The sequence below is a fragment of the Phalaenopsis equestris genome, unplaced genomic scaffold (assembly GCF_001263595.1).
Source record: "Phalaenopsis equestris unplaced genomic scaffold, ASM126359v1 Scaffold000402, whole genome shotgun sequence".
Taxonomy (NCBI): domain Eukaryota; kingdom Viridiplantae; phylum Streptophyta; class Magnoliopsida; order Asparagales; family Orchidaceae; genus Phalaenopsis; species Phalaenopsis equestris.
The window spans coordinates 1548231-1658768 of NW_018164844.1; the positions used below are offsets into that span (position 1 = coordinate 1548231).

Sequence of the window (110538 nt, forward strand, 5' to 3'; positions counted from 1 at the left end):
TATATATATATATTGTCACACACACAAGTAATGTTTAATAAAATTAAATATGACAAGCCACAAGCTGATTCCGAGCTGGAACGAATCTAAATAACTCAATTTGAGCCAGCTCATTTTGATTTTGAGTCGGATCGAGCCGATTTCGAGCTGGAACGGAGTCAATTAACTTAATTTGAGCCAACTTGTTTCGATTTCGAGTTGGATCAAACTCGATTCAATTTTTTGTTGAGCTGGCTTAAAATCGATTATAACGAGCCTGAGCCTATTTCAAGCGGCACTCAATTTATTTGAGCTGATTGAGTATACCTAATCTCGGCTCTAAATCAATCTTAATAGCCCCCGTTCTAGTCATTTACATTCACAATGCTTCCATTTTACATATTTTTCTTTGGTTGTAATTTGGCCCCTCTGTCATCATAAGTTGATTTAGATGTGGCACTTTCACCGGTTTGAGTTTTATCTATTGATCAAAACTATATGGTTTTTTGTGGTAGCTCATATATTTAGTCTATAGCTTGATTTGTAGCTTTCAATTGCGAAATGTGATTCTTCGTCTTTAGTGTTTGGTGAACTATCCCTAATATGAAGGGATTGGATCTTTGTATTCTCATTTCACCCTACAACTTATTTCAAGTAGAAAATTTTGAAAACTTGGAGATCCCACTGGATTGGGAAACAATACAACTATTTGTTTAAAAATAAAGGAGATAAACTCAACAATGTGTGTTGAAGTTGTTGTAAAGGATAAATGGTAGGATCTGCAATGGCTGTGATTCTAAACACCCTAAAAATTCATTATTATTGAATGTCTAATGGGAGAAATTTAATGTAGCAATCGTATATTTTTTAAATGTCATGCAGTTACCGTACTTGGAGTTCTGTCAAATCCTTCAGATTTGGATTTAACTCTTAGATTTAATTTGTTTTTTATGTCGAACTTTTATTGGTTCTTGACCTCTTGAGTGTGAGGGACGCTACAATGGGTACCACTCTATAGCAATGTAGTTGCTTGAACATGTTTGTCTCTTTTATATTTATTAAAGTTGACATTTACTTATTTATTGAATTGCTAATTGGGCACGCTTTCTATAAATGCTTGCCTGTCTTTGTAAATTTCTTTATTCTTGTTGCATGGGATTGCTTGTGTTTAAATTTGTGGCATTTATGTGAATATTCCAATGCTTGGTTTCTTTCTTTTTGCCAGTTGTGGCTCCAACTGGTTGCATCTTTGTTAGCACCAGTCAACAGCATCGAGCTTTACCAGTCAACAGCATCGAGCTTTATATTGATCACATTTTTTAACTTCAATTTTTTACTTTTGAACTCATTTTTGAGTTATTTTTTTGCACTTTACAACCTCAAGTTAGCACTATATGTATAATTGATATTATGGACAAACAAGTCCACCTTTAGTCTTTTGCACTTCACAATTGCATTTTTTTTCTCTTAAAAGTAATATGAGCTTTTTTGGTGATTCTTAATATGTTTACCGGACATGCATTTAATGCTATCATAAATGATAAAATATTTTCGAACAAATAGTTTCTCTGTTCTCTTTGTGATGAAAAACAGTTTTGTTTTTAGATGATTCCATTTCTAATTTATCACTAGAAGATTCCCGTCTTTTAGGAATTTGTATGGAGACAATTTAATCATGCATGATAGTTTAATTTGTATGTGTGAATGTGTCTGTGTGTTTGTGTCTGTGTTTGTGTCTATGCCTGTGTATCTGCGTGTCTGCGTGTCTGTGTGTTTGTCTATGTGTATGTGTCTGCCTGCCTGGATATGTGTATGTATGCATGTATGTATGTTTGTTTGTGTGTGTGAAAAATACGTATAATATCATTTCATTGCTGCATTAAGGATTATTTTATGATATAAGTAATTCAAACTCAAATGTTCAAAACTTATATGGACTTTCTTAAAACTAGTATTTAGGTATTTGTTGTCTATTTCCTATAATTTGCTTTTTTTCTCTTTTTCCATCGCTTATAATATGATTTTAAATGCATACTAAGATGTTAGCTTTTTATAAGAAGTAATACATGTATTATTAATAATGAATATAATTTCTCCTGTGCTGTGTTAGAGGGAAGCGTTGATCACCATAACGTGACATCTATTTATTTTGTTTCTACTTCCTTTATGTTAAGGATACCAGTAGTGTGGTAATCTAAATTTTAATTATCTTCAGGATTCCGTTTGATTTAGTCAAGCTTTTCTTACACCTTGTAGAGGTATGTGACATTGTTTATTAAATCAAGTTGATCATGTCACTCAAGTTTCTTATTTATGATTATAGATGACGGGTTTAGCTAATATAAATGAAAAAGGATAAAATCTGGTTGATGGTTTTAAAAAGATGTAGGGTTTGAGGTGGGTCGGTGTATAAAATCTTAAATCTTGCCTTTGCATATTGGCTATTATTGTTACTAGAGCTCTTAACCTATACTTAGAATGGACACAATTTCTAATTGTCAAGTCAATTTCTCTCTTTAATGAACGTTTCTTAGTTTGAATATTTCTTTTTATCATAAATTGTACATCTTTTACCCTCATTGTTTATTATTAGTGGTTTGTAGCCTTTAAGGCTACATGTACTAAGGTTAGAGACGTTGTTATCTCTCCTGTCTTGAATTAGCCAATGTCTGCTTTAGCTATATAGATAAAAGCTGGAAGCAAACTGGTCAGATTGCTCTTGAATATCTCTCAAGCATTCTGCTTACCAAACTTGTCAAATTAATCCTATATCCTTATATGCCTTGTATAGATATTGTCTCATATCTTATATTGTATCTAAACTCATTATCCTCATATTTATATCAATGGTTTGAGGCTACATGTACCAAGGTTAGGGACTTTGATCTCCCTAGTCTTGAATTTGCCAGTACTGGCTGTAGCTAGAGGAAAAAGCGGGAAGCAAACTGGTCGGCTTGCTCTTCAATATCTCACAAGCATTCCGTTTACCAAACTTCTCACATAAATCTTCACTTACACCTTGTTGAGGTATGCTACATTGTCTATTAAATTAAGCTGATCATGTCACTCAAATCTCTTATTTGTCACTATAGATGACGGGATTAGCTAATATAATTTAAAAAAGGTTAAAATCTAGTGGTTGGTTTTAAAAAGATGTAGGGTTTTGGGTGGGTTGTTGTGTAAAGTCTTAACTTCTGCCTTTGCATGTTGGTTATTATTGTGAATAGAACCCTTAACCTATACTTAAAAATGGATACAACTTCTAATTGTAGATTCATGTTCTCCCTTAAATGGACGTTTCTTAGTTTGAACATTTCTTTATATCTTGTTGTACATCTTTTGCCCTCATTGTTTATTATTAGTGGTTTGTAGCCTTTAAGGCTACATGTACCAAGGTTAGAGGCTTTGTTATCTCTCTAGTCTTGAATTAGCCAATGTCGGCTGTAGCTATATAGATAAAAGCGGGAAGCAAACTGGTCAGATTGCTCTTGAATTTCCTGCAAGCATTCTGCTTACCAAACTTCTCAAATTAATTCTTTATCCTTGTATGCCTTGGTATAAATATTATCATATATCTTATATTGTATCTGAATTCACTATCCTCATATTTATATTATGGTTTGAGGCTACTTGTACCAAGGTTAGGGACTCGGTCTCTCTAGTCTTGAATTTGCCAATATTGGCTGTAGCTAAATGAAAAAGCGGGAAGTAAACTGGTCGGCTTGCTCTTCCATATCTCGTAAGCATTCCGTTTACCAAACTTCTCACATAAATCTTCTTTCTTTGATATGCTTTGGTTTGGAAATTATCTTATATTTTATATTGCATATCATTTATTATTTTTTTTTCACCATTTATGCTTGTGTTTTGCAAGTTTTAGGCTGCATGAAAACATTTTCATTTATTTTTAAGGGGTATATTTGTAAATCCCATAAAAATTGCTATGTTCAGCACTAAAGAGAAGAGATAAAGCTTGAAAGAAATGATTTTATACAAGTTATTGTAATGAGAAATGGATGATTTTAAAAGAAGTTTCAGAGTAAATATATGAAGTTTTTACGAAATGTTAGGATTATGGCAAGGATTAGTATTAAATTTGTGCTCTTTATTAGTTTTTTTTTTTGTAATGAAAGTTTTTAATCTAGTTATTTTATTTTTTTGCTATATTTTTTTTTTGTTAAATTTTTTTGTGAATAATTATTTCGCAAACCAATGCATGTATTAGTGAGAAGCTAAAGACTTAGAACTAGTGAAATAATTAATAGGTATTTTGGTGTGCAAGTTTAGTAAATGTGAAATTGAAATTTATCAATTAATATTATTGGAAAATTAAGGGTCTATTTGGCACACTCTTTGCATTGTTTTGATTTTGTAAATTGCTATCACATTTATATTTTGCTGTAAATTTCTTACTACGTTCTAAATATTTTTGTGGTGGGAAGCAATGTGTTACAACTAAATTTGCTGGTCTAACTTTTTCACGGAAGAAAATATTAAAATACTCATAATAGCTTTCTAAAAGTGTATCCTTATTGTAACAGTTTACAACTACTTTTACAAGCATCTATTGCTAATTCAAATTGATTCTAAGTGATATCTATTAGTAGATGTGAGTTCTGTTGTGAATAATCTTTTCTGACAAAACTGAGTTTATTCCTTGATCTTGATTTCTACTACAGGTGAAAGAAAATTATATATTATGTGCGACTTCATGCTAAATATATTGGTTAAAGTCGATGTCTCTAATCTTTTGTTTTCAAGTTCTAAGATAGAGAGAGGAAAATGGAATAAAATGCAGTTTACTTTCTTTTAAAATATTTTTTAGGCAAATAGCTTACCGAACTTCATAAGTTCATACATTCAATATGTTACATGCACTTTTTTTTTAAGTTGATGGGTGTACAAAAAAGAAGTGTTGGTTGTTAACCACTTGCATCATTTGATGTCCATAAAACCATTGTGCTTATTGAATATTTTTTGATGTTTTGAATTATAGACAGTTTGGTATGGCATAATCCATTGGGTTGCTAATGCAAGCTTCCTATAAAAAGTCTTCTATCTTTCACTTAAGAATATTCAGTTTTTTTTTTTTTTAGATTTTTACTTTATTTCTTTTAATGTGCATTGGACCAGTCTTGAATTAGCCAATAGTTGCTATAGTTATAAAAAAATAGGAAGAAAACTTGTCAGATTGCTCTTGAATATCTCATTTTCATTCTGCTGACCAAGCTTTTCACATGAATACTCTATCTTCGATATCCCTTGATTTGAATTTCAACTTGCATCTTATATTTTCTGTATAATTCATTATATTTTTTATTTTTGTTTGTGTTTTACCAAGGTTAGAGACTTTGATCTCTTTATACTTGAATCGGCCAATATTAGCAGTAGCTTGAGAAACAATCGCTAAGCAAACTGGACAGCAAAATGTATTCTACTTACCAAACTTCTCACATAAATCCTCTATCTTTGATTTGTCTTGGTTTGAATATCACCTAATGACTTATATTGTATTTTCAGTTCATTATTTTCATCATTTATACTAGGGATTTTAATGTTTGACATTCCTTTTTATTTTTTAATCATAAAAAGTTAGGATTGATGTTACATGTACCATTGTTAGAGACTTTTGTTTGGAGTTCTTATCAAGAATTAGCCATTACTGTCTTTATCCAGAGAAGGAATCAAGAAGATGACTGTTTGGCTTGTTCTTCAATATCTCACAAACACATTACTAGATATCCTACATAAATCTTCTACCCTTGATATGTCTTCGTCTGGATATTGGCTTATATCTCGCATTGTTTATATTTTTTCCATTATTTTTGCTCAGTGATCTTTTGGTTTGAGGCTGTATGAAAATGTTTTAATTAATTTTCAAAATAGTTTTTAATTGAATACCATAAAAAATTAATGTGTCAGTTCTAATGAGAAAAGGTTAAGTTTTGGAAAGTGGGATGATGAATCTATGATGAGAAATGGATGGTTTTATCAAACATCTCATATAAATCTTCTATGTTCTTGCATCTTGAATTAGGCAATAAAAGCTAATAGCTAGAGAAAGAATTAGTGAGCATATTGGCCGGCTTTCTCTTTAATGGGTTATATACCAAAATGGCCCCACAACTATTTGTATGTAGTGAATTAGTTCCAGAGTATAACATATAGTCTTTGACTGTACAAAATTTATCCCTAATGTTTCTTAAGGATTAGATTGAGATCAATTTTGTATCTTACTTTCTGTCAATTTTTAACTTGAGGGATCATTTGAGGTCAATTCAGTGTAATTGAGCGATTAAATTGGAAATATGTGATACTTAGGAGATAATTGGCCACATATAAATATCGGGGGACTATTTTAGGATTTATTTTCTCTTTCAATATCTCACAAGCATTCCACTTACCAAACCTCTCTTATATATCATTAACTTTGATATTTCTTGGTAAAAGTATCATTTTATGTTTTATATTGTATCTAGACTGTTTTATGCTTGTTATTTATGCGTATAGGTATGTGGCTATATGAAAAGATTATATTAACTTTGAAAAGGAAAATATTTGATTACCATAAAAATTAATTAGTTGGGAACTAATGAGAAGCAATAAGTCTGCTAAAATGATGTTTTAAAGTTATTTGTAATGAGAAATGGATGAATTTGAAAGTATTTTTAGTGTAAATAAAAAGTGTTTACTTATTGCAGGAATAGAATTATGGTAGGGATTCGTACTAAATTTGTATAATTTATTTGTATTTCTTGGCAATTAAAGCTTTTATTTTGTTGTGTTATTTTAAAATGATTATGCTTTTTTTTCCGAATAAGATCTTTTGTGAATAATTGATTGGTGAAACAACGCAACGAATTCATTAAAAGATAGGATTTTAGTGGATACAACAACGACGACGACGACCTTTCAATATGTTATCTTGTCCTATTGAGTGTCATATTTTCATTTAATTCTAATAACTTAAGATCATTTTTTATATAACATGCCCAAGTTTAGTGGATATGAAATTAATATTATTGGAAGATTAAGTGCTTTATGTTAATGAATGTGAGTTCTCTTCTAAATATTCATACTTGACCTAACAAAGTTGAGCTTATTTCTTGATGTTGATTTTTTTCTAAAGGTCATACAACAACAAGCATTTATCTCACTAAGTGGGATCGGCTGCCTATATCCTTTATCTCCATTGCATCCTATTGATTGTCATATTTTCATATAATTATAATAAATTATGATCATTTTTATAATGTATGTCCAATTTTTGTTAAATTTACCTCTATCTTTCTTAAGCCAAATTTAAAACATCTACTCTCTTAATCGGTTTATCAGATTGTCGACGTTTAATGTTATCAAACCATCTAAGACAACTCTATCTAATCTTGTCCTCCACTGGAGCGACACCAACTCTATCACATATATATTAATTACACATTTTGTGTCTAAGTCTCAAGCCACTCATCCACCGTATTCTTATCTCAGCAACACTTTGTTTTATGCTTCTCTTTTAAAGGTCAACATTTTGTGCCACCATCTTATAAAATTTTCCTTTAAGTCTAAGTTGTAATCTTCAATTACACAATAGGCCCGATGCATTCCTCGACTTCAACCAACCAAGTTGAATTCTATTAATAATTTTTCCATCTATATCACCATTACTTTGAACAATATACCCTAGATACTAAAACGTTAACTCATTTTAATAATTCGATCATCCATTATGATAACTCTGCTACTACAAGCTACTACTATTAAAATTACATTCCATCTATTTAGTATTAGACGAAGGCATTTAGACTTAAATGTAGACCTCCATAAATCAAGCATCCACAAGAATGCTATCATTAGCGAAAAGCATACACAAAGGTACATCCTTTTGTAAATATTTATTAAGAGCATCCATAACTAAAGCAAAAAGATAGACTTAAAGTTGATCCCTGATGTAATCCAACTGAAGTAGGAAAATACTTGATCAATCCTCTTTCTGTTCAAACACAAGTACAACTCTAATATAAGTCATAACAACACCTTTATTCTTTAGAATCCTCCAAAGGACTCTTGGAACCTTATTGTAAGTTTTTTCTAAATCAGTAAAAATCATATGCAGATCCTCATTATTCTCTATATACTTCTCCATCATACCTTTTAATAAATATATAGCTTCCATAGTAAACATGTCTGGCATAAATCTAGACTGATTATGAGAAAAGTTATATCACGTCTTAATCTATATTTAATTACCATTACCCATACTTTTGAAGTATGACACATGAACTTAATTTCTCTATAATTTGTGCACTCTTGCACATTTCCTTATTCATAAAAATGGAGACTAAAATTCTCGTTCTCCACTCCTCGGTCATCTTCTTAGTTTTAAAATAATATTTATAAGTTTAGTAAGCTAAAAAACTCTCAAATTTCCTAAATGTCTACACTTCAATCGGGATATGATTAGATCCTATTAATTTTTTATCATTGATTTTTTTTAAAGTCTCTTCGATTTCTTTTTAACTAATGTGATGGTAAATATAAAATATTTTATTATTATTAATGATATTAAATTCACTAAGGTTGATCATATTTTTGGAAATTTCATAGAAAAGTTTATCAAAATAGTTCACCCACATATATTGAATATCTTCCTTTAAGAAAAAGACATTTTTATAGAAAAAGACTTTTTCAAAACATCACCTTAAAACACAATATTTTTATATTTTATTTTTTCTTGCTCCTTTTTATTTCACCACCTATTATTTTTATTTATAATAGTTTTTTTTTTTTTAATTATTCAAGTGCATCTTTTGCCACTTGTTTAATAGCGTTTCTTACTTTTTCCCACATAGAATTTGTTTCTTTATGCATCTCAAATATTGAAATCTTGAAGTTTCGTCATAAAAGTAATTTTATGTGTTTTTTAGGTCCCCATATAATTTTATAACAATGTTTTATTATATTCTTTATTTTAGTACTCTTTATCTTAAAATCCAGAACTAATAACCAATGGTATGTATTTAAATTTTTATTTTGAATGATCTTACAATGTTTACACTATCGATGATCTCTTTTCTCATAAGAAAATAATTATTTTGCTTTATTAGATTTAATTACTTTATTAGATATCAATCTTCTTAGCTTTTTCTGCAATTTATTTAATTACTTGAATACATAAGCTATATATCTTACTATGAATCATAGTATCTAGTAGTTTCATTAATTTCATTAATTTCATTAATTTACTTGTAAGAGTACATATAATTCAACATTTCATTCTAATATTAGCTTCATGGACTAACTTCTTTGCTCGTTTTCGTCCATAATATGTGAATCTTTGCTTAGTTGACAATACACTCCAATTTTTGTGTAACAGTACTTTGCATTTTTTTCACTATATTCAGGCCATAAAACACGTTGTTTGGACAGTCCCTAGCATTTACGCAAGAATTTAAATGATTCATGTCATTATTTTTCGACAAAAAGTTTACGCTGGCAGTTGACCACCTATTGCTACCCTCCTCTTTTTGTGCTTTTTCTTTTAACGGTGATAGAAAGTCATAAATCATGTGTGCCATAATAGTCTACTTATATGGGTTAAAGTTGATGATTCTAATCTGTTCTTTTTGAACTATTGAGAGAGAGAGAGAGAGAGAGAGAGGAATAAAATGGAATAAATTGCTAGTCTTTCTTTCAAAATATTTATTAGGCAATCTTTATACTGAACTTCCTTCCTCACGCATTCATTATACTAATTTGCTTGCCTTTTTAAGTTTGAGATTGGTATGAAAAAGTAAGTGACGGGTATTGGTCACTTTTGAATGCCTTTCTCACACATCAATTGTTGCTGGTGTTATTCATTAATATCAGTAGGGGCATTTTCCAGGCAAGCTGTTATTAGTATTGTTAACGGTTTGCGTCATTTGATGCCCACAGAAAACTATCAAGCTTTCTGACTATATCTTCGCAATATCAATCATAGCTAGTTTGTTGTGGCATAATTGAATATGTTGCTAGTGCAATCTATTTATAGAAGGTCATCCATCTTTCACTTGGGACTATTGAATTTTTGTCAAGATTATATATATTGCCGGGCAATCTGCTGATATGGTTTATATGCATGCCATCCAATGGACAATGTATTTACACATCTAACACCAAAACTTTGCTTTTTTAACTTTATACCACCCGAATATTCCTATCACATGCATAGGTATGGTGGTATATATGTGAAAATGGAGGTTGAGGTGTTAGATATGTAAATACATAGAATTAGGTGGTATGCATGTAAATCTGCCTTGCTAAATTTGCTCATTCAGTGCCTCTAGATTTTTTTGTTTCCATTCTGAGTTATGAAGGTTCTCATGAAAAAGATGTTGGGTTGCCTTGCAATTAATTTTCTTTTTTTCGTTTCTTCATCATTTTTTGCAAGAACAACAAAACCATGTAGTTTGCTATAGTATATAATGGACTGTAGTTACAAATCCATGTTGTTTCCTATATTCTAAAGCATTGAGTGCATAAATGATCGACTTGGGGTTTAAATGAGAATAGTCTGGTTTGACCCACTCTTGACTCTAGCTTGTTCTTAAATTTATGAGTTTGAGTCTACTCATTTTTTCATTAGATAAAAAGATATTTACAATTCAAACAATTCTTTTTTTAATAAAATGAGAAAAAGTTATTATTTGAGAATTAATAAAAAATCACTTAATATACAAAGGAGAGAAGTTTTATTATTTTAACATCTTTGTACTTAAATGCATAAATTTTAATGTTTCTTTAGTTTATTGTGTATTGCCTTTTCTTAGATGTGTTGACTCATGAGCTGTTGAGTCAAGTTGGGGCTTTCTTAAATTTGTCTCGTTAACCCATCGAGCCATTTATCAAGCTGAGTTAAAGATGGTTCATAATCTGGCTTGATTTAGTTGCAACCCTTTGATCTAGTTTCTTTTGTTCTTACTTAAATTTATTTGGCATAATCTATCAAATAAATAATATATCCTTCATATTCCTTGATCTTATTATCATTATATATTGTGAATTGTATTGGAGATCTTTATAGTCATTATTTTTGCTATTGTTTTATAGGTTTAAGGCTATATGTACCTAGTATACAGACTTTGGTCTCTGTAGTTTTGAGTAGCCAATATTGGTTATAGTTAAAGAAAGATGCTGGAAACACATTTATCAAATCGCCCCTTCAAAATCTCTTATGTATTCCACCTCACAAAGTTTTCACATAAAGCTTCTATTCTTGATAATCTTGAATTATCCAACATTGGTTATAGATCGAGAAGGAAGCAACAAGCATATTGGTTTACTTGCTCTTCAATATCTCGTTCTTTTTGCTTACCAAACTTCTCACATGAATTTTTTTTTGCCTATATTCATTGGTTTGAATATCTTCATATTTTTCATATTATATTTTGAACTTTTTATCCTCATGATTTCATACTATTTTTTTTGAAGTTTTTGAGTTATATATATTATATCCCAAAATCCACGCGTGGTCGTTCTAATTTCAATTTAGCAAATGCTAATTGTACTTTGAAATCATGGTGCGAAGCAAGTTAGTCATCTTGCTTTTAAATTTCTATCAAAGATTTTTCCGAACATACTTTACACATAAATCTTCGATCCTTGACTTATTATGATGTGAATAATGTTTTGTATTTTATGAAATATCTAAAATTTGTATCTACTTCAATTATGCCAGTGGTTTGTAGGCTTGATGCTACATGTAAGCAAAGTTGCAAACTTGGGTTTCTTGTCTTGGAACTAAGAAAGAAATGAGAAGTAAATTGGTTTACCAAACTTATCACATAAATCTTTCACTCTTAATATGCCTTGGGCTAAATGTCATCTCATATATCTAGTTCTTCAATATCTTTCAATTATTTTGTTTGCCAAAATTTTTGCATAAATTGTGTCATGTTTATGCCTTTTTTTGTAATGTTTCATTTTGCTTAATTTTGTCACTTGTTATTGCTTTGTTGGTTTGAGGCTACATGTACTAAGTTTTAGGAAATTAATCTCTTCAGCCTTGAATTAGCCCACATTTAAAATAAATCGCATGGAAGGAAAAGATAAGAAAGAATTCTATGTTCTCATAATTTATGCCAGTGGCTCTGTTTGCTCTTTGTTTTTCTTAAAACAGCTTTTTAACATGTTTTTATAAAAGTAAAGGCTGAATCGAACAAAACCTGAGTATGATTATCATCTTTTCTTACATCGTATTTGCACTTTTTCTTTCCTTGTCATTCATGTTAATACATTATTGTAAGTTGGATGCTTTGGTCTTTATTAGCACATTAAATATGCTAATTTCTTTCCGAGTTGGGTGTGTACAAATTTGCCATGTTTGAACATGATGTTTTGGGAATATTTGAACACCTTTCATATGTCAGTTGGGCTATTGACAAACCGATTTCAAGTGAGTTTAGGTCGGCTCTATATTTACTAGAAAAAATTTTATTTCTAAATTTTTGGTCGTCTCTTGGCTTAGCTCATTTACTTCTATCCTAGCCAAAATTTGAATCATACTTTGCACCATTACAATCTTCGAGTTAAATTCACTCAATTTAACATCAGGACTATAACGATCTGATTTCAATCATAGTTGTGGCTCGCCCGAAAAAAAAAAATATTATATCTAAAATTTCTGCTCATAGCCATGCATGTTTATTTTCTATTCGATCTGTATCGTAGTCAAAATTCAAATCAATTATCATGCAGTTGAGGCTCTCCCAGCTAAATTCAGAGCCCTATATATTAATTGTTGTTGACTTCTGAAGGCTTTTTATCTTGTCAAAGAGTGTTATTTATAGGGAACCATATTAATATGTCCCTATATTAGCCTATTAACGATAAAACAAATTGGCAATTATATTGGTTTTTGGGGCCAACGGTGATGGTAAAAATTTTGCCAACCCTGCTCCTGTTGTCAATGAAACTGGTTTGCTTATCTTTTTTAGTCTTTTTTGTATTTATTTTTATTTTGTATAGAAATGAAATATTTAATTGAAATATAGCTGTTTTCTTAAAACACTTAGAACATGAAGTTATTTTGAGTGTTTTTTGAATCAAGCTTTTTTTTTTTAGAAATAAAAAGTGAAAATTTGTTGAAAATATATTAAATGAACATTTTTTTAATAACAACAACAACAACAAAGCCTTAATCCCACTATGTGGGGTCGGCTACATTAATCTTTTTTCTCCACTGCATCCTATTTAGTGTCATATTTTCATTTAGTTATAGTAAATTAAGATCGTTTTTAATATAATAAACCCAAGTCTTCGTAGGTCTATCTCTGACTTTCTTAACACAAGTTGAATCTAAAACATCTACTTTCCTAATCGGATCATAAGATGATCGATGTTTAATGTAACCAAACCATCTAAGACGACTTCCTCTAATTTTGTTCGTCTAATTTTCTCTAATTTAATAACAAACGAAAAAAATTAAAACTGCTTCCAGACGAGCATTTAATAAATGTGGGGATATTTTTTTTTAGTTTTAAATCAATTTGTAGCCGAGAACTTAAAAATTAATTATTAATACCTTGTTGGTTTCTTCTTATTTTGTTAATGTTAAACATGATTTGAGCTTGATTGATTAATGACATGGAATGAATTTTCATTTAAAAAGTTTATAATGTAATGCATGCATGTTTAATAAATCTATGGGCGTTTAGTTGCTTATCACATATTTTTTATGTACGTTTATGTCTGACACCTAATTTAATTTTTATTTTTATAGCTCTTAAATTTTAACATCAATTGAAACATGTCACAGTTGTTTAGTTTTAAAAGTAAATTATCTTTTTCATGCATGTATTAATAAATCATGTGTTATAAATAAAATTATAAATATTAATGGATACAAAATATTGTTATATGATTTTTTTTTATTATAAAAATGATTGAATTGAGCCTACTTTTTGAAGTGGTCGAATCAAACTCTCTTGTATACTGGTTGTATTAACTCATCCCGAATGAATGGTCTAGCCCACTTGTGCGAAGGTAGTTATTGGAGGTCGCCATGATCAATAAGAATATCTATTAATATGTTTAAAAAACTGCCACCAGACTTTTGGGATCCATTTTTTTTCCCCCAAACACAAGGGATGTGTCATATTAGCACTGATTACAGACATTTGTCATGTTTTTATCAAGGCAAACGCAGATCTTATATAGTAAGAAATGTATCGCATTTATTATTGTATTATTTTTCTCCGTGTATACAAGGAAAGGAAATAAAGGATAGGGGAAGTGATTCTTTATTTTTTTGTGGCTACCATAAAGAGAATATCTCTCTCACCCCTACCTCTAGGCTCAGCTCATGTTCAACTCATTTATATTTTGAGTTCAAAAGTGTGTTCGTGTTAGACTCGTTTGATCAGCGAGTCGGACACGAGTTGTTCACGAACAAAGAGTCGTTTTCACAACCTTAATCACGTGGTCATAAGATGATAAGAGTTGGGGCAAGATTTAAAAATTATTGTTTATATTAAAACATCATTTGAATCTAATTTAATAATTTTTATTCTATTTTTTTAATTAATACTTTTCATTGATTATAAATCTTTATAGCTTTGTAGTCAATTAAATTTTTAAAAATAATACTAATCAGCACACACACTACCTCCCCTCCACCCAGAACTCCCTCTATCTCTCCTGTTCTAAAATCTTGTAACTCGAGAAATCTTACAGATGTCTATCTTTTTCGACTTCAAAAATAAGAATTCAATACATTTTATAAGGCTTTCTCTTAATACTCGCCCATCTCTCTCTCTCTCTCTTTCTCTCTCTCTTTATGATATAAGGTCTAGGGAGGATTGATCCACTGAGACATGAGCCACTAAAATTAAATTCATCAAGGATAGACTTGTAATAACCAAATAATAATACTAATGACAATGACAATAATAAAATTAATTTAAAATAAATAAGGCGGTAGGTGTTCGTTTTTGTCACGACACTTTCATTACTGAGAGAGGCTTTCCTTTTGAACTAGAGAAGAAGCGAGAGAGATAGAAGCGTGAGGAGGTCAAGAAAGAGAGAAATTTGTGGGGCAACATAGGGCTCATTGCAAGAGAAGGGCTCTGGTCACCTTCTCCTGCAACTCTGACCACCGCCGCCTCCACCACATATGGCAATTGTCGTCGCTATATTTGGCCCGCATTATCGCCAACTCCAGCCGACGCTATGACCAACTCCGACCACTATCGTTGGCCAAGTTTGTTTGGCGTTGTTTGCCAAGTCCAACTGCCACCGCCTTAAAGAACCGCTTCCAACCAACTCCAGTCGTCGCCACCTCCGATAACTACGGTTGTTGTATCCTTGAGGCACTTTCGATTGTCACCTCCGACCATCTCTGATTATTGGAATCTCAATTTACGTTGTGTGATGGTGAAGTTCCTGGCATAAGTTGTAACAACCCCTCAAATGCGACGCAAAGACGCCTACCAAAGATGGTGTACCAATGTACCCAAATATAGTACAACGAGACACCCCGATGACGGTGTAACAATGCATCTCATATATGGTGTAACGACAACTCTCGAAGATGGCGCAACAATCTCATTATAAAATCTCATATACGATGTAACGACAACTCCTTGCAGCTCCCAACTCCGGCTCTTGTGGCCTACAAAAGTCTTCACAGCTGATAACTATGGCCTACGAGACCAACGTAGTCTAATGTGGTCCATAGATTGAACAACTCTCAACTTTGGCACCTATGGCCTGTGAACATCATCAAAACTAAACATTGACCAACTACATGTGGTTCATAGCCCGTCCAACTCTCGACTTCGGCCTCTGCGACCTACAAACTTTATCACAACTAACCGCTAGACCTATGCGACCAACTATAACCTATGTGGCTCACCACTGGTGTATCTCTCACCTTCAGACCCTGCGACTTATAAACTTCATTACAACTCATTGCTACAGCCTATCCAATCGACCACGACCTACATGACTCATAACTCATGTAGCTCTTGACTACGACCCTGCGGCCTATGGACACAATCATAGCTCACCATTATGCCCCACATAACTAACTACATCCTACATAATTCATGACTCATTCAACTCCCTACTTCAGCCTCCGTGACTTGTGTACGTTATCACAGGTCTTCACAATGACATACGTGACCAATTGTGACCCATGCGATTAATAGCTCGTGCAACTCTCTACTTTGGCCCCCGATGTCTATGGATGTCATCACAGCTCAATCCTACGACCTATGTGACCAACTATGACCTACATCATTAATATATTGCATAGCTCCCAACTTCGACTTTTGAGGCCTACTAACGTCATAACAACTAACTACCGTGACTTATGTGACTCACAACTCGTGGAACTCTTAACTCTAACCCATGTGGCCTACAGACGTCATCACGGCTTATCACTACGATCTACATGACCAACTATAATCTATATGGTTCACAACTCGTGTACTTTCCAACTTTAGCCCTCGTGACTTATCAACGTCATTACAACTCACCACTACGACATATATGACCAACTACGACTTACATGAAGCTTCTGACCCTGACATATGCAGCCAAAATACATCATCACAACCAACCACTATGACCCATGCAATGAACTATAACCTACTAGGCTATTCGTTCATGTAACTCCCAACTCCTGCCTCTGTGACCTACGAAAGACATTTCAGCTCCCCGCTACTGCTTATATGACCGACCACGACTTATGTGGCCCTTATCTCACACAACCCCAAATATTAGGTCTTTAAGACCTATTGATATTATCACAACTCGCCATTTGACCAACTACAATATATGTGGCTCACAGTTCCCGTAACTTCCTACTATGTATTCTGTGACAAACTGACTCTTCCGAGACAACTATCTGTAACCCTTATAGTCAACTACTATCATAACTTTCAACTATGACCAATATGACAAGCTGGTGTCACGACCAATGTCTACAATATTCACGATGAACTGTTGTCTCCATTATAATCGACTATAACCCTTGCAATCTAAAATACTGAGAGCTACATTCATTATAGCCAGAGAATGACTATTATCAATGAAACATTGTTGTATGTTTATAGTAATCATCTTTGTGAACCCATATTTCATAATTTGAGAGAAAAAAAAACATGTGTACTCATCATTCATAGTAAATTATTTCAACTGGGCAAGACCCGTTGTTTTCCCCTTTTCAGGGGTTTTTCAAATTCAATGTTAAGACGCTGAGACTTGCCGCCACCATGCATTACTCTCTCTTATTTTCTCTTTAAGATTTATGGTCCCTAGTCCTTACCAGATTGTATGCACTCAAAAAAAAAAAAAAAGAAACCTCATGCCTAAATATATTCAACAACAAAGATCAAACAAGCATATAATTTTGTTGTATGTATATAACCATTAAAAAAAAAATACAACTTTAAGAAGTAAGAATATTTAGGGGCATTCATACACATTTCATACAATTCTTATGTACTTAACTAACACCAAAATTTTGTTTCAACATATATAGCACTCAAATTTTTAATATCATATGGAAAAATACTATTATTATTATTATTAAATTTTTAATAGTATAATATACATTCCCATGTATAAATTTATAACAGGTTATAAATATAAATATCAGCTTTTATGAGTTAGTTGTATAAATACATAAGAAATTGCGTGGCATGTGTATAAATTTCTCAAAAATTTAAATCCAGTCGCGGCTCGGGTTTCGATAGCTTTTTGGTAGTCGTCATCCTTAAGATTGCGCGGGACGCCCCGTTCACTTCCCTGACGGCCTCCTCGCGGACGGCGATGGTGGTGGGGGAAGAGAAAGCGGTACGCTCACAGCTCACTGGTGAAATTGTCTAGCTTCTAAATCAATTAATTACATAAAAAAATGTCGGAGTTCGTCTCAAGTTTGTGGGTTTGTCACTCCTCTTAGTTAATATGGATATGCTTTTCGATCGAAGAAGCCACTGCGAAAGCATTTCCAGTACGTTTCTTGTTATGGTTAGGGCAGATGCATTAGTTTTCTATTTTATTCTATTTTTTTGGCTTTGAACTGGGAACATGATGATTTGATTATATAAAACTTATGAAACTCGCGAAAATGTTTTTTTCTCAGAAGATGTCTACAAAAAGATGGATAGTAACTTACACGAAGCATATGAAACAGAAAAGAAAGATTTATCAAGATGGGGCACTGGAGCTTTGTAGTTCAGGTTGCAAGGTATGAAGTTTGATTCCTGTAATTGATATCGAAACTGAATTATCTTTCGTAATATTAATGCTATATTATATGGTTGCTAGTTTCTCTTCGTCTAACTTCGGCCTTTAAGTGACTGTAACAGGTTCTATATTTTGCTCGTAAGTACTGTTGGTTGCACATTTACCAGATCAATGCTTTTTCGTAGTTTCTAGTTTTTTCAGGACTACTGCATTACAAAGTTAAGCTGTCTAGTATATCCTAATACTTGTGGAGTTACTCACAAGAAATTGTCCCTAGACTCATGCCTTAAACTCCATCTGCTGGGTTCGCAGCTTCCTTCCTCTCTGCTACCATCTCACAGGTCCCCGAGGTTTATGCTGCCATGTCACCAATCCATGAGAGTTACGCAGCTGCACGAGGAAACCTTGTGGGTTTCCACTTGTTGTAATTATTCTGTAGTAAATTCTAGGACTGTCTAAAATTATGTATATATGTTGGAATAAAACTTATTCCCTAATTTTTGTTGTGGTATTAAAGCTTCAGGAATTTTTTTCCCAAGTTTATTCTCTTTCCTTTCTTCCTATTTTTGGAAACAAACTTTTTTTTATTCTTGTGAGCACGTTGCTGGCACAATTTACCTCCAATAGAAGCAGCAATAATGCTCAAATTTCTTGTCTCAGATTCCCTTGGGATCAAGGGATGCATTCCAAATCTAAAGGGTCAGTTATAAAACATCAATTCAACATACTGGTTAAATGAAAAGAATTATCTGAAGTGGTTGCAATTGATTTTGTGCTCTCAAAGGGAAGACGAAGATTTTGCTATATATTTGGCATTGAATCTGAGCAAGGGTTTCCCATGCTTAATTTTTTTTGATGAACGTGATTCTACGGAGTTGTTATGGAACTAGATGGTTTTGGAAATAAGTGATAAATGCGTGTTGATTTGTTCAACAAAGAAAATATGGGATACCCTGAATCAAATGATTCTAAAGGTTGTAATGCTATAGAAATATTTGAAATTAAGATAAAGTCATCCACAAAGCAAGGAGGATAATCTATCATATAATACTCCATGTAGTTGCAAATTTGTGAAAAGAGATTTGTCACTTTCAATTCATTCAAATGAAATGCATCAAAGATGTTGCTTTTCTTAAAAGCTTTATTGAAAATGATCAATTATATGATTTTTTTTGCTTAATTAAATATTGAGTTAGATGTTGTAAGGGTATAAATTATTGGAATGAAGGACTTACCATCTATAAACAAAATCATTCCCGTAAGGTGAATTAAAGAAGGGAGACGTAAAGGGTTTGTCCTTGATGTTAAAGAACTTCAACTTCAAGCCCTCTCAATCACAAGCAACTAACTCTTGCAAAGACGGTCAATAGAGATGCTCTATGGTGCATATATTGCAATAATCATATTTATACCATTTGTGATTCCAAGGGCTATGGAAGTAAAATATCTATTAACAAAAATATATTATAAGGTTGGACAATGTAGAGAAAAAAATCTATACTAAAAGTAATCGCGAATTCAACCATAGAAAATCTTTCATGTTGAATGTGTGAGACAATTAGAGGTATATCCATATTTTTCTTTGAATCTAGGTCTATCTTCCGTGTGAACCTTGACATCTAAATGCCAATAAAAACTCGCACAATTTTTATCTACTATTATCGAACTTGTTCTTTGACAATGATATACGATTGAACATGCATTGCTTCTTTGTTGGCTTGATTAATGCCAATAAAAACTCGCACAATTTTTATCTACTATTATCGAACTTGTTCTTTGACAATGATATACGATTGAACATGCATTGCTTCTTTGTTGGCTTGATTAAAGAGCCATTAAGTTGCCAATAAAAACTCGCACAATTTTTATCTACTATTATCGAACTTGTTCTTTGACAATGATATACGATTGAACATGCATTGCTTCTTTGTTGGCTTGATTAAAGAGCCATTAAGTGATAATTAACCGGATATGAGTGAGGTGTTCCTAACATTATCAAAGAATTTGATAAAAAATGAAGCCAAATATTTACAATTATCTTTGTGAAAGTCTGGAGATTGGAAAATTTCCATATATAATTTTTTAATTTTAGGTTTTTTTTTTTACTATAATGTAGAATCTATTATAGTTTCTGTGGCAGAATCCAAAATTATTTTATCCTCTATTATTCTCAACTTCACAATTACCTTTCACTTCAAGATTTTTTGCTCATCATATTATCGGCTTGGGTAGTTTCTCAAGTTTCTTTATTCCCCTAGAATTCATATTTTTGGATTTATACAACTAATTGATAGAAGCTTGGCTTATTGAAAATCAATTGCAGTATCCAATGTTATTGCTTGGTGCATTGTTGAACTAAAATTTCAATGTTTGAGCTCCTTATGGAATTTTATTATTTGTCTTATCATGCACTTAAGTTCTTCATGATGCTTTCTACTTAAGAGGAACACATTTTCACTTCTTTTTTCTGTATCGTGTTCCCTCAGCCTCAGATTATATTGTATGATGATTGCGAGAAGATCATAGATAGAAGATTTTTAAAAAACAGTGAGATAGTTAAATCAGGTGCAACGTTGTCCTTTGAAACTCATATTGTGGACATTGGAGATCCTGATGGAAGCCAAAAGCCTCCAACAGAGTCAAATGTGAAGTTGGTCATACAATCAGAGGCACAAAAAAAGGTTAGTAGTCCCGTTTCATAAATGTGATACATATAAAGTTTATTCTATACTTTTTGATTCATTATTTCTTAATTATCCGACTTGACCCTCTATTTTCTATGGGAGTAATGCAATGCTAATTAGATTTCCTATGAACATTTCTACCGTGGCACAAAAAGGAGTGCACAATCATCCTCACATATCAATCAAATTTAGAAATAAATTCATAACACTCTCTAGCTAATCACGTTCCCCGTAATCCTTAAGAATCAAAATGAATGAAGCATCAAGGAAGAAAAAAAACTCAATGCAAAGTGGATCATTATAGAATTGTTTCTTGGTGGTCCCAAAACATGTCATAGCTAATGTGTAGTAGAATAAAGTTTTTCCCTGTCTTGTCCGAATCTTCTTTCTTTTGTCATTTGTAGTTGCATGTTCAACTTTTGAAAACCGAGATTAAGTTAAACTTACTCAATTTAAGGATTAGCATATTCCTATTTTCAATTATTAATTTGGATTATTGCAGTACCTTAACTGAACTCTAAATAAAAAGTCAAAAAATATCTGCACAAAGAAGAGTAATTGCCACTAGAAGTAGTCCAAGGGGGTGCAAATAATATCGTGTTTAGCAATGTGGGCAACGGTCTTTCAATCTTGTCAAAATATGCAAGTTAATTTTTACTTCTTAAGTGTTTTTCAGGACGCATCAATATTTTTATAAGTTTATTTCCCATACATCTCGATGAATTGATTATGCCCATTTGTTTTAATAAAACTATTTTGTTGAATTATTTTCTAGCTTCCTTTTATACAGTGTTTTTTTTTGATAGAATAGCAATCTCATCGGAAATGAATAATGATAGACTTTAGGAGAAATATGATTATTAATACAAAATTGGTCAAAGAAATAAAGATAGAATTTGAAGGATTTTTAAGGCTTGAATAATTTGGCTCGTCATTTGAAAAGATCTTATGGTTTATATAGGCTTCATAAAGATTTCTAGATACAATGCAATTCTTATTGAAAAGGTATGGCTCGATAATCAAATGGTCATATTTTAAAATTTGGATTGACTTTTGATATATTCATGATTCTCTATAGACATCATACCTATATCATCTACTTTTAATGCATGCATAAATGCAGCTAGATGCTCAAAATTCTAACTCTTTGAATTCTAGGCTACTCTGAGAATTCTCAAATTATTATTAAGTTAAATTTAATTTCTAATAATTCATCTTAAATTAAAAAAAAATCTTTTACTTTATGTAATGGATTTGCCTTCAATGATCTTGTGAAGATATCTGTAATTTTATGGCCTATTTTTCCACGTTTTAAAAACCAGACTGAACCGACCGGTGGTCTGGTTTTGGTTGGGTTGAAAACTGGCTCTGCATCGAATCGGAAATAACCGGCTTGAACCGACTGTCGAATCGATCAGTCGACTGGATCAGCCGTCGAACCGGTCAACATGTTAAAGTGTATTTTTTATCTTATGTCACATTTTTATTGAAAATCATGAATAATGGTTTGAATCATTTGATATCATGAAGAATGTGTCTCGCTCTAATCCTTCTTATCTTCACTTTGTTCTTTATCTTTTGTCAAATATGCATGACTATTAATTTATCATCTTTTGTTTTTTACGATTTTATATTTTCTTGGTTATGTTTCCCTCTTATTGGCCTTCCATGCTAAATTTCATCTAATTTTTATGTCATTTAAGTTATATTTAATATTTTTTTATATTTATGATGTTATCTGGTTCAACCCCCGGTACTGTTGAACCTTAAACCTTGAACCTCCTCCTCTACCAGTTCAATGTTCGGTCTGGTTTTCTGAATCTTGCTATTTTTACATAGATAAGATTCACTTTTTCTTTTACATCTTTTGAATGAAAGGGTATCAAGTGTTGATGTAATTGCTTCTTTCACGATGAATTGGATTTGGGCTAATGCAATTGCTGAGTAATCTCTCTAACTAAATTGCATGACATACATATTATGTAATCTGCTTCATTAGTAGATATGTTAATAATTAGATTGCTTCTTGGATAGTCATGTAAATGTCATGTCATACAAATAGAAAATAAATTATTTTATGTTTTTTTTATATTCATTATCTCCTCCCCAATCAACGACCGGGGAAAAAATATAAAATTAAAATTACTTGAAAGATGTATGTCTATTGGGCATACTATCTCAGATAAATGAAGCGAAGCTCAATTTATCGACTAATGAATCCAACTTCACAAAGATTATCCCATCATATGTACGAGAAACTTCTAATTAAGTTCTTATGGAAAGTAGGACCACCACTTCACCTGCATCGCATTTTGATAGCTTTAGTTCACAATCAATGAATCACAATCTTCCATTTGATTTTTCAAAGAATTTTATGACGCGGGATGCTAAAAGGCACTCTTATAACGGGGCGCTAAATGCCAGCTGACCAAGTTCCTCGCCGGTCTAGGGTGACCGGTCCATAGCACGATCACAAAGGATCATGGCAGAAGGATTGTGAGTTCCGTGGAGAAAAAAGAGATCTGAGGTGAAAAGAGAGATGCAACACATGTATCTATCAACTCATTATAGACATGATATGTTATTGAGACTTCATTAGTTGCAGCAAAAAAATTTCTCAGTATATGAGTACGCAACAATGTTCGACCAACTTATGTTGAAATGTGGGCTGGTGGAGCACGAGGAGAAAATCATAACTCGATATTCTAGGGGATTGAGATCATCCATTGGCAATGTGATTCAACCCTTTTGGACATTATAGGATGTTCAAACCCTAGTTTCAAAGGTGGAGAGACAAAATCGTCGCGTGACTACCACATCTTAAAGGCAGAGTCAAACCTCAGGATCAAGCAGCAAGAATACACCCACGAAACATTCAAGCTGACCTCTCTGAGGGGAAACTAGTTGAGCGTGGAAAACAGGTGGAGCCAACTAGCATTCTCAATTCGTTCTAGCCAAGACTTGTTTCAAGTGCCGCAAATTTGAGCATATTGAATCACATTGCCCAAGCAGGAGAATGATCTCTTTCACTGATTAGGGAACAGTTGAAGAAATTATCAATGATATAGGAGAGAATGAAGACTTCAGTGAGGAGTTTCAACTTCCAGCTGTTGAGGAAGAGACAATAGTGATCAAGCTAAGTCTATAAGAGAGATTCCTGATGTATTAGCTTTGTTTGTTCTAGAAGATAGTGAGTTCTACGAGCCGATACCTGAAAAGGGAAAACTTATGTTGAAGGGATTGCCAGACATAATGTCCAACAACATGCCATTGATTTCATTCCAAAAGTTAGTTCATTTAGATAATTTTGTTTTTCAGATACACTCAATCGAGTACGAGTTAGAGAAACAAATTACATATTTAATGGCTCGAGATTTAATTTGTGAAAGTTTACATCTATATGCAGCTCCAGCTTAGGTTGTGCTAAAAAAGTATGAATACTTATTTTAGATGTGTTTTTGAATGACAACACTTGCAGGATTGACTTATCGAGAAGTTACAACAAATCCACCACCTTCAATATGCCCGACCTGATGCCATACTATAAGACGACAAAAACTTTAACAAATGTGGTCAAAACTCCCCCAACCCCTATAGATTGACATGGGAGCGGAAGGGATCACACGATCTCATGTCTGCGTAGATTAGGCACCTGATTCTTGTGATCGGAGCATAATCGAACAGGACACCTTTGCTTTTATTTTCTTTCCAATTTTTAACACATTTCCTCTTATAATTTCTTCCTTTCTAGTTCTTTCCTTTATATGTGTTGTATTAGTTTTTGAAGTTTTTAGTTCTTATGATCGGAGCATAAGCGAACAGGACACCTTTGCTTTTATTTTCTTTCCAATTTTTAACACATTTCCTCTTATAATTTCTTCCTTTCTAGTTCTTTCCTTTATATGTGTTGTATTAGGTTTTGAAGTTTTTAGTTTTTGGTCTTGTATTTATTCTGGACAGTTGCTGTTGTCTCTTTTTTTCTCGTCTGGGGCTGTATCTAAGGGTTGAGGGGTGCTTTAGCTGTATCTCGTTCCCGAGATGGTGATTATCCTTCCTCCTACCCTTCCTCATCCTTTCCACATCGCTCCCCGTCACCATCCAATGCTATTGCTGCTGCTTGCATTCCCCACCTTCCAATCACCTGTCCTCACTCCGCCTCATGCAGTGCACCATATTTCCCATCATTGCCGCCATCATTCCCTTTCTTCGCCGCCGCCAAGAACAACCTTTATATGTTGTTTTCCTCATTGTCCAACCATCTTTCTTGTTGCCATTGCCCAGGTTAGCCACTACACTTGTTGTTCGTGCTACTTCACACCTTCTTCTCGAGGTTACCAACACCCTATTTGCTGCTGCCACACCTTCCAACCCATCAACTGTCCTTTCCTACCTCTCTGGAGGCCCAAACCCTCACCGATCACCACCGCCACCCGTAGATCCACCCTAGTTTGAGTTTGTGTTATCATTTTTTACAATTTCAGATTTCTCGCTGTTTCTTTATAATTTCTTATTTGAATTCAACAATAATATTGTTTTCCCATTGTTGTTTGCTAAACTTTGGTATTAGAAATTTTACTCCACCCTGGACATTCCTTGGCCACAGTTACAACCTTTTTTGCTTTCACATCTTTTTTTGGGAATCTTTTTTCCACTCCAAGGAAACCTTGGTCTGAAGAATTTTCTCCAAACGCACTTGCATCTTTGTTAGCCATTTTTCATAGGCTTGCAATGATCCATAAGCTCATCAACTGTCATGGTCTCTGTGCCCTTTGGCTTTTAATTAATCACCTCATTATAATTAAAATTTGCATCCATTGAGCATAATTATGTTTTTAATGCTCAGATGTCTTCTCGTGTATCTATATTATGCCTTAATTGATTGATGATTGTTAGGACCCTTGTAAAATTGTCCAACCTATTTTCAATTTTATTCATATGTTGGGCTTCAAACCTACCTTAAAGAGTTTGGAGGCAAACTCTCCTAACCTTTTTGGTTCCTTTGTAGGGATTTGGGAGAATCTTCCATGCTTGCATGGAAGTGGTAGCTGCACAACCTTTTTGATTGATGATTTTCATCGATTGATTATAGATAAGTTATAAGATATTTCTGTCTTTCTTTAGGGTCTCTTGGAAATCATATCTTTGTTGAGTAGTGAGGACGGTTCCTCGTGGCACCATATAGCTTTCATCACTAATTTTCCTAATTTGACAAGCAAAGTAAATCATGTTTTTTAAAAACTGTTGTTAGCAATTACTTTGGATTGATATCATTTTGACTGAAATTAAGAAAAATGGAAAGGCTAAAACGCAAAATTGGACTAGGAATTAGAGAAGTAAAATTTAGAGAAATTTTTGGGCATACATAACTGTATTTTTTATTAAAAAATAATCCCATGTGTTTCTGTAGGCTCTGTTGAGATTTCTATATACTATTCAACTCTAATTTAGACTACCTATATGCGTTATTTACCTTTAATATCAATAAAATATGTAATTTGGTGCTTAGGATTCCAACTTTTAGAATTCTCACAGCCCTTGGAGAATTCTTAAATTATAAGTAGTTTTTATTTAATTTCCAATAAATAATAAGTATTTTGTTTTATCATGTGGCATATTGGCTAACAACGATACCTTCTTAATGTTTCGTACTTTGGGATGTATCATGATCCTTATTTTCCGGCATTATATTTTATAAAATATCTCCTAGTTTCCAGCATTATTTCGCCTTGCAATTTGTACTTGTTTAGCTTATGAATAAAAATTATTAGAATAAACATGTAACATAATAGAAGAGCGACAATAGTATCTTCTTAATGATTCTTATGTTATTTTACAAACTTTTCCAAATTTTCAAAATCGTAGATCTTCTTGAGTTTCTTGGCATTTTTCTTCAACACCTTCAAATGGTTAGCTCGACAAGGTCACCATTGGGAGATCATGTAGGACAGTTCTTGTAGATTATCTGAAGTTATACTTAGTATCAATCCCACCATTCACTAACAGGCGTGTGCTTCAATAAATGCATACAAATTCATAGGTCTGTTATGAAACACCTCCCATATCTGGAAACTGTGCAACATGAGGATAACTTGGGAACATGAAAAGGTTAATGTTTTTGTGGCATTGCTTCTCTATACTATTTGACTTTTATGGTTAGTTATTCTTTAGTTTCATATGATTTGAATTCACTTCTCACTCTATCTCAACTATGGTGAACATACACTTACAGTTTTATGATTTTCACTATATATCTAATTAGAGCTCTTTTATTTTGATTAATTTGATTCAAAGTTTTAATCAAAATAAGTGTGTTTCAATCAGCTATATGGGTCAGTTTTGAAATCTTTATCTTTTATTATAGTTCAATGTCAGCCACTTTATTTATTATTTTATCAAGTATAAAAGCTACACTTCTAATAGATTGCTTCCACTTCAAACACTTCACCATTTTAAACCATTCTTTTGATTTAGCTATGTGTAGAATGGAACGCCTTATACACAATGCATGTGACTCAAAAAGCAAAGAAATTTCATGATGGTATCTTGCGAGCGCTCATTTGCGGCCCCCATTTGAACCTGGTTTGTTTATTTTTTTCTTTCTAATTTTTAAATTTTTTATTTCTTAAGCATAAGCAATTTCTTCCATTTTTCTTCCTTCATGTAATCAATGGCTGTTTATGGCTTTAAAATCATGTCCAGTATCATGATATTTATTACCACTTTGTGTAAGAAAGCGGAATGTCAAGACTAAACCTTGGCAGTGCTATAGCTTTATTCGAGTGGCTAGTGGTACCTTTTCTTTTTTTCTGTTGATGTCTGCTTGAAAAACTAAATTCTAGCAGTCTATTACTTTTCATCCTTGATGCAATGATTTTAGTGTGGCCTGATATTCATTGTCGAACAATTTGTTTTTTAAGGCCATGGTTAAGAGCTCATTCTTTAATTTAGGAGAACCAGCCTTCATTATTTGTTTACGTTACCATGTCAGCGCTTGTCACTAATTTGGATCTTTCATTTCCTTGGATTTATGTTGGATTTGATAGGTGAGGGAATTGTTGATCTGGAAGGGTCTCCAGCACAATTCAGGAGATTTTCAAGTCCTTCACTCAGAGATGAACAAGTCAGCTTATGAAGCTATGACTGACCTACACTTTTTCACTTGAGCATACATTTTGATGTTAAAGAACATATTAAGATGGGAGAAGTCAATCTAAACAATTCCTAGGCTTAGGCCCATCAGATATGGCTCTATGGCTAAATTAGTATTTGAGTCTTTGGCTTATATCTTAATGTTATTTATATATTCTTAAAAATTTCAGGTTAGTATCTAAAATTTAGGCTCTAGTTCTTTATGTAATTTGTTTTTTTTTTAATGTGGAACTAGTTCTCTTGAAGGGTGTGCAATTTGCATTAAAAAAAAACAAAATATACAAATGAGTTATACAAGCTACACAAAAGGTGCAGTGCGGTGGGCATCAGCCTCCGCCACACTCAACAAATTGCGGTTACAACTGTGATTGTCCCATAGAAAAGACCTATACAAAGCTCGCTGTGCTAAAAAATAGGCCGCTTTGTTATAATTTCTATGAGCAAAAAGAAAAAGGACTTGCTCGAAATTTTTAAGAAAAGCACAATTGTGACCAATGCTACTCTGATGTTGCCATACCTTGGCCTTCAAAGTATTCTGGAAGTGTTTGATAACTGTTTCGTTATCTCCCTCAATGATCATGCCCTTTGTTTCATACATCCAAGGCTCTAAAACGTTGCCAAGAGCCATCGTCTTTTCATATTCAACACTCTTCGGAATTAATAGCTTGAATTTAGGGAAAAGTGCTATTTTTATTTTTCTTATTCATTCTAGATATGTATTTAATATAAATTTAGGGTCTGTTTGGGGCAGCTGCAGCTTATTCAGCTTCTGCTGATAAGCAGTTTATCCTGATAATCTGCTGATGAGCAGCTGATCCGGATAAGCTGTCTAACTGTTTGGTTGGCGCTTATGGAAAACAGCTGATTGTGAAAAATTGACCATTCTGCCCCTGTTCTGAGTAAACAGTTTAGCTGTTTGGTTAGTGCGTTTTGTAAACAGTTTATTTGGAATTTTTTTTATTAAATGAATAATCTGTGCAGCAGAATCTGTTCTTTTCTCAACAAAATTAAAGATCACTGTTCAGACAAGAAAATACCAAAAAGTTGATTTATATTCATATAACTAAAACATATCCGATCACATCAAACAAATATGTTACACATACAAAAGTCAAACGCACCCGCACATACTACTACAAAGTATAATAAGAGCCCATAAAAAAAGAAAAAATAACATGTTAAAATGATAAGTAGAAATATGATAATGTTAACTTTATAATGTAACAGCATATCACAGCCCATGCCACCTGCATCTAACACTCCAGAACCCTGAGCAAACCTGTCCGACTGCGATATTGTAGAAACAGAAGAACTCGAACCACATGTGGCGTTCTCCCGTTGTGGTACTATTGAACTCCTAGCAGTTGTGTCCAATTGGGAGCACGTAGAAATAGTTCCACTGTCGGCCCACCTGAAGAATTTGCAGTCGTCCGGTCCTTGTCCCCACCACGGGCACCTGTAGAATTGTCGTCCGTAACTATGTGTCTGTCGTGATGTGAAAAGCAATGACGGTAGCCCACATCGACACATCATTTGCCCTGACTTCCCTGAATATCTCGAGCTCATTGTCCTGCAATTATTATAAAAAGCGTTAATCAGTCAAAAACTAGAGGGAATAAAAAAAAAAACTCAACATATCAAATTGTGGAAGCAATTGTTGCAACGGAGTTCTTTGGCCACCTGCATCTAACACCACTCTTATTAACTTCATGAAAGTAACAGAATATCACTTTAAGTTCATATAACAAATTTCATAAAAATATTAATATTGCATTGGAGCATCGAAACATTAATATACAGACAACGGAAAGCCAACAACTTTTATAAAATACCACAAAGAATAAATAAAATTAACCCTAACTGTTTCTCTAGATGACACAAGGATTACAAAGGATGATGAAGAAGAAATCTATAACTTACAAAGAAAGCTAAAAAGGGATTTTGAATTAAAAGACCTATGTGCCCTGAAAGTTATTTCCTTGGAATGGAGATTGCATGGAGTATGCAACTAGCACATGACAATTCCAACAGGCAAGAAGCAATCAAACCGACAAAAGATTCCCATCCTAACAGCCAAAATAAGAAAAATAGAACGATAAGACCGACAAAAGATACCCATCCTAACAACCAAAATAAGAATTGAAACAGCATATCTCTATAATTATTGGAGAAGAACGAAGCAATATGTAATCACTAGATCTGACATTGAAGCAAAATATTAGGCAATATCTTGAGGGATCTATTTGCTTTTATGGATCAAAATTTTGATATTGCTCATTTACCGCAGATGGTTAAAACGGATAGTGATTACATTGAAATCACTAGATCTGACATTGAAGCAAAATCATTAAAAGGTAGATTCGACATTTAAAAATTTCTAATAGTGCTATTTCAGATGTGAGATTAAAGATTTGAGTGCTGTGTATGTAAATATGAAAGTTTAGGTGTGGATATAAACACATCAGAATTGTATGCGATGTATGTAAATGCCCCAAATTAGAAAAGAATCACAGAAGGGTTTATTGAAGCAGATGGGGCCATATGTTATTTATGTAAATTACATTAATATAGGGTGATTACATAGCAATCTCACTTTTCCTCAACCCAGTAGATAGCAGCCCTAAAGAACATCAAAAAGGTAGAAAATAAATGACATCGAATTTGTTTCATAAATAAGTCCCATATTTTTTACTCTTGACATACACAACACTTTGCTTAAGCCTTCATTTGCAGTCAAACAGAAAAGTTAGAAAATAAATGGCATCAATTTAGTTCAATCATGCTGAGTCTACTTTAATATTCATTAGACAACACCTCATCTTTTTACAGGCTTTGCTTAAGCAAGCCTTCATTTGCAGTCAAACAGATGCTGAGTCCCAAGGTTGCTGAAATTCCTTATATTCAACTGCATATTTAGATGCTAGATATGGGCTGCCGAAATTTATAAACTTATGGGTGAAATTTATACATATTCCCGACACCTAAACTTCATTCTTTGGGTGAAATTCCTTATTTGGGTGAAATTCCTTCTACTGCATAAGACTTCATATTTAGATGCTAGATATGTAAATACATATGAAATTTACAAACAGCTACCAACCACCGTGCCTTTATAAAAGGTGAAATTCCTTCTAGGCATGGTCTGCCGAAACTCCTTCAACACCACTGCATTAGAAGAGTAAAAATCTACAAGCACCAATATCAAACAAAAAATCTACAGAGCACCAAGTTCAGGCCACATTCATCATTTAGAACATCAATTATTGTGTGTTTACTTATCTAACACCAAATCTTTAAGTAATGAAGCTTCAACAATATTGCATATCTAACGGAGTTCAGGCCACTGCATATAGAGCACGGAGCATGTACTGCATTGTTCATGTATTACAGCTTCAACAATATTGCATAGACCTTATTGCAATATTTTTCAATGAAACAAAATAGATTACAGCTTCACAGCCATAAAAATGAAACTAAAAATAGATTACAACTTCAACATTAGTTTGATTTCAAAAGAACCAAAATTGAAACCATCCAAAATTTCGACCAACATTGAATCCAACATATCGTAATTTCGACCCCAATGGGTCATACCATAGTAGTGGTTGCCATCCAAGCTACATACATAGCAAGGGGTCATCCAAGCTACATACAGATTGCTTACAAATTTTAACTTCCATAACCATACCATAGTGCGGGACATTTTGTAGTGCATGATACTTGAACAAAGAATAAATCAACATTAGATGCTTTCATAACCATACCATAGTTTTAAAGCATAAATATGTTCCCATGTATAATAGAACCAAGAAACCATCCAAAATTTCGGCCAACATTGAATCCAACATACCCTAATTTCGACCCCAATGGGTCATACCATAGTAGCGGTTGCCATCCAAGCTACATACATAGCATGGGGCCATCCAAGCTACATATAGATTGCTTACAAATTTTAGATGCTTCCATAACCATACCATAGTGTCGTGACATTTTGTAGTGCATGATACTAGAACCAAGAATAAATCAGCATTAGATGCTTCCATAACCATACCATAGTTTTAAAGCATAAATATGTTCCCATGTATAATAGAACCAAGAAACAAAACCACATAAATTCAACCATAAAAGAGAAGACCTCTTATTATTCTCTTACAAGGGACATAAGTACAGGTGATGAAAGTAAAAAGTGGTGAAAAGTGTGTGTAGAGTTACACATTTATTAATCATTGAGTTGTTTATGTGCGTAGCCAACAGTACATTAGGAAATGAACCAGAGCAGAGAAGTAAATTTTTTTAAGCTGATATATTATGCCATAAAACATGTTCAAGCTCACTGTAATAAGCTAAATATGTCCATAAATTCAACCATAAAACATGTTCAAGCTCAGATTCATCTTTGTTAAAACCACCTTTGCATAAATCAAAGCTCATGACAGGTAAGCTCTACCAACAATATTCCTTTAGAACAAGACAAAATGTCTATTATGCCTTTGCTGTTATCATGACCGGAGAATATCATCTGCTATTTGTTCTCGTAAAGTCGCAATCTCTGATGCACCTTCATCCTCTCGAGTGCATGCATCTTCTAAACCAAACTCTTCATGTATTGAACGTCCCACATGATATTCAAATCCTTCAGGTGAGACTTGCACTGAATCATCTTCTAAAATGACAAACTCCGTATCTGATCTGGAAGGGTGGCGCCGGATGAAATTGTGTAGCGTCATTGTGGCAATAACTATTTGTACTTGCTTTGAAAAATGGTAGGACGACATATCCCGTAATATGAACCACTTCTTCTTCCACAGTCCGAACGCTCTTTCAGTTACCTCGCGCAATGAAGAGTGTCTTTTGTTAAAAATCTCTTTTTTGCCTCGTGCGACACCACTAGATCTTTCAAAATCAGGAATGTGGTACTTCGTATCTGGATAGAGCTTCAGATATCCCCTTTGTAATGAATATCCAACATCAACCAAATAGTATTTACCCTGAGGTAGGTATGGAAATCCTTGTCTCAAGTTTCTGGTAGCGAACTTGAAAACACGACTATCGCGGGCGCTTCCTTTCTATCCAGCCATGACAAAAGTAAAACACATATTAAAATCACATGCAACCATAACATTTTGTGTTGGGGAACCGCATCGGCCGATGTACGCAACTCTTTCTTCACTAGATAGTCATGCATTGACGTGTGTCCCATCAATAGCTCCAATGCAATTCTGGAGTTACAACTATAAATTTTTTTAAACTGTAATGTAATAAAGGTAGAAAGATAAATGTAATGATAAAAGACAGATCTTAAAAAATGACATGTATCGAGAGTTATTTGCAATTTGTGAAGGAATTGAATGGAACGTTGGATCCTCGGGTTTCACTACCTTATGGGCCAAACTAATAAGAGAGTTCAAACCAACTGAGAAATATCGGCTGATGGTTTCAGATGAATGTTGGAAACGCTCCATAGCCCCTCTTATTGATTCATTTTGAGATAAGACATACAGAGTTATTGCAAGCACTTCTCTTGGGGTTGTTCTTGCAGAGCCGTGTAACCCATGATTGATCCGGAGTTCATTTAGCAGATCATGAAATATTTCTTGTGTCATACGGAACATATTAAAGAACCGTGTTGGATGACCCCGTAATAACTCACCAGCCCATCTGTCTCCTACTTGAGTTGAAGTCATACACGGGTTTCGGTCAACGCATTTAAGATAGTAATATTACAATAAAGTAAGGGTAAATGCGACTGTGCGTATGTGGTGGATATCTTCTTCTTCCATACTACAAAATTATTAAAAGGAAAATGAATTAACTTTAGTAATAAGAACAAAAGTATGCTATGAAAGATAAATAGAACACATGAACTTTGGGCAAAACAAAAATAATATATAATAAAATTTGCCACACATAAACAACAACCACATAAGTGAACTGTCTAAAACATCTACGGAGGAGAAAAAAAGTGTGCGTCACATAAACATAACATAGAACAATAGAAATTAAAGTACATAATAACTTAAATATTCAGTCGTCCATAAAAGATCGCAAGTATTTCACTCGGTATTTCGGTTCCAACTTCATAAAAAATTGTCTGATGGTTGGATCTCGTAACACTTTCATGTATTGAATGTAGTTATCATCGTCTGCCTTAACATCAGAATATGTATTGAGTACCTGAAGACACTCATCAATTGAGCTGTCCTGCGATGAAGAGAAGACCGAGCTTTACATGTTTCAACAAGTGCATCAATAGTGCCTTTAATGAAAGCAACCCCTTTGTTCTTCTTTTCTACCCTGGGATGCTTGGGCACACTCGTGGATTGAACATCTGTGTGAACATGGTTAGGACGGTCGCTTGAATCACCTATCTGCACGGTATCCATCTCTTGGGCTGAGCTGCCAAACCCTATATCATTTGGGGTGAACGCATGAGTTCCTGTAGCGACAACCCCAGTGAACATTCCATATTATTTTTCCTCCATTACTGGATCAATGCGAACGAATTTAAATTTTTTTGCTGACGGCACTGCTTGATATAGATAACAAATGTGCATTAATAAAATAATGTCAACTCAATGCGAAATTAAATTAAACATAAAATAAAAAGAGTTAATTATGCACCTATAGTTTTTCAGCCTACCATTCTTCTGGTGCCTCTATTGTCTGCTTAATTGGATCCCAACCCATTCCCGTTGATCCCCTTTTCAGTTCTTTCCATAGTTTTCAATCCTTCTTTAATTGGTCACATTTGTTCTTCATTTTCATGCGATAGTAAGCTCTTCCAGTCATTTCTTTGAATTTAACCAAGATATTTCGCCACCCTTCTTTGCTAAAAAATATAATGGGTTTATTTCCCACCTCAACCTCCCTCACACATAAATCATAAAAGATCATAGTAATTTCTCTATCTCACATGACCGATGTTCCAGCCTCTTTAGCTTTACTCATTGAGTTCTGTCAGATTAACGGATAAACACAAAATGTTTCTTTTCATGGCAAAGAAATCACAAAACAAAAGAACAATTTCTATATCCACCCTCTAAAAATTTCAAAATAAAAAATTAGACAACAAAAGATTATAAAATAGAAAAATAAGACTTAAAGGACTCATTTCATCAAGAGGACAACAAAACTTCAATATTCTCCAACAATCAACCAAATATTGATCCAATATGTTATAAACAGTTAGATATATATGTACGTAAATGTCAAAAGCCAACAATGAAGTTTCAGAGTTAAAGATGTAAATACATAGGAATTGTAAAATATGCCAGAAGCATCTAATAACATGAAAACAGAGATGTGTAAAAACTAAAAACCAAATATTGATCCAATATGTTTAGGGTTTAGAATAAAAACTTGAAAACTATAAGAGTAATACTTAGCACTTGCACCTTTTTAAAAGTAACAGATGATGATTGCTCCATCTAACAATAATCAACATACCTTAAAAGCTTCGAACCTTTCACCATCCAACAATAAACAAAAACTCTTGAGTAACTTGTATATTTCAAATTTCCAACAACCAAAACAAATCAATTGCAAAAAAATCTCATTGAGTTTCACACAAACCATCAACAATGAAGAAGGAGAAGAGAGAAACTGAGATCAAAACATACCTAAAATAAATCTTGATGATTCCATTCTGAAGATAGAAAAATGTATTTCCTAGCTTGGTTTAATGATTGTGCATCTCTAGGATTCATCATATTTAAAAAAATTTCATACAAATCAAGAATTTGTAATCGAACCGACTTCATAGAGAGAAGCCAAAGGGGCATGCAACTAGCACATGACAATTCCAACAGGCAAGAAGCAATCAAACCGACAAAAGATTCCCATCCTAACAACCAAAATAAGAAAAATAGAACGATAAGACCGACAAAAGATACCCATCCTAACAACCAAAATAAGAATTGAAACAACATATCTCTATAATTATTGGAAAAGAACGAAGCAATATGTAATCACTAGATCTGACATTGAAGCAAAATTTTAGGCAATATCTTGAGGGATCTATTTGCTTTTATGGATCAAAATATCGATATTGCTCATTTACCGCAGATGCTTAAAACGGATAGTGATTACATTGAAATCACTAGATCTGACATTGAAGCAAAATATCAGATCTAGTGATTACAAAATATCGATATTGTTCCTTTAGGCAAAACCGCAGATGATTAAAAAAACTAAAGTCGCTGTAAAAGTGTAATGACAAAGAAAACGAAGAAGATATATCTGTAGCGAGGAAAACCGAAGAAGACTATAGAAAAACCGAAGAAGGTGGAAAAGGAGTGAAGTCCGAAGAACCACTTCGAGAAAGAAGCAGATCTGTGGATGGTTCTCCGCTGCTGGACTCCGACGATGGATTCTTCGTTGCTGAATCCGGCGTCGAACAATTGTTATGGGAGCAAGCCTCAATCCGGCGTCGAATGGCAAGGTTACAGGAGCGAGCGGCGAAGCCCTGCTGGATCTGACGTCAAACGGCTTGCTGATGGGAGCGAGAGGCGAAGGGTTGCTGGATCCGACGTCGAACGGGTTGGTGACGGGAGTGTTAGGCGAACGACTGCGATCCGGTTTTGAACGGAGACGAGAGCGAGAGGCGAAGCTCCTAGCCGGGGCTTTGAACAGAGACGAGAGCGAGAGGCGAAGCTAGGGTCACAGGAGAGGCGAAGGACAAAGCAAGGTCACGAGAGCGGGATCGAGGGCGTATTGCGTAAATTGGAATCGGAAAACGTGGACAGCGGGGGTCAGCCCGCGGTCCGCGTCTTTTACAATTTAGAAAACGCATTTTTCAATAATCTCTCGATAAGTGGGAACCAAACAGTGAGGCGGCGTTTTCAAAACGTCGCCCGCACTTATAAGCTGTGTCAAACGGGCCCTTAGTGTTTATCCTACTTGGCTATTTTTTAAATCAATTTTTAGCTTTCAATTGAGTCAAACTTGTAATTACGATTTTTTCTCTTTCAGCAGTTTCTTCCTTTCTGTTTTACGTTTACAGTTGCAAGGTCACCACCTCTATAATAAAACAAGAGGACCTCACCTCCAGCAGAAATCATACCTTCCAAAAGCTGAAGTCCATCGACATGCAGCCGCTGGAAGTATTTTAAGTACAAGCAGCCGCTGCTGCAAATTCCCTGGCGATATCAACCTAGTAAATTCTACAGTCCTTGGTTTGTCCACATCAACAATAATTGTTTACTAATGTTTTTCGGGAAAACAGTGAAGAATGACATGTAATTGCTAGAATGATTCAAATAAGGTTGTAGGAATTAGTTATAAAGGAAAATAGAAGGCTTTTCTATCACAACCGAATATGGCTGGATTCTCTAATCTATAGAAGCATTTCAGTATTAAGTTTCCAAATTGGTTGTTTACAAAAGTTATGGTTAATTAGGAAAATAAAAGGTTTTTATTATAATATTTATTAATGGCTAGTTTTAGACTTTTTTAATTTCTGTTTATTCTAAGTTATGAGCTTGGATTCTTTATCATTCATTTTTCTTTTTCTCTTGTATCCTGTTTTTTTTCTTTTCTTACTAGTAGATCCCATAATTGCTATTTATACCCCTTTTTGCAATTATAGTAGATCCTATAATTTAACTGGTTGTATTTTCTAATGAACATGGTAGCAGAGCTTCGGTTTTTTCCAACGTCGGTTCTCCCTCCAGCTGTTCGATCCAACGGTTAGGTCAGTCTTCCGGGCACAATGTTCATTCCAGTGATCGGTTTCAGCGACATCTTTCGTTCCAACGACCGGTTCTCCCTCCAGCGGTTCGATTCAGCGGCTAGGTCTGCCTTTCAGGCGCAGATTCTTCCTTCGACCGACTGGATGCCCCTCTAGATCCTCAGTTCAGCTGGCTAGGGCTTCCTGCCGCTGGACTGTTCCTATGCCAGTCGGGTCTTTTTCCTGAATCTTCGGAACTCCTTCCCGAGGCTGTATCTACCTTTGCAGGATCTCCTGTTGCTAGTTCTCCATCCTGCAACAGAATAGTCCTATGTCTCGACATCCCAACATCTCCTTTAGCTCAGTCATAGGGCTCCACCACGGAGCCACCTTCTGAGGGTGTATTTGAATCCTTCTGAAGTTCGACACTAACCTCTATTGCTCTGTAGGTTTGAGACCGGAAAACAATATTTCTTCTTGATAACAACTCATAAATTGAACGTCTTGAACTTTCTTTGATGGTCCCAATCTGTGTCTTTAGTCATCAAAGGTCGTGGAAAATTCAGTCTTCTCATTGGTAGGTTTGTGAACCTCCAAAGATTGACCCAACGTATGAAGCTTGTGAAGTGGAAAATTCCATGGTCATGTAGTGACTGATCAACTCCATGGAGACTTCGATTGACTAATCGTATATGTTCTTCTCTTTCGCTAGTACCCTCTGGATAGTAGTCGGTGATAACTACTCAGATGTAGGGAATTTCAACCAACTCAATGAGGTGTCTAAGAAAGTCCGTGAGACAAAAGAAGGATCTAAGACCATGACCCAATATTACAATAATCTGGTTGCGTTATGGATGAAATGCAACATATATTATGACTACACTTTAGAATTTACAACCTACTTATCTCTCTTCTAGAAAATTGTAGAAAAGGACCGCACGTTCCAATTTCTAGCAGACCTCAACAAAGATCTTGATGAAGTTCAGGGACGTATCCTTGTTAGAGATCCTCCTTTTTCGACTCGCGTTGCTTTCGCTGAGATTCGTCGCGATGAGAGCCAGAGACTTGTCATGCTTGGTGCTTTTACTCTGTAGGCCGAAGCATCGGTCTTGGTCTCTAATAGTTCTCAACCTCAGGCTAGTCATCCCACTTGTGATTATTATCATAAGCTCATCCATACTTGTGATAAGTGTTGGAAGCACCACGAAAAACCTACTTCCAAATTGTCAGCCAATTCTTCCGTTGCCAAGGGTCTCGCTACGACATTTAAATCCAACACGGTGCTGTCGATAAGTTCCGTACCTCTTTAACCGTACCTCTTTAACCGTTTTGAGATCGTGCTTTCCTAACAATCGGGTCTTCAAATTTTTTGGTGCACAACCTTTGTTTGGAACACGACCCCAACTCGAAGTAAACTTGATCCCTGGTCCATAAAATGTATTTTTCTCGGATACTCTATCATTCAAAAGGGTTATCAATGCTTTGACCACAAATAAGGTCTATGTGAGTGATGATGTCTTCTTTGAAAATCTTTCGACATTCTTAACAATATCTCTAATGAGGGGGAGCTAGAATTCTTAGACAATGTTCCTTACTCTACTTCTGTGGATGTTCCCCTCACTTCACCTACCATCAAAGAACCCTTTGTTCCTTTTGTTCTACCCACTCCTACCACCAAGGAGCCCTCTGCCCCTTTGGTTTCACCAGCACATCCTCTCACTCTTTATGTCTACACTCGTCCCACTCATTTTGATGCACCTACTCTGGAGCTTGCTAAATCCTTGCTGAACTCTGAATCTCCTTTGGATGACATCCTTAGCACTGCTCCTACTCCAAATGAGGAAGTTGGTTCCTCTAGTAACGTACGCAACTAGACATGCTCTTTTTTATCCCATGGCAAAATGTCTCTTCGCAGATTATCGTCAATCTATAAAGCATTTGGTATGGTCCTGACTAATCATCAACTTCCATCTACTATTGACGGTGCCTTAGCATACCCAACCTGGAAAGATGTTGTCATGGAGGATGAATGCTCTTCAGCGTAACCATACTTCGGACATTGTTGATCTTAGTCGGGGCAAGAAAGCAATGGGATGCCAATATATTTTTACTATTAAGTTTAAATCAGAGGGATTCTTTGAACGCAATAAGGCACAATTAGTCACCAAAGGGTATTCACAGACCTACAGAGTTGACTATAAAGAGACATTTGCTCCAGTTGCTAAATTAAATACCATTCGTGTCCTCTTATCCCTTGCAATGATTCTGGATTGATCTTCGTTTCAGCTTGATGTGAAGAATGCATTTCTGAATGTCGATCTTTTAGAGGAGGTATACATGGTTCTTCCACCAGGCTTTGACACCACTGCCTCACAGAGCAAGTATATAGACTGCGAAAATCCCTCTATGGATTGAAGCAATCACCACGGGCATGGTTCGGGAAATTCACAAAGGTGGTGGCAGACCATGGATTCACTCAGGCTTAATCGGACCACACTCTCTTCTTCTGACTTTTCTTCAACGATTAGGTAGCTATTTTTTATCATCTATGTTGACGAAATTGTTCTCATATGTTATGATCTACCAACATTGAAGTTTCTAAAAGATATTTTTACTGCTTCCTTTAAAATGAAAGTCTTGGGATCTCTCTGGTACTTCTTAGGTATGGAAGCTGTTCGGTCATCTCAGGGTATTAGCCCGTCTCAGCAAAAATATGTGATTGATATTTTGACAGAGAACAATTTTCTTCTGTTGTTGGCCGAAATTTTCGAAAAATGAATTTGAATTTGAATTTAAGTATATATAGATATCAATGTAATTTTGATTTTCTTAAAAAATAATATTTTGATTTTAAAATAAATGAGACCAAACATGTTTCACATATTTGATAGTTTGGACGGCAGAGCGTGATACCACATCTAATACATTATCTCGAAGGATAAACATATCACTTGTGGTAGGCTCAATCACCCAAACCAAAGAATTTTGTGACATCTGTTTGGTCTGCAAAACTTTTTATGTATTGACGACAAGTTCCCCTACCTAATATAAGGATTAAATAAGATTTATTTTACCTGAGTTTTTTAGTTCCTTATAGAAACAAGTTCCTATAGTTAATTATATCTTAAATGACCGGAGTCACTTAAGAAGACTCGATTAATATCAGTGGTTGTGCCTTCAAGATTTCAAATTTTAGGTTTCCAAGATTGGACATGAGAAAGTCAAATGAGAGTGGCTCAAATAGTAGCATTTATTTTAAGGAATCCAAAGGAATGAAGAGTATGAAATATCACGAATTTGAGGAAAACCCCGGTGACCTCATAACTATCATATTGTTTGGCTTTATGTCTTTGAAATGATGTTATTTAATGTTTAATCCTGCAATTTATTTAGAGTTAATGACTTATATTCGAACAATATCCGATCATGCAAATAACCTAGAGATATAGGAGAATTTACACCGTACCGTACGACAATCTCAGAATCCTAAAAAAAGTGTTAAGAGTTATAATTGCACAACAAGATTGTGCAAAAGCCTAAAGATAATATGCGAGGATTTACGTTGCGCTAGGTGAACCACCTCGAAATCCTATGACTTGTTATTTAAAGTAAAGAAAATGTTTAGTTGTCGTAGATTTGTTGTACTGTTGTAGATCGTCATTCCCGTCCGCTATGTCCTGGTTGTGTTGCCTACGAAGAGTTGCTTCATGCTCAATGTAGTAATAGTTTTAGGTTCAGTGTTTTATATGTGAGCGTGCAATATTGTTATTTGGTGACCTATCACCGTGTACCTCCTAAACTCGGCTGTATTCAAAATATTTTGTTGTTAATTTAAAACATACATAAACTAACTATGCTATAAGGAAGTTCAGTAAATGAAAAACAGTATAAGGTACGATAAATAAAAATAGTATAAAGGAAATGCAGTAAAATGCTATAAATATACTGTAAACTTTGAGTACCTGAGTTTCTTGTTATTGCTGTGTCTGTAAATGGGACCAGCATCGCTGGTAACAGTATAATAGAAAAATTCAGCTAGCAGGACAAACATGTGTTCATGTATAACAGAATAAATGATGGAGTAGCATATGAAAAGCCCTGACGAAAATGAAAGTGACCCACAGAGACTCGAAAAAAAATGTAGAAAAAAAAACACAAACAAATAAAACAAAACACAATTTCACGTATAAAAAACCAAGGGTGAGTGATTTATATGTGACGTTGGGAATGTCCCCAATTGCAAGGAGGATTTGAGTGTAAGATTCATGCTCAAATCTCAGAGCATTGAGTTTCATTTTAGGTCAAGTTATGACGAAAAGTTATGAAAGTTATGACGAAAATTTCACTATTTGATTTAATTAAATCAGTCATGAATCACAACCTAGTGCATATATTGTTTATTGCTTTAACTAACTTATGAATTAGGGTCAGGTGCCAAGCTTCAGTATCCATTTGAAAATTGGGTAGATGAGCTTTCACATAGGGCGTGCTCCTAAAATCTAGGAAGTCTACACTTTAACCTGAGCTTGAAGTGTTTTAAAGTGTTCTCTTCAATTAAATGTAGATGACCTTTAACCTAGGGTGTTCTCCTAAAATCTAGGAAGCTTACACTTTAACTTGAGTTTAAAGTGTTTTAAAGTGTTCTCTTCAATTAAGTGTTTTTCAACTAATCCTTGAACATCTTTAGATCAAACTTAACTCACCATCATGCTCTTAAGACCTAGTGGGTGAATTTTTAATTTTGCCAAAAAAGTTCATGAAATGTGTTTCAATCCTAATTAAAACAATTGGGCTTTAGACTAATCAATGCTTAGGAGTCCTAATTGATAGCCTAATGATCTTTCAATTCATGCCCCTAACTCTTGAATCATTTGAGCTCTTACTTTCTCCCAATTCGTAACAGTTCTCACTGTTGTAATTTTATTCTTCTTATGTAAAAAAAAATAGTGAATGATTTGCTACCCTATTTCTCTTTAGGTTTCAATCATCTCAACAGACTAATTATCATTGTTTTTCTTTTAGTTCTCTCCCATCTGATTACCTTTTTTTTAAAGGCGTGAATCAATCTTGAAAATAATTGAATCAGAAATTCTCATTTTTAAGTTAACCATTCGCAAGAAAAAAAGGAAAACAAAACCAAATAAGCGGAGGAGGCCGACCCACTTAAACAAAATTAGCAAAGCCAGAAGTGAAACCGTAAGTAAATCGGTTTAAAAGCGTTTAAATTCTTTATAATCAAACCAACTCTCAAAACATCAAACAAATTGGACTCGAAAAATGCATTTGAAGTTTTCAAGACAACAAAAATATAACATTTAAAATGACGTAAAAGTAACGTTTTGGGATAAAAAAAGACCCAAATGAAACAATTCAAATTTTAAAAAGAAAGAAGCTCCAAAGACTTTCAAATCTTCAAAAATCAAAATGACTCGAAAAGACTTCCAAATTTTCTGAATAAAACACTTAAAACTTTCAGGTTTTTTAAAAGTAAAACATTATCACTCTCCCAAACTTTCCAAATAGAGTTTGAAAAGTTTTCAGATTTTTCAAATATAAAACATCAAAGCCATAAGTCTTTACAAAGAGAATATGCAATCTTTCAGATTTTTTTCACATGAGGATAGCGCCATGCACCAAAGCCATAAGTCTTTACAAAGAGAATATACAACCATTTAGATTTTTCACATGAGTATGACACCAAAGCCATAAGTCTTTGCAAAGAGAATATGCAAACTTTCAGATTTTCACATGAGTATAACACCAAATTCCGAGCTTTGTAAACAAACATAAAAGGCTCTCAGATTTTTTTTATAGTGATGCACCAAAACTCTCCACACTTTCCAAATGTAACATGAAAACTTTTAGATTTTTGTAAAAAGTAAAACATCGAAGCTCTCCACAATTTTCAAATGTGACATGTAAACTTTCAAGTTTTTTTAAAAGTAGAACATCAAATTTCTCCAAATGTAACATGAAAGCTCTCCACACTTTCCAAATGTGACATGTAAACTTTCAGATTTTTGTAAAAGTAAAGCATCAAATTTCTCCAAATTTTCTAAATGTGACATGTAAACTTTCAGATTTTTGTAAATGTAAAACATCAAATTTCTCCAAATGTAACATGGAAGCTCTCCACACTTTCCAAATGTGACATGTAAAGTTTCAGATTTTTGTAAAAGTAAAGAATCAAATTTCTCCAAATTTTCCTAATATGATATGTAAACTTTCAGATTTTTGTAAAAATAAAGCATCAAATTTCTCCAAATTTTCCAAATGTGACATTGTAGCTTTCAGATTTTTGTAAAAAGTAAAGCATCGAAGCTCTGCGCACTTTGCAAATAATAAATAAAACCCTTTCAGATTTTTTTAAAGAGCAAGACACCAAACCCACTGGATGTAAGCTTTGTAAGTAACAAGTTTTTTTTTTTAAGTGCTATATATGCAAAACCAAAACAACATTGGAACCACAAGACCCCAAGCAACAAACGAAATGACAAGACTACAACAACTTAAGGTGAAAGAGGGCTTACACGTCTCACATTTTAGCATTTAGGCTCTGTTTGGCGCAACTGCAACTTCCCTGTTTTTCAGCTGCAGCTGCGCTGCCTCAGGAAGCTGCTGCGGGCTCTGTTTGGCGCAGCTGTAGCTTCCCAGCTTTTCAGCTGCAGCTGCGCTGCCCCAGGAAACTGCTGCAGGGAAGCAGCTGCGGGGAAACTGACTGTCTGTTTGGTACAACTGTGTGAAAACAGCTGTGGAGCAACTATTTTTGAAGAAATGACCATGTTGCCCTTGTTTGTTAAAATTGTTTAAAAGAGCTGTAATAGGTACATTTTTGAAACTTCTGAAGCGAAAATTCATTTTTAAACATAACTTAAAGTTCATATACCCTCACTTCTAAAAAAAGATTTCGTGAAAGTTTAAATGATAGATATGTAAATCAATAAAAATCGAATAAAATGCACTAAATCCCTCTCTTTTTTTTTATGCACTGGCTATGTAAAACAGTAAAAAATTTGATATAAATTATGAATGTTTAGGTGGTAGGCACATAAAAATATATAAAAAAAAAAATTTAACAGTGAAAAGGTTTCGTGACCTTCTTTTGTTGTTAAAGGTGGAGTAGCAGAGAGATGGGAGCTTTGGTGATCCTTGCACCGGTGATTCTTGCACGCCGTAATATAGTTGTTGGTCCTTCTGGTGGTCAGAGTTTTGGCAAAGCTTGCCGGAGAGTGGTGAAGAGCTTGGTTTCGGTCGGGAAAGGTGACGAGAAGTTGCTGTGACGGAAGAGGACAAAGGCTGTGGTCGGTTCTCGACAAGGGGGGCTTAGAAGTTGTGGAGTTTGGGAATCAGAGAGGAATCACAGGCGTTTCTTCGGTTGGGGAAGATACGCCACGGAGAGGCTCCCGATTTCGGTTAGGGCAGGGTCGGGAGGAAGGAACGACTTAACACACGCGACAGTGAGGATGGGGATGGTGAGAGCATCAACGTCAAGGGGTATAATGGACTCCTGCTATGAACATCTGCTCCGCGAACGCGACCCGCGGGAATCCGCTGCGTGCGTTCGGCCATATTCGCGTCCCGCCGTGAACGGGATGCCAAACCAAACAAGAAAATTTTGCGTCTCGCTGTCGCGACGCAGTGCGAACGTGTTCCCAAACAGACCCTTAATCAACATAGTGTGATGCTGGAATTAAAACGATCCCTGAATGAATCAGATATAAGTGAATAAGGCATAACATTTAGTCCAAGCCTATCGAGTCAATGAACACGTTTCATCCATCTCAAGCTAGTATTATGCTCATGAGCAACACCAAGCTCAAAGTAAGGTGGCAGTTGCATAAACCTAGCAAGTGTATGACTATTTCATCTTCTAGCTGATCGTATAGTGCAAGGATAAAATTAAAAAAAAAAAATTCCAACATTCTACATACGAATACATAGTGATCATATTATGCACGAACTTCCACAAATGAAACCAAGCCCTTCACATGTTTGCACGAATATCTTTTTTATTCTCTTTTTTTTTTTAACCAGAATCAACAAGGTTCCAAATTCCTCAAACAAGAGCAGCGTTAGCCTTCGTGTTTTTAGACTTTTCATGAATCAAGATGTATGTCATTAAACATCACAAACAGAGCTAGTGAAGCATTAACATGAACATTCCTTCCCTTTCTTATTATTATCTTTTTTACGTGACGGCCATTGGAATGGAGCATAGAAAAAGGAATAAGGGTAAGGAGAAAAGGAAGAAGAAGGGACCTCGTTTTTTGTTGTTCAAGTGAAACAGAGAAAACCAACCACCAAGAAAGCTAGGGAAGAACCAACCAAGAAGAAAGAAATACCCAGAATTTTGGCAGCACCTCCCCCTTTTCCAGAATTTCAACCAACCAGAAATGCCTCCCCAAATGGGGTTTTTATAGGCAAGGAAGGAAGACACCCCACCTACCAGCCCCCAGGGTGGTCGAATAAGGCGACGAGAGAAGAAGAATCGCATTTAGGAAGGAGGAAATGCAGCCTCGAGAAGGGTCGGACAGGAGGCAGGCTCGCGATTGGCGAGCCGTTCGGTCGAGCGAGGCTCGAGGGGGCGAGGCGTGCGGCTGGACCTAGTGAGGAGAGGGAGGCGAGTCACATCTGGGTCGCGAACGGGAGAGGAGCGCGGCAGCTAGGGCTTCGCTCGGGCGGCCTTGGGTGTAGCCGATCGCGGGAGAGGAGGCTAGCCCTCTCGTGCGAACCCATAAGCTAGGGCACGGGGAGAAGTGTCGACCGAAGAAGAGGGGGAGCGAGTCAGGTGTGTGATTTAGGAGGAAAAATGAAATGTCTTTTTTTATTTATTAATTTTATAGTATTTAATATTAAAATCTCCCAATCCGTGCATTTTTCGCTTGTGCATAAAATCATAGCAAAATGGATGTCTTCCCCAGGTAAAATCGACGTCCCGGACGCACCGGCGCAGTCTGTTTCGTCATCCGGGGTCGTCTGTGCAAGTTCATCTTTGCGTGTGATTTGCTCATATGCGAAATTATAGTAATATGAGTGTTCTCTCTAGATAAAATTGACGTTCTGAATGCGTCGACGCAGTCCGTTTCGTTATTCGGGGTCGTCCGGACAACCTCGTCGATGATCGTATCAAAATTGTGTCAAATTTGATTTGTGTTCAAATTTCGGGTTCTTGATCGGTTATTTCAAAAATTAACTTATGGTTTGATTAATTGTGAAACCTTTACAGGTGCAAGTGACGCGAACTATGATATTTGTGTGTGCGAATGTATTAAAGTCATTATGGGTGTCCTAAGACTTTTAAACCCTATAGGAACTCTACTCGGGCTCCAACGTATTGGTCCTAACCACTCAACCCAGTGGTGATGGTACATGTTCTTAGCCACTCAACCAGGTGGTGATAGCTCAAAATCATAACCACTCGACCAAATGGGGATGGCTTGGGACCACCATTGCGAGGCTTCGCAAAAGAGTTAAGAGATGGTTTGAGTTTCTAAATGGTGTGGGTCCCGACACCAGTCCTTTTAAGATAGTCGATAGGAAAGTCCTATGGCTAGATTCTAAACTCTATGAAGAGGAAACAAAGGCCTCACAAAAATGAGGTCAACACCTGTGCAACCCAGTCCCAATGGATCCTAATGACAAAGTTCTTGATGTTCCCATTGCATTTCCCGTGAACAAGACTCACTACTAGAGCCTTGTACACAAAGAACATTCCTTGGACACTGTTCAACTATTTCAAATCCAAGTTGAATATGACTGACATTTATGCTTCAACTTGAGAGAGAGTATAATAATATCTATTAATGCCTAGTTTTAGCCATTATTAATTTCTATTTATGCTTAGTTATTAGGTTAGATTCTCTATTATTCTTTTCTTTTTTTCTATTGTATCCTGTTTTTACTTCTTTCTTTATTAGTAGATCTTGTAATGAGTATTTATAATCCTCTTTGCATCAATAAGAATATAGCTGGTTCTATTCTAAAATTCACCGTTTTAAGATGAAATGGTATTTTCGAATGGTGGATTTCATACTAAGAGAATGAGAGGATAGATATGGCACGGTAGGATCAGTTAAGCTTATCAGGACTTATGTAGGATCAGTTAAGCTTATCAGGACTTATGTAAAGTGTTTGACAAAAGTTTCATTTTACAATTTTTTTAAATTTAAAAAACTGAAGTTGAAAATTGAAAATGAGTCTGGTTCATAAGATCCAAAGGGAAAAGGCTCTAAAGGTTAATTACAATCTTTAAACAACTCCAATAGACCTTGGTAAAAGAAATAATACTTGTTTAGGTTCAGCCTTAGTGTATCAAATCAAAAACCACTATAAAAATCTAGTGGATTGAATTGGCTTAAAAAGGGTTATTAGGTTTAAGTGAGGAATTCAAACAAGCTAGACATGGCCTGTAAAGATTTTATGAATAATTCTCAAACTGTGTCTGGATGGCGATATAATGTGATAATATGAGAAATGCTAAGCGGAGTAATCTCAACTCATTTGGTGAATCTCAAGAGTCAAAATAAAGATATTTTGCACACACACACACACACACTCACACTCACACTCACACATCAATATACATGTGTATGCGCGCGCGCGCGCACACACAGATATATATATATATATGCACATATATATATACATATACATATATATACATATACATATACATAATATATATATATATATATTAAAAAACCTAAATATATATGCACGCCTATATATACACATACATATATATGTAGAAAGGTGGAGAAACGATATTCTCTTATATTGTATGTGGGCCGGCTAGGGCAAATTTAAGTAAGAACATTATAACTTACGAACTATAAAACAAGCAAAGAATGAAAACATACAACATATTCTCAATCACCTACCACTTATCTAATTAATAAAATATATGGCGTCGGCAGCTGGCTTTGCTAGGGTTTCACTCATTGGCGATTCCCAACGGTGATTCGTTGTTTTGTCACTTTCTCTCCGTCGTCTTCCGCAACGATGTTTTCATGCCCTCGCAGCTTTCTTGATGACACTCGCTCGCAGAGGTTTTTGTCGTTGACGCTCGCTCGCATCGTCTCTATAATCAACGACGTCACCCGCAGTCGACGATGCTTGCCCCAATAGTCGCGGCTCGTGTCGTCTCTACTCTAATAAGAAAAAATGTTGAATCAACATTCTTGTGGTCATCATTGATACGATCCAGTCTATAGACTTTATTTTAGTTAGCTCGGTCATCACATCGAACTGCTCATATTTATGAATTGCAAGAACTGTCTAGTGTGACCGGTCATGTAATATAGCTTATTTAATTGGCACTCAGAAGTTAAGAATAATTTATATCTTGGTCATGTTAAATGCTGCTTTTCATTCATAACGTTGTAGGGTCAGGGGTTATATATTCAAAGCTGGATATTTTGGGAAACTGCTGCGGTTGATACTGCTAGATTTAAATAGATTTTATTACTTACGGCATTGTTTTGTAATTGTTTCAAAATCTATTCATAGTGCTGGCATTGATTAATTACAGGCATTATTATGTGCATAGTTAATTTTTTAGTAGATTGCAAATGATTCACTGTTTTTTCTGTATCTTTTAGCATGCATTAAATCAGTAAAATACTCGTCTTTTGTGCAACAGAGCAGTTTTTGATTATTTTCATGATCGCAGGTTACATTGTTGAATGAAGATGGGGCCATACTGAGCAGCAAGTATTTTAAATCTCTTGCATGCTTGGAGACCGGGAAAAACTGTGAATTTCCCAACTACCTTGTTGAGATTTGTGAAAGACGGGCTTCTGTAGTTGGACAAGGAAAACATGTTATTGGAAGTCATGCAATAGAATTCGGTGGGAATTTGCGAGTATAGTTGCAGTTTTTAGTTTTAGTCACTTGAAACATCCATATAATTTCTTTTAATTTTTTTTTTTGGATAAATTGATGCATGCCAACAATCTGGATTTTAAATTTTATTGGTTTATACAGAGGGCCATAACGATGTTGGCTCCTTATGTCAAGATCTTCCGATGAAGGATTCTTTGAGTCAAGTTTTACCTTCGAAACCTGAAAGATGTGGCAAACTGGTTACTTCTATTAAACGTCGCAAGATTCCAATCTGCAATGGTTCGTTTACCCTGCCCTCGATATTATAGTTAGCAATCATGTTATATATAAATATATTATGTCATGGTATATTCTTTCCAAGTCTTGTTTGTGCCTTGTCCTATTAACTGTGATTTTGGTTTATTCTTCAATCTTTTTTATTCATAAAATACAATTAGTTTGCTAGACTTCTATAAAAATGTTTTTAGTCTTGTGTGGAGTGTCAAAATACACAAATTATTTAAGGAATTTTACCCCCAGGACCATAACATGATCCTGTTTCTTGTTTAAGCATGCTACCCACTCGTCATAAAATCCACAGTTCCTTCTATTCGGAGCCTACTTTGTTAAAGCTTGGTTATAAAATGAGACCATTCTATTCATAAGCCTTTCCGTGCTTGTCAATGTCAATATGGTGATTGGATTGGCCAATCCACGCTAAATTCAATTTAAAACAACCTATTATAATGTGGACTAAATAAACTAACACAAAGCTAGAAAGCTTTAAATGTTTATTAAATTAGCAAACCAACACCACTTATGTAGCCTATCTAATTAGTAATCTGTGTTCGATGCTCTCACACCCCGGGTCTTGAAGTCATTACATCGATCATGACAAAATGGGATATGATTATGGTAACTCAATTCCTGAAATGAACTTCAAAATCTAATATCAATTAAAGTTGTTCCGTTTAAATTTGTTCTGTATTTGATGTGGAAAGCATAATGTAGTTGTAATTATAAGTAGAAATATATAAGCACAATAATATGTAAACAATTAAAATTTCATTGCATTAAAATAGTATTTATAATATTCTACTAGGGAAACAATAATAGCTAATAGAAAAGTAAATGAAAGAATAACTGCATATGTAGCAACTACCCTATTTTAATTCCAAGTAAAAATTACAACATTAAATTTAAATATTGAATGAAATAACACTAATAATCGGTTTTAATTTTTATAAAAAAAATTGTTGTTCGAAAACAATCACCTCGTGTATGACTTAAACAAAAGGCTCTCGTTTCCCTCATCCTTTTGAACCCAAGCATAAGAGAAAGTTAGAGGGAGCGAGAGAAAGAGAGAGCATGAGAGACAAAGGAAGAAGAAGAAACAGTAATAGGATAAGGAGAAGAAGAAGCAGCTACAAAAAAAGAAGAGGAAGGAAGAGGGGATTTGACTGCTAGGAACGAAGCCGACGGAGGAGACGCTGTCGACCAAATGGAGGTGAAGAAACAACTTCGACGGTTTCCAAGTGGAAGAAGACCAACCCCAACCGAAGGAAGGAGCCGTTTCTCTTGCAGGGAGAGGGAAACCTATTGAAGGGCTCTACATGCGAGGAATCCAGTGCCCTAGCCAAGGAAGAAGAAGAAGAAGGGGAAGCAAAAATGAAGAGTGGATGACTATATGTGCTGAATTGAACAGAAGAGAGCTAGCTCGTGCATGCGATACGAAGCTCATGTATAAGAGATATCGGGCGACCGAAGAAATTTTAGGTAAGATTGGGTTTATATTAGTATTTAATTAATGAATTATATTTATATAGAATATTTGAAATCATGAAGTATTTGAGATACAACTTCGAGATCGAGGAGTGATTACCTTGAAGGATAATGTATAAGATAATCGAAATTTAAGTTTGATTTATTTAATTTAGATTTAATGTTATTGAAATATTAATATTATATTATATTAAATTATAACAGCTATTAAGACCAAAGAGCATTGATCCTAAAAAGTTTGATCATATGAAGTCAGTGGGATAATTAAGCTTGAGTCGAGATGGTAATTATATTTTTAAATTTTAGTAATTTTTATTATTTTTAAATGGATGCTTGATTGCATTTATGCTATGTTCAGTAAAATTTAGATTATAATAAATTCTTCATTTTGTTCGATTGAAAAAATATACATATTAAACAGTTGCATTATAATTTTTTTAATAAGAGGTTTTATGACCATCATATATCAATTTATTGCATGACCTATAAATTTAGTAAATATGCATTTTATTGGTAGATAAAGATAAATTATCTCATAAGTTGTTTCATATGAATGTATGATATTAAGAATAAAGTAATATATCTGTGAAGGCTTGTATGTGCATGTTTAAGAGAAGTTTACTCTTTTATGGTACAGGCAAGGGCAAGGAATGTACCTGCATGTGTAGATGTTATTCTACCATCGCTAATAATTATGATGTTTAGATCGCTAACCGCTGAACTGATAAGAGATCATCAACCAATGACTACTAGACTCATTTTCACCTCAGACAATCGTGTAAATTATATTATGAATTGCTGTGCTGATAGGATGATATCAACCAGATGTATGTTATGTTATGTTTTGATGTTGTTCTTAAGATATATGTGATGTTAATATCATGAAGTAAAAGTAAAGCTAAAGATTAAACATTGAAACATACAGTTAAAGTTAATGCATATCAAAGTTTTAGTTATTTCCATTGAATAAATGTCACAGGTACATGTATTATATTATTATATGATTTTTTATAGTGAAATATGAAATATCGACATGCATATTATTTTTTTTCTTAGGTTACTGTAGTTTAAGAGTGTGATTACTACTGTGTTATTTTAGATAACTCATTATGCAATTTTAATATTTTTTTTGAGGTTTAAGTTTTTGATTAAAATGTATACTAGAGGAGAAAATGCTTATAGAAGGCAAGGTCAACGACTAGAAATGTAACTTTTTATTTGGTCAATTAAATTTCTTTCTTTAGCGGTTCTTTCATGAATATTTCAATATTAAACTGTTATTGATAGAAATCAACTTATAGAAAATTTAATTCCACTATCGAATGCTTCATTCTCGCCTTAGTTAATTTCAAGCTTTGGGCTGGGTCATGACTATAACTATAGTTGAAAGGTTTGTTATTGCAATGATGGTGCACCCACCAATTTAATTGAATTTGTTATAAGAAAACTTTTACCATAAACAATTTTGACATTGAAGCTATTTAACTAACTCTTAGTTGTTAAAAAATAACTTGTAATGTATAGGGCATCTAATAATAAATGAGACATGATTTACAATATAATAGCATTACGAATATTATTATATAAATGTGTGTATATGTTTAGGTATATCCAAAGATGATTTATATCTTTTGTATTACGTCATCTTTTATTTGTATACATTTTTAATTACTTTTATTAAGACATATTGAACCAGGAACTTATGCACCAATCTATAACGCTCAGTTTCAAAAGATTAAGAAAGTGGAATAAAGTGTTTCGTACATTGGAGACAGAAATGAAGCGCCAAGATGCAAAATTTAAATAAAGACAAAAGGAGGAAGAAATAAGAGAAGCAGAGAAGAGGGCGAGATAGGTTGAGAAGAAGAAAAGAAGTCTTGTGTGTAAAGCTAGCGGCGAACTAATAAGGCAGAGGGAGGTGTTTGACTTGGAGGCATAGAGGAAGAAAGGATAAGATACATATCGATGCCGAAGTCTAGCAAGGGAAGGCTGAACACGTGCACTATAGAAGGAAAATGATGCTTGTGTTGCAGTGAAGGTGAGCTACTGTCGCAGTGAAGGTGAGCTGCCGTTTCAGTGAAGGTCCCTATTTCTCACATATGGGAGGTTTGATTTCGTTCAGGTGAAAAAAGAGGAGCGTCGGGCAGGACAAACAGATATGAGGTGAGGAAGGGAGGCTGTCACGTGCGGCCTTGTTCGAGGGAGATGCATTTAGATTCTGTCCGATGAAGAGCAGGGAGGAAGCTCTGCGTGCGGCTCTGGCATGAGGAGGAAGAAAAGGTGAGAGAGGCAGTCGAACCCTAGCCTAACAATGTGAAAGATGAGGGCCTCACGAGCATGGTTGAAGTTTTGCTTGTGCGAAGAGGATTAGAGAAGTTGGGGCGAAGCAAACAGAAGCGAGGTTAAATTGTTTCTGCGAGCTGGGTCAAATTTTATGTGCAGGAGATGAACCGAATGAGGTTTGCGTGGTTCATTTTTTTAGATTTATTAATTAATTGAAAATATTTTAAGGGTTAATCATCCTGAGGTAAATTTTAAGTAATTTTTTATATATAGTGAATAACAAAATAAAATTAATTAGGATTTACATAAAGAAGTAAAATAGTGAAACTTTAATACTTGAATAATTTGACATCAATATTTAAATAGATTAATATAAATAAACAAGTAAAGATTAATTAACCACAGTGAATTAATATAATTAAATTTTATTTAAACGAATACATATGTCTATTATAGGCATCAAATTAAAGGAGTTGAGGTCTAAGACAAATCTAAGAACAAATCAATTGAAATTAAGATGAGTGCTCTTACTTTTAAGATATAGTTGCTTTTAGTTCTTTTAAAATGAATTCAAGATTGTTATTGAAATTTGGTCATATCATTATGATAGATATATATATTTTAAAATTCTAATGTCAGTTATACATTATTTAAATGTAAAATTGAATGAAAGAACATATGAATGATATGAACTGCATTGACTGATTGTATGTGCATGTTTAGCTACGATGAAGTTCATATTTTTTTGGTATTAGCGTGAGAATGCTAAGGTACCTATACATGTAAATGAAAAAAATATTGTTATTGATGTACCTTTATTAATACAATTTTAGATGTTCATTGTACATATATAAAATGATATAGATTTGTTACTGATATAGTAAAATACATTAAATGTTATGAACTATCGCGACGATCATATCTGACAAAGTATTTTGACTATCGTGCATATTGTTCCCTTTTTGTTATTTTATTATAATTTTGTAGTATGAGTATTCACCGACCTTTTAGCTTATTGTTGTTTTAAACTAACACAACAGGTTTAATCATTTGTTTAAAAAATGAAAGGAAATGTATGTAGAAGATGTGAACAACCTGAATTAAGATGAAATTTTAATAGTATTACTTTAATTTACTTTTTTCAGTGGTTTTTTCATTAAATTTGAATTATAAATGATTAATAATAAGAAATGAATGATATAAAAACATAATTATCACCTTCCGACCGTCTGCTCGTACCTTAGTTACTTCTAAGCCTTAGGTTGGGCCTCGAGAAAAGTGATTTTAGAACATAAGATTTATGATTTAATAATATAATATGATAAGAGAGATAATAGGATAAATACAAAAAAAATTAATAATAGTAATTGAAAATTTTAAGTTAAGTTCGATTAAATAATTATCTTCATTTAGGTAAAGGGATACACCTGACATTATAGAAGTGGGAAGTCAGGGAGAAAATGACAGTACCACCTACTATATTTGTGAACATAAATGCCTTAACCCAGATGATGACCGCGATGGCAACTAAGTTAGGAGTCCATCTTGCAATATTGTGGAAGTGATATTGTTGCTGTAGATAAGTATTCAAAGATATTTCAAGAGCTGCATCTACCTTTGTTCAAGTAACTGAAGATCCGTTTGAAGCAAAGAATTGGTTGATGTTTATATAACATATATTAGAAAGTATGGCGTGCCCTGATGAAAGTAGAGTATCATTAGCTACGTTTGTGTTGTATGGAGAAACAAAAAAGTGATGGCATGGGCACGTCAGGATAGACTAGGGGATATACCTAACATGATGGTCAACTAGAAGATTTTGTGAAGCTTTTTAAATAGTGATTTGTCCCCTTATCTGCTCAAAGATAAATACAGAGAAAATTTATTAAGTTAGTGCAGGGTGGAGCAACAATCATGCAATATAAAACAGAGTTCATTGCACTGTTAAGGTATGCATTGCAGCTGATTGCCATCGCAGATGAGAAGTGTTATAGGTTCTTTCTGGTTTGAAGAATTCAATCAAACAACTATTGATCCCTTTGAGAATCGATGAATATTCAGTGTTGGTAGAGCAGGCTAGACGAATGGAGATTGATTAGAAGCTCACTCAGAAGCGTAAATATATGTACAATTATTGAGTAGGGAGATCATTTGGATGAATCAGAGGAATCTATGGTGAAGAAGCCCTAGTTCAATTTTGATATATTCAGTAGTGGTGTGACTCACAGTACCGTAGTCTTGTGTGCCAAATGTGATAGGTAGCACAAGGGTGAATGCTTGATGGCTCCAACACATGTTACTGATGAGGTCAACCTGGTCATATAATGAGATGTTGTCCATCACTTTGCTTGAAGACCATAAAGTTCATCACTTTGCCTGAAGACCATGGAAGATCAAAAATCAAGTGTTGTTCCTTCATAGAAGAATGCAAGTGGACAGAGAATGATAGATTCAACAACTTTAGCCCCCACCCAAGGTCAACCACGATTGTCAGTTCAACCACAAGTTTATACCCCTTACTTATAGCGAGCATGAATAACCTACTCTTGCAGATGTTGATGCTGATGCTGATAGGGTCTGATGAGTATTATGTTTCAAAGGCTTGTTTGTAGTTTGTTGTTGTTTCAGTGATTGTGTCGTTTTAGTTGTATTGCTTTAGATGTGATGTTATCTTATTTCAGATGATCGGGAAAGTTTAGTTATCTTTCTATTTGACATTTGATTTATTGTATTAACTTTTTTATCTTAGGGATTGAGATATGGATTCTTCATGGATATTTATAAATAATTCAAGCGTCAACAATGAGAAATGGCTTTTGGGAAGTTTTAAATTTTGAGGATGAAATTTTCGTAAGTGGGGAAGATTCTAACTCTTGGTTTCTAATGGTTCAAAACTGGATTAAGTGTTTCGTATATTGGAAACAAAAATGAATAGTTGAGATGCACGATTTAAATAGAGATTAAGGAAGAAATAATAGAAGCAAAAAAGAAAGCGAGAAAGGTAGAGAAGTCTCGTGTGTAATCCTAGCATTGAAATCTTTGAGACGGAGAGAGGCATTCAATTTAGAGGCGTGGAAGAAGGAGAAAACGTCTGAGGGAAGGCTGAACATGTGCACTCGAGAAGAAAGAAAATGATTCCGACGTAACAGTGAAGGTGAGTCTTTGTTCTAGTAAGGGTGCCTAATTCTCACATTCTTGGGAGGCTCGATTTTTTTTGATGCAACGGAAGAGGAGCATCTATCAGGACAAGCAAATTTGAGGCGAGGGATGACGTTGTGTGCGGCCTTGTTTGAGGGAGGCGTGTTCTGGTTCTAAGGGAGGAAGTCTTTGCATGTGGCTTCGGCGTGAAGGAGGAAGAAGAGGTGAGAGAGGTTGTTGAACCCTAGTTTAGTAGTGTGAAAGAGGAGGGCCTCGTGAGCACGGTGAAAGTTTTGCTTGCGCAAAGAGGACAAGAGGAGTTGGAGCAAAATAAACAAAGTCGAGGTTAATCTGTTTTCTGAGCTGAGGCAAATTGTGTGCAAGAGAAGAATCAAATCGAGGTTTTTGTGTGGTTTATTTTCTTAGATTTATTATTTAATTGAAAATATATTAAGTGTTAATTGTGTTGAGTAAGTTTCAAGTATTTTTATATATATATATATATATATATATAAAAATACTTGAAACTTATATGAAAATTTAATGTTTAAATAATGTAATATCAATTGTTAAATAGATTAATGTAAATAAATAAGTAAATATTTTTTACCATAATGAGTTAATATAATTTAATTTTTGTGAAATCAATGTTATTACTCTTACTTTTAAGTTATAGTAGTTTTTGTTTCTTTTAATTCAAATGCATTGATTGTTACTGAAATTTGATTGTAGTATTTTACTGTGATTTATATGTTCTTTTAGATTTTGATCATATCATTGTGATAAATATATATATTTTAGAAATATTAATGTTATGCATTATTTAAAGGTAGATTTGAATGAAAAAATATATGAATGTTACGAACTTCATAGACTGATTGTATATGTATGTTTGACTATTATGAAATCCACCTCTTTAGGCTAGGGTACCCGTGCATGTAAATGTAAAAGTATTGATATTGATGTATTTTCATTGGTACAATTTAAGACTGTGTTCCTGTGACGATTATATATATATAAAATGATATAGACATGTTATTGCTTTACTAAAACACATTGAATGTTATAAACTAACGTGAACGATCATATCTGAAAAAAATAAACTGTCCAATGCTTTTATATTGATTTTATAGTATTTTGACTAGCATGCATATCTTTTCCTTTTTGTTTTGTATTATGGTTTAGGAGTATAAGTCTTTATTGAATTTTTATCTCACAATTGTTTTAAACTAATATTATATGTTTAATCATTTGATTAAAAAATGAACAATAGAAGAAGAATTTGTATATAGAAGATGTAAACAACCAGAGCTAAGGTAAAAATTTAATTGTATTACTTTGATTTGTTTTTCTTAAGTCCCGTTCATTTTATTTTATATAAACCGTTAATGATAGGAAATGAATAATAGAAAAGACATGATTATCACTGTTCGATCATCTGTTTCAACCTTGGTTAATTTCAACTCTCTAATCGGGTCATGACACAATCTAATAATTCCCAATATAGTTGTTACTCTTATGGATCTTTTGACCTAACTTTCTAAATCTACAAAAGAATATATTGATACATATTCATTGAAATTAAGTATATATATTCTATATATATTATATGCAAGTGTTTGACATTCTATATTCAATAAGGTCAATAGTGGTTTTATAATAAAATATGATTTATAAGAACAAGATTTATTATATTCATCTGTGGCAACATGCATAAAAATAAATTTTGTAATCATAAATATCATTGCAAAATTTAAGAATTTATTTAACAATTAATCAAGATAAAATCATATCTATATCATATGATATTTCAACATCAAGTTAAAGTTACTTAATTGTGTATAAGATTGGAGATATGGATTAAAAATTAGAATCAGAGTTTGTTTTGACTATTAGATCAAGTTTTGTTAAATTTCTCATTGATGACAAGTTTGAGGTTATGATCATAAGTAGAAGCCTTATTGATGTTATTTCCTAAATAATGACCTTTAAGAATATAGATATTGAGAATCATTCATTGAGTGCATTATTAAGATGATGTGGAATATATCTACAATTTTGGTTTACGAAGTCCAAAAAAAGTTTATGAAAACATTTATAATTATGTACAAGTTACTCGAAACATTTATAATTGCTATCTATAACATCATCTCTGATAAATTGAAGAGTTACTTAGAGTACCATTTTGAATAATAAATCTAAAATTTAGGTGTTAGCTATTTTATAATTGACACCTTAGGAACAATCAACACAAGAAAACCAAAATATCAACTATTTATATTTACATTTGAGAAATATATATCAAACATACTTTTATGATCACTCTCAAAGGTTTTCTCACCAATAAGGACGCGGTATGTGTCCTTTGACCATGAGATTTTTGTAACTGTCCCGTTTCAGTTACATGAGGGGAGAGCAAACAAAAAATTGGGGAAGAAGAAATGAACAGATGGAAGAGGAAACGAAGAAGCGAAGAAGACATTGTACATGATTGGGCGGCCGAAAGAGGGGGAGGAAGCAAGGCGGTCGAAAGTCAAAAAGGTGGTTTCACCTATATAAATCATAGACCGACTTACCTGGGAGTTGAGCGGCGTGCGAAGGAGAGGAGGAGAACATAAGGGTTAGGGCAAAGGCAGTGTCTCTGTCGAGCGGAGGAGGCAGCATCAATACTGTGCAGAGGAAGAGGAAGCGGGAGGAAGAAAGCTCGTGTGAGAGAGCCGAAGCTGAGCTTTGGAGCAAGGGATCGTGCTACTATTTTGAGCTGAGTTGGGTCGAAGAGGAAGGAGGAGCTTCCTTGCATGCATTAGACATAGATTGTGCCCTAGCCGAGCGTCGAAAATGATGAGAAGTTGTGCGAGAGGAGAAGCCAAAGCATTTGAACCGAGCTGAGCTTAGGAAGGAACCTCGTGCTCGAAGAAGAAAAGGCGGGGGATCAATCGAGGTAAGTTTATATAATGTTAAAGCATAAATAATAATAATAATAATAATAATAATAACAACAATAATTATAATTAATAATAATAATAATAATAATAATTAAGCGTGATTATATAAAGAAAAATTAACATTTAAATAATAAAAAACTAATAATTTATTAAAATAATAGAGTAATTAAATTTTAAACCATGTTATATGCTTTCGATTTTGGAAGAATCGATGTCAATGCTAATAACAAATTAATCGAAATCGAGGTGAGTACTTATACTTCTAATCTATTGATTGTGCCCTAGTTCTGCACTCGCTTTATTTTGATTGAATATATATATATATATATATATATATATATATATATATTATCGATCATTTTATTATGAATGTTGTAGCTACTTACTCTTATGGATTTGGTGTATGTTTTATATGGTATGCTGCGATGAATGCAATAAATACACGAATGAGATGTTTTTGTTGAATGCTTGTATATGCATGACTGATTATGGAGATACCCCTTGATGGTACTAGTGGAGGAATACTAAGGTATCTATGCACGTATATGAAAATCAATATTGATATTGATGTGTCTTAATTGACACAATTTTTAGATGGTGCTTCTGTGGCGGTTGTATATATATGAAATGATATTGATATGCTAATGATATAGTAAAACTCTTTGAACAACATCAAATATTTATTAAACAGTTTAACTAGCATGCATATTGCTTCATTTTTTCTTATATTGTTGTGGTTTATGAGTATGAGTATTCACTGACTCGTTTAGCTATTTTTATTTTAAAATAATTTTTTAAGTTTAATTAGTTGATTAAAAGATGAGTGAAATAAGGAAAAACATTTGTAGAAAACATGAACAACCAACAATGAGGTAAAATAAAATATACTATTTTAATTTTATTCGATTTGTGACTCTTTCATCTGTTAAATAGTATATGAATATAGAAAATTTAATTCTTACCGTCCAACTCTCTATTTCTGTTTTTGTTAATTCCAAGTTCCAGGCCGAGTCGTGACAATTTTATCCCTAAATGACAAAACATAAAAATAGCGACTACAATTAGGATTCTTTGATTGGATTGTTTGTCCATGAATGGCATTATTATATTGTGATAATGATCGGAGATTGGATGTCAGTTAATAGCTCAACTCTTTTTAATTGTGAATCATATGGTGCACTTGATATAAACCAAAGAACTAAGCTGACTTTAAATTGTTCCCTTAGAAAAAAAATCCGTCATAGGTCTACATGGTTCTTTTTGACGATGCAATCTATTAATTTTAAGTAAGGTTGGGTCGACTACCTTCATTGACTAGGTAAATAGAGTTCATGTAATCTGAGATGATGGACCCATATGATCTTAATTGGGTTTATTGTTTTATCTCCACCATCCCCACTAAGCTTAATATGATAAATTTTCTTAATATAAAAGTGAATTTGTGCTATTATATACTAAATAATAAACACCCTAATGACTAGCCTCCATTGAAAGTCCTCTCTTATTATTGGAAGATGTAATTAACCACAGATGTTTGTGCCTATGAGAAATATTGAATCAGATTATAAAAATAGAAGTAAAATCTGTAGGTAATGTTTAAAAATTTGATCTACCTTTTAAAATTTGACCGTGAACAAACTATAAAACTGTCAGGGGAGCTGTGTGTGAATTATTGGAGCATTCATGTATACATTAGGTACTCCATTTAGAAGGTATGCTTTAAGCATGTTTATGACTAATATAAAACAAGATACGCTTGAATGGTTACCTTTGATGTAACTTTATTATAAGTGAAAAATTTTGTTAACTCATTGACTTTTTTCTAAAATCTATATATTTTTAATAACGTTAATGTACCTTTTAAATTTAACTTTTATTCAATATTCATTAAATCAATTCTTATGATACTCATTCAATTCTTTTAGTAACCGAGTGATATTTCAAGATTCAGTAAAAATTGCTTGAAGATCTTTTTGCTGCTTTTTTTATTTTTCATTAAATATTTTGTAAGGAAGATCACTTTTGTAGTTGACCTTCATGAAATAAAATCAAAATATGTGATAATGATGTGATTTTCCTTAGTAGTGCTTGCTCTCCTTCTCTTATTTTTTCATTTTATGTTCATGAGTTTTATTCCTGTATGGTTACAATAGTACCGGTCATTGCCTTTATTCTTAAAATTTCTAATAAAGTATCTTCTTCCATAATTTTGGCATCCTCCATTCCTCCCAGCCTTGAAATCTTATTTAAAAGATTTTTTAACCAAATTAATCAAGCATATTTTATAGCTTTTTGGACCTTATTAGGCATTTCATTGGACAAATATGCACTATTCATCATGCATATGTGCTTGCATGCTCAATGCGCTGACAAGAGTTTGGGAGACAAGTTTGGACTGTCGCCCGAACATATATTTGATCATGTAACTTTGCAGTAAACATTTTTTTATAATAATAATAAGAAGAAGAAGAAGAAGAATAGAATCACGTTTCATATAGAATTGAATTTATGGGATTTGATATTTAGGGTTAACTAAGTTTTACTTTTCACTTTTGTGCGACTACAACAATAAGTGTATCTATTCTGTTTATGTAATGGAATGTCATAATAAAATGCTATTTTTATTTAAAAGGGTTAATTTAACTTATGTGCAGTTCCCAAGAAGGAAACTTCTCGTTTGAGAACCACAGATGCTAGGGCATCTGCTGCTCCAAGCAGTAAGCCATTATTTATTGTGATTGTCTTTGATTTAATTTTTTTATTTCTTTCTTGCCTTGCTTCTCTCTCTCTCTCTCTCTCTCTCTCTCTCTCTCTCTCTCTCTCTCTCTCTCTCTCTCTCTTCGTGCATGCTGTACAAATTTCTTAAATTTTTTTTGCTACTATTTTAAGCACCTTCATTTTTCACCTTTTATATTTTGATGATTCTTTGTTTGTATATATACATATGTAGAGGAGCATTTAAAGAAAGTCACAAATGATTGCAAATCCGAAGGTGATAGCTTTAGCTATTTTAGCACTGCAACGTTACGCGATGGTACTCCTAGTGTCTTTTTTATATCAATCTTGTATTATACTTGGTTTGTTTTTATTTTGATATACATGGCTGATCGCTTTTGAATGAGCCAGTAAAAGAATTATATTAATACATGCTCGTATAAGTCAAAATGTTATGTTTTGTTTGATTGTTAGCTCAAAGAACGCAGATTCTAATATTTTTATTTTTTTTATATCTTTTTTCTTGAGAAGTTTACATACATACCATGTAATTCTTATGTATTTACATATCTAACACCCAAAGTTTGATATTTACTCTTATAACACTTTGGTGTCGTAAAAAAAATATATGCAACTTTTAAAAAGATAGTGGTGGTGGTATTGTTGATGTAATTCTAAAAATTTGAGTGGTATGTATGTAAATATGAATGTTTAGGTTTGAGATATGTAATAACATAAGAATTTTGTGGCATGCATGTAAATACACCCTTTTCTATTCACCTTTAAGATATCTTTGTTTCTATCTAGCCTGGCAGATATTATCAGTTCTTAAGAAGCCAAATCAAGGAAGCACTGTTTTATCAGTTCCATTAGTGGATCAGGATTGTACCTCGCAATCTTCCAGTAGACGCCAACTTGATTTGCAGAGTATGTTCGCCACTTAATGTGCTGCTGACATTGTTTTGCAAAACCACTACCATGTAGGGTTGAATGCAGTTTCCACTGAAATAATGGGACGTCAGCATGCTATGATTTAAAATCCATAAATTCACAAAATGTTTCTTTTTCAACCGCCCATCTTGTGCTAGATGCTGATTGTCATGGGGCTTGGTGGCAAGCATTTCTTTCTAGTCTCCAGAGAAATACAGTGGTCTTTTGAGAAAAATTTTTTTTTTTCTGGGAAAGAAAAACTCCCTAGTGAAGTTTCTGAAATGCTGAGGCATATTTGTAATTATGTATAGATATGTTCAAAATGTTTATCCATAATTTCTTTCAGCGCAGCTGCACTTGATATTTCACCGACAAAATTCAACATAAACAGTATTGGAGGACACACCAGCTCAACAACTGAGGTTTTGGAGGTTTCTGGTGATCCTAAGCTACCTGGATCCAGTCGAACTAATAAACCAGATAAGCCCACCTCTGATTTTGGATTCTCCCCAGAAGTGAAACAAATTGTTCCTCCGCAAAATTCCCTGGGAGCTTTAAATGGAGAACATCACATTTCTTCTTCTACTGGCAGTCTTTTGAAGGACAAATTGGATGCTAATGAAAGTAGTAGTTTGCATGGTGAGTAGAATTATCTTCTTTAGGTTGTATAATTTGCTGCTTCGCTGTATTTTCTTATTGCGTTTTATTAAAATGTTGCTTTGCTGTTTATTTACACGATTCATCTGAGAAATAATTTATGACAGGAATGAAATCAGGCATATCAAGCTATTCTGCTTCCGACCAGGTTTGAATTGCGAATTTTTTTTTTAATAAAACATTTTAATCAATTGTAGTTATGCATGCAGACAAATCACCTATTAATCATTTAGTTGTATATCCATTATGGCCATCACATTCTAAGAACTCTGTTTTCTCAATTATAACTTGTATTTGGTGCAGCTTTATGCTGAAGTCTCACATACAGGTGAAAGAAATGAGTCCGTGTCCCTCGCTGTAGTTGCATCAACCGAGCATGCAACTTCAGATGCCACAAAGAATCATGTGATCCCAAACTCTCTGGAGGATTTTCCTACTTTTGATCTTGTGTTATAAAGATCTAATTGTGAAATCCATAAGGTTTTCCTAATCACAAATCTGCAATTATCCTTTTACAAGTTTATGGTATTTTTCTTTTTGTTCATAGGAAGATCTGATTCTCATATAAGCAACAAGGAATTATTAAGAAAGTAATTTCGTTTGTTTATTTATTTGTTTTTTTTTTCACTTAATTCAATCTGATTGCCGATCCCAAAAATGTAGTATATCTTGACAAAATCTTGAGGGTAGATTATGAATTTGAAAATTTGAATTAATTATACATTCATACTTATGTGAGTTGCCAGATAAAACACGTGTTTTGCACCATTTTGTTAAAAATAAATAAAATAAATTACATTTTATTGTCAACGGCTCCTACTGTAAATACTATTGACTGCAGGATTTTTAAAGCATTTTGTGTACAAGATTCGTTATGAATAGACAAGGTTTTGCGGGGAAAGCAGAATCAAGGTAAAATTTTATGAACTCTTCTTATGTAGTAGTATCTTACCACTACTTTCTTAGGGGCATTTACATCATGCCACACAACTCTTATATTTTTCTATAACTAACCCCTAAACTTTAATTTTTACAAGCATAACACTTGTATATTTAATACAGCATAAAAAATACCACTTATTAATTTCTTAATAGTGAAATAGAGCATTAATGTATAGATTTGTAACATCATTGTGGTATGAATATAAATATAAATATCAAATTCTAGGTGTTGGATATTGAAATGCTTATGACTTGTGTGGTATGTATGTGAAATTTTCTTCATACTATATTACTGTTTTTTTTTAAGGCCAGTCTTCTACTCTTGATAACAAAGGCTTCCTCGCTTCGACTTCATGTTCGCCGCTTCGAAGTTAGCCAACTTAGTTCATTAAAGCCCACGTCAATAAATAATAATGCATGTAAATATAATTTAACAAATATGGAATTAATCAAATAATTAAAAAAGCTAGGTCTTACAAATCAACAAAAAATGTAGAAAAATAAACAATGAATTTGTAACTAATGAAAAAATCGAATACTTCTATGTAGAGCCTTCATTCATTTTACATAAGCATTCATCACCTTTTGAGTCCTTTCGTAATATTTTCTCATTTAATTCATATTAAAAAAAAATCCCTACACCTTTACCAAGCCCAACGTCTTGTGCGCATATCCATTTGTCTATTCTCACATGAAGCGTGTTTCAATTGACTTCTGTTTCATTCAAAAAAAAAAGGTATAAAATAGATAACCATGTATTTCTTAATGCCCCAAAAAATATCATGCCCGGCAAATCGAATATGTGGCATGACATGATTTGATTCACGTTGTTGCCAGCACGTCAGACGATGAACATAATATTTACTCGCTCTAATGGCCAATCTACATACACATGCTCACATCCAGCCTGATAATCACTTCAGTCAACCCCATGTCAAGATAGATGTCTCTCCAGGGGCCAAAGGCTCCATAGTTAGCAAATTAGAATAACATCATTAACATCTTTTATTACAAATTTTACCTACTAATTTGCCATCCAGTTTAAGTAAAATATATTTCTAATTATAAGAAAAGTAGAGTTTAAATACCTGTGATGAAATCTGAACATGATTTACTTCAACAGTAACACATAGTCACATACAATGAAGTATTAAATGCAAAACTTTATAAATTAAAAAAAAAAAAAAAAAAAAAGGGGAAAAGAAAGATAATCAATTTCATCAGCATGCATAATGGGAGCTGGACCATTCATCAATCTCCCAGCCCTCCCCTTTTCTCCATGACTGCTTCACTGGTCTGAGCTTTCTACCTTCTTCCCTTCTAAGAATTTAACGAGGCAACGCATTGCGTCATCACTGTCATCACTCTTCATCAGCTCCTCTGCAACCTCAGCTGGTGTGGCTTCAACCTCACTAAGCAACCTCTCAACCTCTGGTTTAAGAGGATGGTTACCCACATTGTGGTAGTTTAAGAGCAGGGTCTTGAACCCGGAAGGGCAGCAGTAGGACATATGTACGTGCATATCCATCCTTCCTGGCCGCAGCAACGCAGAATCCAGCCTTTCTTTATGGTTGGTTGTGAAGATGATGATTCGCTCATCTCCGCAGGTGGACCACAGACCATCAACGAAGTTAAGCAGCCCTGATAGTGTAACCTATGAACAAGAGCCGGTTAGTGATTGGTATGATCTTTTTGGCATTGAAAAGTTTGGATTTTTTTGTCCAGTTTTTTTGGTAATTGATTGTTACTTGAGAGAGCTGAGAAGTCTTTTTGTTTTGATTGAGAAATAAAATAAGAGCAATTATTCAGGCTAGGTATATTGCGAATATGAAAACTGGTCTACCATTCAAATTGATAGTTTCTCTTGTTTAGCAACAAATTGGATTCGATATTCGGAATTAATTGCAAAATTAATTGCTGTTAATTCCTTCCCTAGATTTTCTAAAGCTTTCATTGCATGAATCCCGACATCTATAATTTACTGCAGAAGAGAAAATGAAATAGTTAATGGGCTTCATTAATTATTTGATTAATTCATTAATGGGTCTAATAACATGATAAAATTAATAAATATGCATGCTACAATTCCCCTTGTAGTCTCTCTTGGGCGTTGGTTTTACAGGAAAAAGATTTCATGGTTTTTTTTTTCTTCTTCTTCTTCTTCGGTGTGGATCTCGGGTAGAGAGAGAGAAAGGAGAAGAGAGAAAAAAAAAGTGAGAGAGCCTTTCTTGTAATCGTCAAGGTGATCGACGGACGTAATTTCTCAAGCAATAAATGTTAGATATGACTCATATATCATAATTTAGAGTCTCTTGGAATGAAAAGATGCGTCTCTTGGATTGAAGATGTGTGTCTCTTGGAGATAAGTGAGTTGGGGAGAGCGAGGGCGTGCTAGTAATTTTATATGTGGTTTTTATCTATATATATGATGTGTAACCCTATGAGTATGTACTGGACTCCTCTGAAATAGCGAAATTCGCCGCTCTGCTTTCGAGGACGTAGACACATTGTCGAACCTCGTTAAATCTCTGCGTTCTTCTGATTTGTGTCGATTATTCCTGTTTTTTCTTTGCTCTAATTTCTCAATAATTGGTATCAAAACGGGGTTCTAGGGCAGAGAAAATTTCGGTGCAGGAAGGATTTTGGCTAAGGCTTCTGGGAGTTCGGGCGGTTTTGCGACAGGTTGAGGCCAGACAAAGTTCGGGAAGGGGCTTCGGCAGTTCTGCGACAATTCGGCGCAGGAAGGTCGCGGAGAGGGCGCAGCTTCTTCCGCTACAGGAGGTTCGCGACTAAGTGATGCAACAGATCGGACCAAGGATTCTTTGGACGATTGGCGACAAGGTGGTTTCATCCAAACCAGGAAAGATCACTGAGCAGAGGCAAGCAATACAACATAAATTTCTTAGGCAGTTTCGTAAACAGGCGCGATCAATTCTCAGAGAGACACTGATCTTGTGTAGCATTTGAATTTTTTTAATTAAATAATCACAAATCTGACACGGCTTGATGTAAGTATTGAGGATGAAGACTGAACAATGATTCTGTTGTGTTCATTATCTTCCTCCTACATCTGGTGACTACTCTTACATATGAGAAAAAAAACAATCAAAATTGATGAGTTTACTGCAGCATTGTTGACTCACAACCAGCAGAAGCAGAATGTAGGGGAAAACCCTCATGGTAAATGTTTATATGTTAAGGGCAATCAAAATAGTGGAAGGAAGGAGAGTTCTAGAATGCAAAATTTCAGGTCAAAACCTAAAGACAGAAAGACGATTCATTGCTACAAGTGCAAGGAGCCGGGATATGAAGAGAGATTGTCCAAGGCTCAAAAAGCAGTTTGATGAGAAACATGATATATCTTCCAAGTCTGTGAATATGGTACAGAGTGACAATTCAAATTGCAATGATGGTCATATACTTTCAGTTACAACAAGTCAGTTGAATGATACATGGATTCTTGATTCAGAATGTTCTTATCACATAACACTTAACAGAGAATGATTTACTTCATACAGGTTATCTGATTTTAGTTCAGTCTATTTGGTTGATGATAGAACACCTGACGGATAATGATTTACTTCATACATGTTATCTGATTCTGGTTCATTCTATTTGGTTGATGATAGATTTTACAATATTGCTGACATTGACAAAGTCAAAATTAAGATATATGATGACACTGTCAGAACATTATGTAATGTAATACATATTCCAAATTTGAAGAAAAAATTAATTTCTTTGGGCACTTTACACAAAAATAGTTTTATTCCTAAGACAGATGAAGATAGAGAAACTATCAGAATTGTTAAAGGTGCATTGACTAGGTGCATTGACTGTGCATTGACTGTGATGAAAGAAAAGATCACTGCAAGTAATATCTATAAACTGTTGAGGAGTACAGTTGTATGTGAGGTTTACTCTGTTGAATCATATAATCAAATTGCAGTAGATCTGTTGACCAAGCCAGGTACTATCAACAAGTTCTTGCATTGCTTGAACTTGTTGAATGTTTGCAATTGTTAGATGACATGGTTGCCCAACCCACTTCGGTATAAGAAACTCCATGATGTATTTCTCATAAGGGGCTGAATATTCGCTAAGGTGGAGATTTGTTAGGTATATGTATTTCTCCTAAGTGGCTGGATATTCGCCAAGGTGGAGATTGGTTAGGTAGAATGAAGAGATGTGTCTCTTAGAGTGAAGAGGTGCGTCTCTTGGAGATAAGTGAGTTGAGGGGAGTGAGGGCGTGTAAGTAATTTTATCCGTGGGTTTTATCTATATATAAAATAGTGAAATTTGCCGCTTTGCTCCCGCGGACGTAGGCATATTGCCGAACCTAAATCTCTGTGTTCTTCTGATTTATGCCGATTATTCCTATTTTTTCTTTACCCTAATTTATAAACAATAAAATCTTCTGAAGCTCCGTGAACGTAGACAATTTGTCAAACCATATAAATATGTGTGTTTTCGCTGTGTTTCTGGTTTTAGAATTTTCTCGTTCCTATTTTTCGCTTTATTTCGTCTCTGTCTCTTTTCACAACAAGTTATATGTCATAACAAAAGCTACTATTGATTTTGTATATGTAGGAAATCACTGAAAATTGAATAAAAAACTCTATCTTTCTGAAAAAGGCTTTACATTTAAAGAGCCGATCATCAAATTAAGAAAGGCATACGAACCTTGTCATCATGGCATCCATTTCGACCAAGTGATTCTGCAGCATTAACATTCTCCTTCCTCTTGTACAAATCTATCGTGCAATCGATGTCCTCGATCACAATGATTGATCGATTCGATGTTGCAAGAAGCAAACTTTTCAGCGCAGAATTCGACCGCAGCTCTGTCAGCTCAAGGTCATAGATATCGAACCTGAGAAAATTAGCAATGGCAGCAATGAGACTCGACTTCCCCGTTCCCGGAGGTCCATACAACAGATATCCTCTCTTCCATGCCTTCCCCACTCTTCTGTAATAATCCTTCCTCCTCACAAACCTTTCCAGATCCTCCTTCATGAACCTCTTCAGCTCAGCATCCATGGCAAGCGTTTCAAACGTAGCAGGGTGGCTGAGTTTCACTCCATTCCACGCCGGACTTCCAAAACCATGATTCCAATAGTCGTAGTTACCAGTATAGATTTTGATAGGCTTTTCTTCCTGCCTTATGCTTTTGAATTGCTGCAGTATGTGAGGCAGGTAGACATTGAGAGCCTTCTCCCTGTTCTTCTTATGAAAACTGAGAACAAAGAATTTGGTCTCAATGGTGCAGTTCGTGTAGGTCGAAAACAGACTTCTCTTTCTCTTGAGAAATCAGTTTCCAGCTGAATTCAATCCCATGAAACAAGTCCACGATTATCTCTCCTGGGTTCATGGTGACCGCCAGGTTGCTGGAGTCCTCCTGCATTGCGACTTGAAGGCTGCGTGTGTTGGGGGAGATCTTGGTGCCGAGGTAGGTCTCGGCGGCCTTGTACATCTCGTTTGGCAGCATGCCATGGATTTCGTAGACGAAGATGGTGATGTCAGAGGAGAATCTGGTGAAGAAGGTGAAGGTGGAGGACAAGATGAAGTCTTTGATTTGGCAGGGGAGGAATTCATTGAGTATGGTGCGGAGGAGCACGGCAGAGGCGGCGAGGGAGGCCGCGGTGGAGAGTATCGTGTTGATTTTGGCCATTAATGGGATTTCTGTTGTAAATTACGGGGTATGGTCTGTTTGGCGTTAGGTGGCTTATATGGGTATTGGGAAGCTGCGGTTGAAGATGAATTTGATGGTATTGTGATGAAATATCACCATAATATTATTAATTCGCATGTACTTTTTTGTCTGGAAGAAGATCATTATCTACGCTCTGGATGAAATTGCTTTGAAGGAGGGATATAGACAAATGCTGCAAAATTGGTCTTAATTTTCAAAGTCATTTTGTTGTTGTAACATCAGTTCACATGAGGCTTGACTTCATGAGTCAAGGCTTACTCCTGCATCCTAGAAACTGCTTGTAGGCCATGGCTTTTAAGAATTCCATGGAAGAGATGATTTTTGTTTTATTTTATTATTTTTTTTTGGTTAATTTTTTGTTAGGATAGTTGAGGGCTCAAGATGGTGGAATTTATTTTGAAGAGTCTTAATTTCGAACAATTTCCAGGCCACAAAGCTTCACTTGTGAATTAAGGTTATAACGAATTAAATAAATAAAATAAATCTCTTTGGTGAGATTTGTTTTTCTGTGAGAAAAAAACATTGGCTTAGAATTTAAGAATTTGATGAAAAAATTATTTTTAAAAACGATATATATCAAATTCTTAAAGTCTAAGCTAATGTTTCTATATATAGAAATTTCTAATAGAATTTGCATAAATGATTAGGTAGGAGTTTCTAGCAATTTTTTTTTTTAATTAAAATGTTTATCTGAAGTGACATTTGTTATATTCTCTTATAAAATAAAGCTATGTTGAAATTTTAAATAGATATATTTCATTTGAATTCAAATAAATTATGTTTTATTAGTATTTTTTATATAAAAAAATTTGAATAGGAATGTGAACAAAAAAAGGATTTTACCCCCAAACAAAGAGGGGGCATCTCCTTTTAAGTTTTATACACTCTATTTTTTGTTTATCCTTTAAAACATATGAGCTTATTCGAAAGTCATCAACATAGAATGGACATAATGATCATATGAAGGTCCTACTCAAAAGACCTTGACATGGTTAATTTTGATCCTTGATAAAGAGCCTTTGAGTCGTCCGTGGGATGATCGATGATAATGAAGAGAGTAGTCCTTCCTTGGGTATGATCTACCAAAATGTCGATTATCGATTTCGATAAGCCTTCTTATGATGGTTGACTTCCATACCAATCTGCCATGTCTTGGTTTGATGGGTTCGGACTCGGACCATTCCACATTTTTAGTCTTGTTGGCTCTGGCTCGGATGGTTGCATCTGGTCGGCATTGGTCTTAGCTCTGGTTCAAATTGCTATATTTGGTTGATAAATGCGCCTCCAGGTCATCTGTTGATGGACCATTCTTAATTGTACTTTTGGCCTTTTGAATCGTTGGTTCTTCTTGAGGTTTGTGTTGGCACATCTCTATGTACACCCACCTTTTCCATCTATATGATGTCATTGAAATTATTTTAGAAGATTTATATACATACGACTCAATTTCTATATATTAACATATCTAACACCTAATGATAGCGAAACTAGTGAGGAGGTAGCAAAACACAAAAACAAACTCTTATTAATAGAGAAATGGGGTTACAATATGACTCAAATGGAAAACAAATACAATAATAGCATAATCTATAGTTAGGGAGTGCAGGAAGAGTTCTGTAGGCGATGGTGGCGTCATTGGGGTGATAGGAAAAGGTGGGGAAGGTCGGGTGTCTGTTTGGGGTAGTCGTAATGGTGTTTGGTTGGTTGTAGGTAAGCTGGATAACAAGGTTGTGGAGAGAGTAGATGTTGTGGCAGAGTGGTGGAGGGATATGGGGGTGGTCGTTCAGTTGCTAGGGGAGAGGCAAGAGAAGGGTCAGGGGAGAAGTAGAGAAGGAGATGGGGAGAATATAACACCACCTCGGAGCATGATCCAGCCGGAGCACCACCTGTTGTCGGCTGCAGCCCTAGCAAGTGGGAAAAGAACAATGCACAAGAGATCTAAAGACTGCACAACCAGAACTAACTCCCAACACACAAAGGACAATAATTTATAGACTCCCACTGGACAAAGAAAACTTTTACACAAAAGGAAAGTGAGAGGAGGCAAGAAGTATCCAGAAGACACTACACAAGTGCGGCAACTCGCGAAGCCTCCTACTCCTTCGGGAGAGTTCGCCTGCGAGACCCCACCGCATCGCGATCCCACCTCCTGCATTTTCTTGTTTCACGACAGTTCGCAAGGCTTATGGTCCCCGCAGAATTAAAGTGACCTGCATCGGGGAGCATTCAGTGCTTGCATTCGGGCGCTGTTTTTAGCGCCCGCGTCAGTTTCCTAGGGTTGGGGAAGCTTCAAACTTGTTTGTCAAAGCCTTAGGATCTTCAAAGTATGGTGTTAAGTCAGCGATGGTGAACGTGACTGAAATCTTGTAGTCTTTTGGCAGGTCGATCTTATTAGCATTATCGTTCAAATTTTGAAGTACTCTGAAAGGTCTATCTGCTCTTGACTTAAGCTTCACGAATGATCCGATGAAAAGTCTTTCCTTTTTCAACTGAATCTATACGAGGTTGCCTTCCTCAAAATTTTACTTTCTTTCTGGATTTATTTGCTTGTGTTTGAGATTTGCAGTTTTTCTTAGCAATCTCCTCGCCAACTTCTTTAAGGAGTTTTTGATTATTGTGAACTCGTTCTATGACATTCTTGTTGGTTTTTTATGTTGGTAGGAGTGACATAAATTCTAGAGGCGTGAGCACATTGTCGAAGGGAGTTCGTCTAGTAGTTTGGCTGATGGATCGGTTATAGACGAACTCAGCTTAGGCTATAATAAGATCTCACTGTTTTTTATTTTCCCACGAAACACCACAGGAGATTACCGAGGCTTCGATATAGTACCTCTGCCTCTCCGTCAGTTTGTGGATGAGCTGTCGAGTTGAATAGGAGTTTGGTGTCAAGCATTCCCCATAGTGCCCTTCAGAAGTGGCTCAGAAATTTGACATCTCTGTTGAAGGTGATGGTCTTGGGAATTCCATGCAAACTTACAATTTTTATGAAGTATAGATCGTCGATGTAAGAGGTGTCTAGTGTCCAGTGACAGGGTACAAAGTGAGCCATCTTGGAGAATCTGTCTACCACAACCATGATGAAGTCCTTGTTCCTTTTGGTCCTTAGAAGTCCCACCACGAAATCCATGTTGATGTCCAACCATTATGCCTCTGATACTGAAAGTAGCGTGTACAATCCCGCACCTGAGCCCTTGTCTTTGCCAACCTAAATGACTTGTTAATCCTCCATTATTTCTCTCTTGGGCAATGACTTATCTTAGTGAACATAAGAGAATACATAATTGACTGTTAGATTGAGTATCCATCTGTGCGGTAAAAGAGCCCTGATGTCTTCTTTTAACATTACTCCAATATGTATTTGAAATCATTATCTGTTTCATATAGATTCTTTAAAACCTCGAAGCACACAACTCGAGCATGCATAGATGTGATTAATAGAAGTTGACGATGCATCGACTATGCGGTTCTGACTTCCTGTCTTGTGTTTTAGCACAAACTAAAATGAGGCTAGAAATTCCACCCAAGTGGCTTGTCAGCCGTTCAGTTTGCTTTAGCTATTTAGAAATTGTAAGGCCCTAAGATCTGTAAATAGTGTGAACTTGTTCTTTAATAGTTAATGACTCCCACACTATAGGGCCCGGACAATGCCATAGAATACCTTGTCGTATGTCAAGTATTTCCTCCTGGACTCATTTGGCTTCTCAATGATGAAGGTGATAGGGTGTTCTCCCTGGCTCAACACTGCTCTGATCCCAATGCAGGAGACATCACACACTACTTCAAAAAGTTGGTTGAATCTGGTAGTGCTAGCACAAGTGCCTGTTACCATTTCCTTTAGTGTGTCAAAACTATCCTACGCTGCTGCTATCCAAGCAAACTCCTTCAAAAGTTAGGTCGGAAGGTAGATGATAGTGCTAAAGTTCCTAATTAATCATCGATAGAAGGATGCTAGCCTCAAAAACTGCCTCAGCTTAGTGAATAATTGCGGGGCGGTCCAGTTGATAATGGCTTCTACCTTTGCAGGATCCATCTGAATACCTGCACTAGATACGATGTAATCACAAAAGTCATATTTCAAGAAAATCATACCTTGCTTTTCATGAAGTGACATTTATTCGGATGGGCTTATAGTTGCTCAGCTCGCAATACCTCAAATACTGCCTTCAGGTGATGCGAGAGATCCTTGTTTAATCGTCTGTATATTAGAATGTCGTCAAAATAGATAATGACAAACTTTCCAATGTGAGGCCGAAATAACCAGTTTGTTAATTTCCATGAAAGTGTTGGGTGCGTTTGACAAACAGAAAGGCAAAACAATCCACTCATAAAGTATGTCCCGTGTCTCGAAGGCGGTCTTCCACTCGTCTCCTAACCTCATCCATATCTGGTGAAATCCGCTGCGCAAGTCGATCTTGGAGAAGATAGTGGCTCCGTGTAGCTGGTCTAAAAGATCATCCAAGCAGGGTATGGGTAATCGGTACTTGAAGCTGATCTTCCACTCGTCGCTTGCCGTAACGTTCCGCATGTATCTCATTTCCCTTCTCTAACTAGGTAAGGGAATATGATTGGGGATGCTTCTATTGGTCAAATCCAATTTTTTTTACGATGAGCATGGACACTACGGTCTCACAACTTCCACTGTTGATGATCAGACTACAAACTTTCTCCTTGACGGTGCACTTGATGCAAAAAAATGCTATGCCTTAATCAGGATTGGTCCAGTTCTAGCTTGGACTGCATTACTCATCGAAATACTAACGCTTCTCTCTCGTCTCCATGGAGCTGAAGCTTTTCTTTTGGACTCTCCTCTAACTCCTCATCGACTTTTTTGACGCTCCTTGATCTATAAGTGTGACGACTCAGCTTTTTGGGCAGCTGGATGCTATGTGTCCGTAGCCATGGAAACACTTATTGGCCATGATTGTATAGGAGGAATCATCTTTCTCTTGCTTCTTCCCACTCTAATCTGCCTTATCAGTTCCTTGTATGATTATGTTATATCCTCCTAAGGTCCTTCTCGGCTGTAGAAGTTGCAGGTGACTAGTTGGCTAAAGATGGTGTTCGGAAGGATGATTGTTGCCTGCTTTACTTTTGCTGCCTCTCCACCTTCAAGACTAGTGTCTGAACATCCCTCAATGTCCAATATGGTTGTAATTGTACCACATTGATAATGACGTGCTTTAGACCCCTGAGGTATTTGGCTATCGTGTGCTCCTCTGGCTCTGTCAGCTCGCACTTCAACTGCAAGTGGTCAAACTAGGCCGTAAACTCCTCAACTGAAAGATTCCATTGCTGCAAATTGTGGAGTTTTAGGAGCATGTCTTGACGATACTGCGATGGGAGCTATTTCTTCAACATTGCCTTCTTAATCTTCTCCCACTTAGTTATCTTCAATAATTTCCTATTAAATGGGTCAATAAAAATGTTTACTTGAACATAAAATAAATTATTGTAATAAAAGATCTATTCACACAAACAATGCTCACAATAGGAAGTATAATTTAATAAGATCTTTCAAGATATTGATGGTAAAATTCTAACATGTTTGTGGGAGTCGGGGGATCAATTACCGTGCATTGCATGTACCAAGCAGGGCAAAATGGATGTAAAATATTTTTAGTGCCTTTACATAATACCACCCAATTTCTATATATTTACATATCTAACATGTAAACTATACTTTTTATACATATTCCACCAAAATCTTTTATATCACATCAAAAATATCACTCTCGAGTCATGGGAGAGACGCCGCTTTGTTTTTTTAAGGCGGAGAAAATCACTAAATATTTTACTTTTTATATATCAGGCAAAGAAAAAAAAAAGAATGGAGAGCAAAATTACATAATTGTCTCAATTAAATAAGAACAAATAAATAAATTTTATAACTCATATAAAGAAATCATAAATTCTAGAGTGCATAATTGCCCATATGGAACACAAGTTGATTCCGTTCTTGCTTTTCACTTTTAAAAAGTGAAATACACCTCATACATATACAAGATGACATGTATATAAAACTTGAAATTTAGGTGTTAGATATGTAAATGCAAAGGGATTGAGTGGTATGTATGTAAATCTTCCAATGATGGCTCTTTTTTTCCTTTGCGTATTGCCTCTCCCATTGCCTTCACCGAGTCGCAGTTCAGCATTAAATACAGCTAAACTTTGCAGCGACACCAACAAGGCTTCCTCTCATAGTAGTTCTGGCGAAAAAAATGATAACCCCACCTTTTCTATCTTATATGTAGTCAATGAAGCTATTTAGGAAGATTTACATATGCCATTTCATTATATATATATATATATATATATACCATCTTACTTAGGCATGACAAGAGGTATTATATTTTTTAAGATTAAAATAGTGGTATCTTTATATGATATGAAAAATTTGGTTGGTATAAACGTAAAAGTTAAAGTCTAGGAGTTGGATATGTAAATATGTAGTGTAGGATTTGTCAGTGAATCACATTTAAGGAATAGTGTAAGAACATAGAGAGAGAGAGAGAGAGAGAGAGAGAGAGAGAGAGAGAGAGAGAGGCACATTAATGAATATTAATTTGAAAGAGATGGGTGACTCTATTAATAGAGTGATCCTCTATTTATAGAGAAAAGGTACAATGCCCTGTTTTAGTGGAAACTGTACAGGATAGTACAATTAATTTACATGTGAGCCCAAAACCTAGCTGCATTGAGAATCAGCTGGCTAAACTGGTGAGCCCTTAGTTAGGCGCTGTCAGTCGGCTAAGCAAGAGAGGCCTATCAGTCAGTCTAATCCAGTAAGATTGTCAGTCAGCTAGTCTTGATGTTGTTTGTTGGCTGTGCTTTTACTAACAAAGGATTGACAAGAATGGCTCAATCGACTAAGTTGCATCGATCAGTTAGTCAACACTGGTCGCAAACCATTGATATTTGATAAGGAGCTCCTGTCGGTAGGTGGCAGAGCTAGGTTATTGACTAGAAGATAAATCACCGTAATTCGATAAATAGCTGCCCATAGACATAGTGGTCTTGAGGGATTGTCGAAACTCATCTCATTGTTCTTGATGATGTTTAGGGAGGCTATTAGAATGCTTCCGAGGGAGTTGTAGAACCCAAGAGGTTAGCTTTCCCATTGGGTTTGTTCAATCGTGGAGAATGAATTGGATTCCTCTGTACTTCACTTCCAATCGAATCGCTCAAGATCGAGCCGCCCGATTGCCTTGATAAATCTTGGCCTTGGTACTTCCGATTGTCCAATTAAGCCACCGAGCCTCCTATTGGTGGGCCCTCCTTTAACACGCCTTGTCCCGACTACGCCGCCAGATCTCCTCGAGATTCATACAAGCACCTTCCCCTCATACATATAGGAATTGGGTGTTTTGTATGCAAACGCCCCAACTATTTTTGGAAGCTAATACAAGAATAATTCTAATAGAACGAAGGAATTCTTTAGAACAGAGGGTTGAAAAATACAAAAAATGCATTGAAAGGCAGATATTTAAATAATTGTGTTATATTACAGAATGCAACGAAGTTGATAGATAAAGCAGTTGTGTCAGTTCAGGTCCCTAAAATTTTATAATATCAGCACAACAATAACAAATTGAATGCATTGAGCGCGACGATACATAGGACCTGATCAAAGTTCCCCAAAACAATAATATAATTAGCAGTTCTCCCAAAATAAACAAATCTTCAATTAGGAAGTTTTGGTCATTACCGTCAGATCTGCATCTCGTATCTGTTAAAACCTCAAATCTTCACTGAAAGGGGAGCACAGGGTCTTCATCGCATGGAAAAATAATTATGCCAGCAACCAATCCACATTGCTTCCATGATGAATTAGGCATAAAGCTGAGAAATTCTATGAGACAACTCATCAACTTGCTCAACTTCTGAAATTATTTCATCCTGAAATTGCACACCATACAAAATCTAAATCTGCATGCTATAGAAATCATTGGAAAAAGGAGTTGAATTACATACAAACCGCACATTTATTATCTCTTTACATATTAGCATCTAAATTTTAATATTTGCTTCTATAACATTCGATCTCTAAATCTCATAAAAATGCATGTTTTTAGTCATATATTTTGATGTGTTTGAGACATTAAAGTGCTATCTAAGTAAATATCAGAACCTAAATGCTAGATATATAAGTAAATAAAAATTGTGTGGTATGTGATGATGCGTAGAGAAAGTTAAATGCACTGCCTACAACTGATTTAATGAAAATGGGGAATAATTGCCATTGGATTTCTTCGCCCTATCTCTATAACAACAAAAGTGATTCAATTGATCAAATAAGGCCCAGATCATGGATTACAGGGATAATTCGGGTAATTTGAGGCTTGGTAAAAGTAACTAGCCTGATCGATAAAGCTGCGCCTAATCGCTCATTTCATACCTCTCCGCAAGTTCGTATAGATTCATTGCCTGCAGTATTCATTTTTCAAGATAATAGATCCTCTTTTGAAAGCAATTAATGATTCATTTATGAATAATGAGAAAATAAGTATCAGACTATTGGAATGGATGATCATGAGTGTTTATCTATGAAAACTTTTTGGAGATTGCTGACTCTAGTGGCATGTGCATTGAAACCACTCTGCCCCACTCCAACTTTGCTACATTTAACATAAAAGCCAAATTAACCCACTGGACCAAGGGCAACCAGTAAAGCAGTCCAAGTTGACCGGCTAGGAAGAGCTAACTGACCGTGTGGTCTTACATGATTTAATACAGTTTTGGTTGACCCAATCAGCTCAAATGAATGCCCATCTAACTAGACCTGGGCTTAGTTGACCAAAATAGATTAAGCTATGCTAGTCATGGGTTAGTGAAGTAATTAATCTCTAAAGCCGCTTGATTGAAACCAATCCCATGTAGGTCAAGTCATTTAGGCCAACTAAGTCTAGTTGACAGAAAAAATTTAGCCATAACACCACACAAAATATAGCTTTATTATTTAGCACTCTCCAATGTTCTACTAAGTTCTCATCCCTATTCGTATAAGCGTGGTTGGTAAAAATATGCTAACATTTGTGAGGTTCTCCAGCATCAAACTAAAGTGCAGGGATCCATGTCAGAGCTAGAGTCAAAACATGGCATAAACACAGTATTCACGATGAAATAGCATAATAAAACTTGAAAACTAGACCAGCCAATAAAAAAGTTATACCAAGTTCATGACGCTTTGCCAGTTATGGTCTTATCCTTCTAGATGTTAATAATAGAAAAAGACCTGTCGAGAGGCTGTTTCCCTTACTTGAACCTAACAAACAATGAGAAATGGGGGCAACGAAACAAACAAAATAAGCAATATCTGCCCTACGAGTGGCCAAATAATTAGCCCATCTGATGACATCAACCAGAGAACAAAAAAGAAAAAATCTCGCCATCAGAAAAACCGCAATGTTTGCTCAACAATGGAATAATATGATGTTTAAATATTAGTGAACTTACTTCTACATCTGTTCTCGCATTGGCAGCCACACACTTGGAAGCACTGATGCTAGAACTTTTATGAATACTGTAGGAACTACAATTAGGCTTGTTCAGGTTAGCCGGGATATCTAATTCACAATCTGGCCCATCATTTTGATTAGACCTAGGGGGAATTTGAAGAGTGGTTCGAGCAACAAAATCCACACTTTTCTCAATGTCCTTATTATAGTCAGGAATTTCATCTTTTTGTGCACAGATCCTTTCCCTGCAAAAATATAGCAAAACATCCACAAAATGTAAAAAGGTTTCATTCTACACATTCAAAGGAAAGATGCATGGAGCTTCCTAATTTCAGAGAGTTCAAGAGCCAAACAGAACAAAGTGCTAACTAAATTGAGGCTAGGTCTAGGATTCATGCTATCTTTTTGTTTTAAACTACCTCGGTAAAGAGGCATGTTGTCGCTGTAGTAGTGTGCTTCTTTCTCCCTTGCTATAGTTCTCTTCAAGATGGGCAAATTGCCGCTTAAAACGGTCAACACCACTGTAAATAATATTTTACAAATAAACCAGTTAGCCAAAAAATTAAAAGTTATGTATGACATTGCCTCCATGAAATTCCCGAAAATAAACAATAAATGATTAAATAGTTTCTTTAAGTACCAAGAAAAACCTGCACAGATGTAAATGTATGCATTCGAACCACCATAAAATAAATAACCAGACAAATGTAAATTAAAGCACGTGCATAAAAGAAATGAATGGATATCGAAGCTAGAAAACACAACCAGTCTAGCAAACGTATGCATGCGGAAAATAGAAAAGAATGAAAAATCAAGTTTAGAATCACAAACATTAGACAGCGCACAACAAATATCTACTAGTAATGATTTATATGGTTTTGATATGTAGTTAAAACAAAAAAAAAAAAAAAATCAAAACCAGCCATTCAATGTGCCAAATATACACCCCTTAATAAGGGTACAACATCTAGAATATGTTCAGTTCATTTTGAGAAATGTGTCTATTATTCATCTTCAACATCATATTTAACTACACTTAATTATGAAGTATTGAGGTTAACATCTAAGACTGCAAATGCATCAGGCCAAATCAAACATGAGGTTGTTCGAGCTCAAGTTCATTTACCAAAAACTTGTTTAAGCTCAACTTGAGATCGATTCAAGCTTTTATAATTCAAACTCAAGCTCACTTACCAAAGGCTTGTTTAAGCTTGATTTGAGCTGTGACCGAGCTTGTTCATATTATGATTAAACAAGCAACTCTGTTGAAAAACATAATCAGGCTTATTGAGTTGAGCTTACAAAAATTAAAGATTTTAATTAGATAAGCATAACAAACGAGCCTTGTCTTATGGAGGTGAGCTAGCCCACACACTAAGTCCTGATGAGTGTCTTTTTGAGCACCAAGTATTAATCTAGTGTTATTTCGAGGCTTCATTGAACTTTTTTAACTATTCATGACCATAATCGAATTGAACAAAAAGCTGTTCACACTTGTCAACTAAGTTATGAGTACTTATCGAACGCTGATTCATTTGCAGCTCTAAAATTACCTACACGCGTTCATATTAACTTGCATATCAATGAAGGCCGGTTAAAACAAATACTGCTGTAAAGGCCTCTTGAAAGAAAACCTTAATATCTAACAGGCTAACACATGTAGAAGTCCCAACCATGAAAATAAATTTTGATGGGCAACAAGTTTCTCTAGTGCCTATTTTTATTGCTAGTCTGCCAGCTAAACTATTTGTACAAGGGAGGCATGATGTTGAGTTTTTTTTCAATTGTAAAAAGCCTATCTATGAGGTAGGGAAGAAGGCGCAATAGCGAGCTACGAGCCTAGTAGTTGTAGCTTGAATAGCACATTGTATCACCAAATCCAAAGCCACTAGTGGATATTCCTACCAAAAATAAGTTAAGATTTTCAAATGGGCACAAAAGAAAAGTTCAACAAGTGATTTAAAGCATTTTTTTTTTATCCAATAATCACACCAAGCCCTTGCTCCTCAAAAGAAAGAGCTTGACTTAAAATAGTGAAAGAGAAAGATCTGATAAAGACAAAGCATGAAAGATGAATCCAAGCAAATCTTGAAAGGCAAACATAAGGGCATGACACTTGTACAAGTCCAAGAAAATGCCGTTGAAAGTGTCACTGCCCGAACCGAAGCTTGCAATTAACCATAGCAGGTACAAACGGTCAGACGGTGAGAATTAAGTTTTTTATATTCATTTTTTATAATTATAATTTAACAAATGAAAGAGTCACTAAATTAAAAAAATATAGTTAAATTTACCTCATTGCAGATTGTGCGCGTCCTTTAAAAATATTCTCTTCTATTGCTCATCTTTTAATCAATTAATTACACCTGAAAAGTTAGTTTAAAACAACAGTGAACTAACCAAAACTAGTGAATACTCATACTTATAAACTACAGTAACACAAGAAAAAAGAAAATAATATGCATGTCAATTAAACATTTAATAAATTAATATAAAATATTTGATAATCTATGAATATGATCACTTAGGATATTTATGTTATTTAATATGTTTTACTATATCAATAACATTTCTATATTATTTAACATCTGTATAACCGTCACATGAGCACCGTCTAAAAAATTGTACCAGTCAAAGTACTTCAATATAAATATTTTTTTTATTTACGTGCACGGGTAATTTAAAGTTCTCCCATTAGTACTATAAAGAAGTGACTACATCATAACCAAGCATGCACATACAAACATACTATAAAAATTATTTTCTAATAATGACTATTTTATTTTCATTTGCATAAGAGTTGTATTCAATATTCATGAAAAAAATACTGAGTACACATCAATATGAACAAAAAAATTCAATAGAATCATAAATCATGAGTTTGTAGTGATTCTAATATAACAGTGACAATAACAATAAATGCATTTGATCTAGAAGAAGCAAAAATGTTACTATAGCATAAGAACATGATTACTTACATTGCTTTCAGATAAATTTCATTTGCTTTAAAGTTCTGAAATCTCTTTTACAATAGAATACATCAAATATAAAGTATTTTTATTGGTAAATTAATTAAATGATTTATCAATACTTATAATTGAATTTTTTTATGAAATTTGATACTAATATGAATCTATTTAAATCCACCATTTAATTTATTAGTATCAAATTTAATTAAAAGATTTACATTTACCCCTTTAATATATTAGCTTGAAAGCCCTAATGCGCGTAAGGCTCTTCTGGCTCGATTAGGCCTTGGTTGAGCATTGTATGCGCGCACAAAGCTCCTCTTTTTTCTTCCTCTATACTTGTGATCAGACCTGTTCTCTGTTACGCACAAGCCTCCCAGGTTGCTATGTTGTCACCCTTGTTGCTATCGACACCAATCCTCCTCTATTTGATGATCGAAGACGTCCTCCATCGACGTTGCCGCCTTCGACTAATGGGAAACCCTAACTTGCACTCGTCTATCTCATACCTTCGTTTACGCGGTTCAACTTCCCAGATAAGTCGATCTCGCCTCTGCCTCCCTCATTTGCGTTGTTTTATAGAACCTAAGTACCCTTTCATGTTACCGACTACTCGCTTCCTCTTCCTCTCTTTGAGTCCCTTAAGAAGATGAAACAATGCGTCACAATCTTCCCCTTTTAAAAGAATTTTGTACTCAAAATTTATAAATAAACCACAAGTCATCTCATTAAGTAGATTGACATAAACTATCCCTAAATTTCATGATGAAAACTAGGGATCATTCATTAAAATAAAAAGTGATCACTATAAAGTAAAAACCTGATGCAAAGAGGCTCAACTATACTCCCCTCATCAACAAAAATCAGAATAACATATATAAAGTAATATGCTAGGAACACACTTATATGTAAGAAAACGCCAAACTCATCAAACCTGATAACCATGAACAGTAGTTTCTTCAGACTCACTATAAGTAAGGGAATAAACTTGAGGTCGAACATATTTTCTTGGTTGAACTTGGGTAGAAGCTGAAACCATCGACTCTATCCTTCTCCGCCTAGCCGTAATCTCGCGTGGAGGGGCTCTCCACCTGATTTCTAATCTGCAGTGCTCTTCTGGCCAAGTGGCGGATAATATCTTGCTACATGACCAGACTGACAACACCAGTAGCATGTGTTAGAACCCACAAACATTCACCTTATGTTGTCTTTCGTAATTGGCACAAATGACTATGGTACTCTGAGTCGTACCCCTGCTAAATCAACTCGAGTTAATCTTAGACATCTTTCAATTGGATCCCTCTTAGTCATCTACATGTTATTCTATATCAATATTATTCCTCTAGTGTCTCCTTACGCTTCTGAGTAAGCTGATAATTGATCTCCACTCTTCTAGCTCGTTCCATTTATACTAGTATTCATCGATCCCCAAAGGAACCAAGGGCTGTCTGATTGAATTCTTTAATCCCAAAAAGAATCTGTAACACCTTTTTTTTGTAGTAGCAATCAATTGTGGCACATACCTTGATAATGCAATGAATTGTGCTTCGTATTGCATGACTGTTTTCTCTCCCTAAACCAATCTAATAAATTTGTCCTGCATTTGTCTTCAACAAATTTGGATACAAACTACTCTCTGAATAGCTCCACAAATTCCTCCCAACTTATCATCATATTGACTATGTCCCCTAGTATTTCCTGATGCTACCCGCAACACCACCTCTCAACTTCTCCATCCTACACAAATGTAGCTAATGACAATCTTTTTTCATTCAGGCAAACCATACTAATCTAATATCTTCTCAATTCACATCAACCAATTTTCAGAAGGGAAAATTAGGGTTAGGTCAATATTTGGCTATGGTATGGGAATAAAAAGAAAAAAAATTGGAGGGATGAGGCGAATGATAGGAAACTCTAGGATATGACTAGGGTTAGGCTAGCTCTAACACTAAATGATATCAAAGTTAACCCAAACATAATAAAAATGCAAATATGATTGCTGAAGTTTAGAAATGAGTTACAAACAAGAACCATGACAATAGAGAAATAACAACACAAACATAAAGACACAACACTGACGAATGTGGTGGGCGCCAGCTAGATAGGAGGGTGCAGGTTGGAGTTGGGACAATAGTGGAAAGGGAGATAAAGGGCTGGAGAAGGATCTACGACAACATGTTGAGTATTGGGGGAGGAGCTACAGCAGTGGGTGGGGAGGTCGTAGGGGTTGTGGCCAACAGGGATTGAGGGGATAAGGTTCGCGACGATAGATTTGGAAGGCAGAGGCGGGGGATGACTGCGGGTTTAAGCGTTAGTGGGGTGACTAGAGGGAAAATCGAGAAAGATGGGTAGAAATTGAGTAGCAACGATAATAAAGGGGGAGGAATGACACAATAGGAGCAGAGGAAAAGAGTGTATGTGGCAACAACGGGAAGGTAAAGGTGGAGGAGATGTGTGAGGATAATTGCCACCTTGGAGTATGATAAAATCGGAGCACCTCCTGTTCTCGAACACAACCCTAGACAGGAAAAGAGGGACGCCGACGGCCGTACAAACAGAAATTTCAGCAAAAAATAACCTTAAACAGAAAATAACATCTATATACGATAGAAGATAATCAAGGAGGAAGGGGACTCAGTCGGGGAAGGGGCTGGCAATCTTGCCCTAAGTATAGCCGATAAGTCTAGCCTCCCCGCTGGATTGAAAATCCTTATGTTGAACAGTTCAATTTAGCATAAGCCCCACGCTAGTCTCCCAAGGTTGGGGAGCTTGGACTTCATTCATTGAAGCTTCTAGTTCTTCATCAGTGGTCTCAACGATACCAGGATCCCAATGTCGGTTGTGCTGCCTTCCAAACTTACACGCATACGCTCACATCGGTCTAATCTTCTAGGAGTCCCTTACTGAGCTGAATTGGTTCTACATGTCACATGCATATATTGAATCCTCCATACGTATTCAAGGTCGGCTCAACTTAATCTGAAGTGAGGGTGACCTGAACCTTCCTGAACAGTGATGGCTATGGTGGTAAAGTATGGATAGTGATATCCTGAAATACTCTATCATAATTGTCCCGTGTCTGGAGTTGATGTCTCGTTCATATCATCCTCTGTTATCACCAAAATTAATCTCATCGATGTTGCTCTATTGGCAAGGGCACTTGTGATCTCAGGCTCAGCCAAAGGGAGAAGGACGACGTGCTTCCCACCTTTGGTGGAGTTTGTGTTTTTGAATCCTTCGTGATGATTTCTACAATTAAATTGTCACAATCTCCCCAACAACAGGTGATAGACATTCATGGGTACCACGTCACACCACATTTGATCCTCCAGCTGACTGACAATCGAAAACTCCACTAAGCACGTCCAGTCAATGTTGACCCTATTCTTTTTCAGCCACGTCAGAGAATATGGCTGAGAGTATCTCTGAGTCATGAGGCCAAATTTCTCCACCATCTTTGTAGATACAACGTTCTTACTGTTTCATTGATGATGAAACTCCATACCTTTTCGTACACAATGTAGCGGGTGCAGAATATATTGTGGAAAAGCCATTGCGGATCTCTCGTATCCTATATCTGTAGGACCCGTCAAACCATGAGCTTATCTCCTTCCTCTGGTGGAAGATGATACACCTCACCCTATTCCTCAGTTGTCTCTTTGTCGTTAACCTCCTCCAAAGAGCCCTGCTTCGTAAAAGACAAGACTCGGATTGTCAAGCAATTGGAGGCCGAAATCCATGGCATCTAAAGACCCCCCCCAAATAATGTGTTATAGTGTGTTCCTCTGGATAGACCAAATCATTTTTAATCTGCAACTAATCAAATTGCGTTGTGAACTACACTGATAGGTCTCTCTGTTGCAGGTGGTGAAGTCTAAGAAACATATCCTGATGGTAGTGACGAGGTAGATATTTTCTCTACAACGACTTTCGCATCTTCTACTTAATAATCTAGTCATTGTCTTATCACTTCCTTTGCCTCTGCAAGTTTTCACACCACAAGGAGGCGTTCTTTCTCAATTTGATAGTCTTCTGGCAATACTTGAAGATCCACTCAACTGATTGTGGCCATTCGATAAGGCCATCTTGATCCATACCTCCATTGAACTCTGATATTTCCACTTTTATTCCAAAGTCCCTGTGTCCTCCAAAGGTGGCATCTTCTCTTGGCCTCCTCTGATACTGGATTCTAAAGCATCTTGACCTTTCGTCATCACTGAAATCCTCCCTATGGAAGGAGTTGAAATTCTCGTCTCTTTCGCCTCTTCGACTTTCCATGTCACCATCGAGGGTAAATCCCCCTAAGTTTCATTCTCAATGTCTACAAGCCTACGCTGTAATTAACAGATCTATCGTTGTATCTCTTCCCAGTAGGCTCAGGCATGCATCTCATTGGTAGCATGACCATGTTTTAGAGTTGGGAGGTACAAGATGGTATAAAAAAAATTGATTTAGGGTTGTTGATTTTAAAAATCAACAAGGGGAAATTAGAGTTAGGTTAAAGTTTGGCTATAGTTTGGGAATAAGAAAATTTTGGTGGAGGGGGTGAGGCGGATGCTAAGAAACCCTGGGGTAGGACTAGGGTGAGGCGGATGCTAGGAAACCCTAGGATAAGACTAGGGTGAGGCTAGCTCTGATACCAAATGATACTTGAGTTAACTACCGGAGTTAACACAAGTAAGAATAGAAATGCAAATATTATTGCTGAAGTTCATAAATGAGTTACAAACAAGTTCCTAACAATAGAGAAATAACAACAAAAATATAAAGACATAACACCCTAGGGTGAGGACAAATGTGGTGGGTGGCAGCGGGATAGTATGAGGGTGCAGGTTGGAGTTGGGATAGTAATTAAAAAGGAGATAAAGGGTGGCAACGGAAATAGGATTGTTGGATTGGGTTTTGGGGGAGAAGTTATGGCAGTAGGTGGGGAGGTTGTAGAGGTTGCAGCCAGTAGAAATTGAGGGGATGAGGTTGGTGGCGACAAATTTGGGAGGTAGAGGTGGGAATGACAGCAGGTTTGAGCGGTATGAGGGTGGGGAAAACCAAGAAGGTTGGATGGAGATTAGGTAGCAGCTGTGAGAGAGGGGGAGGTATGGCACAATAATAATGGAGAAAGGGAGGGTAGGCGACAACAGCGAAAGGGTAAGGATGGAAGAGATGTGTGAGGATAATCATCACATTGGAGCAGGATACATACAGACGAAGCATCACCTATCCTCAGATACAGCCCTAGAAGAAAGAAGTGGGATCTCGGCGACTATCCAAACATGAATCTCAACAAAAACTAACCCTAAACAGGTCGGTTCAGCCTAAGCCCCGCATCACAAATGCTTTAAACGAAAGAAGGAAGCACTTATATTACATTAATTTAATTTACAAAATCTAAAACACAACAAAAATAGATGCCAAAATACAAATACAAAATACAATCCATAAATTGAGTTTAAATGACTACACAAATCAATATATAAACTCAAAATTGAAAGTATAAACCAAAAAATCTAAACATAATAATGCACAAATTTTAATTTGCGTTGAAAGGATTGTACATAATTATATACAACACAAAAACAACAATAAAGCCTTAATCCCACTACATTGGGTCGGCTACATGAATCCTTTTTCTCCATTGTGTCCTATTTAATGTCATATTTTCTTTTAGTTTTAGTTCTAATAAATTAAGATTTATACAATAAGCCCAAGTCTTTCAAGGTCTACCTCTGTCTTTCTTAACACTCTTTCTTAACATAACATAAGTCGAATCTAAAACATCCACTCTCCTAATCAGATCATCAGATGGTCGACGCTTAATGTGACCAAACCATCTAAGTTTACTTTCTCTAATTTTATCCGTCACAGGAGCTACACCAACCCTATCACGGATATAATTATATACAACACAAAAATTTTAAAAAAAAAATCCCAAATATTTAATTATAGATTTGTTCCTTATATAATTCATAAAAAACAAATGAACACAAATGCAATCTTTAAGCTTGAAAGGCTATATATAAACAACATAATTGAAGAACATGCAAATAAAGTGCCTTCATGTAAATACCACCATAAATAACACCCGATTCTTATGTATTTACATATCTAACATCTAAACTTTGTTTTTTAACATTTATACCACCAAAAAAAGGGGTAATTTACATACATACCACCAATTCCTATGTATTTACATATCTAGCACCTAAACTTTGTTTTTTTAACTCCAAAAAAACCAATAAGCCCTAAATACTGTTTAATTCCTATTAAAAGTAAACAACCCTAAATATCGTAAAATCAGGAATCCTGTTTCTCCAATCCCGTTTCTCCACCGTTTTAACCCCGAATAGTCCCCCGACTATTAACAAACCTGGCTAGGCTTCTTTGGAAAAGTCTAATGAGCTGGAAAGTGAGCCTTAATCCACCATCACATGAAAGCTACCATACAAAAAAGAACAATTTTGCTTGTAATTAAGAAGATATGATTTATCAAGGCATAGTGAATAACAAGCAACTAGCAAATAACAAGCAACTGGCAATAAGCATACCTGGGATACATAAAGCTAATCTGCTCGCTACCATGAAAATATTCCTCTAACATCTTCGGATGATACTCTAAAATCTGTTTGCTTTTAAAATATTATCATTATAAGTACAAACTTAACAACCGTAAGATGCATTTCAATCAAAGAAAATAAATAGGATCTATTGTACCTCCCGGTAAATCAATTCTCTTACATCATCTTTATTCAACTTCCTCCTTTCAAAATCAAACTCAAGTTTAGATATGGCTTGGGTTGAAGGTTCCTGATCTACATTGGCAAGACCTTGAAAATATGGATCAGCAAGTGCCTGGTACAACAATGAAAGCTTAGAACCAGTGGACGGCCTATGTTTAGTGATATACTATTTCTATAAATTCCATGGGCCATTAACACGCAAAATCACACCTCCTCAGCAGACGGCCTATCTTTTGGATCAAATGAAAGTAAACGCTCAAGCAATCGGACAGCAGAAGGTTCTGCTTTTGGGAATTTGCGTGAAAAAGGAACTGCCATTTTTTTCCGCATGTTGTTAAGGTACCTTCTAGCTTTTTCATTTCGAATCTGTACAATTGCGAAACAGAAACTTTCAGTAGCGTACATTTCTAACAGTAGGAACACATCATAAAATCATAAGCATAGAGCAAGCGGAGAGAATACAAAGAACAATAAAAGGAAGAGACACAAACAGATTACCACATATGATACAAATCAGCTAATCATCCATAAAATCTGACAAAAGATTGACAAAAACCAGAAACTTCAAAGTTTCAACATTTAATTGGCTAAACTTTAAAATAATCCCTCAATTATTTGTATGTGGCCATTGAAATCTTAATAAGAGTGTCACATTTTCAATGTACTCCTTTAACTATACAAAATTGATTCAAAATGGTCCCTATTTGATTAAATTGAGATAATTTTAAATAGTCTAGAGACAAAATTGAAATTAATTTTAATTGAGTTCAATTTTGTGCCACAATTTCTATGTGAGGGATCATTTTAGATCAATTTGTATAATAAAAAGATATTAAATTGAAGAAACAGGATGCTCTAGAATTAAATTGGTCACACACAAATAGTTGAGGGACTATTTTAAGATTTAACTTACATTTAATTATAGGTGGTCAAATAATTTTCAAAAAGGAAACATTGCAAGCTCCAGTTAGGCATAAAAAAATTGAAGATTGAAGTTAAGCTCACAAAGAATAAAAACTAAATTAAAAATCCGTCGCTTAACTCCTAATTCCATATTTGCTAACGCTAGAATATTTTCTTAAAACAATGCACAATGATCTAAACTATTTGTGGGCAAACTCAAACAGTAGCTCCATTGATAGTAACAAATCTAATGGCAACATGAACATTTCCATACTTTTAATAATTACAAAACAGTTTCATAGAGCCTATAGTAGGAACACATCAATTATAAATTGACCAAAGAGATTCTAATCTAATATTCTTTTTTTTTTCCTTTAGGTTATATATGCAAACAAAAGGAACAAAAATTGAATAAATGATGGTAAAATTAATCCAAAGTTTGAAATCCATTTGAAAAGATGATAGGGGAATTTTTTTTGAAAAGATTTTTATGTTATACTATTCATCAAGAGTACAACACTGTCATTGTTGGGTCTCAGGTCTCGAAAAGGAGGAGAGTTGTGTTATGTAGTTGGCAGCTAGCGCAAAAATTTTTATTGAAAAATTACCACATGAATCTTTTAAATTACTGCTTCAATACTTGTGCGTCCATTGGAAGTGACGTGCTGTATGACCTGAGTAAAGTAAAAAGTGTGCAATGGTGTGCATCATTGCACGGGTGGAGTCTTAAATAAGCACACATTATGAATGAATAAGTGCAAAGAAGTTAGTTAATGAAATTAATATTATGAAAGAAATTTACAATATAGATACTCTCATACGTAAATTAATGAACTTAGTAGACATTATGGTTCATAGAAAAATAAATAACTTATGCATTTAAGAATCAAAATGGGTTGAAAAAAATGCTAAGAATATTGATAGTTTAGATTTTAAAATTCAATATTCATGTAAGAATCGTACCATAAATGATGCAAGTATAATTATATATAAGAATTTGAAATATAATATTGTAAAAATTAATAAAATTGGAGATAGAATTATAACTTTAAAATTAATAGAAGTGAAAATAGAACTATTTTAAGATTCTTGTTGTTGATACTATGATTCAAAAAAAAAATTTAGAATGACCTAAGAGAATTAATACAAAACATCTCTCTTGAAAAAGAATTTTTTGTAGAGTAATAGAAGATTTTAGAACGAGTCGTGGTGGCTAAAATTTTAGAGTGAATAATGAAGGAAGAACAATATTAAATTTTATTTTATCATATAATTTTGTTATTGCTAACATTTTATTTAAAAAATGAGTATATACTTATAAAAATGAATCTAACAAAATACAAATTGATTATTTTTATGAGAAAATAAATTACCAAGATTGCAAAGATTGTAAAGTCATTCCAAGTGAAAATTTAAGAACCAAACATTGATTATTAATTTTTTATTTTTAGGGTGAAGAGTTAAAAAATAAAAATACAACAAAATATTTTCATAAAATTTGTTAGAAACATGTAAAAAACATAAATAAAATTATTTTTACGAATAAACTTTAATATCTTAAGATTTAGAAAATTTATGAGGAAATTGACGCTATGTGAGATAAAGTAACGAAAACTATTAAGCAAGTTGCAAAAGATGTGATTGAAAAATCAAAAGAAAATGCACATATTAATAGAAATAGTTCATCAAATAAGAATGTACAAAAAAGATTAAAAAATAAAAAAAATATTATAAAAATTAATTTAGATGTAAAAGCTTAGAAAATTTTAAAAAATATAAGGTGGCCCGGAGAGAATCTAAGAGAACAATTTATAATGTTAAGAATTCTACATTTATTTATCCATATAATAAATTAGATACTAAAAAACATGAAACATATATGTATAAACTAACTAAACAAAAAGATAAAAAAAGAAAAAAATTAGTTTGTGTAATAAGAATAAAAAAACAAAAAGTGATTTTTTAATGAGAATATTCAATATAGATAGGTGAGATTTTTTATAAATTTTCCAATGACGATTGTAAAATATAATCGATTTAGTGATTTTAATGTTATAAATAATAACAAGACCTTTCATTTTTATTGTCACATTAATAATACGAAAGTTGAATAGACAAAGAAAATGAAGTGTGAAAAAACAATATAATATGATGGTATTTCAATAGAAGTGTAAAAATTTTTAAGATACCTGAGCATATTTTACTAATTAAAATTTCTAATATTATTTTAAAAACTAAAAGAAAACCTAAAAAGTGAAAAAATAGTTCATTAGTTTCTGTTTTAAGAATAATGGGATGAAAAAGAGTGTATAAATGATAAATGAATTAAATTAATTTGTCATACACTAAAAATATGACAAAGTAATTGAACATGGATTACAACGTGATACAAAAATTCCTTAAAATTAGTTTGGATTCATGTCGGGCAAGCCTACTATGAAAGCCATACATTTATTGAAAGATTTGATGGAGAACTACAGAAAAGGAGAATAAAAATTTTTTTTTTTTTTTTTTTTAGAAAAAACTTAAGATGAGATTTCAAAAGAAATACTTTAGAGTTCTATACAAGAAACGTGTTGATATTGTTTATATTCAAGTCATTAAAGATATGTATGCTACTGTTGTTACTTGTGTTTGAACACAAAAATGATTGACCAAGTATTTTCCTATTTCAGTTGGATTACAAGGATCAACTTCAAGCGCATATCATTTTGCTTTAGTTACAGGAGGAAGTACGTTGGTATATATTTTTTGTTGATGATATCCTTCTTGTGTATAATGCTAGAGAGAGTTCAAAAAAAAAAAAGAATTATGGAGGTCTAGAATTATGGAGGTCTACTTTAGAGAGGTCTACTTTAGAGTCTAAAAGCTCTTCTTTGAGCAGATCTAAAATTGAATATATGATAATATAATTTTAATAGTAATAGATCTAGTGGCGGGGTATAATAATGGGTGATCAAGTCCTTAAAAGGAGTGAACATTTTAGATATCTTGGGTGGACCGTTCAAAGTGATGGTGATATAAATGGGAATGTTATTAGTAGAATTCATGCTGGATGGTTGAAGTAAAAAAATGCATATGGTCTATCGTGTGATAGAAAAGTACCACTTAGACTTAAAGGAAAATTTTATAAGATGGTAGTGAACTTGCAATGCTTTATGGCACAAAATGCTGACATATAAAAAGAAGCATACAATTACGTTAAGTGTTGTTGAGATGAGATTGCTTAGGTGGATGAGTGGCTTTACACTTAGAGACAAAATGCAAAACGAATATATCCATGAAAGGGTTGGAGTAGCTCCAGCGGTAAACAATATTAAAGAGAATCGTCTTAAATGGTTTGGCCACATTAAACATCGACCATCCGATGACTCAGGCGAGTAGATGTTCTAGATTTAACTTATGCTAAGAAAGGAAGAGTTAAACCTAAAGAAACTTGGGCATGTTTTATAGAAAATGATATTAATGTATTAGAATTAAATGAAAATATGACACTGAATAAGACACAATGGAGTAAAAGGATTCATGTAGTCAATCTCACTTAGTGGGATAAATGTTGGTTGTTATTGTTGTGCATTCATCAAGAGTCCATAGTTAAAAATAGATCGCAAATGAGACATCAAAAGAGGGAGATCAAGCTCCACAAAGCTATAGACTATTATAGTGAAATCCAAATCATAACGTGATAAAAGTGAGTTTCAAATTTCACACTTGTTTAAGATAAGTTTATATTATTTAAACTTAAATTCTATATAAGATTTTCCTATTTAACTAGAGTTAGTTTAAGAAGAATAAAGTTATTCCTTATGTTATGGAATTAGTTTAGGAAGTTTATGATTTCTCATAACTTATAGAGCTATTTTAATAGAAGATAAGATTAAATTCAAATTAGTTTTTATTGTGAATTATCTATTTAAAGGCTTTGATTTCAACAATAAAAAACAATATAGAATGTCACGACACCCGGGAGCTTGGAATTATTAAAAGAATAATAAATTATTGAATGGTAAAATTAATATAAATTTCAATTTCTACCACTGAAAAATAATCATCAAAATAAATTGAAAAATCCACTAATAATTTTATATTAACTCAAAAATAAAAATATTTAAAAATAAATTTTCCTTTCTCTAATTTAGTTGGTCAAATATTTGATATAAATTTTCTCTTCTATCAGTCATTTTAAAATCCAAATTTTAAACATGAAATATGTCCATTTAAAATTATTGTGACATATCAAAAATCTAGTGCATGCTCATACTTATAAAGTACAATAATTTAATGTAAAAATTAACATGCATGCTAGTCAAACATATTGAATCAATACAAAAAAAAGATTATTTGTCATTCAATTATGGCCATCCAAAAATGTTTAAGAAGGTCAATATCAATATTTTTTTTAGTTTATGTGCATGGATAGTTTAGCATCCTCAATTAATACTAGAAAGTGATGAACTCCATTAATCAATAATTCATATTTTCATCTCTCTCTCTCTCTCTCTGTATATATATATAAATAGAAAAAATACAAAAAGGTTGTATAAGACGACCCAAAAGAGGCACCATACCCATACGATATCAAGTACAATAATACCCCAACAAACGATACAGATAGACTCAATAAAATGTAAAACAAATTTAAAACATGCAGAAAGCAAGTAGCTAGGGACGAGTCAGTTTAGTCATGCCTCTTCCTCTAGTTTTTGGAGCGGAGCTAGATAACAAAGTTTGAAGGGTCGTGTCATTGCTAACCAATGTATCATCCATTAAGTTTTCAAGTTGAAGTGTGCCCCCAGCCTTCCTCTTCCGCCGAGAATTGTAAAACGGTCATTCTTCATCTGAAAACTGGCGTAATCTTCGATCTGATTAAATGTTAGAACCGCAGTAGAAGGAAAGACAGTTGTTTCCACCGCGATAGGTTCCAACGTATGTGAAGTGTGAATAGTTACCTCTGCACCCGATGATTCCTGAATAGGAGCTGCGGGGCTATCCTGATTTTCGGTTCGAACATTATCCGTTAGAGTATGGTCAAGAGAAGGGATCCCAGGGGCATACACCAACTCCTGTCTTTCAGTGATTCCCTCCTCAGGTTTGCTGGGAGCGCGTTCAGGCACATGCGGTGCACTATATATATATATATATATATATACATACATACATACATACATACATACATACATATATTCAATCATGTTTAAAATAAATAAGACATAAAATGAATAATGCATATAAAATAAATAATGCATAAAATAAATAACACATATATAAAATAATTAAGGCATAAATTCAATCACGTGTAAAATTTTATAATATTCACATCAATATGCCCAAAATTATAAAAAAAATAGATGGATCAAGATAAAATCTTGAAATTGACCTGAACATATATCGTTGGCTATCAATGCAACAAATTTAAAGAAGCAAAATACTACCTTAATTCAAAAGTAAGAGTACTCACCTCACTATTAGATTGACTTCCTTTTTTGCTTAATTACTCCTTAGATCTTGTCTGCCCTAAATTGATTCGTATATAAAATATCATACTAAATGATTTTAATCATATTACTTAACTATGTTTCATTTTATCTTGTCTATATTTAAACTTATTATTATGAATCATTCATTTTAATTTAGCTGATAGGAAAATAATTACCTTTATAACCTAATATTATAAATTAGAAGAAAATCTTTACTTTCTTGATTTATAGTTGAACTTATAATTCAAATAATTATTTCCACGTATCCATAATTTATCTTTTATGTTAATTAGTAAAATTTATTTTAATTTCACTAAAATATTACTTTAACTTTGTAAATTTTATATTAATTTATCTTCCGAGATCTATTAAAAATTTTTAATTATCAAACATTCCTCATGAACGAAATTATTAATATTTAAATAGCAATCATGATAAAAAAAATTATAACCTTGTTAGTTGCTCGAACTAGCATTAATGCAAGCCTATTTGTGCTTTTTGCTTGTTCTCACAAGGTTCAAGTCACTATCGTTCATTGCTGCTCTCGATTTATATGATCTACTCGAGCTCTATCTCCCCTCTCTTGCTCCGTAATTTATCTGGTGCAACCCGTTCCACTATTTGTTTGTCTTGTGCTTCCAATCTCCTTGTTGCTTGGTTCGCCATCTCTCCTCATACACAAAATTGCCCAATCATTATTGCATTTTGCCTCGTCTTGACTCAACATTGTAATTCCATCAACATTGTAACATGCTAATGTAATATAACAAATTACTATACCATGCGATGGTCTGTAACAAAACTACTATAGCGTGTTTGTGCAACAGACAGTTGGATGATGATTTAAAATTAACTATTATATTTACCTCACAATTTAAATTAATTCTTGTTTAATATTCTAAGAATTTACTAAATCCAAAAATATGAAAGTGATAATAATACAAATTCTAAACCAAAGATAAAATAAAAAATCATGCTCTGGAGTTGCTTTATCTCAAATACATACTTATTTCACTCATTTAAATCTAAATTATTTAAATAATAAAATGAGTTATCACAACAACCAGTAGAATAATTATATTTGTAAATCATAGTAGCTCCATGAAAGGAAAGAAATATGCATGATGATATTTTCTAAGTTATAAAATTATATGATAAACTAAACATATTAAAAGCACCTATGATCACAAATGTCATCTAAAATGCATGAACTTTTGAAACATTAGCTTCTGTTTTACATTTTGAGATCTAAACTTTTAACTTTTAATGAATTTTACATATATCATAACTTATACATTCATTTTATAAGCATCGTCTAAACAAAACCTAACTTACTTCTAGCCGATACGTTTTTCGTTAGCACAATGAGGCGTTGAACAGGTCTACTATTATCTAAAGTAGAAATGCACCTACTCACCCTAGCCAAAATATGCCCTGTCAGTACAATGGGACATGATTTTACTTTTACTATTTTCTGAGGAGACAGGAAAAACATCTAAGTGTATGGATACATTATCGTCCCTAACTAGTACCATAAGGGGTGAACTTCTTTCAACATGCACACAGAAACACTCATATATAAAGTTTTTTCATTTACATTCATTATAACATGCATTGTACTTTTTATGACACATTATATTTTGTCTAATGTCTTGCTGTGAGAAGCTAATGTCTTCCTAAGGAATAAATTTACTGTATAAGTATTTATAAAGTAAAAATAGTATGCACCTTTTATACTTAACAATCTAAAAGATCAGTTGTAACACATAATGAATCAACATAGAACATAAGTATAAGAATCGTGAATTAGAAACCTACTGGTTACCTGCTCTAGGTTTAGAAGTAAACAACAGGATTGAAATTCAAAAATTTGATTACTGATATAGCTCTATAGTAAGGTCTTTGATGTGGGGGTTGGGCGAGCCCTGGACCGATTCGGTCCAAGTTGAGGGAGGGTCTCTCTAGGTTTAGGGTTGGAGTGGGCTCAACTCCTAATAATAGTAGGATTATTTAAGTGTTTCTTTGATGCTTAGGGGTTAGTTTTTGATTGATTTGAGTTTAAAGAGCAATCAACTCCTCTTTTCCCTATCTAGGGTTAGTTTTTGTTTCTCCTTCCTATACATTTCCCCCATCCTTTTCTGCATCACTTCCACATCCTTTTCATTGTTTGTCTGGTGATGTCCCCCAAGAACAAATATAGTCTTGTCGTCCTCCCCTTCCTCGTTAACTTTTGATTGACACGTCATTGGCACCGCGACGCCCTGCCATTTTCAGGACCGCAATCCTAATTTGATGGATAACATTAGGAGCGTTGAGTGGCACTGGACACTTCATCGGTGCAGTAGCGCCATGTCCAACACCACAGTCCCCGGTGGCTCGGGACCTGAAGACGGCTCAAGATTGGACAACCACCATAATGGGTGATGACGTTGTATAGTCCATGCCAGCAGCGCTTCAATGCATTTAGTCGAGCCCGACGCTCAGCTGATGCAGGGTCAGATTTCAAGCCGCGCACCCAGTCTTGCCTTATCAGTTGACTTGGTGCCTTATCAGTTGACTTGGCATCTGCAAGGACAGATGCCCTATAAAAAGGAAAACCTTTAGTTGTCCCAAGGGTTGGATGGTGGGTTGTTTTGGCTGACCTTTTTAAGTTATAACAATTGATTAGAGTGAGTTGGTTTTTTTAAGTTGGCGAGGCATTTAGAGCTTCCTACGGCCCATTTTCCAATCGGGAGAGTTTATAAGTTCCTCTCGCCTCCTCGACTTCATCTTCCCCCTATGATGGAGCTTCCTAACACCGAAGGTGTTGTCCATTGCTATCACAGGAGCTAATGAAGTGGTCAGACAAGCTTTTGAAGCTTTGGACATCATTCAATAATCGCGTAGGTGAAGTTTCTTTCCTTTTGTGATTTCCTTTCTAGAAAAACCCTAAGTTACATATTAGAAGTACTAGACTAGGTTGTTGTTAGAGAAAGCCCATGCTAAGTTCTTGCTTTTCCTCTTACACAGCCCCCCGTTTTTTAGTGTTTCCTTGCCTGTGATATGACCTGGCACATTGATTTCATGGGGCTTAAAATGATGGTTTAATGCCATTTCTTGGTATTTGACTATCATTATACCTTTCAAAGTAGCCGCGCAATATAGCTTTCGCAATGGTGTGGGGCCGCTGCACTTAGGTTTAGTATGACACCTAGATGCTATCTCTCGGCGTTGCAATGCCAAATCTGCATGACTCGATTATAGCGTTGATCTCAACACTATGAACCTCGATGGGCATTGTTTCCGCTGGGCTAAAGTCGCAACATTAGTTTAAGTGTCATGGTGTGTTCTCTATCAATAAAAACATGGCACCATAGTATTCTCCCGCAGTTATAGCGCTAGCCTTTAACACTACAGCATGGAGAGATTAACCGAATTTTATTCTACTTTATTGTGAGTCGTGGAGTCGATGCACCTGATTGTGCAACACAATGAACACGGGGCGCCCACCATGCAAACAAAACCAATTTTAACTAGCAGGGAAACCATTGAATCTTTTAACCCTCACAAAGCTCGAAAAATCAGGTGGTTTTCTCTTTTTGGTTGTTGGAACACCCTTCCTTATGGGTGGTGACCATTTTTGCATACAACCATGTCTTTAATTGAGTTTGGTGATTCCGAACGATCGGGCCCCTGATTTTTACAGATTGTGGACTCGGAGACTTGTCATCCTGAACCGTTGGTACAACCTTCCGTATGAGTGGCGGCTTAGACTTGACCGACTTATTGGAAGGGATTACGTCGTTTGTGTCATCTTTTGATATTACTTGGCGTAAACCCATTTATTCAATTTTTTCGTATTTTACATACCACCTATGTTAAGCAAGTATGATAGTATTCAAGTCTTGCTATCGATTAGGTTTAGACTACATTGTGTGTCAACACATCTCTTCTTCTCTCTAAGGTTAGAAGGGTTGGTGTCCAAATATCTTTCATTGGTGTTAGGACACCACCTCTTGTTCACTTTCGGATCTTAGAGATCGTTCTATGAAATAGACTCCACGACATTATAGTGCTCTCTCTATGATACTAGGAGTGGTGATTTCTGCATTTATGCCTTCATGAGTATGCAGTTCTTTGCAAGCTTATATCTTGTATGTTGATCTGCATTTTTATGCGTCTTTTCTATCATTTTCATGATATTAGGACTTTTGAGTCTGAGCACTAAGAGATTAATTTTCCTAAATCTCATGATTGTGCATTTTGTATGCATTCCTGATTTTATCCTCTTTTGAAGAATTTTGACCTAATGTCAAGCTCATTCAGGAATATTCCCTAAGACACGATCTTTTCATGATATGTTTTATGCATTATTTGTGTGCATGCCCATACACGCAAGGTCTTACTTCTATAAGTAAAAACCCTTTTTTTTTTGCATTATGCATAATGCAAGACTAAATCTCATGAGTCGGCATGTCGGTGCCTGTACTCGAACAACCCTTAGTATGACCTATGGTGGTAATAGGAAAACAAGCATTACTTGTCGGCTCATCTGGACAAGTAATGTGAGTTATCCAATTATTAACATATCTTGTAGGATCATTTCAAACATAGGTCTGGACTAACATTTTTCATTTGTTTAGACATGTTAGTTCATTCAGATGCTCGGAATAGGGCCAGCTTGTTGAACCTGTCAAGTTCCCACAGGAAAGCCCTTTGCCCCTACACTGCATGACTGGCATGTAGATGTATGTGTAAGCAACAACTTGTTGTTCTTGTTTAGAACTAGGGCTAGGGAGTAGTTAGGGATTTTGTATATAGCTATTGTTCCTCGGTGTGTGCCAGTTGCTGAGCACTTTGTCTTTTTGCATGATTTACTAAGTTTGAGAGGTACTCATTAGCATGTTAAGGTGAATCTTTCCAGTAGACTGTCATATCCAACAAAGAGGAGTTTAATGATTTAAATTAAGGCTTTTTTTTCAGGTGCTGATTAGCTCTCCTCCCACTGAATTCGGCATTTTATCTGTAGTAACATTTGTTTTGCAGGAAAATTATTTTTTTTGGACTTTTTCCTATGTAATTTTTAGAGTATCTCAGGAGAGTTTTTATTGAAAATAAGGTAGGAGCATAAGCCTCAGGGTTTAGAGTAGGGATTGTTTGGAGAGGAGCAGGAGTTGTTTGTTTGTGCATCGTACCTTAATTTCCAAATTATAATTTGTCATAGAGTTCTAGGATTGGGTATGTATATGCGAAACTCGATCGTTATTTTGTTTTTTTAAGGATATGGCGTCGGCCTAGTGGCACACCCAACTTGTTATTTATTTTTTTATATTGAATGTGCTCTTTACTACACCTTATATGTGTTTACTAATTTATTATGTTGGTGGTTTGTTTGGATACGATTACGATTAAACTCTTTAGTATAAAATCTTTTCCTATAAAATTTCTTAAAAAATGTATATTAATAAAATTTAGAATTAAAACATTTAAGATTTTAAAATCTATAATTTTTTTCTAGTTTTTACTTTCCTGTATGGTTTTTAGGCTGATTTTAAAATAATCATAAAATGAATGAATATATCCCCTTGCATATAAATATGGCCTCTACGATTAGAATGTCTTAGATAATTGAATGTATACTGCATGTCCCGAGAGAAATACTCTTGCTTTCCAACTTGATTGTCCCAGCATACGTTTTATACGATTAGGTGGTTGTCCAGTGCAGTGTAAGGTGTTGGAGACTTTCCCAATCTAACGAGATCGTAAGCCCTTTATGAGACGGCTTAGCTTTATATCTGAGTTGTTTGTTCTTCCTTCTTTCTGTGTAGATTCCCATTCATACATTTGGCATACATAATCTCTACTCTACATTTTTGGTGCATATAGAGTTATAGGAGCTTATGGATGTTTCTTTCATTTGAATTTGTATCTACTGAATCGTTTCGGACGATGCAATACATAGGTTTCTAACAAAATGATCCACAGTCAGGTTGGGTCGACTAGCTTCACGGTTTAGTAGATCTAAGATCCCAATAGTCTAGGAGGATGGATCCATAGCACCCCGACCATGCTATCTCTACCAATTTAAGTTTTTCTACGACTTACCTATTGATCTACCCCCTTGGGCGCAATCATTTCCTTTGTCGAGTCTTTGGTAGGTGGTTATCATTAGGGCTGCAAAAAAACTCGTTCGCGAACAGTTCATGTTCGGTTCGTGAAAGAGATCGTGTTTGATTCCTTCGATAAGCAAATGAGACAAACACAAACAAATTTTTTTGTTCGGTTTGTTAAAGGAACCAAACACTAACAGTGACCCGTTCGTTTGTGTTCGAATTTTTTTTGTTCGAAATATAAATAATTTAAATAATTATAAAAATTAAATTCTATAAATTATAATATATAATAAATTAATAATAATAATATATTAATAAATTATATTGTTAATATAAATATTATATAGTTATATAATATAAGTTATATAATTAATATAAAATATTATTTACATATATTAATATATATTACAAATCCTAATCCCTAACCCCGCATTACTGTTCGCCTGTTCGATTCTTGGGGCCTCCTTTCGGCGTTTCCCCTCTCAAAAACTTTCGGCCGACTCTACTTCTCTTCGCCTCAAAACCGCGAAAAGCTTTGTCGTCGAGAGCTTAGGGTTGAATGTTTGTGTTCGTTCTCTAATCTCTACTTCTATTTGTCTTTCATAAATTATATTTGTCCTCGACGAGTCGGCGTTGGATCGACTACTCGTTATTCTATTTGTCTTTCAGTGCTCGATATTCTTGCTTGGTTGCTTGTAAGCCACCGAGACGTCATCTTTGAGTATATTTTCTTTAACATTTCAAATTTATCTTCATGCTTGCGTCTTAGGTTAAATTTTCATAATTTTTTTTAGGTTTATTTCTTCTTTTTTGAGTGAAACCTAGGTTAAATGTAGATTTGTTTGTCTTCATATTAACTATAGATTTATTTTTTTTAGTGAAACCTAGGTTTTTTGAGTGAAACCTAGGTTTTTTAAGTGAAACCTAGGTTTTTTGAGTGAAACCTAGGTTAAATCTATCTGTTTGTTTTCTTTTTTGAGTGAAACCTAGGCGTCATCTTTGAGTATTTTTTAGGTTTATTTCTTCTTAACTGCTAAACATTTGAAACCTCGTTGCTGCTTCTTTCATATATATCATTGAAATTATATTATTATTTTTGTAGATCTATTGGGGGGACTGAATCGTTCTTCTCTGAACGGTCTCCGACTTCTTCTCCTCTATATTCTGAAAAATCCCCCAAGAATTTCTGAAGCTTTACAGATATTCTTCGGAGTGAGTTGCCATCCTATTTCTGCTTTCAGTCATTTTAAAGATTTTTTTTTTATTTACAGTTATTGTATATTAAAGTTAATAATAACTTTGATCTCTTGTCAGGAATAGAAAAAATGAGCCATTCATAATAAAATAGAATCGAATGTTTCATGTTGGTGGAAGAATTCTTGATTTTTTAGAGGATTTTAATTTATGGATCATGCAAAATAGAGGGCTTAAAATCTTTTAAAAATAAAATTTCAAACATATATTAGGCATGACCAATTTTCCTCCAAGCTCAAATATTTAAATTTAAAGTTATATTTGGGCTTAGAAACAGTTATATTAGAGACTCTATTTGTAAAAGGAGAAAAATTGTTATTTAAATCATACGCGATCAACAAATTTTAATTATTCGGTGTAGATCTTCGAGATGGCATAAATCAAGGTAATTTTTTTAATAAGAAATAATACATTTGGAGTTATAGCTTCAAGCGCAGCTTTTGGTTGATTGTACAATTGAATGATGATGAATTAGGCATTAAAATTTTTTTTATAATTTTAAGGCTATGTTTGGCTCTATATTGAACTAGATTTAGAAAAGCTTAATATTGTTGTTGTTATCATATTCATATCTAATTGGATTCTTATCTATTTACATATCTAATATCAAAATTTTCTTTTACATATATATCACCATATTCATGCATAGTTCTTCATGTATATAGAAAAAATTTATTCAGATTTTTTTAATTCAGATTTTTACTGATTTTTTACAGATTTTTTTAATTCAGATTTTTATATATAAAAAAATTAATTCAGATTTTTTTAGTTCATGTAAATAAAAAATAAATAAAATAGTGATTTCTTGTTCTTTAGTTTTTTAATTCAGATTTTTACTGATTGTTCTTCATGTATATCAAATTTACGTTTTTTTTTGTGAGAAAGCCTGTTAAGTGGAAGCAAACATTTGCATATATCTAAACTTCTTTTTCTTTTGAAGCACATTTACGTACATACATACATGAAATGATTGAAATCTCATGTGATATTATATTTTTATATGTAGTTATTTAGAATGTCAAATATTTAACATTCACAATCTGCATTAAGTAATGAACAATTGTCAGTTGCAATTCATGATGAAAATGATAGTTCTCAACCCTTAGAAGTGACTGTTGGAAGCACTAGGACTGAAATAGAATGTAAGAAAGACATGAAGAGAAAATCATGTGTTTTAGAATATTTTATTGATGTTAAATCAAATTCTGAGGGGGTTGAAAAATCATTTGTTCAATGCATTTGTTGTGCGGTAAAAATCCTTAAGCCTAAGTCAGACAAAACGTCACAGCTTCTTAGACACATTCAAGAATATGCTAAGATAAAAACAAAGAGTCAACAACAAGTTAACTTATCAGATAAGAGACAATATATATTAAACTTCTTGCCTTTCAAAGCTGACATTGATTCAGAGTTTCTTACTTTCTATGATCCTAAAAATTATGATAAACAAGTCATATAATAGATGATTGCAAAGATGATAATTGTATATGAGTATTCATTCGAGATGGTTGTACATACTTGATTCAATATATTGTTGAAAATATTGAATCATAACTTTCAAAGTGCTTCAAGAAACACCATAAAAATGATTGCATGAAAGTTTACGAGCATGAGAAAGAAAACTTAAAAGAAAAACTTAAACATTGCCTTAAAAATGTTCATATGGTGTCATTAACTGCTGATTGTTGGACCTCTAATCAGACTATCGGATATATATACTTGACTGCTTATTATATTGACAAAACATGGAAGTTAAAGAAAGTTATTCTCAATTTCATTGAATTAGAGCCTTCACACACGGACACTTACATATGTGATGTTATTTGTGAGTGTTTGTTGGAGTGGAAGCTTCAAGATTAAATCTCTACAATTACTTTAGATAATGCGAGTAATAATGATGTGACAGCTAGTTCCTTAAAAGCGAATTTTGAATCACGAGGAAAGCTACACTTTCGTGGTCTTTTTTTCAATGTAAGATATTGTGCACATATTTTCAATATAATGGTTCAAAACAGGCTAAATGAGGAACATAAAATCATCCAAAATATTAGAAAGTCAGTGAAGTATCTGAAAAAATCCCCTGCAAGATTACATAAGTTTGTATAAGTGGCAAAACAATTAGGAGTTGCAACTACAAGGTCACTATGCATTGATGTTTCTACAAGATGAAACTCAATTTTCAACATGTTGGAGTCCGCATTTATCTATCGTACTGTTTTTCATCACTACGCTATTAGAGATAGCAACTACAAATGGTTGCCTCTTGATTCAGAATGGGTGAAATATGAGAAAATCAGAAAGTTTCTTTCAGTTTTTAATAATGTTACAAAAATGATCTCTGACACTATATATCCTACTTCAAATATATTTTTCCTTGCAGTTTTGCATGTTAAGAAGATTTTGCTTGAGTCATTGTCAGAAGATGAATATATGAGAAATATGGCTATCAGTATGCAAATCAAATTCAACAAATATTGGGGGGAATGTAACCATTTAATGTAGGAATGTAACCATTTAATTTTTATTGCAACAATTTTAGATCCTAGATTGAAACTCAAATTTATTAGCTACACATTCCCAAAAGTATACTCACATAGTGAGGTTGAGCAAAATCTTAAAATAGTTCAATATGCATTGTGAAAAATATATGCAGTTTACGTTATTGATTGTATTATTTCAAATGAGGGTTCTTCAACTGCTGGTGATCCTATGAATTCCTCAAGTCAATTTGATGTTATGTTTGGGTTTCAAGATTTTGTTGTAGCTTCTAGATCTGTGGAACCATCGAAACTTGATTTACAAATATAACTTGAGGAGAGATTATTTGTGTGCTCGAGTGAAAACTTTGATGCGCTTAATTGGTGGAAGATGAATACATTGAAATATCCTCAGATTTCAATTATGGCTAGAGATATTCTATCAATACCTATAACCACGGTTGCCTCAGAATCTGTTTTTAGTGCTGGTGGTAGAGTGTTAGATGATTACAGAAGTAGTTTATCCACTAAAACTATTAATGCATTGATTTGTGTCTCTAGTTGGCTTCGATCTGCTCAAAAAAATGCAAAGACACTTACGGTAATTATTTCATTAAGTATATAATTTTCTACTTTCTAGTATATATTATTTATTCTTAATACTAGATGCTAATATTTATTTATATTATTTCTTTTCAGCAAAATATCATTAATGAGGAAAAACTTAATATTCAACTACCAGATATATGAAGCCAGCTTAGTCATTTCTACTCTATCCAAGAGTTATTGCTAAGAATTTACATTATTATTGTAGTTTTAAAAACTTGCATTTATCTATCGCACTGTGTTCAACTAGAGATACAATTAAACTAGGGCTGTTAGGATATTTTTTCTTTAACAATTTTGAGGCTTGCAGTTATTTTTTTTCATGGCAGCTAGGCTTATTATTGTCATGGCTGCTGCAAGACTGCAACAGGCTTGGGTATAATTACTTTTTCTTTTCCTTAAGTTGGAGCCTGAATGGGTCAAGTGTTTTCAATGCGATTGTGTGATCCTTTAAGAGTGGGAAAAGTGACTTTATATTCTGCATAATGCATCTCTATTTATTTGGAGAAAAGTAAGGAAATTTGTAAGGGTTGGTATGCAGTTTTTATTTGGGATTGCAGGTCCCCATCATTCCTACGATTTAACAGTTTTTAGGTTTTTATTAAATTTGAGATTGCGGTATTTAAAAAATTTTGCATGGGTTCTCTCCCTCTCTCTCTCTCTTGTGTGTGTCTGTTGCGCTTGCCTTCGTTTAGCAATGCTACTTTGTTCTGCAGCCATTAAGCAAGGTGAGCCATATGAAGGGTAAATGCATAAGAATTTAATGTGTATGTATGTAAATCTTCCTTTATTTTATTTTTAGAATTCTGTTCTTGTTCTTCATTGCGAGAAGTGATGATGAATGACCAATTGACCTTGAACCTAAGATATAATTTTATTTTGGTCTCAAACTATATGAGATGGCAAGAGGGTCAGCATTTTTTGCAGCCTGTATAGACATGGAAGGTTGCTATTAAATAATGTGAACCACGTGAAGTTTAAATTCATAAGAATTTTGTGGTATATATGTAAGTTCTTAATTTTTTTTTATTATTTTATATTCTGATTCTTGTTCCTTGTTGAGGGAGATGATGAATCATTTGATTGACATTGAACCAGGGAAGGCATGATAGGCATGATAGTTTGCCATTAAGTAAAATGAACCATGTGAACTTTAAATGCATAAGAATTTGGTGGTAAGTAAACCTCTAAATTCTATTGGTATCGTTGATGAATCATTGAATGCTTTTCAAAAAAAGATGAAAATTTTCCTTGCACTGAAACTATTGAGATAGGGCTTATCATTAGAAAGGAGCTTCTCAACTAACATTTATTATCTCTGTTTGGCATTGTCCTTATTTGGCTATTTCTAGATTCGGGGCAGACCTGACCTGAAGTTATCTGGTTATCATTTATGCAGGAAAGGGCTTATAATTCCTTAAAACTGAAAGCTAGACTTGTATGTTTGACTACTTTGCTCAGGCTTATCATGCATGAAAGGGCTTATCATTTCTATTAATTTCAAACCATAACAGTTCATCAGTTGTTTCATGTATGCCAATGTTTTTCTAGATTGTCATTTTATTTTTCATTCTAGTAAAATCTGGGAGGCTATTAGCTGCAGTCATGTGAAACATAACAATTGATGACTGGCCTGATAAGGGGAACAGAAAGAATAGTTTTTCGTATATGCTTACTATTATGTTGAGGTATGAACAAAAAGAATAGTTTGCAAGCAACACTTGCTATGGCAGACAAGGGGAAGAACTTGGACTTCGGGGAAGCTGTAGATGCTTCTGCAGCTTATCATGATAGACAAACTGCTGTCGAATCAGTTAATAATATATCTATTTCTCTATCATGCTTGAGTTTTGTTTGGCTATTACTAGATCCAAGGAAGTCATGTTAGGGGCTTGGGAGAGGCGTAGCAACTCCCAAAATTGGTGAGAGGCCTGTTTCCCTCTCTCCCCTTCCTGGTTTCGGTTGGGTTGCACTTTTAGTTGGAAAGGTCATAATCTTGTTGCTGCCCACTACTAGTAAACTCTGGGAACTGCATTATAACACAACTTTTTTGTGTGTTTCTGGTTCACAATTTGTTTCAAACTGGAAGGAGGATTTTGTAGTCTTAGCTTTCTTATTCTCATAGCAAAATATAAGTAATAATGAATACCTTCTGAAATGCAGTAATTGTTAAAACTATTTGAAGATATTGCCCCCATTCAAATTGCCCAGCCAACTTCCACTCATACGGCCATTTCAACATCAAATTGATTTAGTTCTTGGTGCATCTTTGAACTTACAACACTACAAGATGAGGCTAAAAGATGAGGCCAAATTCAGTTCTGTTTCTAAACAGTACATCACCATTATTGTATACGAGTTATTAATCAATGGAAAACTGCATTAAAGCTAAACTTGCAGTTCTGCTAAGGTTCATTTGATTGCTTTGATTTGGTGCAACCTTGCAGGAAGAACAAAACTATGGTGGCTCTGTTTCTAGTGGATAAACTGATTAAGGTTGAATAGTTTTATTTCTATAATATATTTTGGTGTAATATTTATGCTTTTAATTGTGGTGTAGGAAATGACTTATGCATATTGAAGTTTAGGAGGGAAGTATTAAGTATAAATAATATTTCTGAAAACTTTATGAAAGTTAAACTCATTTTATTTTTCATCTATCTACACATGCAACTAGCCTTTTTTGCTACGAGAGAAGTACAAGCTTTGGAAGAGCTTACATGGGTGAGTAGCTTCAGTTAACACGTTATATGTGGTATTTTATGCATATTATTTCTGCACCACATTATTTATGCATAAAAATTTGTATCTCACTTTTTAAAAGTTAAAATAATGATCAATTTTTTGGAATTAAGAGAAATTGTATTTTTGTTAATTTTTTGGAATTAAGTTACATATGGTAGTTACATTTGACTATTTTAAGCCATGTTTTGCAGTTTAAGAGATGTGTATTTCAAGGAGATCCGAGGAAAAGAGTGGTACTTCCCGCATTTGATATGTTTGCAATTGAGAATGCTTCAAATAACTCCTTTTATGAAAAAAAGCTTGGAGAGGGAGGATTTGGCTTTGTTTATAAGGTAGTATCTTTTTTCTAATATTTAATTTCTTAGAACATCTTGGCTTCAATCTAGATTTTAATTAAATATTAGAAAAAGATACTACCTTATATGTTGAAATTTGCACATTTACATCTTCAAAGGTTTGCAATTTTTGATGTTGCTTAAATGTTGAAATTTGCAGGGTCGTTTAGAAGATGGACAAGAAATTGTGTGATTCAAGGTGGCTTTGGCTTTGATTACAGGGTGTTTTAGCTGATGGTCAATTGGTTGCAATTGCGCAAATAAATTGGCTTTGTTTATATGGTGTTTTAGAAGGCTACTGGTTTATGAATGTGTATCCAATGGATCTCTAAATTTTCATTTATATCGTAATATATACACTTTTTGACAATATTAGGTTGATTTCGATAGGTTGTAGTCGGCGCTTAAAAGGGGGAAAAGAGTTTGAATGTTTGGGGGTCGCTCGTAAGAAGCTGTCGGTCGCCGGAATCGAAATCCCGTCGCCCGCTTCGGAAGGACTTTTTAATTTACGTATATATATATAATTTTAGAAAAATATGAAATCAAACTGACCTCATATTTTCCATAGTTTAAATGAAAGAGCACTCAACCTCAAATCCTGTATCTATCCCGAGGGATAAACACAAGACTTGAGGGTGAGACTCGATCAAATAAACTAAGAAAGATATGACATCCGTTTGGGTCTGTGAAACCGTTTTATTTGCCGACAAGTTCCCCTATTTAATACAAAAAATTAAATAGGGTTTATTTTAAGCTGGGTTCGGAAAAGCTCCCTATAAGGGCAAGCCCCTATAGTTAATTACATCTTAAATGACCAAAGTCACCTAAGAAAACTCTCGATAAAAATCAGGGG

General features: G+C 34.4%; 3 protein-coding genes across 11 annotated transcripts in view; 1 reads left to right on the forward strand and 2 right to left on the reverse strand.

Annotated features, from left to right (window-relative positions):
• The first annotated feature begins 17696 nt into the window (after positions 1-17696).
• Positions 17697-64969, forward strand: LOC110026840. 7 transcript variants are annotated; one of them, XM_020728011.1, is made up of 14 exons: positions 17697-17833; positions 17921-17988; positions 18104-18208; positions 20694-20888; positions 27363-27470; positions 49379-49556; positions 49693-49830; positions 62333-62395; positions 62629-62712; positions 63201-63320; positions 63675-63962; positions 64088-64128; positions 64284-64460; positions 64822-64969. In XM_020728011.1, exons 1-13 carry the CDS (start codon positions 17791-17793, stop codon positions 64434-64436), a joined length of 1584 nt encoding a protein of 527 aa, XP_020583670.1. In that variant the 5' UTR covers positions 17697-17790; the 3' UTR covers positions 64437-64460; positions 64822-64969. The 7 variants fall into 7 exon arrangements, with proteins under 7 accessions (XP_020583670.1, XP_020583669.1, XP_020583671.1 ...); XM_020728010.1 differs by lacking the exon at positions 64822-64969 and having other exon boundaries at positions 64284-64550; XM_020728012.1 differs by lacking the exon at positions 64822-64969 and having other exon boundaries at positions 17697-17814; positions 17921-17971; positions 64284-64550.
• A 1132-nt stretch (positions 64970-66101) lies between these two features.
• Positions 66102-70788, reverse strand: LOC110026841 (protein HYPER-SENSITIVITY-RELATED 4-like). The gene is given in 3 exon segments (XM_020728017.1): positions 66102-66576; positions 69606-70199; positions 70201-70788. Coding segments are annotated over 3 exon segments (1353 nt in total). The 5' UTR covers positions 70594-70788; the 3' UTR covers positions 66102-66210.
• Positions 70789-76013: 5225 nt separating this feature from the next.
• Positions 76014-110538, reverse strand: part of LOC110026828 (mitogen-activated protein kinase 9-like) — a 74560-nt gene continuing 40035 nt past the window's right edge. Inside the window, exons 6-12 of one of the 3 annotated variants that reach the window (XR_002294251.1) lie at positions 90007-90162; positions 89771-89908; positions 89605-89678; positions 80510-80611; positions 80089-80335; positions 78341-78531; positions 76014-76036 (exon numbers count right to left, since the gene is read on the reverse strand). Coding sequence is in view for 1 of the 3 variants with exons in the window: in XM_020727986.1 (XP_020583645.1) it covers positions 78463-78531; positions 80089-80335; positions 80510-80611; positions 89605-89678; positions 89771-89908; positions 90007-90162 (786 nt within the window). In the remaining 2 variants the exon portion in view is untranslated. Of the gene's footprint in view, positions 76037-77815; positions 78532-80088; positions 80336-80509; positions 80612-89604; positions 89679-89770; positions 89909-90006; positions 90163-110538 lie in introns of those variants that run through there. The other 2 variants (XR_002294250.1, XM_020727986.1) reach the window with 2 other exon arrangements.

What these genes read in the sequence shown, in the direction of transcription:
- LOC110026840 (XM_020728011.1), top strand. Translation starts at nt 17,791, where the DNA reads ATGGTGGTGGGGGAAGAGAAAGCGGTACGCTCACAGCTCACTG. An exon ending in TGAAAGTAGTAGTTTGCATG is followed by an intron (nt 63,963 to 64,087) that starts GTGAGTAGAATT and finishes AATTTATGACAG; the next exon opens with GAATGAAATCAGGCATATCA. An exon ending in GCTATTCTGCTTCCGACCAG is followed by an intron (nt 64,129 to 64,283) that starts GTTTGAATTGCG and finishes TATTTGGTGCAG; the next exon opens with CTTTATGCTGAAGTCTCACA.